Raw genomic sequence first — 144,179 nt, forward strand, 5'->3', positions numbered from 1 at the left:
TTAATATTGTTTGAGGCTTGTATGGATGCTGCGGGGGATGGTGGTCACGGAGACGGGGCAGTGACAAGGACTGTGATCGCGGGGACGGGGTGGTGACAGGTTTGAATTTTTTCCCTGTGTCATTGTCTAGTTTGTGAAGGAAGGAATAAAACAGGGGAAACAAAACCACAAACTCAAATATATAAAATATAGAGTGGAATTGTATTAATCAGAATGATGTCCACACAGAAAAATATCCTCTGTCTCATCTGATGATCCAAATAACTTTATTCATCCAGTACATTTTTCTGTGTGGACACCATTCTGATTAATATAATTCCACTCTATATTCTATATTCTGTAGTTTGTGCTCATCATATCTTAGTAAAGGGACCCCTAAGTCCGCCTGAGACACTTTCTAAAAACCTAAAGTTTATTCCTGCAGAACAGTCCTCATGATTATAAACCAATTTTTAGTAGTTTCTTTTCTCTCAATTACCAATGTGAAAATATTTTATGACACAAAAACTTCATAGTAAAGAGATTCCTTGGCATAGAAAGACATAAGTAGGGCACCTTGATGACAGTGCTGATGCATCAATGCTGAGACCTCAACTCTTATATGATCAGTGAAAGATAGATCTCCAGTCAGCCTCCCGAGTTGCTGCGTTCATGAGCAAAAAAAGATTCCTGCCACACAGGACCTCTAATTCCTATAGGCGTTTTAGTGCATAGAAAACAGAAACAAGATGTTTTTGAGAAACCTGTAATACAGCGTATCTCAAACTGTGTGCCTGTTGAGATTTCAGGTGTGCCGTGGCACACTGGGGAAGAAGAGAGGCATTGATGCCGGCTGACTGCCTACAGAATGTGCCTCTTGCAGCGAGAGGCATGTCCTGTAGGCAATCAGCTGGTGCCAGCGCCTCTCCTTTTTTCCAGCCCTCTTCCCTGCTGGCACTCCCACTGGCATCTCAGGGCACATCTGAAGGCCTATCACACATGCACAGACATTGATGTGATGATGTCACACATACACATGACATCTTCATGGCGACGTCCAAGCACTTCCGGATGGCCTCGAGCCGCGGCCAGTACGTTTAGTGCCGCAGCTCAATAAAGTTTGCAGGACACTGCTGTAATACTTCCCATCTTCCAAAGAGAATCACACCAGTGTATTCATAGGCATTCATCAAGACTCCTCTAGAGTCCACCAGATCACTCAAACCTCACAAACATTTCAGTGCATTCAGTAACGAGTGTAAATGCTGATATTTTAACCCTATTCTGTAAAATATTTTTTAAAAATATTTAAAACCCAGCCGGCACACTGAATGCTCTGCGCTGCTCCGACGCTCATAGGAACTCTATGAGCGTCGGAACAGCACAGAGCATTTGGTGTGCTGGCTGGTGCTAAAACCCTCTTGTGCGGTTTTGTTAAAGGGGGGGGGAGGGTAAATGTCCTTCAAATTTAGAGCCCCTTTTACAATGCCACAGTAGCGATTCTGCCATGGCGAATACTCGAAAGCCCATTCAATTTCTTTGGGCTTTGGAGCTTTTGCTGTGGAAGAATCGCTACCATGGCTTTGTAAAAGAGGCCTTTAGATTTCTTCTAAGCAGTGAATACCAGTTATTTTCTAGGGAATGAGCTTTGCATCACTGATATACATCCCTTTAGCTCATCAGCTGTGCTTTATAAATATTCCAAATGTGTTTTTTTTCTGAAGCCCAGAGCTCCCCATTAAAACTAGTGTCAATTTACACAGGCAGAAAAATTCACCTACTGTGTAAAGTGAGTACATTCCATTCAACCAGGTGAGGCAGAAACCACTAGATAGAATCATACATTTAACAGCTTGAAAATTTTAGCATGTGTTATCATGGTAGCTCAGAGAAGTAGTTATATTAGAAATAAAGATGAGGTGGCTGGCCAAATTAGCTCTGGTACATAAAGCCATTCACCTCGAGGCTGGGGGTATAATCAATAAATTATAAGCTGTATAGATTTATTCTCCTCCACATAACTCAGAATGACTCACAAGCCCAGTTCTTGGAGCAAGGTTTCCAGCCATTTCACACTTTTGACTGTATACTTCAGTATATGGTGGGATCTGCAGCTCCATTTATACCCATATACAATCAGAAAGCACCAGTGTGAGGGGATATCAAAAAGCTAGGGCCAGCCTAATGCTACCTTCCAGAAACCAAGCTCCGTAACAGCTCAGAAAAATAGTCTAGAGCAATGGTAACTTTCTCCTTTTCATTGTCTCACTGTCTACTTTCAAGAACAGTGTTCAAAATTAAAACATGTCAATTAGTTCAGCAACCTTCAAAAAATATTTTTTGATCACTGAGATGTACTGAATTCCCAGGTCTATCTATCTGTTTATTCTTTTTTATGCCTTGTATCCACCAATCCAAGCAGACTCAAGACAGCTTGCAAAGGGGCCCTTTTTACTAAGCTGCATTAAGAGCAAAAAACACATGTAACACAGGAAAAGAGGCCACACATAAGACAGGCTAAAGTGTTCTGCCTTAGCGTTGCCATTTGTGTGTGCTATGCATGCAGTGTTTTCTAAAAATATTTTGAAAGGGGCAGGTCAGGAGCGAATAATGGGCATGGAAGTGTTATTCAGCTAGTATGCTGACATTACCAGTGCACTAACCGGTTTGCATGTCCTTAACACAGGAGCCCCTAGCACCTCCTAAATAGGGTTACCAGATTTTCCAGAATGAAAATCTGGATCGGTGGCTCCGCCCCCAGACCCACCCAGTTCTACCTAGCCGTGCCCTGTTATACCCAATTCTGCCCCCAGCCCCGCCCCCATCCACACTCCCCTCAACCTGTTCGCTTGTCGGGAGGGCATCAGTGCATGTGCTGTTGTGACATGATGATGTCACACAAATGCGCACATGCGTGTGACATCACCGCGTTGCATCCACGCATGTGCAGATGCCGTCCCGACGTCGCTGCTAGCAGGAAGCTTTTCAAAACCCAGACAAAGTGCCTGGTTTTGAAAAGCTGTCCAGACCCACGGACATGTCCTCGAAAAGGACATATCCGTGGGGAAATCCAGACGTCTGTTAATCCTACTCCTAAATAAACAGCCAGATGCTAATACTAAACAGCACACAGTCAAAAATTCTACAGATAGAAAAAAATGCCTATTTTTATGGCCACACTAGAAATGGGTTTAGCATGCGGAAAAGGTCATGTTAGGGCGCTAAGCCTAAATACGAGCACAACTTAGTAAAATTATTATACGGTAGAAAGATCAAAATAAAACTGAAAATAAATGTAATATACGGTCAAACATTTAGCTCATACAATGAATATAATCCTTAAATAAAAAGTTAAATAATATACCACATTTTATAGTCCTATCCTTTTTGCTTCACACATCATGCAAGTAATCCCAAATCACTAGAGGCTCCTTTTACGAAGGTGCGCTAGCGTTTTTAGCGCACGCACAAGATTAGCGTGTGCTATAGCGCGCGCTAGCCAAAAAATTACTGCCTGCTTAAAAGGTGGCGGTAGTGGCTAGCGAGCGCGGCATTTTAGCACACGCTATTCCGCGCGTTAAGGCCCTAACGCACCTTTGTAAAAGGAGCCCTAGATGTCCAAATATTTGTTGTTGTTTTTTTTGAAAATGACCTATTTGGACGTTTTGGTTCTTAGGACATCCATGTACAAAAGGTCAAAATCAAGCCCATTTGGATGTGGGAGGGACCAGACTTTTAATGGACTAGCCACACAGACATTCCAACTGGGCAATGAGGCACCTTAGAGGGCACGGCTGTGAACTTCACATAAAGGGTGCCAGGTACATATTTCACGAGAACCCCTTTTTAATTAAAGTGAGCTCTCCAAAATTTCCCCCAAACCTATAATAACCACCTGTCTACCACCCCAATAGTCCTTATGGCTGCAGGTCTATATGGCAGTACAGTAGGTTTTGGGTGTGTTTTGGTGGTCTCACACTTTCCACCATAAATATAGTGGTTAGCGTGGCTTATGGAATTTGCTACTCCTCTCTGTGATTCACTATCCCACCCACCAGGCTACTTAAATCATCTATGTGTAGGTCTACTAGGCTTTCCTATACTAGGGGCTCCTTTAACAAAGCTGCACTAGGGCCTTAACGCGCAGAATAGCGCACGCTAGCCGCTACCACCTCCTTTTGAGCAGGCGGTAGATTTGTAGCTAGCGCGCGCTAATCCGGTGCGTGCATTAAAAACGCTAGCGCACCTTTGTAAAAGGAGCCCTAGGTGCTGCTGTTCTGGAGACAGGTATTTAGTTTTGCATTCTTATCTTTGTGGGGTGTGAGGGGGTCAGTGAACTCTGGAGAAGTATGTGTGGGTTAAGTGGTCACTTTGGGTACCTTTTTACCACATATCCTCTTAAAACAGGTCTGCCAAAACATTTGATTATCCCTGCAGGATGTCTAAGTCTAAGCCTGCCTAGAGTCCTCCCAAACACAATCCATAACACTCCTCCCAACACGCCCCTTTGAGCTCTGGATGTACAGCGGCTTAGAAGTCCTACCAGATATCCAGAATGTTGGTTTTGAAACTTGGCACTTGTTCATTTTGTCGATTAGAACGTCCAAGTGCTGCCTTAGGTGGGTTTTTGGACATCTGGAAGTTTTGATTATGAGCCCTACTGTATCTTTTTACTGTAAGATAACCTTACAATAGATATCTACCTAGCCTCCTAACCTAAGTGTTCTTCATAAAATTACCCTCTATGAAGGTTATTCTATAAACAGCGTGCCATGGGAAAGCACCTCCCAGATACTATTTTATAAAGACAAATAGCTGCTTATGGGTCTTTATAAAATACTAGCACATTTTGAAAGATCTCACTATCAATGTAGATGCCACCACTTATACTTGCTCAAGAGCAGCCATTAATGAAGATTTGTACATTACACACATATGCATATAAATTAGAGTATTTAATAATCTACATACATAGATGCAACCTCTGTCCATGCTCTACTCAAACTCCATCTCTGTGCGTGCCCTTCCCCCTCAGGAAATTATGAATCATCATGGATTAGTAGTGCATACATTTAGGCCCTTCACTATTTTATAAAATGCCATTCACATGCAGATGGCCACATACATCTGAAAACGACCTTTCAAAATTGTCTCTGGTATATACATGTTTAGGCATTTTTGTATGTGCATGTTCCTAAAAATCATGTGTTTGTTGTCTTAGTGTACCACATTTTCAGTGGCGAGGCATAAGGATTCTGTCAGAGTTTTTTTTTAAACTACATCCAGGAATATTCCTGAACTGTTGAATTATACGGCCCAGAAAGTGTCCTCCTTGGGATTTGAGTGATCCTCCTTGTATCTTAATTGATTTACAGTCAGCATAAGAGAGTGTAAACACTATGAAGCATATTGTATATCCTATTTTGAGCTGAGAAATTCTATTTTTGAGATCAATGTGGTATTGATTTGCAGAGGAGGAAGAAGCAGATTTGATAAACTCTTTCAGATAATTCAGTGGCTTCCATCCTAAACATTTGGCCCCTAGGCATGTGTCTAGTTTGCCTATTCCTTACTCCTGCCCTGTAACAGTTGGTGGAAGCATATTGCATAAGTGGTCCTATGTAGAGATGTGCAAAACTGGCTTAAATGTAGTAGATAGTCCTCTTACCCTTCAGCCCCACGGACACATAAAATAGCCTACATCAGGGTTGTCAATGCAAATTTGTAATGATGAGCAGATTTACAAGTGGTCTTTGATTCTATAACCGGTGCCTACCAGTAGGTGCCTAATTTATCCCCTCTTTTTTCAAGTTGTACTGTGCAATAGCGTGAGCTAAATGCCAAGCTACACAGCTTGATAAAAGGGGGGGAGGTAACTTTTTTAAAATTGGCACTAATAATTGAGTCATTAAAAATGGATGAAAAAATCATTAAAAATTCATGTCAGTAGGCGCCTACAACGTTGATGTAGACGTCTACACCAAGGTACCTACCTGGAAAGTAGGTGTGGTTAGGGGCGGCTTTTGGACATGGATTAAGTTAAGCACCAGTATTTTAAGTCAAGAAAATCTTAGCTTAATATACCAGCACCTAAGTTGTAGATGCCTACCAGGGCCTAACTCAAATTAGGCACCATTAGGTGTGATTCCACAAATGGTGCTTAACTTTGAATGGCATGTGGTAAGTGCCATTTTCCTGGGCCCATGGTACCCAAAGTTAGACACTGTTAAGATCTGCACTAAGGGGCTCATTTTCAAAATAGAAAGACATCCAAAAAATGACATAAAGTGGCACTTGGACATTTTTCTCACCAAAACGTCCATGTCACCATTTTCAAAACCATTTTGCTGGGGGGGGGGGGGGGGGGTTGTCTGCAGTGCATCTAAATCTCAAGGGGATGTGTTGGAGGCATGTTATGGATGGGATTTGGGTGAACTTAGCACTTAGACATTTTGCAGCAATAATCAAACTTTTTTACAAAATGTCCAGCTCACAATCTAGATGTTTGGGACTAGACCTGGTTTAAAAAGAATATGGGTCAAAAAGGAGTCCAAACTGGCCAGATTACCATTGGAGGGATGAAAGCATGGCCCCCTCCACATTCCCCCAAAGATCTGAATGAAACAATATATGGCCAGTCCTAGAACAACAGTAAGCAGGTGTCTGGAGTAGTCTGGTGGGCAGTACAATGAACTCCAGAGAAAGGAACCCAGGCCCATATCCCACCTTAACTAGTACATTGTGGGAGAAAGTATGAGCCCACCAAAACTTGCCAAAAACACACTCACCTACATATAGGTGACACCTGCAGCCTTCTCTCATGTATTCTTCCCCCATGCTTCTCCAATTCATGATGTAACTTCATTCTTCTTGCATTTTGTAATTCGCTGATTGTCCAGCCTTCTTTCTATGTGAACCGCCTAGAAGTCAGTTTGATTATGGCGGTATAGAAAAATAAAGTTATTATTATTATTATTATTAAGGGCTATTGGGGTGGTAAGCAGGTGGGTCCAGTAGGTTATGGGGGTATTTTGGAACGGGACGGCGAAATTGAGTTCCTGTGGGGATGGGGGAAAATTTGTCCCCAGTGGCATAACAAGCCCATGTACCATGACTGGAGATGTTATAGAACAGTAACTTCAAACTGATGTTAATTAACTCCAATTATTAGTTGTTGACACCTTGTTAACATTAATTTGTGCGTACAAAGTTGGGTGACCTATATAGAGTCTGCAGATGTATATACAGTATTTTGTTCTCATGTATATTCATTTTGAATATGCTGAAAACTCAACTGGCTGTAAAGTCTCCAGAGCAAATTTGGCCTACCCCTTTCCAACTCATCTTCCCACTACTACTACTGGATCTAGTCCTGTGACTATGATGGGAAAAATCTCCAGATATATGCCCTGGAAGGTTACTATGTCTGAATTCTGCATTCTGCAATGTCTTAAAAGAAGTCTCATCACACAGAGAATTTGCTTCTTTCCTGACCTTTCCTGACCTTCATAGCCACCTATTCCCCCTCATTACTGCACAAACTAGACTTGATAAGGCCAGAGGTTGGGAGATGAAATAAATATAGGTTTGCAAACCCTCTAAACCAAAGCTAATGAAAAATAGCTGTTCAGTCTGATTTCATGGCTTGCAAATTATAGCTGTTAATGAGAGCTTCTCTGCTGCTCACTGACTCCACAGTCTGAACTTTCTTGTCTTTGTCACTTAAGCAGCAGCGTCTAATTCTGGGCAGGCGCCTGGCATTTCCAGGGGAAAGAAATAAATTGTTTAAAATTCAGCAGGCATGTTCTGCTCTCAGCATTTAAAGGTCGAGAAATCTTGAGAACTATCAACTGTAAAATAATTCAACATTTACAAGAAGAAGGGAAAAAAAGGAAAGAAACTTTCTAATGTTTTTACCGCCCGCATTTTACCGTTGGAAATATAATTATGGTAAATTTAATTACTGTGTTACAGAAAGGACATCAATCTTCCAAGCACTACAATTTCTGCATTACAATAGTTCACTTTCCCTCAGCCTCTTGAGTCCTGAGCTACAGTATAGTACATAGAACAGCGCATAGCACCTGATCGGGATCTTAGGTGATGCTTTGCATGCAGAAAAGCCTGGTGTAACACAGCACAAACAACATGGCATCAGTGACATTCCCTTAGAAAAACTGGAAACATTTCTAGTGAATAAGACTTTGCCTTTCTTTGGAGGGATCTCCAATTCACAAGCACATATCCTCTCTCTCTCTCTCTCTCTTTCTTACTATCTCCAAGTGTGATAACCCATGGTAGATTTGGTTTTTCTGTTCTTTCTCCATACTCCTTTTTTTCTAGAAAGACCCCACATTTCCTTTCCTTCGCTAAAAAACTGTAAACTTTCTCTTGTCCTTATGTAGTTCATACAGGAACCACAAGTATCACCATGGAAAGTACTAAATATGTAGATAAAAATTCTGTATTAAAATACCCAATATGGCTATGTTTTGCCCTTAGGCTCATCAAGGGCAATACATCATACTTTAAAACAGAGGAAAAAAATCCAACATAGTAACATAGTAGATGACGGCAGATAAAGACCCGAATGGTCCATCCAGTCTGCCCAACCTGATTCAATTTAATTTTTTTTTTTTTTTTTAAATTTTTCTTCTTAGCTATTTCTGGGCAAGAATCCAAAGCTTTACCCGGTACTGTGCTTGGATTCCAATTGCTGAAATCTCTGTTAAGACTTACTCCAGCCCATCTACACCCTCCCAGCCATTGAAGCCCTCCCCTGCCCATCCTCTACCAAACGGCCATACACAGACACAGACCGTGCAAGTCTGCCCAGTAATTGGCCTAGTTCAATATTTAATATTATTTTCTGATTCTAAATCTTCTGTGTTCATCCCACGCTTCATTGAACTCAGTCACTGTTTTACTCTCCACCACCTCTCTCGGGAGCGCATTCCAGGCATCCACTACCCTCTCCGTAAAGTAGAATTTCCTAACATTGCCCTGAATCTACCACCCCTCAACCTCAAATTATGTCCTCTGGTTTTACCATTTTCCTTTCTCTGGAAAAGATTTTGTTCCAAGTTAATACCCTTCAAGTATTTGAACGTCTGAATCATATCTCACCTGTCTCTCCTTTCCTCTAGGGTATACATATTCAGGGCATTAATAAGTTTTCTTTTCCTTGATCAAAAGATTGAGAATTCTCTTATGCTCTTTTATTATTCTTTTTTTTTTTTGTAAATCTTTATTCATTTTCAGAATTTATACAAAGCGCCAACAAAATATACAGTCAAATAAAACAAATAACAGCACTTATTATTGAACAAATAAGAAATAAAGTATTTTACTCCCTCCCACCCGCCCTGGATGTGTGTAGAAATCATCAAGGTTAATCAATCAATTAGTCTTTTATTTGACAAATGCCTCTAATGGACTCCATATTTTTAAAAAATTTATTATTACCCATTTGTTCTGCATTCATTCTTTCATATCTGTAATACAAACAGAGTGATTCCCACTAAAAAGAAAAATTTAATCTGTCCCAGTTCTTCCAATTTCTGGTTATCAATTGCATAGCCACCCCTGTCATCATCAGAAGTCTGCTTTTATAAATGTCTATTGGATTCTTAGCTTTCAACAATGTCCCAAATAGGACCACATCATAAGACAATGGTATCGAGACCTCGAGTACCATATAGCACAGTTACTTACCGTAACAGGTGTTATCCAGGGACAGCAGGCAGATATTCTTAACACATGGGTGACGTCACCGACGGAGCCCTCGGTACGGACCTTTTTAACTAGAAGTTTCTAGTTGGCCGCACCGCGCGTGCGCGAGTGCCTTCCCGCCCGACGGAGGAGTGCGTGGTCCCCAGTTAGGATAAGCCAGCTAAGAAGCCAACCCGGGGAGGTGGGTGGGACGTAAGAATATCTGCCTGCTGTCCCTGGATAACACCTGTTACGGTAAGTAACTGTGCTTTATCCCAGGACAAGCAGGCAGCATATTCTTAACACATGGGTGACCTCCAAGCTAACAAAGAGGGAGGGGGGATGGTTGGCCATCATGAAAATAAATTCTGTAACACCGATTGGCCGAAGTGACCATCCCGTCTGGAAAAGGCATCCAGACAGTAGTGAGTAGTGAACGTGTGAACTGAGGACCAAGTGGCAGCCTTGCAGATTTCCTCGATGGGCGTGGAACGGAGGAAAGCTACAGAAGCAGCCATAGCTCGGACTCTGTGGGCCGTGACAGCACCTTCCAGTGAGAGACCGGCCCGAGCATAGCAGAATGCAATACAGGCAGCAAGCCAATTTGAAAGTGTCCGTTTGGAGACAGGACGACCCAAACGGTTGGGATCGAAAGACAAAAATAGCTGAGGGGATGTACGGTGAGCTCTGGTACGATCAAGGTAGTAAGCAAGGGCACGCTTACAGTCCAGCGTGTGCAACGCCTGTTCCCCAGGGTGCGAGTGAGGCTTAGGGAAGAAGACGGGCAGCACAATGGACTGGTTGAGGTGAAAAGCCGAGACCACCTTGGGAAGGAATTTAGGGTGGGTACGCAGAACAACCTTGTCATGGTGAAAAACAGTGAACGGTGGGTCGGCAACCAGTGCATGCAGTTCGCTAACCCTCCTGGCAGAGGTGATGGCAATTAGGAAAAGCACCTTCCAGGTAAGGAGCCTGAGCGAAGTTGTGGCAAGAGGCTCAAATGGCGGTTTCATGAGTGCTGAGAGAACCACATTCAGGTCCCAGACGACAGGAGGAGGCTTGAGAGGCGGTTTGATATTGAAGAGCCCTCTCATAAATCTGGAAACCAGAGGATGAGCCGTGAGGGGTTTTCCGAGAATAGGCTCATGAAACGCAGTGATGGCACTGAGGTGGACTCTGATGGAGGTAGTTTTGAGGCCAGCATTGGACAGCGAGAGCAAATATTCCAATACAGTTTCCACCGCTAAGGAGGTGGGTTCCTGATGATGCCGGAGACACCACGAGGAGAATCTTGTCCATTTCTGATGGTAACATTGGAGGGTGGCCGGTTTCCTGGAGGCGTCCAAGATGAGGCGGACCGGCTGAGATAGATTCTCTGGAGAGGTCAGCCCGAGAGAAACCAAGCTGTCAGGTGAAGCGAAGACAGATTGGGATGCAGTAGAGACTGATGCCGCTGCGTAAGTAGAGTAGGAAACACAGGAAGAGGAATGGGCTCCCTGGAGCTGAGTTGGAGCAGGAGGGAGAACCAGTGTTGGCGAGGCCACCGAGGGGCGATGAGAATCATGGTGGCGTTGTCCTTGCGGAGTTTGGACAAGGTCCGCAACATCAGAGGAAGTGGAGGGAAGGCATACAGGAACCGATCCCTCCAATCGAGCAGGAATGCATCCGGGGCCAGACGGTGAGGAGAGAAGAGTCTGGAACAGAAGAGGGGCAGTTGATGATTGTGAGGTGCTGCAAAGAGGTCCACCTGCGGAGTGCCCCATCGAGCAAAGATGGAGAGCAGAGTCGGAGGGTCCAACGTCCACTCGTGAGGTTGAAGGATGCGGCTGAGATTGTCGGCCAGGGAGTTCTGTTCGCCCTGGATATAGACCGCCCTGAGAAAGAGATTGCGGTCCGTGGCCCAGGTCCAGATGCGCAGAGCCTCCAAACAAAGGGGGCGAGATCCGGTGCCGCCTTGCTTGTTTATGTAGTACATGGCGACTTGATTGTCTGTGCACAGGAGGAGGACTTGAGGACAGAGGAGATGTTGGAAAGCCTTGAGGGCGTAGAACATGGCTCTGAGTTCCAGGAAATTGATGTGATGACGACGCTCCTGTGGGATCCAAAGTCCCTGGGTGCGTAGATCTCCTAGGTGAGCTCCCCACGCATAGGGGGACGCATCCGTGATGATGATCATAGAGTGAGGGGGTAGATGAAAAAGTAGACCCCTGGAAAGATTTGAGGAGTTCAACCACCATTGGAGAGATTGCTGAAGAGATGATGTCACAGAGATGGGATGAGAAAGAAGATCCGTAGTCTGTGACCATTGGTTGGCGAGAGTCCACTGAGGCGTGCGAAGGTGGAGACGTGCCAGAGGAAGGACATGCACCGTCGAGGCCATGTGACCCAGGAGGACCATCATCTGTCGGGCAGGAATGGAGGGATGCATGAGCACCTGACGACAGAGGTGGAGCAGGGTCTGCTGACGATCGGAGGGGAGAAAAGCCCTCATTAGTGTGGTGTCCAGAACTGCTCCAATGAATTGAAGTCGCTGGGTGGGAAGCAGATGCGACTTGGGGTAGTTGATCTCGAACCCCAGGAGGTGGAGGAGAGAAATGGTGTGATGAGTAGCCTGTAGCACAAGTTGAGATGAAGGTGCTTTCACCAACCAATCGTCCAAGTAGGGGAACACCTGGAGGTTGTGAGACCTGAGGAAGGCCGCTACCACTATAAGGCACTTGGTGAAGACCCTGGGTGAGGAAGCGAGGCCGAACGGTAGCACCTTGTACTGATAGTGGTGGTGCAGCACCTGGAACCGCAGGTAGCGGCGAGAATTCTGATTGATGGAGATGTGAGTGTAGGCCTCTTTGAGGTCCAGGGAACATAGCCAGTCGTGTTGAGAAAGAAGAGGGTAGAGCGTGGCAAGGGAGAGCATTCTGAACTTCTCCTTGACCAGACACTTGTTGAGGTCCCTGAGATCGAGAATGGGACGGAGGTCTCCCGTCTTTTTGGGTACCAGGAAGTAGCGGGAGTAGAATCCCTGACCCCTTTGATCTGGAGGTACTTCTTCGATGGCATTGAGAAGGAGGAGGGATTGAACCTCCCTCAGGAGGAGGGGGGTTTGAGATGAGTGTGAAGCAGACTCTACGGGAGGGTTGTCCGATGGAAGAGTCTGGAAGTTGAGAGAGTAGCCGTGGCGGATGATGTTGAGGACCCACTGGTCCGATGTGATGACCTCCCAACGGCTGGAGAATATGGTGAGACGACCTCCGATTGGTTGTGGAAGAGGTAGCGAGGGTGGATGACTGGCTATGCCCTGGAGAGAAGAGTCAAAAGGGCTGGGATTGCTTAGCAGGCTGAAGAGGCTTGGAGGGTTGAGTGGCCTGAGAACGAGCCTGGGCATGGTGCTGCTGTTGACGGGGCCGCCGAGGTTGTTGAGGAGGCGGATTGAGTGGCCTGGCTGAGAACCTGCGCTGATAAGATGATTGAGGTCGATAAGGTCGGGCAGGCGGAGCCTTCTTTTTTGGTTTGATCAGGGTGTCCCACCTTGTTTCATGGGCGGAGAGTTTCTGGGTGGTGGAATCCAGTGACTCTCCAAAAAGTTCATCCCCGAGACAGGGGGCATTGGCTAGACGATCCTGGTGGTTGATGTCCAGGTCGGAGACTCTCAGCCAGGCCAAGCGGCGCATGGCTACGGCCATGGCAGAGGCACGGGAGGTGAGCTCGAATGAGTCGTATATCGAGCGGACCATAAACTTGCGCTACTGAAGAAGGCCAGAGATGTGCTGCTGGAACAGTGGGACCTTGCGCTCCGGCAGGTACTTTTGGAGGGCAGACAGCTGTTGGACCAAATGTTTCATATAGAAAGAAAAATGGAAGGAATAGTTGTTCGCCCTGTTGGCCAGCATGGCATTCTGGTAGAGCCTCTTGCCAAACTTGTCCATGGTCTTACCCTCTCTGCCAGGAGGGGTAGAGGCATAGACACTGGAGCCCTGAGTCTTTTTCAAGGTGGATTCAACAAGAAGGGACTCATGGGGCAATTGAGACTTGTCGAACCCTGGGATAGGGATGACTCGATAGAGGTTGTCCAGTTTACGGGGTGCCCCCGGTACCGTAAGGGGATTCTCCCAGTTTTTGTAAAAAGTCTCCCGTAGGATGTCATGCACGGGAAGCTTGAGGAACTCTTTAGGAGGTTGTTCGAAATCTAAAGCCTCCAGGAAGGCTTGAGACTTCTTTGAGTCAGATTCTAAAGGAAGGGACAGGGCTGCAGACATCTCCCTCAGAAATTTAGAAAATGAGGACTGCTCCGGTTTGGAGGTGGCATCGGGTGCCGACGGGTCCTCATCAGATGAGGAGGGGTCCTCCTCGGTACCGAGAGGGGATTCCTCCCATAAGTCAGGGTCCCGGACCTCTGGTGCATGTCGAGACACCGGGGTGGAAGGTGCGGTATGGCGGGTCTTGGATAAAGATTTCCCAGAACGCACCAAAACGGTACCAGGAGAGGAAGACCGGCGTCGATCCCGGCCCCGGGAAGAATGACGCACTGCTTGGTGCCGAGGAGGATCCGATGTGGTATGGGAGTGAACCACTGGATGGGTATGAAGCTGCTCAGCCGAAAGAATCGGCATGGAGGTGTTGATAGGTACCGAAGGGGTGGATACCGGGGGTTCGGTACGGGGCTCGGGCCGGTCTGGTACCGGAAGGAGCGGTGCCAGGATAGTGGGCAACAGGTGCTCGAGTTGTTGCTGTAACTGTTCCTGGAGTTGAACTTTTAAGATGGCCGAGATACGGTCATCTAGGGGTGGCATCGGAACCGCTTTCTTTTTCTTCGGTTCCTTAGATGCCGCTCCACGCCCCGGCGATGAGGAGGCCGATGACGAGGCACTCACCGAGATTGGGGCGGAGCGCTTGCGGGACCGGTGCGATGCCGGCAAGGTCGGCGTCGCCACCGTAGTTGGAGGGCGCTCGAGGGAAGAGGAAGGCTTCTTAGCCGGCTTACCTGGCGCCAGAGACGCCGATGTGGGGTTGGGCGGTGTCGAAGTAGACGGTGCCGATTTCTGTGGTACCGCTGTTGATGTCGAGGAGTCCATCGCCGACCCGGTGCCGAAGAGAAGAGTTTGTTGAATTCTTCGGTTTTTAAGGGTTCTCTTTTGAAGAGTGGCACAGCGGGTGCAGGAGTCCGCCCGATGCTCCGGACCCAAACACTGCAAACACCAATTGTGTGGGTCAGTGAGGGAGATCGGGCGTGCACACCGCTGGCACTTTTTAAAACCGACCTGCGGGGGCATGAAGGGGAAAACAGCCTCCGCAAAATCGAACCCCGAGGCCTGTATAATGGCAACAGGCCCCGCCGGGGCAAAATCGAAAAAAGGGGAAAAAAAGCAAAGTTTTTTTTTGTTTTTTTTTTACAAAGCAAAGGAAAAAGAAACCCGAAGGCAAAAGAAGAAAAAATAGGGAAAAAAGCGCGAGCGGGAAGGCAAAAAAGTGGTTTCAACGGCCGTTGAAAAAACACACGTGTCTTCTTCGCTCCGCGGAAACGAAGAAACTGGGGACCACGCACTCCTCCGTCGGGCGGGAAGGCACTCGCGCACGCGCGGTGCAGCCAACTAGAAACTTCTAGTTAAAAAGGTCCGTACCGAGGGCTCCGTCGGTGACGTCACCCATGTGTTAAGAATATGCTGCCTGCTTGTCCTGGGATAATAATTTTTCCCCATATTGATTTCTAAAACTTGAGTATCAAGGGACAATAAAACAACAAGTGATCTAGTGTCCCTATTTCAAGATGTAAACAAACTGGGGTCGAAAAATCCTATATAACTAAAAGAACCAAGTTTGTCTTATAGATGCTGACTCTGTACATCTCATTCTCCTAGTCCAAATCTGTGGACATTATGTAGCAGAAATATGCTGTTTTATTTCTATACTCCATACTCTCTAAAATTGAAAAGGGATAGATTCCGTACGAACATAAGGAAGTTCTTCTTCACCCAGAGAGTGGTAGAAAACTGGAACGCTCTTCCGGAGTCTGTCATAGAGGAAAACACCCTCCAGGGATTCAAGACAAAGTTAGACAAGTTCCTGCTGAATCAGAACGTATGCAGGTAGGGCTAGTCTCAGTTAGGGCTCTGGTCTTTGACCTGGGGGCCCCCGCGTGAGCAGACTGCTGTGTACGATGGACCACTGGTCTGACCCAGCAGCGGCAATTCTTATGTTCTTATGTCTTTTAAGCTTGTTTTAGGTTTTTTTGCCAAATATTCAGATATTAATTTGTACCACTTAGCGGCCTGATGCCCTTGAAAATCTGTCTGGAAACATAGGCCCGGCAAGCTATACTGATTTTTTAAAGTTGCGCCAATCAGGGAACCCTTTCTGAATAGCCTGTTTCAACTGCAACCATTTATAACCTTGAGATTTTGAAATGCCAAATGATTGTTCCAATTGTAATAAATTTACCATATTCCTTTTTGGAGTGTGAATTTGACCTCTTATGCTGTCAAATTAGTTGAATTGTGCTGATGAGGGAGGAGCAGTAAAATCACCCAGCCATCTTGTATTGCAGTCAAGTTCCGGAATCATTCCTGTATTATTCTTAACATGAAATAATCTAATCATGGCTTGGAATATCCAAACAGAAATTATCTCCTTTTTCTCCTCTTCCTTCCATTTTGAAGTTAGAGTTGATATTTTGGCCCTTATTTTAGATCTCTTTAGGGGAAATTCTAAAACCAGCACTGGTAGTTGCTCTCCCATCAACTAAATTAATTGAAGAACGCTGTTAGAAATGGCAAGGATGAGTTGTCTACTGGTGTCTATATAAAAAAACATCAAAATTGTACCTACATAGGCACTTTAGGCCGCTGAACACCAAAGTAGGCATGACTAATGCCTGGAGAGGTATAAGGTGGCCTAAAGCGACTACAGAAGTGCGATTCACATTAAAAAAGGCACCAGAAATGTAGGCACATGGGACCCAGGTTCAAATCCTACTTTTCTTCTTTGTCATTTTTTTTTTTTATAATGCGTGCCCTCCAGGGACAGAAAAATACCTATCTGTGCAGCATTTGATACAGTAGACCACTGTCTCTTACTCCTCAAATTAAACAAACAAGGAGCACAGGGCGTGGTGTTACAATGGTTTTCACAGTTCTTAAGAAATAGAACATATGAAATCTGGAAGGAAGACAAAAGATCCCAATCTTGGAAGACCAATTGTGGTGTCCCCCAAGGCTCACCAATATCACCTGCACTATTTAACATCTATTTAAGAGCACTGGGAAATAACCTACTCTTAACCTAGTCTACTACTACTACAATTTATTATTTCTATAGCTCTACCAGACATACGCAGCACTGAACAGTCACAAAGAAGACAGTTCCTGCTCAGAGAGCTTAATCTACTGGCAAGGTTGGTAGCCAGTGGGGAGTAGGGCTATGGATTGAACACTATATCAGAAAGGTGGGTTTTCAGTCCACTTCTAAACAAGGGAAGGGAAGGGGCTTGGCAGGGCCGCCATCAGAAATTTCTGGGCCCCTTACTGAGCAATCCTATTGGGCCCCCCCACGCACCCCTTCCCCCCTACTTTTGTCCGGGGGGGTGCTATCAGGAAATCGGCAGGGGACAAAAAAAAGTATGACAGCAGTGTTTATTGTTTATTGTTGTGCACAGCAGAAGCATAATACAGGAATTTGTGCTATGGTGGCCTAGGACCAATGTTTCCTCTAAGGATTGATGAGGTGTGTGCAAAAAAAAATGCATGAGTGACAAGTTACATACTCCACAAATTTATGAGCAGGCACGGAGGACGCATTTTTAAACAAATGTAGTTTATCCTTGTACTCCTTATGTATTTTTAATCATCTATGGATATGTTTGTATGTTTTATTGTTCAAATGGTTTTATTTATTTCCCCAAATTTATTTTTGTTATACGCATTGAAAATATTTGATATTGCGTTTAAATCAAAATCTCAATAAACTTGAAACGAGTGCCCGTGAGATTGTGGGAGGGTTAAATACTCAAAACTTAGAAGAATAACAATTTACTTAAAGTTTTTGCTACGCCAGCTTTCTGGTATCTTTACATACAGTGGCGTACCTAGCATATGTAACACCCGGGGCCCATCATTTTTTGGCACCCCTCCCCCCCATCTGTAAGAAAAACATGATTTTTAGTAACAAACCACACGTCACATATGAGTACCTAGGAAAAGGCAGCATCTTATATATTGCAGTGAGCAGTACATCAATACACCCATTGTAAAACTAAACAAGCCAGACCAGCACAGATCAATCCTACATCGTCAATCCTAACAGAAAACCATGTCTTTCAAACACACAGAACACAGAAAACACCTTCGCCTAGTATGGAATATGTCATCACAAACGAACCCCTCCCCCTTTTGCAAAACTGTAGTGTGGATTTTAGCCACGATGGTAACAGCCCTGACGCTCATAGAATTCTGAGCATCAGAGCTGCTAAAAAAATGCTCCACAGTTTTGTAAAAGGGGGGATAAAATAGAAATACACAGTTTCAACGCTCTAGCTCAGAGATGCCCAAACTTTTTGGGCTTGCGAGCTACTTTAAATTGACCAAGTCAAAATGATCTACCAAAAATAAAATTAAAAAACACAAAGCACACTATATGCTGAGAAAATGTTAATTATCATTCCTATTCTGGGTTTTTTTTCAAAGAGGTTAAGGCAGATGACTCTATGCATTGTCACCTCAGTAACAACCATACAAAAATAGACAAATATACCCCCCATCCTTTTTATTAAACCACAATAGCAGTTTTTAGCGCAGGGAACTGCGCTAAATGCCCAGCGCTGCTCTCGACGCTCATAGGCTCCCTGCACTAAAAAACACTATTGCGATTTAGTAAAAGGGGGCCATAGTGCAAAATATAGACAGCATATATAAATTCAGACACATTTTGATCACTAAATTGAAAATAAAATCATTTTCCTACCTTTGTTTGTAATTTCATCAGTCTCTGGTTGCACTTTATTCTTCTGACTGTGCATCCAATACTTCTTCCCTTCTTCCAGCCTCCTGTATGCTTCCTCTCCTCCAGACCTCATTCCCTTCCCCAACTTTTTCTTTCTTTTTCTATGTCTGTCTTTCTCTGATTCTGTGCCCCGTTTTTTTGCTTTGTTTCTGGTTCCCTGTCCCCCCCCTTCTTTCTTTCTTCCTTCCTGCCTCCCCATGCCACCACCGCTGTGGAATAGGCTGCTGCTGCTGCCGCTATCGGGAACAAGCCATCTCCCTGCTTCTCTTCTGCACGGGGCCAATCAACTCTCACCGCCCAACGTCAATTCTAATGTTGGAAAGGACGTTCCGGGCAGCCAGGCAGTGATTGGCTAGCCAGAACGTCCTCTCGACGTCAGAATTAACGTCCTCCCAACAAATTACTGAGACATTAATTAAAGACAATACTAACCTAAGAAGGAAGATGGAGGCAATGGAAAATTTTTCTCGTAATAATAATCTCAGACTGATAAATTTCCCTAGGGTTTCTATGATAGCCCCAAGGGAAATGCTGAAACGTTATATGATGGAAGTATTGGAACTTCCTGAAGAGTCGTTACCACCATTTACGCAGGTCTATTACCTTCCAAATAAGACTCAAGACCAACAACAACAACAACAGAAAATGGGACCTGATTTAATGAACATATCTAATATTTTGGAAATGTCTGATAGAGAATTAGTGACCCCAGCCACTTTACTTTTGACAGTAGCTCTCGCACCAGATAAAAACTGGTTGCTGAGACTTTTCTTTAAAAATAAACAAAAAGAATTTTTAGGTTGTAAAATTCAGATGTTCCCAGATTTGGCTAGGGACACACAGAGAAGGAGACGAGAATTCTTGTTAAGGAAACCTGGTGTTATATCTCTGGGGGCGACTTTTTACTTGCGACATCCATGCAAATGTGTTATTAATTATCATTCTCATAAATATGTTTTCTTTGAGCCATCTCAACTGACAACCTTTCTTTCAATTGCATCTCTGGAGAAAGAAAGTGCTTAGTTTAAGAAAGGGTGCTTTAATCTCATTCAACTAGTTATTACTTGGTTTATATATAATTACTTTGATTCGCCTATTTCCCCTCTTGGATCTTATTGAGGACTTGAGTAGAAATTTATGCTTATATTTGATATTTCTTTATATATGTTTTCAATTGTATTAATTTCATGCTGAATTTCCTTTCTGTATAAGTTTTATGCTTGATTATATTGAAAAATTCAATAAATATTAAATAATAAAAAAAAATAATTTCATTTTCCTCCATATAATAATTTCATAATATATCCTAATATATAATACAAATGAAGAATAAAGATACCCAAATATCACTATCAATATTTATTCCCCTCCCTCCAACCCCCCACCCCCCTGGATATGTAAAGATAAATAAACCAAAGAAGAGATATGAAAATACATTATTATGTTTTTACAAATTTTGTCAATGGGCTCCAAATTTTATTAAATACCTCACTAAAACCCCTGCATTCTGCGTTAATTTGTTCGTATCTGTATGTAGTACACACATTCACCCACCAAAATGTATAATTAATTCTATCATGGTTTTTCCAATTACTTGTAATCAATTGAATGGCTATACCTGTTAGGATCATAAATAGATGACTCTTATATTTGTCTAGAGTTGGTTTCACATGTAAAATTGTTCCACAAATTATAGCCTCATATGACATTGGAACATTTAAATCTAGAATTAAATTTATTTGTCCCCAAATTGACTTCCAATATATTAATATAAACGGACAAAAATACAACAGATGATCTAAAGTCCCTATACCAATATGACAATGCCAGCATCTATTAGACTTAGAACTATCCATTTTATTTAATCGAACTGGGGTCCAGAAAATCCTATGTAACAAAAATAACCACGTTTGTCTCATAGATGCTGACACTGTACATTTCAATCTCCAAGTCCAAATTCGTGGCCAACGAGACACAGAAATATACTGTTTTATCTCGAAGCTCCAGATGTCTCTAAGACTATTTTTTGGCTTTTTATTCAAAAATCCAGAAATCAATTTGTACCACTGAGCAGCCTGATGTCCTACTAAATCGGTTTGGTAGCAAAGGATTTTCAGGCTAAAATATGTTTTAAAATTTTTCCATTCAGGGAACCCACTCTGAATAGACTGCTTCAACTGCAACCACCTATATTGTTGAGATTTTAAAATTCCAAATGACTGTTGCAAATGTGAAAAATCAAGCAGATTTCCATTAGACATAACGTCATCTAATGTCCGAATACCTGCCTGCATCCAATTCTTCCAAGCGATCCCAGCACCGCCTATTTGAATCTTGGAGTTTAACCATAAGGACTGCAAAGTAGACTTCATTATGGGAACATCTGTTAATTTATCAATAAATTGAATTGTTTTCCATGTGTCCAATAAAATCACATTATCCTTAGCGTACCTAGATATTTTAATACTTAATATATAAGACAGTCTCATCGGGGACATGATTTTCCACTCAAGAAATAACCAGTCTGGATAAGGTTCTAAGAGCTCAGGGAGGATCCAATACATACCTTGACGCATTATATAAGCTTGATGATACCTATAAAAATTGGAAAAATTTACCCCACCCTCCGCAATTGGTTTTTGTAGAGATACTTAAGCAATTATTGCTTTCTTCCCTAGCCAAATAAATTTTGTCAATATAATATTTAACTTTTTGTAAAAGGATACTTGAAAATAAATTGGTAACATACCCAGTTGGTAGCAAATTACCGGCAAGATCATCATTTTGACTGTTTGAACTCTCCCCCACCAAGACAAGTGTAAAGGGTTCCATTGCGTTTTAAGCAAACATTGGAAATTCTGAGACTTGCCAAGGCTAACAGGCAGCTAAAGTGCCAAGGGAGCTGAAATATTTTGAAAAACTTGTTGCCAAAAAGATTGTATCTTTGGATACTGTTAAAACATATGGGACGTATGGAACAATTAGCACTACGGTTCACTGTCCTAAAAGCATAAGGGACATATGCTTTTAGGACAGTGAACCGTAGTGCTAATTGTAGACTTGTGTGCTTGATCCTAAGAATCAAATAAGTGCAAAATAAATTTATATTGCAGCTCCCACAAAAGTGCTGAACCAGATAAGTTTTTCATGTTCTGAAAGCACTCCTCCAGGTGAGATGCTGTGAGATCAAGAGACAAGTCTCTATTCCAAGCAGCGGCTAATCATGCATAATCTAGTTCAGTTATCATTTCTTGCAAGAACCTGTGATGATATGCCAATGAGACTCACTGCTGAGACCCTAATTTATATACAGTACTAAGTATGTCCTGGACATCCTCATCCAAATGTGTCCACTCAAAACTGTTAACATAGTGACAAAGTTCAAGATAAGCATAATAATCAGATGCAAGCAGGGAGTAAGTGTTCTGAAACTCCTGAAAAGGTTTTAATTTACCATCATCAGTTAATACTTGATAGAAGTAACAAAGTCCTTGGACTCCCTAGTAACGAAACACTGACGACTCTGTACCCAGCGTAAAATCAAGTTTGTACTGTATAGAAAGAAAGAATGTAGCCTCCACCAAGAAGAAGTACCTTCAACATAACCAGATCCACACCACTCTTGTTGCTCGCAGGAGAATGTAATCTCATAAGAAAGTGGAATCCTTCTTTTTACAGTATGCAGTAGAGAATGACAAGGGGCCAAATTTTTCCCCCTCCTCGCGGGAACTCATTTTCCCATCCCATCCTGGCAAGTTATTTTCCTGTCCATGTCCCATTCCTGCAAGCTCTGTCCTCATCTGCACAAGCCTCAAACACGTTAAAATCATAAGTGTTCGAGGCTTGTGCAATTAAGGCAGAGCTTACAGGAATGGGACAGAGACAACGACAAAACTCACAGGGACGGGATGTGGAAATTGAGTTCCTGTGGAGATGGGGAAAAATTTGTCTCCGTGTCATTGTCTAGTATGTAGTACCCAGCTATAATGTTCCTTGAGAGGGAAGACAATTTCCAGAAGAGTACCAGAAAAACTGGTGGTTCCTCTGTACCAGTCATTAATATATCATGTGGTGCAGGCAATTCCAAACCTCCCTGCAGCTTAGGAGTCTGAATGATAGTAATTGGTAGTCTTGTGCACTTGGCCTGCCACAAGTAAACTTGTAATGCCCTGTTGATGCATTGTTCACCTTGAGAAACAATGGCAGCATCTGAAATACATAAAGCCTGTGAGGAACAAGAATCAGATTAAAAAGGACAGAGGGAACACCTACCAAACTCATAGTTTCTGCTCCATGCCAACAAGTAAAGGTCGCACATTGCCATCATATAAAAGTGACAGATCCTATGGAATAAAAACTCCTAGATACTTTAATTTGTCCTTTGGCAAGGCTTTAGATTTAATTAAATTTAGCTTAAAACCTGCTAAATTGTCATAAGCTTGTATCACCTGTAGCATAGCAAAAAAGTGACCGAGAGAGGTCCATTAAAACAAGCATTAAATCTGCAAAAGACACCTTGATTTGGGAGTCTCTCACCTGCACCCCCGAGATCTCATCCGAGGTGAATAATTTATGAATTAAAGGTTCCAAAGATAACACAAAGAGCAAAGTTGGATTACCATATAGCTCCAGAAAAAGAAGGATGGATTAAGACATCTGGGTTTTACTTCCATTGTTTTCAATGGAAGTAAAGCCCAGATGCCTCTATGTGGCCTTCTGCTTTCAGCAGAAGTAAAGCCCGGATGTCTCAATCCGTCCTCCTTTTTCTGGAGTCATATGGTAACCCTAAGCAAAGGGAATAGAGGACAGACCTGCCTGGTGCTGCAGGAGACAGAAAAAGCTACTGTGTGCATCTCATTCACCAGCACAGAGGCCTGCAGTTCCACATAGAGAGCAAAGATAGCTGCCAAAAGCTACCCCCCAATGTATATAAAAGGAGGACAGATTGAGACATCTGAGTTTTACTTACATTGAATGCAATTGAAGTAAGGAGGACAGACTAAGACATCTGGGTTTTACTTCCATTACTTCCGTCCTCCTTTTTCTGGAGCCATGTGGTAACCCTACACATATGTCAGAATTTATAAAAGAAAAGGCCACAGGATTCTATCAAAGACCTTCTCTGTATCCAAATTAGCCAGTAGAGAGGGTTCTTCGAACCTCTAACATTGAATCATGGCCAAAAGCAATTTTCAAACATTAACTACCCACTGCCTGCCTCATACAAAACCTACATCATCCCCTACAAACCAAGCAAAAATCCCGCAAGCTGCTCAGCTAGGATTCTAGACAGGTTCTTAATATCCACATTTATAAGAGAATTTGGTGAAAAGACTTCTGGGAGATCTGCAGGCCTACCTGGAAGCAAACTAATCAGAGCTGATTCTCATGGGGGGGGGGGGGGGGGTAGATGGCCCACAGAATCCACCAGAGGGCCCACCAATTGTATTTAAAGCAACACATAAAATTCCCCTGAAAAACCATCAGGCCCAAGAGATGAGTATAATTTAAGAGTCCTTATAACTAGGGTTGCCATATGGCTCCAGAAAAAGGAGGATAGTTTGAGACATATGAGGCAGCTGCTTCTCAGAAATCATCTCAGGAGCCCACAAAATGCACATTATTGCACTGTGAGCGGTTTTTAAGTTAGTACATATTGAACTGGAAATTACACTGAAGCTAATAACTTAAACCATCATTTATAACCATAATATATGATATGTAAAAATTTTCTCCATCTGAATAAAACAATTAGTTACCTTTCACGTTTTCCTTAAAGAAGAACCTTGAACTATGAAGAAACACCATGTTTGTTTGTCAGCAGATTCTTCATTTATAACTTTACTATTCTTTACTTGTGAAATTATAAATAACTTGTTAACCTTAAAAAATGTATTCATTATTTCTTTTACAGAAGAATGTAAGACACTATTTCCCATGAACCCAAGGTAAGAATGAATGTTTTTGCCCCTTAAGCTCAGTTCTTTTCTTCTTTTCTATTACATTGGTATGTCTTTGGTGTCTTCTTTTGTAACGTTACACCTTCCTCATTCTTGCGTAGGAGCTCTGTTCTTTCTTTTCAGTTCTTTGTCTCTGAGGCTTGTTTCTACTGGCCTGTCTGCTATTGAGCCACACTTAAGGAAAGTCATTGCTTGTCCTGGGGTTAGTAGCGAGGAATGTTGCTGCTATTTGGATTTTTGCCAGGTACTTGTGACCTGGATTGGCCACTGTGGAAACAGGATACTGAGCTAGATGGACCATTGGTCTGACCCAGTATGGCTATTCTAATGGTTTTTTTTAAATTTACGGTTTTATAGCCTGTCCTCCCAGAAGAGCTCAGAATGGGTTACAGAATTACATGCATAATATTGGATGGGTTACAAACCTATATACATATTAGTTCTTATCTTAAAAACTCAAAGGAAATCTAACTTCCTAACTTGTACTCAATTTACCCTTTTCTAAATGTCTTTAGCAGCCATTTATGAGAGCACCTTTGTAATAGAAATTTAAACACATTTCTCTAGCTATATAACCCTAACTTAACACTTCAGTTCCCATATTACAGATGATCATTCTTCAGGTTCTCTTCTTCAGGATGTTTCCACAGGCACCCTTAATCAACCAGTGCTCAGTCTTTCACTTTTCCACCAGAAACTCACTTCTCAGCAATACCCATGCCAGTTTGCTTTCAAATTCAAACTCAAACTTGGGCCTCACCCACTTCAGACTGTTAGTCTTGCCTGGCTTGCACTAATCCGTACAGACCAGCTCCATAAAATCAGCAGATTGGCAAATTCTCCACACTCAAACAGGCAAATATAGCACTGAAATATACTTGTAAAACTATTTTCCAGTAGCCTTATGCAAAAATGTCAAAGACCACTTTCAGGCCACGTTAATAGCCAGAATTTAGATTTCCCTTTGAAATTTCCTTTTTTAAGAACGAAACCCTCAAAAATTCACTTTTACATCCAGGTCACTGTCAGTGTACTCAGTTTCAATACTGAAACCCTCCTCCACTCACTTTTCACCACACACTCAGGGGAACCACATAGCAGCATGTCCTCTCTCTCTCAAATTTTCAGCCTTTCTGAGAAACTGAAACTGAAACTCCATTTATTTATTTATTTGGACTTATAGCCCATCCTCCCAGAAGAGCTCAGAACAGGTTGCAAGTTTGTATAACATGATATTTCATGGGCAATCAACACAACTAGCATCACGGATGATGTCATTGTTCCCATCACTCAGTCCATCAACCAATCAGCTATATGAACTTGGAACCCTGAATTATTTTTGCATGCATGCTGATTTTGAAAACTGACAGAATTCCTATGAGCGTCAGAGCATTTACCTCGTTGGCCTGTGCTAAAAACCTTTAGCGCAGCTTGATAAAAGGAGGGGGGGGGTTGTATTCCCAATTTTCTTCCCATAGATTTACTCCCCCTGTTACATAATTGTAGCGCAGTTTTTAGTGCCAGCTACGGCGATAACAGTTCAGACGCTCATAGAATTCCTATCAGTGTCAGAGCTGTTACCGCCATGGCTGGCATTAAAAACCACACTATGGTTTGGTTAAAAAAGGGGGGGGGGGGGGTAAATAGGAATAATAAACATTTTCCAACTTTACCACAGAAATTACTGAAATATTCCCAAAAACCACACACAAACCCATGTCAGATGTAGATTACATTCATAGTGATTTTCCACATGTTTTTAACATTAATATATATATTTTCCCAAAATTTAATATAAAACCTCTTGAGGTCCATCACAAAAATTAAATTGAATCTCCTTCTTAGATCTCTGACCTTCAGATATTCGCAACATGAATTTTAAAACATGTATTCCCAGCTGAACATAAAAATATAATTTTCACCAATAAAGCCAACCCAAAACCATCTCAGTCCACCTGTTCTGGACATTACTCCCCCTTCCCCCCAAATCACCCAAAAGAATCTTTTTAATATAACTTCTGGAGTCAAATCTCCACACATCCTAAAAGCAGCCCGTAAAATAAATTACGAAGCCAAGAGGACTCTTTACCTTACTCCCCATATGCTTCTCAGGCTGTCTGCACCTCCAGATTTAGTCTGCATAGAACCGTCACACTGCCTACAACAGTCTGTAACCTCTCACAGTAGCCCACTGGATGCATCAAAATATTGAGGCCCCAGATTCAATTGACCCTACCAGAACTCTGGATGCATTATTGCGCATACAGGAATGGCTATGCATGTACCAGAGCTCCAATAGTCCAAACCGAAAGTCAGCAATTTTCCTGCCTGCTCTCATGTCTGTCTCTCCACATTCAGCTGCAGCACAGCAACACAGTCAGTTGCACTAGTCACCATTCCTGGCCTAGCCACACCAGATCTTCTCTGGACCAGGTACATGTCCCAACAAAGGTCCAGCATTTCCAGACTAGCTCAAACTGACTGAGGAACATCCCAAACTGACCCAGGACCAGCTCAGCGTCATCCTGTGGCCCAACCTCTCTGAACTCTGCCCAGTCAGTTTTGTGTTTTTTTTTTAAGCAAACAATTACCAGTTACAATAGTTTTTGTCTTATTTTATTTTACTTCTGTTTTGCTAACTGATTATGAGGCCTTGACTTTTACAAAGTTGCAATAAGAACTAACACATGCTGTCTTCAGAAAAAAATAGCATATCATGGGGCACTCTCGTGAGGAACTCTATGAGGAATTTTATCAAAAGCTATGGGGCTCATAATCAAAAGAAAAAACATCTAAAAAGTGGCCTAAATGGCTACTTGGATGATCATAAAACCTGATTGTCCAAGTACCCATAATCAAAGCTGGTTTTAGACATATCTAAAACCAGCTTAGACCTTTCCCCTGCCTCTAAACACACAGAGAGAAAAGAGGCGATTTTAGAGGAGGGGAAAGGGCGGGTGGTTGGCTGACCTAGACCTAGGTGTGCAGCAGGTATAACCAAAACTTTAGGCAGGTTGCCTAGTCGGCACTTATACGTTTTGACTTAGACCAAGTCAAAACAGGTATAAGTGCCGAAAAGGGGCCGCTGAGCTGATCGTGGCTGGCGCGATCAGTTCAGCGGCCCGGCAACATACCCCACCCCCCCTCACTGCAACCATCGCAGCAGGAGAGATGCCTTATCTCCCATACCGCAATGCGATCACCCCTCTACCCGAACTACCACGACCCGTTGTAGGAGAGATGCCCAATCTCTCCTGCCGCGGGTTGTGGCAGTTTGGGTAGAGGAGTGATCGCATCCCAGCAGGGGAGATGGCCAATCTCTCCTGCAGCAATACATCACCCCCCCCCCCACACACACACACACTATCGGGGCAGGAGGGAGCCCAACCCCTCCTGCCCAGGTGGACCTCCTACCCCCCACCCCCACTAAAATACGGGCAGGAGGGATCCCAGGCTCTCCTGCCCTCGAATCTCCTGCCCCCTACGACCTCACCCCCCACGAACCCCCGATCGGCCCCCCAGTCGACCCGTACCTCCCCACTGACCCTATGACTCCCCTACCCCCAATCCCACTCTCCATACCTTGTCAACGTTGGCCAGATGGACGGGTGCCAAGCCCACCCATCTGGCAGGCCAGCCGGCTCCAGAATGGGGCCGGATTGGCCCAGGTGGCTTAAACCCTGCCCACAGGTGGGGCCTGAGGCGCCTGGGCCAACCATAATAGGCCCGGGAGCCTTAGGCTCCTCCTGCTGACTCCGTCTCATTAAATCATGTTTGTCTACGTTTTTCACAATTTTATTTTTTATTTAAAGTTTAAAGTTTTAAAGTTTAAAGTTTTTTTTTTTTTTAAAGTTTTTTTAAAGTTTATTAGGATTTTATATACCGCCTATCAAAGCTTTCTAAGCGGTTTTACAATCAGGTACTCAAGCATTTTTCCCTATCTGTCCCGGTGGGCTCACAACCTATCTAACATACCTGGGGCTATGGAGGATTAAGTGACTTGCCCAGGATCACAAGGAGCAGCGTGGGGTTTGAACCCACAACCCCAGGGTGCTGAGGCTGTAGCTTCAACCATTTTGCCCAGCACTGAAGTAAGGCTTACCAGTCTGTAATTTCCCATATCTTCCCTGGAGCCTTTTTTAAAAATTGGTGTAACATTTGCCACCCTTCAATCTTCAGGTTCTACAGACGATTTTAGCAACAGGTTACAGATCACTAACAGGAGGTCAGCAATTTCATATTTGAGCTCTTTTAGTACCCTAGGATGTATACCATCCAGTCCAGGTGATTTACCACTTTTTAACTTGTTGATTTGGCTTAGTACATCTTCCAGATTCACTGAGATTTCTTTTAGTTCCTCCACATCATCACTCTTGAAAACCATTTCCAGTTCAGGTAGATCTCTCTTACATCTTCTTCCATAAAGACTGAAGCAAAGAATTCATTCAGTCTTTCTGCTATGACCTTATCCTCCCTGAGCGATCTTTTTGCTCCTTGATCATCCAACGGTCCCACAGATTCCCAGGTTTTCTGCTTGATATATCCAAAAAAATTGTTATGAATTTTTGCCTCTTTTGGAAGTTTCTCTTCATATTCTTTCTTGGCTATCTTTATCAATGCTTTATAGTTTCATAGTTAATTTGAATTCTGATTAAACGCTTCTCCGGGGGTCAGTGGCGTACCAAAGGGGGAGGCGGGGGGTGAGGTCCGCCCCGTGTGCCAGCCCTAAGGGGGTGCTCCTGGCCTTGCCGTTCAGTTCCCCCCCCCCGAAGGACCGCTCGCCCCACTGACCTTCCTGCACCACCTTTGAAGCAGCCCGCAGCAGGATCGCGACATCAGCGATCCCTGCGCTGCTTCTTGCGCCGCGGTCCCGCCCCTCCTCTGACGTCAGAGGAGGGGCGGGACCACGGCGCAGGAAGCAGCGCCTAAGCAGCGCAGGGATCGCTGACGTCGCGATCCTGCTGCGGCTGCTTCATAGGTGGTGCGGGGAGGCCAGGGGGCGAGCAGTCATTCGGGGTGGGTCGGGGCATCAGGCCTTCAGGGTGGGGCGGGCGGGCAGGCAGGCAGGCTTTCAAGGGGGAGGGGGGGTGATAGGCAGGCCTTCAAGGGGGGGGACAGGCAGGCCTTCAAGGGGGGAGGAAGGCCTTCAAGGGGGGGGGACAGGCCTTTGGGGGGGGGTGCAGACCTTCAAGGGGTGTGCAGGCCTTCAAGGGGGGGCAGGCAGGCCTTCAAGGGGGGGACAGGCCTACAAGGAGGGGACAGGCCTTCGGGGGGGTGTAGGCCTTCGGGGGGTGCAGGCCTTCGGGGAGGTGCAGACCTTCAAGGGGGTGCAGGCCTTCAAGGGGGGGACAGGCCTTCAAGGGGGGGACAGAACTACAAGGGGGTGGGACAGGCCTACAAGGGGGAGGGACAGGCCTTCAAGGGGGGACAGGCCTTCGGGGGGGGGTGTAGGCCTTCGGGGGGGTGCAGGCCTTCGGGGAGGTGCAGACCTTCAAGGGGGTGCAGGCCTTCAAGGGGGGGACAGGCCTTCAAGGGGGGACAGGCCTACAAGGGGGGGGACAGGCCTACAAGGGGGGGACAGGCCTTCGGGAGGGTGCAGGCCTTTGGGGGGGTGCAGACCTTCAAGGGGGTGCAGGCCTTCAAGGGGGGGACAGGCCTTCAAGGGGGGACAGGCAGGCAGGCCTTCAAGGGGGGACAGGCCTACAAGGGGGGGGACAGGCCTTCAAGGGGGGTGCAGGCATTCAAGGGGGGACAGGCAGACCTTTAAGGGGGGACAGGACTTGGGGGGACCCTGGTTTAGAAGTACACGGAGGGAAGGGGGTGTTCAAAGAGACGTGCATATGCCAAACTTTGGGGGGGGGGAAGAAATAATGGGTCTGAAAATAGAAGAGAGGGAGAGAGATGATGGACCATGGGATTTAGGGAGGGAGGGAAGGAACAGAAAGGGAGAGAAATTGGACACAAGGGATGGTGTGGAGGAGGGATAGAGATACTGGATAGGAGGGTAATTGGGAAAAGAAAGGGAGAGATGGTGGACTCTGGGGTGGTGGGGAAGGAGGGAGAGATGCCGGATGAAAGGGTAGTTAAGAAAAGGTGGATCTGTGGAGGGAGATGAAAAAAAGGAAAGATACCAGACTTCCTGGGGAGGGAAGGGAAATGGAAAGGGAGGACAGAGTTGGCAGATGGATGGTTAGCATGCAGAAAGAAGAAAGAAGGAGACCCTGGCAAGAAAGTTATCAGAAGAAAACCAGAGCCTTGGACCAACAAGATTTGAAAGATAACCAGACAACAAAAGGTAGAAAAATTAATTTTATTTTCTGTTTTGTGATTACAATATGTCAGATTTGAAATGTGTATCCTGCCAGAGCTGGTGTTGGACTGCAAACGTGAGCTAGGATTTAACAGAGAGAGGAAAAGTCCTTTTTGTTTCTTTATTTTATTTACACCACAGCGCCAATGTGGTTAGGAGAAGCCAAATGGGGTCAAAAAGCTATAAAACCCACCAGGAGTTTTGAAAAAAATCACCCAACTGGGCTTGAAAATCGAATTGAAAAACCAATTCAATAGGCTGAATCGAATCAAAATTTTTTTTCCTGAATCTGGCAGCATTAGTTTGCGCTACTGTCTTAGACTTTAGGACCTGGGATTGGGGTGAGATGGCATCCTCAGTACTTTATAATGAAAGTTAAACGAGGATTTGGTCAGACTTTTGAAGGGTCTGCAGAAAAAAATATTGTATAGGCCGGGGACATGAGACAGCAGGAAATGGGAACTTTTCTTCCTTCTATTTTTGTGAATGGAAAGGCTGAGGATGTCAGAGAGTTCAGTTAAAATATGTGCTTTATAAGAAAATATAATAATGTGTTTTATAAAGTTTATAGCATAGCTGGCCTACCCAGTGAGGTGTTCCTAGTGGTGGTGGTGGCAGCGTGTCAATGTGTTGAGAGGAAGAGGTAGTCTGGGAAATTCTGCTGAGCAAACTCCGGGCCCATATCCACCCCCCCCAGTTAGTCCACTCCACTCAACTGGTTCACACACTGAGTGGGTCTTTGGGTGTTGTTTTGGGATCTCTTCCAGTGGTTTATCAGTATCTCCTTCTGGTTCAAGGAAGGAAACTTTGTTATCCTTAGCATTGACCTACAGAATATGTTTGTAACAGTGCTGCTTGTGTGGCATTAGGCTATGTAGTGATCGAAAGAAAAAAACAGACTTTGCACATTTTTGCACTATATGGTGGGTGTATGAGGAGATTCACATTTCCTGCACAACTTAGTCCATGTGAAGTTACCTTGTGCTGCATTTGACATCTAGCAAGGTCTCTGTTTGAAAGTTATGGTAAAAGCAGATAGTGTATCTGGTTTTAAGAAAGATTTGGACAAATTCCTGGAGGAAAAGTCCATAATCTGTTATTAAGACATGGGGGAAGTGTCTGCTTGCCCTGGATCGGTAGCATGGAATGTTGCTACTCTTTGGGTTTTGACCAGATATTAGGATCCTGGATTGGCTACCATGAGAATAGGCTGCTGGGCATGATGGACCATTGGTATGACCCAGTTAGGCTATTCTTATGTTATGTTCTCATCTGTAGGGGCCTTTGTTTTCACTTCTTATTTTAATGTATTTTTTTTCTGAGAACTTATCAGTGTTTTTTATAATGGGAACAAAAATGGAAGAGAATTAATGTGTGTGGGATGAGGGGGTAACTAATTTCTTCAGCTAAATAATTCAATCCACCTCAACCAGACATAGGAGAACTCACACACCATTCACACACCCTCACAAAAACGTCAAAAGAAAAAAACAGTTCGACAACCTCCTAGCCATTCGAGCTGCAACACTCGACCCCCAACTCTACAACCTATTGACCTAGACCACAAACTACAAAACCTTCAAAAAAGAAATAAAAACCCTTCTATTCAAAAAACACATAAAACCGAACTAATACAATCAGAACTGTCCCAAGCATCACCTGCAACTACTCCATATGTACTTCTGATGTCATGACAATTCAGACATAATTTATGTTATGTTATGTTTGGAATATAAGAAAATTTTCACTGCCTGTTTCTATTCTGACCATTTATTCCGTTTCATGGTCATTACAAAAAATATTTTTTTACATGGGGGGGGGGTGTCAAAAAATGATGGGCCCCGGGTGCCACATACCCTAGGTACGCCACTGCCGGGGGTACAAAGCATTGTACATTGTAATTTAAAATAGATAGACAAACAATAAATATTAAACATAGGCCAACAAAACAAACTTACTTATGACATGAGAACATTGGCAGAAAAGGAAAGAACTACAATTTATTATGAAAGAGCACATAAAAGTGCTTGTGCTTCTTCTTATTTTCTTCATTTGGATCCTTTTTCCATTCTTTAAAGGATGTTTTTATTGGCTCTAACAGCCTCTTTCACTTCACCTTTTAACCATGCTGGAAAAGGTAGGCACTAATAATAAAGGAAATAAATGCATAATTTATTAAACACAGGTCATTATAATTTAAGGTTGCTTAGCTTGTATTTTTTTCTAAATAACACCAGTGTAACTTAGTTTACTGTAGAAGCTAATCTGGGCAACTGACAAATGCTAATTGTATTCATTTGAAATACTTCTTGACAGCTTTACAAATGTCACCCTCATAATATAAAAACTATTAAATTAGAACAAAGAAATTTCATGTTTTGTTTTCCAAAAAAAGCCCTACCTAAAATTATCATTTCAATGTGGAAATTATTAAGTTGGAAGTGCAATCAACTCTGCTCAATACAGTATATTACAACCATTTTTATCTGTATTATTATCAATTATTTGATAATTCAGAGCATGGTTGAATATGTAACATATTTAAACAATGACTGGCATATAAATTAACTACTGGAATGAACCAGCTTGCAAAGAAAACATGGCTATGCTCAGAATGTTCAATTTTATATTATTTTGTTTTGACTTGTAATAGTCCCTCTCCTTTACAACGCTGGGCTAGCATTTTTAGTGCCGGCTGCCGCGGTTAATAGCTCCGATGCTCAGAGAATTGCTATGAGCGACCGAGCTGTTACCGATGCGGCCAACGCTGAAAACACTAGCGCGGCTTTGTAAAGAAGGGGGAGTGTGCACTATTTTGTTTAGGCCTCCTTTTACCAAGCCGCATTAGGGGGGGGGGGGGCTGCCAGCCGCTGGAGTAAAAGCTTTGATGCCATAGGCATTCTATGAACGTTGGAGTTTCAAGTTTCAAGTTTATTGAGATTTTGATTTAAATGCAGTATCAAGTATTTTCAATGCGTATAACAATAATAATTTGGGGGGGGGGACAAATAAAACAGTTTAAAACCATATACATACAATTTTATCCATAATTACAGCAGCTGGCAATAAAAAAAAACCTAGCGCGGCTTGATAAAAGGGGGCATTAAATATTGTACATTATAAAAATAATTTTTATTCTTGTATACCACCCAACCATAAGTTCCAGGGGGTTCACAACAAAGCAGAACTGTACAATCAGTGAAACATATAAACAGAGATACAACAATAATCAAGTTACAAACTTATCAAACAAATAATTTTTTAATAACTTTCTAAAAGCATAATATGATTGTGCTTGTGGAACCAGAATTCTTAACCAGAAATTCATTTTTTCCTAACTGAAATTCAAAAGTCTTATCTAAAAATCTCTTATAACGACAAGCTTTTAAAAATGGATACATGGGGTATTTTTATTTGACTTATATAGCTTAAATTGGGAGGATAGGTATCCTGGAGCCTGACAGAGGGTGATTAGCATATGAGCCTTTATCACCTACAAAATAGATAGCAGTAGGGGCTCACATGATAATAACACATCTATTCCTGAAATACTTAGGAAATCAGCCTATACAATCTTAGTCCTCAAAAAATGATCTCTAGAACTATCAATCACCAAGTCTATACTTTGTTGATTCCACGCAATCTGTAACATCTTTAATCACTGTAAACAGCATAGAACTTCACGCTCCTGCGGTATATAACAAAATTGTTATTATTATAATGGCCACACAGTAATGGGAAAATAAGCACGTAGCCATTAATTAAATAAAATAGAAAAGCAGCCATTTTACTCATGCGAGAAAATGGTTTTAGCATGTAGAAATGATCCATGTAAGGATGCGCTAAGGTCACTTTTTACCCCAGTTTTGTAAAAGGGCCTCTTATTGTAGATATCCGATATGTCTCGAGGACTGGGCTGTGAACCCCTGCATTACCGTATTTTCACGCATATAACGCGCGCGTTATACACAGTTTTTACAAACCGTGCATAACCTTGCACGTTATACGCGTGAGCGCGTTGTACAAAATTTTTTTACATAGTTCACCCCCCTGATGTCCGATTCACCCCCCCCCCCCCGCAGGACTGCTCGCACCCCCACCCGGTCTATGTCTTTGTGTTTATCACTGATTGTGTGGTGATATTCAGTGGCGTTTAACCTGACAGTGTCATTAAATATCACCACAGAACACCAAACAAAAAAGTAGGCAGGTCAAGTTAGAAGCAATGCTGCCCCCCCGACTGGAGGGGGGGCAGCATTGCGGAGGAGCTGGGGATTAGATGGGTGCGAGCCAGGGGCAACCCTATAATGAGGCCAACTGAGGCGGTGGCCTCAGGCGGCAAGTTTCAGAGACTGGCATGACAGCAGCCATTCCAATATTCTGCCTCCCTGGCTGATGGCTCCGGCGTCTTCTCTGTACAGCGTCCCACTATCTCTGATTTCCTGTTTCCTTGGGGTGGAACGCCGTTCAGAGAAGACACCGGAGCCATCAGCCAGGCAGGCAGAATATTGTCGGGTGGGGCCCATGTGCCTCAGGCCCCGCCCCCAGGAGGGACCTAAGGCTCCCGGGCCTATTCTGATTGGCCCAGGCGCCTTAGGCCCCACCAGTAGGCGGAGCTTTGGGACGGATGGGCCAATCCGGCCTTATTCCGTCGTTGGCTGCCTGCCGGATAGGCGGGTTTGGCTCCCGTCTGTCCGGCCAACTACACAAAGGTACGGGGAAGGGGGGTGGGGGGTGTCGTGGGGGTCGGCCAGGAGGGTCGCAGGTCGGCTGGGGGGCAGTCGGAGGTTCTTGGGGGAGGCGGTCGTTCGGGGGAGGGGGGTTTGCGTCGAGGGCAGGAGGGCCTGGGATCCCTCCTGCCCGTAATGTAGTGCGGGGTGGGGGTAGGGGGTCGCCATGGCCAGGAGGGTTTGGGCTCCCTCCTGGCCTGATATTGTCGGGGAGTTGGGGAGTCGGCGGGGCAAGAGGGCTTGGGCTCCCTTTTGCCCCAATCGTGTCGGGGAGTCGGGGGGGCAAGAGGGCTTGAGCTCCCTCTTGCCCCGATCATGTCGGGGGTGCCGCGGTTGACTGGGGCAAGAGGGCTTGTGCTCCCTCTTGCCCCGATCGTGTCAGGGAGTCGGCGGGGCAAGAGGGCTTGACGTCAGAGAAAGGGCGGGACCGCCGGAAGAAGCAGCGCAGGCGCAGGGCTCACAGAAGGGCTGGGACCGCCAAGAGGAAGCAGCAGGACTCCGGTAGGAGCTTCTACATGATGGGGGGGTTGGGAGGCTGTGGGGTATGAGCGGTCCTTCAGGGTGGGGGTGCAGGTGTGGGTGGGAGTGCGTGCGAGCGGTCCTTCGGGGTGGGGGTGCGAGCGGTCCTGCGGGGGGGGGGGGGATATCAGGCTTTCAGGGTGGGGACAGGACTTCAAGGGGGAGAGGAGAGTCGGGGCGGGCGAAAGGAGAGTTGGGGTCTCCAGAGGAGAGTCGGGGCGGGCGAAAGGAGAGTCGGGCGGCGACGGGAGAGTCGGGCAGCATGCGCGGTATACGGGTGTGTGCGGTATACAAAAATTTTTGTACATATATTTCGGTTTCCCGTATGCTATACCCATGTGCATGTTTTACACGGGTGCGCGTTATCTACGTGAAAATACGGTAGTCCAATTAAACAAAAAAAAAAACAACAGAAAATAACCCTTGAGCCTTCAGAACGCCTTGCTACCTCAATGAAACTATATATACTGGCATCCATGTGACCTTGGACTATGAGTTACCTCCTTCTTCTACCTCACAGCACCACTCTTACAACAATAACTGTTTATATCTTCATGTCTTGTACCTTCTCTCAATTTATATTGTAATGTAACTTCTGTAGTACCTTTATACTGTACTAAATTATATCTCCTCAAACTGTACTGTAAATTGCCTCAAATCTGTTTAGACCCATAAATTCCAGATTAGATTAGAATACACCTGAATTGGATGTATATGTCATAATCTGATTCTTGTTTTATCACATGGACTGCAGCAGACAAATCCTGGTTTACCACCTGAGGTAGCCAAACTTATTGACACTTCGGAAGAACTAGTGACATTGGCAAAATGAACAAAAATCAACAATAAGCTGATAATACCAACTCAGATTTTCTTTAGTTAGTTCAATATTTTATCTTTAATTATAATGACAATATTACTTGCTAAATACAACTTTACATTCTAAACAATACAATCTGTTTTTTCTCAGGTAAATGCATGCATAACTTGTCTTTCTGGAAGTCAAAAGCTTCAAAGTAGAAAAACCTTTCTGAAATTGCCAGGCAAGTTCTTGGAGTGCCTGCTGCTGCCAACTGTCTTTTTCATTAGCTAGGCATGTTCTTGAGGATAGACGATCACAGCTAGGACCATATACTGTTGATGGACTTCTGTTCCTGCATGGATTTAAGAAATATCTACCTTGATTCAGTCTCTTTGTTTGAGGTTGGAGGATAGGACAGGTAGTGGTATTGGTTTTGGGCCTGTTCTGATAGATGTTTGACTTTGTGTATTTTCAGTTAAATCCAATAAAAACTAAATCAAAACTTTAAGAAGTAGTTAGTTCTTCTTCTGGGGATGGGCAGAGACAGAGGAGATTCTGACAGGAAAAAGCAGGGATGGAGAATATTCTGATGGGGACAGGAAGGAAAGAGTTTGATTTCTGTCCCTGCGCAACTATCTAGCTTGCAGCTCAGACCCTGCACTTGAATATGAACGTAAAGGATGAGAACAGAACAAAAAACAAAAAGGAAATCCAACACAATCTGCAGTGGGGTAGAAAAAGCACAAAGGAAAACAAAGAAAAACTGCAGACAAGCATACAAGATACAGGCTATGTTTATTATATCAATTATTGAATGCGGTCCATGTTACCACCTTTGACAAACCAAGGGACCCAACACGGTCGGTGTTTCGGTTAACACGCCTTCATCAGGGGTCCCAGGTTGGCAAGGTATCAAATTAAACCGCAAACAAAAATAAACATAAGCCTGTGTAATTCGGAGGTAATCGCTGACCAAGGGTTTCTGTATAATCTTGGTTTTTCAAAAGGTGGTAACATGGACCGCATTCAATAATTGATATAATAAACATAGCCTGCATCTTGTACGCTTGTCTACAGTTTTTCTTTTTGTTTTCCTTAAAGGATGAGACACAGAAAATCCAGACCTTAACTAATTTCCCATTTTAAAGTTCATCTATAAAGTTTGCTATATATGATGTACCATTAATCTCTTGGAATCTGATAGACTCTTTGACTCTGAAAAAGCTGTTCTGTATTGTGAAATTATTCAAGCTGTGCCCAGTGTAATAAAATGCTATGTCTTCTGCCCTCTCTCACAGATATCTGAAAAATAAAAGGGAAATAAACTTATCCAAATAAGAACTGAAGAGGGAAGGGACAAGACTGTAAATGACTAGATTTTGTACAAAGAAAGAGCAAGAGAACAAAAGAGGAAAGAGATGCAACGATCATACAGAACAAGAAAGAGAACAATAGAGAATAGAGGTAGGGATATATTTAGACAAAAAAAAAGAGTTGTGAAGATGGAGGAAGAAAGAGAAAATAAGATGAGAAGAGCTCGTAAAGGAGGAGAGTTTATAGGAGCATGAACAGAGAACACAGCAGAAACAAAGAAGGAGAGAAAGACACAAAGCATGAGAGGGCTGTCTGACTGCTAATCACATAGACTGTGCTTCTTTTTGGCCTCAGATGGTCTATGAGTCATTATTTCATGTAATCTGAAAATCACCAGCTTGTATTAAACAAGTCTCTAATGCAAGGAAAACGAAAAGAGGGAAGTGGTTTGGTGATGAGAAGTGATGGAATGCCTATTAACGAGGCCAGTGCTTTCATGCAAGCCAGTTAAAGTACTGCTCATTTAGTCTGATATCCACAGCATAATGGCCATTTCCATATTAAAAAGAGACTAATGGGAAGGGAAAATGGTTGCAACCACTATAGTGAACCCTTGCTAGTCAGAGTGGCACCAAAAGCTAGCCTTTAAAGCAGGGCTACTCTATTCTAGTCCTTGAGGTCCATAGGTAGGCCAGGTTTTCAGGATACCACAATGAATATGCATGAAAGAGATGTGCCTCCTTGGCATGCAAATCTCTTTCATGTGTATTATTCTGAAAACCTGATCTGCCTGTAGACTTCAAGAACCGGAACGGGGTAGCCCTGCTTTAAGGAAACTTCCTTCCACCTCTCAAGGCTGGTGATGTGTTTAATGTTATCTGGGTCTATGATCCATGGCAGAGGGAATTGATGGAAGGAGCAGTGGAAGAAGATTGAAGGACCGGAATGGGGTAGCCCTGCTTTAAGGAAACTTCCATCCACCTCTCAAGGCTGGTGATGTGTTTAATGTTATCTGGGCCTATGATCCATGGCAGAGGGAATTGATGGAAGGAGCAGTGGAAGAAGATTGAAGGACAAGACTAAACAGAGAAAAACATGATCATGGCCAGTGGTTCTTGGGAATGAACCATAACAAGAAAATGTATATTTTTACCAAGTTATGACTTGTAAACTCTTATTTTCAGAGAACACATGTAATAGGTAAGGATTGTTGTTTTAACACAGACACTAGGATTAGTTATTTTAAGTAGATCAGTATTATACTAAACATGACCTTTTTTGTTACCTAATTCTCCTACATGGACATTGCTAGGGTTACCAGATGTTCTGGTTTCCCCAGACATTTCCTCTTCTGGGGGACTCTCTAGGAAGTCTGGACAGTTTTTCTATTTTGCAATATTTGTCTGGGGAAACTGGACATCTGGAAACCCTACAACAGTCATTGCAAGGCCCGTACACCTATTCGGATTCCCCTGCCCCCCACCCTTTTTACTGCAAGGCACACACACCTATCCAGGGTTCCCTTCCATCCCCCCATCTTCACTGGAAGGCCCGCGTACCTATCTGGAGACCCCTGCCATCCCTACCCCCATTAACCATACCTAGAGTTGCATTAGGCATTGTAAAGCGCCTCCATAGGCGTGATGCAGGTGCTGTTTTTTAGGAGCTAGTAAGCATCTTGAATTTTTTTAAACCTCTTTTAAATGGTGTAGGGCACCTTTTAAATGGTGTAGGGCACCATTTATAGATTATGGACCTACATTGGATGAAAATTTTTTTTTCTGAGGCTGCACAAACACTAACACTAGCTGATGAGCAGAAAAAAAGGTTGAGCAGGTCCCAAATTTGCAATCACTAATATGTAAGATGTACGTATCGAATAATAACGGGTGGCGCGATAGGACAGGGTACGGTATTGGAGTTCAAGAAGGGATTGGACAATTTTCTGAAAGAAAAGGGGATAGAAGGGTATAGATAGAGGGTTACTATACAAGTCCTGGACCTGATGGGCCGCTGCATGAGCGGACTGCTGGGCATGATGGACCTCTGGTCTGACCCAGCAGAGGCACTGCTTATGTTCTTATGTTCTTCATTAAAGGGACACTGTGGAGAGGAACCCAAAAAAGTAGTTATACTTACCCTGACTGAGTGATCCTCCACGTACATTGCTGACAGTGGGAGCAGCCACAGGCTTCCACATCCCCACTCTGATGAGCAGGGATGCGCACTCCTTGTTTTCCTATTCACTTCTATTACAGCTATGGCGAGCCTCTTCAGAGGTGAGGCTCATCAGAGCGGGGATGCTAAATCAGCCTATCAGCGGTGCAAGTGGAGGATCATTCAGTCAGGGTAAATAATATTGCTTTTTTGGGCCTCCCACTATGAGTTTAGGCTCCCTCAAAATGAACATATCCCCTGCTGTAGCTCGTAAGGATCCCCAAACCTTACCAACTGATGGTCACCTCCAACCCCTCCAACTTCTCAAGTTCTGCAGCTGGCAGCAATATTGCACTGCTGCTGCCTTCCCTCCTCCTTGCCCCCTCTCCCCCCCTTGGCTTTCATGCATGCATGAAAGCAGTGGCAGCTTGAGGATATTGCCATTGGCTGCAAAGCTTGGAGATTTTGAGTTGACAGACTGGAGGAAGATATATTCAGTTGGCAGGGCTTGGGAATCCCCACTAGCTCAAGTATTTATAAATTGCACTCAGGCAGGGAGAAACTTTGGTGCCCATCCACTAATTTTGGGCTCCAGTCCCTCCCCCAAATCAGCTGTATATGACTACGCCACTGAATACAAAAATAATTGTGATGCACATATCCCAAAGCTAACATATTCCAGTTAATAAATTCAGAATAAAAGAATTTTTTCTACCTTGTTGTCTGGATGTTTTGTTTTTCCATCGACTTGGTCCCAGTTTCTCTTTCTGCTTTTTGTTTTTCTTCAACTAATTCAGTTTCCAGTGTCTGCTGTCCATTTTTTTCTCCTCTTGTTCCATTTCTTCTTTATGCCTGTCTCCAATGTATTGTTTTTTCCCTTTCAGCTTTCTTAGCTTTTTCTTTTCTTTTTTGCCTCTGTCCACTCAAATCTTGCCTTCTTTCACACCTTTCTTCTTTTTATTCAGCTACCTCTCAATTCTCCATCTTCTCTCAGTCCCTAGCTCTCCCATTTCCCATCTCACTCTTTCCCCAGCTTCCTATTTCCTGCTATCTTCTCCCCATTATCACATTTCTACCACTGTACTCACTGCTCTCTCACTCATCTTGTCATCTCCCTTTTGACCTCATCCACATGTCTCACCACTTTCAGAATCCCTCTCCCTCTCTCCTCTGGTCAGGCTATAACTCTCTTTCCCTTTTTTTTTTCCATCTCCTAGCATCTTTTTATCCCAGCTCTCTTCCCTCCTGCCCTCCTATGGGTCCATCTCTGCTCCTCTTTCCCCATGGTCCAACATTTTGCTCCCTCTCTTTCCTGTTTTTGTTCTTCCCTCCCCCCTTGATGCTGAACAATGAAATGGAGGAAAAAAGAGAGTTACTGCATTTCTCTGCCTTCCATCCAGAGGCCTAACATTTCTCCCTCCCTTCCATCCCCAGATCCAACTTCTCTCCCTTTCTCTTCCCAACTGACCCCATCTCTCCCCCCTGCCTGCCTCCCTTCCCCAGGTCCACCATTTCTCCCTTTCTCTTCTCAACAGTTCTCCCTTCAAGTATCTCTTTCCCTCTTCTTCCACACCACCCCAGGTCCAACTTCTCTCCCTTCAGACCATTGCCCACCATCTCTCTCTCTCTGTCCTCTGTTTCTCACTCTATAAGCTCTCCCCCCATGCCCAATCTGGCATTTCTTTTAATACCATCCCCCTCTGTACTTTTTAACAAACCAGTCCAGGATGCTTCCTCAGCCCAGCAAGTTCTCCCCCTTCTCTCCACGCCCATGCATCTCTACCTCACTCCTCTTCCACCACTATGTCCAATAATTCTCTCTCTCTCCCTCCCTCCTCTCTCTACCCAACAGTTCTCCTCTTTCTTCATCTCTCCATGTGCACCATCTCTTTCCTTCTCTCAGACACCTAATTCTCCCTTACTATTCCCTCACACACTCCCTCCATTCTTCAATCCTATGGATCATGTGCCCTCCCTCCTTCCTTCATCTTTTCAAGTTTATGCTACCTCCCTCTCGAGTCCCAACACAACCTTCTCCCTCTCTCCCTTCTGTGCCTCCCTCTGGCGGGTATACACCTTCGGGCCGGCTCTCTTGCTGCAATCATTTTTCTGGTGAAAGCTGTGGGCGGTGGTGGCTGGCTCCTCATGCAATCCTCGGCTGTGCTGAAAGTGTTTATTTTATGACCGTCGGCGATCCACACCTGTACTGGAAGCGTTCCCTCCCTTCTGTGCCTCCAGGCGAGTGTTTAGTTCATGGCCTGCTGCCTTGCTGCAGTCGTCCACGGGCGGCTTCCACTCATCGTGTGCGATTCATGGCTGCTTCGGAACGCTTCTGAAACAACCACAGATTGCGTACGAGGAGCCGACGCTGACCGCAGATGACTGCAGCAAGGGAGCCGACAAGAACACTACCAGCCGGAGGGAGGCACAGAAGGGACGAAGGGAGAAGCTGTTCTGCCCAAAACTCCTTATTGGGCTGCATAAGGCCCATGGGCCATGGGTTGGACACCCCTGATCTAGACAGTGTTGAACTAAAGGCTCTTTAATGATTGCTCTTTTTATGTTAGATTTATGTTCTGCTAGATGGGTTTTAAATAGTCTCATTGTCATGCCAACATAAACTTTGTGGCATGGGCAAATAATTGCATATTACATGATCTGTCTTACAAGTACTAAAGTTATTTAACTTGTAAGTCTTTTTTATTATAGGATTAATAAATTATTTGATCTGCATGGAAAAATCACAAAAAGAGCAAGAACCACATTTAAAGTGGCCAGATGGAAGTTGCCTGTTGGCTTAAAAAATATGTACTCAAGTACGGTTACTAGATGTCTGGATTGCCCCAGACATGTCTTCCCTTTGTGAACATGTTCGAGTACTTTGTCCAGGTTTTGAAAAGCCTCCTCTAAACCACGTTGGGCAGGAGGAAATCTGCGCATGTCTGAATTCCTCCTGCCTGAAGTGAGCAGGAAGCAGGGGTGGGGCTAGGATGGGATTGGGGTATAATAGGGTAGGGATAGGTAGAACTGGGAGGGCCTGGGGGAGGGTCTAGGGGGCCTGTACTCAAGAAATGGAAGGTAAAGAGACTTGCCCAGTGTAAGAAGTGGATTTGACTGGTTGCCCTGCTAATCTAGCTACTCAGCTTTGACTGAATAAAAAATAAATACTGTATGTGCTAGGTCTCTAGCAAAATAACATTTCTACTGCCACATCAGAGCCTTCAAGAGCTGTTTCTTGAAAGGAAGGAAGGATTATGTGTGCCAAAACAAAAAGCTATTCTCTAGATGTTTTCCAACATTCTGTGCCAGAGTTTCCTAATCATTTCAAGTCCAAAGTGTATCCATCCTCCACAGAGTAGGCATGTCCAGTCAGAATTCAGCAAAGTTCTAGAGACTTCTAGAATTTACTAACATACCTGCATATAGACAGAGCTAGAGGTATGTTAAAGGATAGGAATCTATGCATGGTAATGAACAGATGGTAGGGAAAAAACAGAAATCCATAGTGAGAAATGAAGGCAGCAGTGGCATCTGCAGAATAAGGAGCTGGGGCATGTGGATGATATACCCATGTTAGATATCAGCTGAGAGCTGTACATAGTAATATAGAGCAGCAGATGAAAATAGAGGGGGACCCCTTTATGAAGAATGAAACTGAACAGTGGCTAAAACCCAAATAAATGTTACTGAAAAAATAACTGCTGAAGATGTAGATAACCCAGAAATGCATCTTGGAGATGGTAGGGAAATTTATGGGTAACAAGTGGACAGTTGGCAGGATAACACCAGCAGCTGCCCACTTTATATATACAGTACATTTCTGCTTCCCTCTTTCTTCTCTTAACTCACTCACATAAGAACATAAGAATTGCCGCTGCTGGGTCAGACCAGTGGTCCATCGTGCCCAGCAGTCCACTCATGCGGCAGCCCCCAGTCAAAGACCAGTGTTCTAAATGAGTCCAGCCTCACCTGCATACGTTCCAGTTTAGCAGGAACTTGTCCAGCTTTGTCTTGAATCCCTGGAGGGTGTTTTCTCCTATAACAGACTCCGGAAGAGCGTTCCAGTTTTCTACCACTCTCTGGGTTAAGAAGAACTTCCTTACGTTTGTACGGAATCTATCCCCTTTCAACTTTAGAGAGTGCCCTCTCGTTCTCCCTACCTTGGAGAGGGTGAACAATCTGTCTTTATCTGCTAAGTCCATTCCCTTCAGTATTTTGAATGTTTCGATCATGTCCCCTCTCAGTCTCCTCTTTTCAAGGGACAAGAGGCCCAGTTTCTCCTATCTCTCACTGTATGACAACTCCTCCAGCCCCTTAACCATTTTAGTCGCTCTTCTCTGGACCCTATCGAGTAGTACCGTGTCCTTCTTCATGTATGGCGACCAGTGCTGGATGCAGTACTCCAGGTGAGGGCCCCCACGGCCTGGTACAGCACCATGATAACCTTCTCCGATCTGTTCGTGATTCCCTTCTTATCATTCATAGCATTATGTTCACCCTTTTTGCCGCTGCGGCATTGCGCGGATGGCTTCATCAACTTGTCAATCAGAACTCACAAGTCTTTTTCCTGGGTGGTCTCTCCAAGTACTCCCCTGGACATCCTGTATTCATGCATGAGATTTTTGTTACCGACATGCATCACTTTACACTTATCCACATTGAACCTCATTTGCCATGTCGATGCCTATTTCTCGAGCTTGATTATGTCACATTTCAGTTCTTCGCAATCCCCCTGTGTCTTCACTACTTTGAATAACTTCATATCATCTGCAAATTTAATCACCTCACTCGTCGTACCAATGTCCAGATCATTTATAAAGATGTTGAAGAGCACGGGTCCAAGCACCGAGCCCTATGGCACCCCACTGGTGATGCTCTTCTAGTCCGAGTATTGTCCATTAACTCCCACTCTCTGTTTCCTATCCTCCAGCCAGTTTTTAATCCATGTGAGTATTTCACCCTCGATTCCATGGCTTGCAATTTTCTGAAGTAGTCGTTCATGTGGAACCTTGTCGAATGCCTTCTGAAAATCCAGATATACAATGTCGACCGGGTCACCCTTGTCTAACTGCCTGTTTACTCCCTCGAAGAAGTGCAGCAAGTTCGTCAAACAAGATCTGCCTTTGCTGAAACCGTGCTGGCTGATCCTCATCAGACCGTGTCTTTCAAGCAGCACCTATGTCAACCACACCTATTCTCCTCCCCTAAACATGCCTACTTATCAGGTAGGTGACATTAGGCATCGGTAGTTTTTGCATGACATGGGGGCAGCTACTAGACCCTCTTGTAGTGACACAGGTACATTTGTTTATTTCAAAAGTCACTGAAACATTGCTCTTTTGATGCATCTGTGTCTCTGTTCCACTTACTTTGTTTTAAAATTTCAGACAGACTGGTGGACAGTTCATTGATTCTCTAGCTTTTCGGCTATATGATTCTTCTCCATGTCTGCACTCTCTACTGGACAGAGACTGGTATGTTAGACAATGAAAAGTTGGAAAGCACTGGAATAGACCAGGTTTCTATATTATTTCCAGAAGTATCTGGAGCAGGCCTGGAGGTTGGGAGATCTGTCTCCTTTGTGACTCTGTACAGCATTGGGTATGTCTGGTAGTGCTCTAGAAAAAAATAATAGTACTAGTAGTTATGGAAAGATTAGGTTGTAACAGGGTTGTATGAGCTCTAAATTTCAATCTGGTGAAAAGTCTGGAATGATCTTCCTTCAGAAATCAGACTTCTTTCCTCTTTGACATGTGTTAGAAAAACCATGAAAACATATCTGTTCAATAATTTTTTAGATGACAAATAAGAGATGGTAATAGATGAACTGTCCTGTCCAACTATTGTTTCCTAATATTACTTTAAGTAAACTTTTGTTAACCGGTTCGAGTCCCTCTGGGGAATGACTCAGTATATAAGACTAAGGATTGGATTGGATTGGATCCCTTAAATGTAAACACCAGCAACTCAATCCATTTGGCAGTCAATCAATATTGTGCCAGCTCTGATGTTACAGGAAAACTGAAGTCAGATTACATTCCTTCTTTCATTTCATACCAAAAATTTGTAAGTGGTAATAAAATCCTGAGCTTCTCATTCATGTGCTCTACTAATGATATTATGGTAAATTCCCACAAAAGATAGAAAATAATTTTTAATTCAATCACTTTCTGAAGTTATTTTTATTCTTTAGTAAAATGAATACTATGGGACCTACCCACAAAAACTTGGCTAATCACATAGTACAAAGAATTGCAGAAAAAAATTATAAGGTAAAGCTGAGAGACAAAGAGAAATCAGGAAGGCAAAAGCATGGGTGGAAGAAAAGATGGCTACAGATGTAAAGTGAGGTGATAAGACTTTCTTTTAGGTATGTTGGGGAAAGTAGGAAGACCAGTAGTGGAATTGTAAGAGTGAAAAGTACTTGAGGACATATAAGTGGAGCTAACCAGATACAGTGTTTATGGAAGAACTCCTGGAGAAGGACCACAGAGAACTAATAAAAGTACAGTGTTGTTCAAAGCACTTGGTCAAAATAAATAAGTAAAAATAAAAATAAATGTATTTTAATACTTAAATAGAAGTGCAAGATAGTACAGTGAAGAACACGTTCAAAAATTTATTTAAGTGAAAGTAAAAAGTTATTGCTTAATATAATACTTTTTGAGTAAAAAGTAAGAACATAAGAATAGTCTTACTTGGTCAGACCAATGGCCCATCAAGCCCAGTAGCCCGTTCTCACATTGTCCAATCCAGGCCCCCTAGTACCTGGCCAAAACCCAACGAGTAGCAACATTCCATGCTACTGATCCAGGGCAAGCAGTGGCTTCCCCCATGTCTATCTCAATAGCAGAGTATGGACTTTTCCTCTAGGAAATTGTCCAAACCTTTCTTAAAATCAGCTAGGTTATCCGCTGTTACCACAACCTCTGGCAAAGCGTTCCAGAGCTTAACTATTCTCTGAATAAAAAAAAATTTTCCTCCTATATGTTTTAAAAGTATTTCCCTCTAACTTCATCAAGTGTCCCCTAGTCTTTGTAATTTTTGACGGTGAAAAATCGATCCACTTCTACACATTCTACTCCAATCAGAATTTTGTAGACTTCAATCATATTTTCCCTCAGCCATCTCTTTTCGAAGCTGAAGAGCCCTAACCTTTTTAGTCTTTCCTCATATGAGAGGAATTCTATCCTCTTTATCATCTTGGTCACTCTTATTTGAACCTTTTCTAGCGCCACTATATCTTTCTTGGGATAAGGAGACCAGAACTGAACGCAATACTCCAGATGAGGGTGCACCATGGAGCGATACAGGGGCCTTATAGCATTCCTAGTCTTGTTAATCATCCCTTTTTTAATAATTCCTAGTATCCTGTTTGCTTTTTTGGCAGCCACCACAGATTAGATGGAAGGTTTCATTTTATTGTCTACGATTACAACCGGACCCTTTTCTTGGGCGCTAACACCCAAGGTGGACCCTAGCATTCAGTAACTGTGATTTGGGTTATTCTTCCCAAATTGCATCACTTGTCCACATTAAATTTCATCTGCCTTCCAATTTCTTAAGGTCTGCCTGCAATTTTTCACAATCCACATGTGTTTTAACAACTTTGAACAGTTTAGTGTCATCTAAAAATTTAATCACCTCACTCATCATTCCAATTTCCAAATCATTTATAAATAAGTAAAAGTATCTTAACTACATTGAATGCAACTATTGTTAACATTTTTATCCCAACTTTATTGCTCTACCATTCAATCCACTTTGCTTTTAGTGATGCTTTTTTTCACTGAGAGAATAGTTAAGCTCTGGAACGCATTGCCAAAGATTGTGGTAAGAGCGGATAGCTTAGCTGGTTTTAAGAAAGGTTTGGACAATTTCTGAAGGAAAAGTCCATACTCTGCTATTGAGACAGACATGGGGGAAGCCACTGCTTGCCCTGGATCGGTAGCATGAAATGTTGCTACTCCTTGGGTTTTGGCCAGTTACTAGGGACCTGGATTGGCCACCTTGAGAACAGGCTACTGGGCTTGATGGACCATTGGTCTGACCCAGTGAGGCTATTCTTATGTTCTTATGAAAATAATTATCTCTCAATAATCTCGTATGGCTAAAAACGTGTTCAACAAATGCACTAGCAGGAAATAAATTGATCAGTCTGATATAAAGTTCCTTCAGATCAGGCTAGGCTGCAATATTACCGATGTCTTTTGACTGGTTCTGCAACTATTGATCAAGGGAATCTCTGACTGAAAATCTGACTTTCATATGGCATAGAATATCATTGTCATTATCATCCATATTAAAAGCAGTGCTGTCTAATTAATCCCTTGCATCTTAATCTTCATCTTCATTATCATCATCATGCTGGTCAATTACAAGGAAGACGTTCACAAAGTTGGAATCATTGTCTTTAGTTGTTCTAACAGTTTTTCATCTGATGACAAATTCTAAAAATCTTCAAGAACTGATGCAAAAACTTCAAATGTATGGGGACCCTTCAGTCTTGAGGCCAGACAAGCAGACTTCCTAGTGGATAGTCACCCCAATGTAAAATTTTCCATCGGATCGCCATCAGTCTGTTGTGGTAGAGGCCTATGTGTTCGCCATGAATTGCAACTAGCTTCAACTTTAGCGTCAATTCAAATTTATTGATTTAATTCATTTTCTATCCCGTTATCCCCAAAGAACTCAGATCAGGTTACAGGTTAAACATACTTATTATATAGTTAGGTTACAGTTTGACACAATTACAGTACATGTTTACAATACAAGGCTGTATCCTAACTTGACACAAACTAGGGGTCTAGTACCAACAAATATAGTTTCCAGTAAAAAATTAAAGGATGGCGTCTGGAGCAGGACGCTGAGAGAAGCACTCCCGTTCTGAAGGGAAAATTTCTTCATTTTCACGTCTTAATAAAATTTCTATGCCTAAAAGAAGAGGGAAACCGAGGGGTATCCCTCCACCTACCCCGGGCTTCTCGACGCCGAGGCAGACTGTGATGACAGCTTACACAGTCCCTATTTCCACATCGGGTGTCTCCGCTGCTGTGGAACGGGAAATCCACAGCTTGGACGGAGAGATGTCGCTCTCTCTGAGCCCGCGAGGACCGCACACCCCTCCCATTCCCGGAGAATCTGCGTTGCAGCGGAGCTGGCGGGAGGGCTCCCCCGGAGTATGGGGTGAGGCTTGCTCTCTCTCCGTAGTTGACCCGGAAGTCGAACACGCAGCAGATACGCTGATCCCGACGTTGGAAAGGCAGCGTTCTGGGGGAGAGGAGCCGTCGGTGACCAGCGGTGGGGAGGTTGCAGGAGCCCAGATTTCCAACGCTGGAGCAGGAGCCGTGCTTGGGTCGGCTGATGTCCCCCTCCTTGGACCGTTGGTGAAACCACAGGCTGTTACCCTGGACTCCATCTGGTCTGCAATTGAGAATCTTCACCTGGTATGTTCTAACTTTGTTACTATGACTCAGAATTCTACCTCCAGGATAAGCTCCTTAGAGACTATTACCCAGCAACACCAAGTTGAATTAAAAAATTTGGATAAAGTAACAATAGAGACTAAGAATTTGATTACCAAACAAACAACAGAAAAGATAATGATTTTGAGGAAGATTGAAAACCTGGAAAATCAGCAGAAAAATTTAAATTTGAGGATTCTTAATTTTCCGGTTGCCAAGTTTATGTCTCCTCAAGAACTCTTTAAGAACTTTATGTTGAATGTTTTAAAGGTACCTGAAGTAAGTCTTCCCCCGATACAAAGAATTTACTATATAAAACAAATGCAGAAAGAAAAAGCTACAGCGGATGAAAATGTTCAACTAGATGTTTCTGCTATCCTGCAGTCCTCTGATATTGAAATTCAGGGAAGAGCAACTTTATTGGTCTCATTGGTATTTCTTCAGGATAAAGAGATGTTGCTGAAATTATATTTCAATTTAAAGCAGATTTCCTATTTGGGGGAAAGGATATATATATTTCCTGATGTTTCGAGGTGGACGCAGTCCAGAAGGAAAGAATTTCTGTTATATAGATCAAAGGTGATTGCTTTGGGGGCAAGTTTTCAGTTGCGATTTCCTTGTAAATGTTTTATTTCTTATCAGGGAAGTAAATATATTTTCTTTGAACCTGCCCAATTAGGTTTTTTCCTTGAAGGTAAAGGTATCTCTACACAGACCGGATGATACAGGTTAATAATATTGCGGTTAATTTTATTTTGGATAGGTAAGATCTGACTGCTCCATTTCTTAAAGTTTTTTGTTTCCTTTGTATATTCCCCTTTCCCGAGGGGTGTTACTTTCATCTTGTCTCTTCTCCTCAAGTTGTGGACTGTATTATATGATTTATATGGATGTTTAAATTTCAATTCTTGGTATGTAAAATGACTAAGAGAATTATATATTTCTGTATTTCTTAAACATCTTGTATAGGATGCATTAAAATGATAAATAAATAAATAAACAAAAAATTAAAAAATTTAAGTTGAATCAGGTTGGGCAGACTGGATGGACCATTTGGGTCTTTATCTGCTGTCATCTACTATGTTACTATGTTACTATGTTTTATCCTTAATAGTGTATATTTTTTTAACAAGTTTTTATCTTAACTAAGGATATAATATCAATATACATAATGTACAGTTTACAGGTTAAATTTTTCATAGTTACAGTGCTAGATTTTTCAATACATTTATCCTAATGTGCCACATATTGGGATCTAATACCAAAATACATTTGTCTATAATGCATTGGTCATGGGCAGGTAATTGCTGTTACTCCTCTTCCTTTTTTGTCTGTATGGGAGCCTGCTAAAGTTTGATAGCCTAAGGGACATATACCTTGTGTAACTTCATCATTGGCTTTAAGCCAGGTTTTAGTAATCAGGAATATGCCCCAGTTTTTATCTGTGAGGTCATTTCATATAATGCCTTTGTTATTTATTGATCCAAATCATCATTGTTTTGTTTGGCTGGGGATCAACAAACCCAGACAACTCCACTGTTCTCATAGGCTATATTCACCGAACAACAAAATTTAAGATGAGATCATCCACTGTTTGCATGATAAAGTTTGCAATAGCAAAATCCTGTCCCCAGTTTTGGTGTTTCATTTGGTTTACTGAGGAATCGTCATTTACATCTCACTTCTACTTTTACTTTATACTTTTAACTGCAAGCATCAGATAGGTAAAAGAAGTAAAAATTGGTGAAATTATTACTTCAGTAAAAGTAGCAAATGTTATTCTGTACTTCTTTACAAGTAAAAGTAAAAAACGTACTTAAGTAGAATAAGTAGTTATATTTACTTAGGCCTACTTTTATCAAGCTTCATTAGGGCTTTTTAACGCAGGCTGCTGTGGTAAAAGCTTTGATGCTCATAGAATTCCCACCAGTGAGGAAACAGGAAGTAACGTCAGCAAGGGCAGGATGCAGCAGCCTGTAGGGGCTGGCGCAAGCAGGGAAGATGTTGCTGCATCCATTGGGATGCCTCTGAGGTGCACTATGGAGGGATTGGATTGGATTTGGGGAGGGCACAGATGCTGGTCTTTGGGAGCATGGTGGGATGTGGAAGAACAGAAGAAATAATGGGAGCATGGTGGTGTGTGGAAGAACAGAAGAAATGCTGAGCTACGTGTGTGTGTGTGTGGGGGAAGGTTGTTAGAAGGGCCCACCTAAAATAGTGGGTCTGGCTATGCCACTGACTGCAGCCTGATTTCACAGGTTTGTATGTTACTGAAAAAAAGGGAAATTTACCACATTGGCTTACATGTGAGACATGGGGAGAAGATCTAGGGGAAAACTTTTGAAATAAAGGAATGGGAGATAATTATAGCAGGAGCTCATATATTTTCAATTGCAGCAGGTGTGAAAGAATCTACTTTAAAAATATTAATGCAATGGTACATAACTCTGGAGCATCTTCACAAGGTTCAGCCAGCCTGCCTAGTGGACTCCTAAGAGAGGGAGAATGTGGAATACCAGGCACGTTATATTTTAGGAGTATGCCATAGTAGGTTTCTTCTGGAATAAAATCATAGGAGAGGATCAGAAAGTATTGGGGTGTGGCAGATTAAGGAATTATAGTACAACTACTATGTATGATAAACAAGAGTTACTCTGTTACTTGGCTGTGAGGGGGGAAGATTTCTAGCCAATGGAAATCTGTGATTCCTCTATTGCTGGAGGGTTGGTAAGAGGCTTTGGAAGTTATTCCTTCTAGGACCGTTGATAGCAATATGGTGCCATCAGAAAGACAAAGTTTTACAGTCATGAACTCAACTCCATCACTATTTAAACCATGGAGAATAGGAAGGGGTGGAGAAGAGGTTACTTCTTACTGTTAATATGTGGTTTTTTATGGTTATGCTAGGTTGTTAAAATAGATATGTAATTTGAATGCATCTGAACATTAGTGGTTTGGTTTCTAACAGTGGAAATAAAAAAAAAATTAAAATTGCCCAAAAAATTGTTTACAGTTCTGATCTATTTTTGGGTAGTTTAAGGGGGAATTCATCAATGAGTGCTAACCAATTTTGTACAGTAACCGCATTACCACATGCTAATGATTAGCATGTGCTAAATGCTAAGATGCCCATTATATTCCTATGAGCAACAATACAAATTTTAGGGGTCCAATTAGTTTGGAATTTATCAATAAAATCACAAGTAGACTTTTTAGTTCAAAAAGGATTTGTAATGCTATGGAAGTTAATAATAATAATAATTTATTTTTATATACTGCCAAACCATCAGTTCATGGTGGTTTACACAATGCTATTACACTCGGGAATAGAAATACAAAGTCATAAAACAATTATTAAAATAGAAGAAAACACGATTCAGAATAAATGCACTAGGCAAAAGATACAACCTTGTAAAACTTTTAGACGATAGTGATTACACAGTACTATTAATTACAATATAGTAAATAGAAATTACACAATACAGTTGATTGTACGAATAATCATAAATTGATTGGAAGCTTAATACCTTAATAAATTTAAAAAATAAAATCAGTTTTGTATGTCATATTTTTTGAATAGATAAGTCTTAAGATCTTTCCAGAATTGATAATAGGTGAGGGATGGAGAGATAAGAGTGTTCAAACATGAATTCATTACTCCTGCCTGGAATGCCAAGGTCCTATCCAATAATTTTATATACTTATTTTGCACTTTATCCTTTTCAACTGTTGGTGCAATCTCTTTTATTAAGTATCCTACATTATTGCAATATAATATACTTAGCGGGGTCATATATAAATTTCCAAAAGTTACAAATAATCCATAATTCTTCAGTGCATCTGAAATTTAATCTGAAGAAATATGATCATCTTTCCATTTTTCTTTTACCAGAAATTACATTGGCATCCAATATAAAACAGGGTATTATTCAAATTGGGATGTGTTTGTTATAAGAACATGTTTGATTTATGGTTTATTTATTTATTTAATATACCGTCCTACATATTGAGATCTTTAAGTCTGTCCCAGTGATGAAATGTCCCCGGTGATGAAATGTCCCAGGTGATAGAATGTCCCATGTGATGAAGTGACCCAGTGATAGAATGTCCCAATGATAGAACGTCCCAGTGATGAAGTGTCCCAGTGATAGAATATCCCGGTGATGGAATGTCCCAGTGATGAAGTGTCTCAATGATAAAATGTCCAGGTGATGAAATGGCCCTGTGATGAGCTGTTCCTGAGATTACATGTCCAGGTGATTAAGTGTCTCCGTGAAGAAATGTACAGGTGATTAGGGGCTCCAACATTTCATCATGCGCTATCCCCCGCGCTGGCTGAAAAACTACCGCCTGCTCAAGAGGAGGCAGTAGCGGCTAGTGCAGCCGGTGGTTTAGCGCAGCTTTGTAAAAGGAGGCCTAAGTATCTGATTGATGAAGTGTCCAGGAGAATAAATATCACTTTTCTATATGCTAAACATTTTGAAAATTAATCTCTTTTCAAATTTTTGTTTTTAATTTCTTCAGATTTTACTTAATTCTTGTAAACTATGTCGAGCTTCCTTTGGCTGAAGACCAGGTATATAAAGTTAAGCTTTAGTTTAGTTTAGTTTAAAATGTTGCTACTCTTTGGGTTTTGGCCATTGTGAGAATGGGCTACAGGGCTTGATGGACCACTGCAATAGAGCAGTTCTCAAAATTTTTTAAAAAACATACAGTAAAAATAACTATGTTCCTAAAAGGAAAATAAAATTTTTTAAAAAATAAAATTTAAAACTATTAAAAATTAAAAACAAAAAAATAAAATAAAATTGTAGGCTACAGTGTTAGTAAATCCTAACCATTAGTTCCTTATTACTTATATTTTTTATTTATCTTTGTTCATCTTTTATTTTCTTTACTAAAACAATCTGCAAAATATTTGGCTTTTGCATCAGTAATGGAATGCAAGTATAAAAGATATGTAACCAATCTGCATTCCTACCAAGTCGCCAAATGGGAATCTATAATCCGACCGTTAATTTCATGATTATTCTCTTACATGCATTTTAGAAGATTAATGAAAACTTGTTTATTTAGTAAATTCAGAAAATGATTATTGTAAGGTTTTAATTGATTGTAAATTCAACAGTTAATGTGCTGATTTTATCTTTTGTAAATCGCATAGGACCCCAAGGTTTTTGTGATTCATAAATAAAGTTTTATGTTATGTTATGTGCTAATGTGGTTAGCATGCGATAAATCACTTAGCACCCATTGATGAATTCCCCCCTTAATATTAGAGAGATGCAGTTTTTTTCTGAGTCTGGTCTGAGACCTTCTGATGAGTGATGAATGACTGAAGTACTTCACTAGTCCTTAATGTGCAATTCTCGTATCAGCAACCATTTCTATGGATAAGTCATCTGATTCCTCTTTTGAATCCATATTAATGTCCTGTACTTCCTTTGTTCTACACATCTTAGCAAAGTGAGTGTTCCTTTCTCATTTATGAAGTAATTGCAGGGCAGTTTTACTGGGAATACTTGTTTCCACACCAATTGCATGGCATTTGTGATCTTTCTGTTTTTTCTGTATCTTTGTGATGCTGGAGTTTAGGCTGTGTGTGCATACTTATTCCATGTGCATTATCTGTTACAGTCCTTAACTTTAACTGGGCTTGTTCTACTTTCAGTTCTTGCAATGTCAAGCGCTTGGTTTAGATCAGGGGTGTCCAACTTTTTGGCTTCCCTGGGCTGCATTGGACGCAAAAAAAAATTTCTGGGACCGAACAAACACTAACACTAGCTGATGAGCAAAAAAAAGGTTGAGCAGGACCCAAATTTGCAATCACTAATACAGAAAATGTACATTTCTAATAATAAACCTTCATTAAAGGGACACTGTGGAGAGAAACCCCAGAAAATCAGTAATACTTAACCTGATCTTCCACGTGCACCGCTGAAAGTGTGAGCAGCCACAGGCTTCCACTCTGATGAGCAGGGATGCGCGCTCCTGGTTCTCTCATTCACTTCTATTACAGCTACAGTGAGCCTCTTCGGAGGTGAGCCTCATCAGAGCGGGGACGCTGAATCAGCTGTCAGCAGCGCACGTAGAGGATCATTCAGTCAGGGTAAATATTACTGCTTTTTTGGGCCTCCCACTTTGAGCTTAGGCTCCCTCAAAATGAACTTCTCCCTGCTGTAGCTAGTAGGGATCCCCAAGCTACACCAACTGATAGCCACCCCCTCCCCCTCCCCCCTTCCAACTTCCCAAGTTCTGCAGCTGGCAGCAATATTGCCTTCCCTCCTCCCTGCCCCCCTCGGCATGCATGAAAGCAGTGGCAGCTTGAGGATATTGCCAGTGGCCACGAAGCATGGAGATTTTGAGTTGCCAGACTGGAGGAAGTTGGCAGGGCTTGGAAATCCCCACTAGCTCAAGTATTTATAAATTGCACTCAGGCAGAGAGAAACTTTGGTGCCCATCTACTAATTTTGGGCTCCAGTCCCTCCCCCAAATCAGCTGTATATGACTATGCCACTGAATACAAAAATAATTATGATGCACATATCCCAAAGCTAACATATTCCAGGAGGCACGTAGGAGCCGCTGCCCGCGGCTTTGAGCTAATGCTGCAGCAAGACGGAGGAGGGAGCCGACAAGAAGGTAAACACCCAGAGATGGCAGAGGAAAACGCCGCATCACAACGCAGGGCTGCACGAAATATGTGGTTTCAAAGCACACTCCTGAAAGGAATTCCTCTCCCCCACCCCATGCTTTTTTTTAAAAAATTACAGTTAAACTCATACGTATTGCCATACAGCTGAAAATCCAATTCCAGAACTCCTTGTAGCACACTCATAAATCCCAATTAGCCTATGGAAAATTTACTCTTTGATACAAATGCTAATTTTGATTTCTTGCATTTGGTATAAATGTAGAGCAACAGACAGTTGAATATACAACTTGTCTTTGTGTATATCTAAAAGTGCACATTTCCGGAATGGTTCTATTTTCTCTCCACAAGAGTCTTTGAAGAAACTTCTTTTCCCCTGCCTGCTTCAGTCTGTCACTTCTCTTCTTTCCTTTGTCTCTTAATCATTACCAGTACCCAACTGCAGATCATTCTGCTGATTATTTAAGAGTAGATTCTTAACAACTTTAATCAGTTGATAATCCAATAATACACTGGACAGCAATGTTCTTGGCTCCCTGGGTACCTCCTTTCTCTTTTCCTTGGAAAGCCAAATGCTTATAAACAGAGAAATGTGTCAGAGGAAGGGAATAGTATTGCCCTGAGATTCAAACACCTCTTCTTGTATTTATTTTTGGCAGGGCTGCATTTTGATTATTAATCACAATTAATCACATTATTAAAATGACTGATCAGAAACAAACAGAGATATATATTGCAAAATCTGACATTCCAATACAAAATTGAGAATAATGTTCTTTTTTTCTTCCTTTGTTTGGTCATTTTTTTAAATTATGTTGGTCACATGCTCTGCTTTCTACATCTTTTCTAAACTCTGTTTCCATGGTCTCCCATAATTTCATTTATCATTTATTAAAATTTGCTAAATATACCTTTATCACAAAAGCAAATCAAGGCAAGGTACAATAAAAAAATAAATGTTAGGAAAAGATGCCATTATTATATAGGGCAGTTAACATAACGCAAAGATAATAGGCATTAATAGGGGGGAGGGGGAGGGGGGTATATCTTTTGTTTGTTATTATACCTGATGGTAATGATGGATGGGGGAGGGAATTTTTATCTTTTGTATAGATACTGATTGATTATAAGTGCTTGGTTGATTATCATTATTTGTATATAAATTGTATTGCACGTTTTGTTGGCATTAAAACAAAATAAAGTTAAAAAAAACAAAAAAAACCCAAATGCATTCAGCAACCACCAGGTGCAGGCACATCTCCAACACTGGAAGCCCAGTGAGGCAGACAAGAAAAAAGAAGTGGTCAAGCTTTATTGGGTAGGAGACCTTTAAATGCCAGATTGAAAAAATAGCTTTTAAGTCCTATCTTGAATTGATGAAAGGAGGTCTCTAATCTAAGATAGCAAGGCAAGGAATTCTACAAAAAATGGGACAGTAAAGTAGAATAACTACAATACTGCAAAGGTGAAGTGGGGAAATATAAATAAAGTAGTACAAAAAAACTCCACAGTGGTTTCAGTTGCAAAAAATCACAGACCTTAATTTTTTAAACCTCAATAGCGAATTGTCACTCTAAAGAAGTTTTTTTTGCCAATGATGTGGTGGTAGTGGTTTGAGCTTGAGCTCGGACGATAAAACCTGAGGCTTTTCATCCATTTGCGTAGAGTCTCAGCTTTATTTAAGTGGAGTTTTTTGTACTACAGTAAAGTAGAAAACACTCTTACAGGTGGGATTCGCAATAGGCTTTTGATGGATTTGGTAAAACCAGTTTATGGTCATTAAGAGAGTGATGAGTAAATGAGGGAGTATATGGGATAGTCAAAGTAGCCAGATAATCAGAGTTGCCGGATACAATATGCTTTAAAAGCTAAAGAGAGGATTTTAAATTTCATACAATATAGATAGCCAGTGAAGTTTAATAAGTAGTGGAGAATCATGATCTCATCTAAGGGCAAGGCAAACAATCTTAACCACAGTGTTCCCCTAATGTTTGCAATCACTTTCATTCAGCTCTCATAATTCCAATGTACTGTAGACCACTGGTTCCCAACCTTGTCCTGGAGGACCACCAGGCCAATTGGGTTTTCAGGCTAGTCCTAATGAATATGCATGAGAGAGATTTGCATGTAATGAAAGTGAGAGGCATGCAAATCTGCTCCATGCATATTCATTAGGGCTATCCTGAAAACCTGATTGGCCTGGTGGTCCTCCAGGACAGGGTTGGGAACCACTGCTGTAGACTACATTAGAGTAGTCAATAGATGAGCCACCAAATGCATGGAATAGTGTATGGAGAGAATGAAAGCTAAGATTGTTACAGACTGATCTTAGTTTGCGAAGTGCCAAAAAGAAACTTAATGAGAAAAAGTCAGTTTGGAGTCTATCCAAACTCCTAGATACTTAAATTTATCAACAGAAGAAACAGGGGCATCAAAAAGTAGGAGGGGTATGGTTGGAAGGGCGCTATGACCTTTAACCAACATGCTGTGATTTTCTCTAGGTTAAGAACCAGCCGATGTTCCTTCAGCCAGCTAGGAACTATCTTTAGGTAATTTTATAGGGAACCTATATCAAGGTTATTAGAAGTAGTGTCGTGAATGAAAAAATAATCATTGGTGTAGTAATAACTGAGTATTCCAGATGCCCATATCAGTGAAAAAAAAAATTGAATAAAATAGAGGACAAGATGGAAACTTGTGGAATGCCACAGGAAAGTGAGTATGAATCCAAAAAGACTTCCAGAGAGACTATCATAAATGATCTGCCTTGAAGGTAGAAGGAAAACCATTTGAAGACCATGTCTGTAATGTCTATGGCTGAGAGATGGGATAGCAAAAAAAGAATTTTACATCAAAAGTTGCTGAAAGGTCCATGGAAATCAGTGGCTTAGAGACATTGTAACTGCCTGCAGAGTTTAATAAAAGGGACTTCTGGTCACCTTCAGAGAAAGTCTTCAGTTGATAGAGCTTGGGGATCCTCATTAGCTAAAGTATTTATATTTTGAGGTGGGGGTAGGAAGGCTAAAAGAAAATGTAATCACCCACTTTGGACTCAGGCCCATTCAAAATTGGCTGGCTGGCTGGCTACGCCACTGGTATGGCATGATGTGCATTGGCTCTAGGTTTCAGTGTATAAAGTTCAGCTTGTTCTTTGATTTTCAGGGTGCTGTGAGACAGGAAAATTGTTATTTGTGGGCGTGGCATCAGTGCTATATTCCTTGTCGGTCATTGTGATCAATTTGAACTGATTTGTTGGTGTTTCCTGAGTTACAGGTAGCTATATTTATGACTGCTAAGATCTAAATATGGTTCATTGTTGGATCTACACTGCAGAAATCCTTGTCTGTCTTCTTGTACATATGTAAGGGGACTATTTGAAATTTAGGAAGGGTTTGAAAGTCATCCTTATTTTGATGGTTGAATGGGAGGCACTAAAACTGATGTTAGGTTTAGGAGGAGGTTTTGGTTTTAATTCAGAATTGGGAAGTTGTACTTATATGGAATAACGAGAGTGCTAAAGGAGGACAAAGCAATCGCCGACAAACTGAACACATTTTTTGCATCTGTACTTACCAAAGAGGATATACACAGCATATCGGAATCCATCAGGCTATATGCTCGAAATGAAGACGGGAAATTGACAGGGTTGACGGTCAGTCTAGAAGAGGTATGCAGTCAGATCGATAGGCTTAAGAGCGATAAATCCCCGGGACCGGATAGCATCCATCTGAGGGTCATCAAGGAACTGAAAGGGACTATACTTGAACTGCTTCAACTAATAGCCAATCTGTCGATCAAATCAGGAAAAATTCCGGAAGACTGGAAGGTAGAGAATGTTACGCTGATTTTCAAAAAAGGTTCGAGGGGAGATCCGGAAAACTACAGACCGATACGTATGACCTTGGTACCGGGAAAGATGGTAGAGGCGCTGATAAAGGACCGCATCATTGATCACCTTGACAGAAACAGTCTAATGAGGACCAGCCAGCACGGTTTCAGCAAAGGCAGATCTTGTTTGATGAACTTGCTGCACTTCTTCGAGGGAGTAAACAGGCAGATAGACAAGGGCAACCCAGTCGACATTGTATATCTGGATTTTCAGAAGGCATTCGACAAGGTTCCACATGAATGACTATTTTGAAAAATTGTGAGCCATGGAATTGAGAGTGAAATACTCACGTAGATTAAAAACTGGCTGGAGCATAGGAAACAGAGAGTGGGGGTAAATGGATAATACTCGGACTGGAAGAGCGTCACCAGTGGGGTGCCGCAGGGCTCGGTGCTTGGACTCGTGCTCTTTAACATCTTTATAAATGATCTGGCCATTGGTATGACGAGTGAGGTGATTAAATTTGAGGACAATATCAAGTTATTCAGAATAGTGAAGACACAGGGGGATTGCAAAGATCTGCAAAGTGACATAATCAAGCTCGAGAAATGGGCATCGACATGGCAAATGAGGTTCAACGTGGATAAGTGTAAAGTGATGCATGTCGGTAACAAAAATCTCATTCATGAATACAGGATGTCCGGGGTGGTACTTGGAGAGACCTCCCAGGAAAGAGACTTGGGAGTTCTGATCGACAAGTCGATGAAACCGTCCGCACAATGTGCGGCGGCGGCGAAAAGGGCAAACAGATTGGAAAAGGTTATCTTGCCGCTGTACCAGGCCATGGTGCGTCCTCACCTGGAGTATTACGTCCAGCACTGGTCACCATACATGAAGGACACAGTACTACTCGAAAGGGTCCAGAGAAGAGCGACTAAAACGGTTAAGGGGCTGGAGGAGTTGCCGTACAGTGAGAGATTGGAGAAACTGGGCCTCTTCTCCTTTGAAAAGAGGAGACTTAAAGGGGACATGATCGAAACATTCAAAATACTGAAGGGAATAGACTTAGCAGATAAAGACAGATTGTTCACCCTCTCCAAGGTAGGGAGAACAAGAGGGCACTCTCTAAAGTTGAAAGGGGATAGATTCCATACAAACGTAAGGAAGTTCTTCTTCACCCAGAGAGTGGTAGAAAACTGGAACGCTCTTCCGGAGTCTGTTATAGGGGAAAACACCCTCCAGGGATTCAAGATAAAGTTGGACAAGTTCTTGCTAAACTGAAATGTATGCAGGTGAGGCTGGACTCATTTAGAGCACTGGTCTTTGACCTGGGGGCTGCCGCGTGAGTGGACTGCTGGGCACGATGGACCACTGGTCTGACCTGACAGTGGCAATTCTTATGTTCTTATGTACTGTTTTTGTAAGAATATGTGTGTTCTTTTTTTATTATGAATGTTGTATTGTTTGGCACCATTTTCCCTCTTAGCCCTCTAAAGACACAGCCTTCATTTCTTCCACTTCCTATCCCCACATGCCCTTACCACCATGCTCTGTGTCTGTTCCAAGCAAATTTAGGACACTGTCAAAAACACAGTTAAATTCATAGTGTAAACTGCAGTATGATGTGCAGAGAACATGATCAAATCTATCAGCATAAATTCAGGGTAGAGTGATTTAATGCTACTGAAAAACATATTTATGACACAATGAACTGGCAATATATTATTATCACACTGACACTGCTAGCAAATGAATTTCTAAAGACATATGCCCTGCACTGATAACACAGTGTTATAATCCATCCACTTGCTCCCCATTCATTTACAGATGCTACCATACACCAGTATTCACATCTAAATTTCCACCAACATTTAGGGGCTTACGCAATAAAAGTTAACGTGATGAGGATTTTTTTTTTTTTTTTTTGTGCATGCTATAAATAACATAAATGTCTTGTGCCCGCTAAAATCACCACTTGGTAAATAAATACAGTAACAAAAGACAAAGACTAGCATGGTCCAACTAATCTGCCCCACAAAATGGCCTAGAGTTCCATCTGTTACTCTGTGTACAACATGCAGGTTACCTCCTCTGTGATATGCAAATAAAACTGTACTACGCTCATGGTGAATAATGTGGTATATTTTCCATAATTTTTATTTACTGGGGCTAGGTAAAGTAAAAAAAAAAAAAAAAGATTAACACCTACCTTGGACCATATGTTAACTTTATAGCACACTCCAGAAGTCTGCTATGCTAACTATCCTCAAATGAAAAAGCCCATCTCCCCCATATCCTTATAGGAGAGCAACTACCCACTAACTATGAATAAAACAACCTGTCTGCTAGATCCAGTTCCATCTCCATGGATTCTTGAAAGTAAACTTGGTCTTTCACCTCTGCTCTTGAATATGATCATCAAGAGTTTATCGGAAGGAGTTGTTCCTACTGATTCGAAAATGGTCATAGTTCACCCTATAGCTAAAAATCATTCTCTTGACTTGTCACAGGTTACTAACGTTCATCCTATTTCTAATCTTCCATTTATTTCTAAGGTTTTGGAATGTCTTGTTTTCTCTCAACTCTCTCAACCTTTGGAGAATTCAAATATCCTTTTCAATCTGGTTTTAGGAAATTTCTCTCTACAGAGACAATATTAGCATCTTTAATGAATTATTGTTACACTTCTCTAGATAAGGGTAAAGCAATGCTGTTAATATCCTTTGATTTTACTGCAGCCTTTGATTTAGTAAGCCATTTTCTGTTATTATCTCGACTAGAATCTTTAGGTCTATCAGGGACTGTTTTGAAATATTTTGAAATCCTTCTTAACTGATAGAATGTTTAGAGTATCATTCTCATTTTCTATTTCTCATTCTAGCAAACTTACTTGCGGTATACCATAGGGTTTGATATTTTCTCTGTTATTATTTAATATCCTCTTGAGTCCTTTGGCATCAAGGATCCAAGAATTTAAAATTAAGAGCTATTTCTATACAGATGACTTCTTAGTAGTTCTACAAAGATTGAACAATCTTTATTTAGCACCTTTACAATCATGTTTAGACATGATTGACGAATGGATTATAGTTAATAAACTTGTTCTGAACCCTCAAAAAACCACTGGGATTTGGATCTCTGATACAGCTAGTTCTCCGACCATTGCTCCCTTTTTGTGTGATCACCCAATCGCATTACTGAATAATATGAGATATTTGGGAATCTAATTTGATGTTTCTTTGTCATTTAACTTGCAATTAACTTCTGTCGTTAGATCTTGTTTTGCATCATTACATCTAATTCAATTGATATGTCCTTATATAGATAAAACTTGTTGTGAATTATTGATTTACGCTTTGGTTATCTCAAAGCTAGATTACTACAATATCATTTATAAGGATCTTCCAAAAATAGCTCTCAAAAAATTACAGACTGTACAGAATATTGTCATTAGGATGTTAACCAATGCTCATAGATATGATCACATCACTCTGCTTTTGAAAGAATTTCATTGACTCCCAATAGTTTTGATTAATGCATAAAGCTTTGACCTTCAACACAAATCTTGAGGAATATACGCTGAAATAAGCACTCTTAAAAATCTCAAGAGAAAATAGTGCCTCAAAATAAAAAAATACAATAATACAAGGGACAAAAGTTCCCTAAAATTACCAATACAGAATCCTAAACAGAAAACAAATTATTAAATATAATAATAATGGATGTGCTCAGTGCCACCATCTATACTCAGATTCACTAAGCAAACTGACCCCTTTGCGACCCGATTTTACTCTGGTCCGATTCACTTACCTCTCTGCCAATCCGATTCCGATCCATGCATGCAAATGAGGGGAACGGCATGCAAAGTAAGCAGAGATACGATTCACAAAACAAATTTTGTGATCCGACTGGGCTGGCCAATCAACCCAAGAAGCGACTGCTGGGGTCCAGTCGCAAGCGTCCTTTCCGACTCTCCAGCTTCATTGCCGCCCTGCTCTCTTCCCTGCTCTCTGCACGCCTTGCTCTCTGCTTCCCCGAATCTCTCCTGCCTGCTGCCCCAATGCTCTGCCCTGAATTTGTCCTGCCTGCTCTGCCCCGAATCTCTCCTGCCTGCTGCCCCAAATTTCTCCTGCCCATCCCTGCACTGCGAGCCCGTGGTTTTAACCCGCGGGTTTAAAGTGGGTTAAAACCACGCGCTCGCTGGGCTACTAAAAGTAAAGTAAAAGTTGTTTTTTTGTTGTTGTTTTTTTAAAGCATCTACAGATGGTCTACGCAGGCATCGGGATCGCACACTAGCGATCCATGTCAGTGGATGGGGGCATTCCTCCAATCGCCTCCCATTAGATAATTGCCAGTTTGTGAATCCATCAGACCTGCCGAGATCGGACATGGATCGGTCACAATCAGGCAGCTTAGTGAATCTGGCCCATAGGAAATAGAGACCAATGAGGCAGAGAACCATCATTGCACATTCCGTTCTCTATCATACCTACCAAACATACGTTGCAACAGGTAGAGTGTTATAGATCTATCTCTTAAGTAACAGCTCAGGTATTACCAAAAGAACCAATTTTCAAAAAATAATAATAAAAAATCCAGAAGTTTCTTATCTGAGCATAATGTGAGCTTTGTATGATGAAAGAATGGAGGTAGACATTGTGTGATAAGAGAAACAGCAATCAGGAATGCTATCTTCCATAAACTTGAAATCCAGTCTGGTATATAGTCCACCACGTGAAAAATTAAAACGTGAAAAATAAGTGAAGAACAACGAAAAAACAAAGCACAAGGAACAAAAGTTATCCAAAATCCATCAGGACCACTTGTACAATCCCTTTAACATTTAAAGCGCTACAAAGAGGACAACCTGAATATTTAGCTAAGCTTTTGATTTCGTATAAGCCTGTTAGAAGCTTGTACCCTTCTAACAGTCATCAACTGTCCTTGCCTTCAGTCCACCTAGTGAGATTAACCTCTACATGTAATTCTGCTTTTTTTTGTGTGTGTGTGCTTCTGTACCCTGTTTATGGAATTCTTTGCTAATAGATCTACCTAGTGAACTTTTTTATTTTAAATTTAGAAGTTTGTTAAAAACTTATTTTTTTTTTGTTTAGCTGAGCATTTTCTTAAGTTTTATCTTTTTTTCTCAAAGGAGAATTACTGCCTCTTTTACAAAGCCACGCTAGCGGCTGCTGCGCAGCAACAGCCCCAAAGCCTTTTAAATCTCTATTGGCTTCAGGGCCGTTAGTGCAGGGCAGCCGCTAGCACGGCTTTGTAAAAGGAGCCCTTAGTATTATGTTGGTATGAATATTGAGCGAGAGATTTGCAATTGCAGCCTTTATATTTTATATCTTTATATTTTCAAATTTTATGTTATTTATTTTAGCTTATATTTTACTTTTTTTTGCTTACTACTTACTACTTAATTTTAATTTTTACTGTTATACTTTTCTTTTGATGGTAGAGTTCCTTTCCTTTTGTTTTATATTATGTAAACCGCTATGATGCTGTACCAAAGAGCGGTTTATAAATACAAATAAACATAGACATAACTTCTCCTCCTTTCACTCCCTTACAGATATTATATACTTTTTCCAAGCTTTCTTGCATTCGGACACAGTTTTTGTCTCTACCACCTTCACTAGGAGACCATTCCATTAACTTACCACTCTTTCCATGAAGAAGTATGTATTTCCTCAGGTTACTTCTGTGTCTATCCCTTTTCACCGTCATCCTGTGTCCCCTCAATCCAGAGCTTCCTTTCAATTGAAAGGAACGTGCCTCATGTACATTTATCCCACATATTTATTTATTATTTATTTAAAAAATTTCTATACCATTTACAACTAAACGGGTAACAGAATATACATACATAATTTTAAGAACGTGGAGGAACATAATAAAAAAAAACCATCTAAGTCCCCTTTTGGCCTAAGGCCTTAAACGTTGAAAGTAGAAGCAGGGAAAATGTCCATAATAAAAAAAAAAGTCCAAATGGAGGTTTTTTTTGCTAATGGCCTGCCTCTACATTCAGCTGTTTAAATGCTAAGACCACCACTACTTCTACACTTATACCCCATAATGAACCAAAAAAACGCCTAAGCCCCAAATGTCCAACACAAGGGCTTTTAGACGAAGGAGGAGCCAGTCCTTCGCCTAAAAGCTGGATTCTGTAACCGGTGTCTGTCAAAAACAACACCGGTTACAGAATCCACACCAACCCCCCCCCCCCCCCATGACATCGGGGCAGGAGGGAATCCAAGCCCTCCTGCCCCGCAGCCCTCCCCCCCACCCCCCCCGATTATGTTCGGGGCAAGAGGGAGCCCAAGCCCTCTTGCCCCGGGCACCAGCGGCACCCCCCGATTACGATCAGGCCAGGAGGGAGCCCAAGCTCTCCTGGCCTCTCGCCCCCCCCACCCCCCTACACGATCGGGCAGGAGGGAGCCACTCTCTCCTGCCACGGGTCGCAGCAATTCGGGTAGAAGAGTGATGGCATCACGGTAGGGGAGATGAGGCATCGCTCCTGCCGTGATCATTGCTGTAGGGGGTAGGCAGGTTGCTGGGGCCGCTGAGCTAATCGCAGCAGCCATGATCAGCTCAGCAGCCCCTTTTTTGGCACTTAGACCTGTTTTGACTTCGTCTAAGTCAAAACGTATAAGTGTCGACTAGGCAACCTGCCTAAGGTTTTGGTTATACCTGCTGCACGCCTAGGTGTAGGTCGGCCATCCTCCCGCCCACCGCCCGCCCTTTCCCCTCCTCTAAACACGCCTCTTTTCTCTCTGTGCATTTAGTGACAGGGGAAAGGCCTAAGCTGGTTTTAGATACGTCTAAAACCAGCTTTTATTATGGGTACTTGGACGATCAGGCTTTTTGATCATCCAAGTAGCCATTTAGGACACTTTTTAGAAGTTTTTTTTTATTATTATGAACCAAATAGTAAAATAGACATACAAGCAAATCTCAAAAATTCATAGCTAAAAAATAATAACATAACTTTGCATAAAAATAAAACTTAGAAATCACGGCTAAAAATTGATAGTATATCATAGTTAGAATTAATAGCGTAGAGTCAAAGGTATATCTAAAAAAAAGCATCAACAAATAACTGCGTTTTGAGTAATTTTCTAAATACAGTATACCCTTCTCACAACAATTCCGTATCTCCCCTCTCCTGCTTTTCTTCCAAAGTATACATATTGATATCTGTAAGTCTGCCTCCATCATTTACATATTCATGGTCAATGTATGGAAAGCACAATAAATAGCAGTCATGCATTTGATATGTACAACTTACCCACCAGGGGATGTCAGAATGAAATGCTGGGATTTTTAAACCTGCTAATGGTTGTTTGTTTTTTTCTTTTCTGTCTTTTTCTAGTCTAATAAAATACATATGATGCTCCACATAAAAGCCCTGAATCAACCAGCAGCACGAAAATGCTGAATCAGAAATAGATTCTGAAAGGCCAATTTCAATTGCTAAAAGATTGTATCCTGAGTAATGGAAATGCTTGTTCAACCATGCTTGGCAACTTTGTCAAAATCTCTGATCCCTAGAATAACTCCTTCCCCTACCAAGACTGGCTTCCTCTCCTCTTCTTCACAAAGCATCGTCAACACCAATAGCAAGAAACTGTACATTGGGGGGTTTTCTATGTTAATGTCAGTGGGTGCCATTTCATAAGGAGCAGAGGCCTTAAGCAAATAACACCACAATGAATGACAGCATTTAAGTGTCAAATGCACCCATTGGCCAGTCTATAATTGATTGCAAAATCTGGAGGCACTCATCCCTAAAATATTAACCCCTTATTTCTGAGAATGTAACAAAATTAACTTTTAGCAAAAGACTTTCCAGATTCCACTGAGATTTCATCTACTTGAATTGCAAGGGGTGAGTATTCAAAAGGGTGCTCAGTGCCCAACTTAGCCAACCAGAATTTGACATTCATTAGTGTGCCTTTACACCCCCCCCCCCATTTTACAAAAAGTAGTGTGATTTTTAGTGCCAGCGGCGGCGGTAACAGCTCTGATGCTCATTGAATTCCTTTGTTAACACCACACCCGGCGCTAAAAACCTTGATACTGTTTTGCAAAAAAAAAAAAAAAAGGGGGGTAGTTTATTAAAGTCATTTAAGGGCAATTCTATAACTGGGCAACTAATGTTAGGCACCAAGAACCAGATTTAGTAAATGGTGCCCATATAGGAGTGCTAGAAAAAATTAACACTCAGTGCTATTTTATAAAAGGTGCTGTGGGTTGAGCGCCCTCTATAGAATAGCTCATAGCGCCAATTCCCACATCCAAATTTGGGTACCAGGGTTTATGCCTGATGAAAACCATGTATAATGTCTGGTAAAAAATTTGGGCACATATCCATGGTACTGTATTCTATAACACTGTGTGAACAATTCTGAAATGCCCTTCACCTGCCCATGCCCCCTCCCCAGCCACATCTCCTATTGGGTTCTGTGCTGTGGGATTTGGGTGCACATTTTTATAGAATAACACATAACAAGATGTGTGTGCAAATCCATTGTTAGTGCTCAATGATTGACGTTAATTGACTCATTGCCCAATTTAGCTGTGCATGCTTCCCAGAATCATGTCCAAATATGGGCATGCAAATTTAAGTGCCCTTTATAGTAGTGATTACCAACTCTGTCCTGGAGGACCACAAGTCAGTCAGGTTCTGGAACGCATTACCAGAGGTTGTGGTAAGAGTGGATAGCATAGCTGCTTTTAAGAAAGGTTTGGACAATTTCCTGGAGGAAAAGTTCATAGTCTATTACTGAGAAAGACATAGAGGAAGCCACTGCTTGCCCTGGATCAGTAGCATGAAATGCTGCCACTCCTTGAGTTTTGGCCAGGTACTAGGGACCTGGATTGGCCACTGTGATGTCGATTAACACTAATTAAAACAATTAACTTAGGCAGTGGTAGGGCTACCTAACTTTCAGTGTCATTACTAGACTTTGACCCTTTCTATTTATACAACATGAAGAATCTATGGTCACTGGGTATCAGAATTGATACGGTTCTTGTTGTCTTGTCCTTTCACACTCAGGGTGAAATTCACTAGTCTTCTGGGAAAAGGCATAAAGTATTCAGTAATCATTAACATACTCTTGGATAGTAGTTGTTCTAGAAATTATTTAGGTAATTATATCTATATTTCATTCACACCAAGAAGTTGGCTTATTTTCCCAGCAGTCTACGAATATGCAAATGAATATTTTCCATTGGCCATAGATAAATTATGCACAAATCAATTCCAGTTCTTGTACCTTTTAAATAGCAGTTACATCTCATTGATCCTTTGATCTACTGGGGTCAATAGTAAAATAAGAGGGAGAAGGTCCCACCCAATCCTTTTCTTTTTAAATCATCCTTCTATTTTGGCTTTCCCTAAAAATGACAAACACTTTCAACAACTCCTTATTCTCAAAATAGAGACAGCAATAGATCAATTCCACTGTTCTTTCATTCTAGCCAGCAATACAGACTCCACTTTAGCAAATGGCAGTGATAACTACCCTAGTGCAAAGAACCAAAAAGGTCCCTCTTTTGGAGATCCTTCACATTCAGGATAAAGTTTTTTTCATCACATCAAGAAGGTTTCTTGTAAGGACTTTGCTTTCATTAAAACAGTCTAGTTCCCTTCTTCCTTTAAATTATGTTCAGCATATCCTTATTGCTCCTAATAGCAATCAAAATCAGATTAGTTCTTTCCAAAGGTAAGTGTTCAAATTAACTCCATTTTCCCTCAGGCTAAAATACTCAAAGCTTTTGTCTTTCTGGGTTCCAGCAAACACATACCAAACTCCCATTTATTTATCAGAGCAGTTTCTCTACTAAATTCCTTTTACAAAAAAAGCAGTTTCATAACCAACCCCCCTTTTGCATTTTAAAGGACTTTTACTTAATTTCTTTTCCGTTCCATTTTTCTGGTTCTTTCTCTCAGAAGGCTTTTATATTCAGGATCCCTTCCCCTTGGTTTCTCATCCTATTTTTTTTTTTTTTCACTCTTCTGGGGTTCTCTTAGAGTCCACAATCCTGGGATATCTTGCCCCCATATCAGCTTCTTCCTTAAAGCTTTTCCTGTTCTCCCTCTGGCAACCAGCTACTGGGTTTTAATCTTTTCCCTAGCAGCTTGCATTAAGGCTAATCACAACCAACTGGGAATATTACTGACTACTCCCTCCCCCTAGACCCTCCCCCTAGATTTCTCCAGCTCCACTCTTCCCTGAGCTGATGAGCTCAGTGCCTTTTGGGACACATAATTAACCCAGAAAAAAAAAATCTCTATTCCTTCTTACAAAAGATTCAATGAAAGTAGCATTCCACTGCCCTTACGCGTTCCTTGGAGGAGAGAAATAACCTAATGGTTAATGCAGTAGGGTAGGGTCCTGGGGAACTGGGTTCATTTTCACTATAGCAACTTATGATCCTGTAGGCACCCGTCCTCCTCTCCACCGCCTCTGCTCCTCCCCCCCCCACACTGCTGTGCGTGTACACCACTTCACTTCCCCCTTAACTCTGTAACATTCCTGGTGCGAGCATCAACCCCCAAGCTGTTGTCGCGCCAGCGTCGGCTCTTCCTCTGATGTCACTTCCTGGGTCCGCACCTAGGAAGTGGCATCAGATGAAGAGCCCACACTGGTGTGACAGCAGGTTGGAGGTTGCTGCTCGTACCAGGAATGTTACAGGGGTACGGGGGAAAGGATGTGGCACACGTGTGGCATGAGGGGATGGGGAAGGAGTGTGAGGAAATGGAGGGGTGGAGAAGAGGGCAGGAGAGGGGCGCCACCGCCCCAGGTGCCCCTGCCCCAGGTGCCACTGCCCTGGGCAACTCACTTAACTCTCCATTGCCCAAGGTACAAAACACCTAAGACTAGGGACAAAGTACTTGCATATACTCGTAATGTGTACAACACTGCATATACATCTAGTAGCACTCTAGAATGATAAATAGTTATAGTAGCATCTACAGTGATAAGCAGCAGCTACTTGTCACAATGTTCACTGATACAATGGGTAAATCCAGGATCATTTAAACTGTCTATAAAGGCACTGAACCGTTTGATAAGATTAAAATCACAATTAAGATGAAGCACATTTCTTTGGTTTTGTTTTACCTTTTTATGGGGCAATTTTCAAGCTGTCGGCTTTTTGTAAAGTATCAGGTACTGTACTTTTCACTGAGTATTTTGTACAACATTTTAAAAAGAACAAGCATAGGGGTCCACTAAATTGGTTAGTGTGCCTTAGTAAAAGGATCCCATAGTTACATACAAGTATCATGCATTTTCACTTTAAAAAGGAATTTTGGCACCCACTTTTTGCAAGTAGATTTTGCAAGGAAAGCAAAGCACAGCATGCGTATAGTCTTGAAAATACTCGTAACTAGGGATGGGCAGTCATTAATAACATAGAAAATACTAACATTTCATTTGTCATTTGGCAAGCAAAAAGATTTAGGGTTTTTGGCAGGTTTGGCAACAGCTCTTCTGCAATTTCAAGCCCCCCTCCCCACCTCCACCCCCACGATCCAAGGTCAATCCCCTTCTGGCTCCCATTTTTTTGTCAAGATGGCGTCCGATTAGGACATCATCTACATTATCTCCATTATTTATTTTCCTAATTTTAACTTTGTTGTGATTTTTTACTTAAATTTTTATCTACTTTTTGCTGATTTGTTTTATTTTAGTCTTTTTAGTTTTACTGATTTAATTTTTCATTTCTGTAATGGTCTGAGAAAATACTATTATCATTTTGAGAATTCAAACTTTGCCTGTGGGTAACCGTTGCCATTTTCTCAGTTGGCCCTTCTGTCTGTGAAGGTGAGACATAGAGGGAGTCACAGCTGATTTTCTCCTCTGGTGGCCATGTTGTAGAGTCTGATGTTTTCGATCTCCTGACTGGGTCACTCCAGACCCTCTTGTTTCTGGTGCTGTTTTGCAGGAGGATGGAGGTTCGCTGCTGTCTTTTCTGGTGCTGTGGTTGAGGATTTCAGGATTTTGTTGGTGGGTGATCCCGACTCTGCTTTTTGTTGTTGATCCTTGCCTCTCTGCAATGTTGTTGCGGCTGCCTGCTCTGGTAGAGAGTCCATGGGGAAGCCTGGAAGAGGAGATGGATGCTCTGGTTATACTGTCTCGATCTGGCAAGGAAAATTACTTCTGCCGATAAACTGCTTTCAGCCATTGAAAAGACGATCAGGGCTTCTTTAGAGTTTTAGAGCTGATCGATTCGAAATGTGGTAGCTTTATCTAACAGGGCCTTAATTGTTTCATTTTAATTAGTTTTAATTGTTTTTGTTTGTTTTGGTCTAATTTTGCTATTTTGTTTTATCTTACTGGGGTTTTGATTTGAATGTATTGGTCTCTTTTTTTCACTTTTGTTATCATTAGTATTGAAAGTATTGTTTTTTACAGGTGTTTTAACCTGATGGACAGATAAGGATGTTTCCAAGCACCTAAATTGTTTGTCCACCGCTGTGAACTTCGAAAAGGTATTGGTGGTATACAAATAAAAATTGTATTGTATTGCACTATATTATATTGTATCTCCATAGTGGCCCTTCGCTACCCCCCCCCCCATACACACACACACACACACACAACACCCTCTCTACTCCTTGTAGGCCCCCTGGGCCTACCTCAATTCCTGATAGTCCAACAGGGGTTCACTGGGGCAGAATAAATGCCTATTTGCTCCTGCCCATGGCTGCAGCTGCAACTAACATTTTGGCACATTTTTTGTGTGGCTAATTGCTTGTGACCTGTCTTAAACTGAGTGGTGTTCCTTTCTTGCAATTTTGCATTTTGTAAACCACCTTGACCTTCCTGCCAGATAAGGCAGTATATCAAGCTCTCATAATAAACATAAACAAAGACATGGAAATACTCTACACATGTGCCCCCTTATAAAATTATCTTCACTGATATGCAATTCACAGTACCCACACAGAGCTGGTATTAATTGTTCAGACCTAAATCACTGGAACACAGGCAAAAATGATTCCACAATTTATACATGTAATTGTGCTTTACTCAAACACTATCCATAAGTGCAACCATCTTCCAACATGCACTACAGCATTTAGGTGTTCTTTTTTAGAATAGCAGATTACTGGAATTTTACACATACAAGCACATATGCCTGTAGTATAATAATCTGCACATGTATTCAGTGTGTACATATCTTATTTATAGAATTATTATAGCCTAGGCTCCAAATATGAGATTGGCTTAGTCTTGTGACTAGTCTCAATTCCACATATAAAGTTAACTAGATATGGCCGTGTTTCAGCAGAAAAGCCTGGGCTCCAATTTGTTTCCAATGTACCCTATTTACATTTTTAAGAGCTGCGTTGTCTCATTCAGAAGGCCACTGTAACTCCTCACGCAGGCTGTTCTGCTGAAAAACGGCCATGTTGATTCACTGAGACTATTCACAAAACTGAACCTCTCTCATATTTGGAATTGAGACTATAATAAATCTAGTTATTGACTGGAGCCTTCCTGTTTGGTGCCTCACTTTCCTTTCTTTCTTGTGACTATGTACTCGTGGGACCAGCATTTCCTTTTGGCTGCCATCCGTTATTTATAGAATTGCTGCCTCAGATGAGCAATTATGTAAAAGCCCATTTTCACAGGCAAACAAAACACTTTTATCTAGGGGTATACAGGTGAAAAATGTTTACTTTGATTAGTTTTCTGTATAGTTTGCAGGGTTTTTCTTTTTCATTTTCTTTCACATTGGTTTTATAAATTTTCATTGTGTTTCCTTTTAATTTAATTCTTGTTTCAAACAAATTGTTTTAGTGAAGAGATGGATAAAGCTGTTGCCTCAAACAAAAACGGTTTTGGGGAATCACATAGCCCACTAAGAGTATCATTCAACCCACACCTGACCCCCATCAGTCTCAGCATTGGGCAATGAATCACCCCACCCCCATCCACCACTGAAGAAGCAACCTATCTCTTCTAACACTTACTGGAAAATTGGCAGTTATAGCATCAGGACAGGAACATTCCTCCTTTACTCCTAGCCTTATTGCACCAAAGCAAAAATAGCTGTAGCCCTGGACAGTAGACATGCCAGAAGCTGGAAACAATAAAGCAAACGTAGGTATAACTAACGTGACCATTTATTTTTTTCTTCAAAAGGGGACATCTATTAATTGTCAGTCCCACCCCCAATCCTGCCCCCAATTTCCTCCATTCATTTTTCATGTACACATAATATCTTATTAATTCATAATAGTAACCATAAAATTAAAAAAAAACTACAAAGCTCACAATATGCAGAGAAAATGTTAATTGTCATTTATATTTGGGGGGTTTCAAAGATGTCAAGGCAGATGATTTTAAAATATGCAATGTCACCTCAGTAACTATAGAAAAATGGACAAATATAGTGCAACATATAGACAGCAGATATAAATTCTCAAAACTGACACATTTTGATCACTAAATTGAAAATAAAATCATTTTTCTCACCTTTGCTGTCTGGTGATTTCATGAGTCTCTGATTGTGTTTCCTTCTGACTGTGCATCCTTTTTTTCATTTCTTTCTGCACTCAGGCCCATGAATTGTCCCTTTCTATTCCCTCTCTCTTTCCTTCCCATGTCCTTAGTACCCCTAGTGCCTCCTTCCCATGTTCTTAGTGCCCCATTCCTATGTCTTTAGTGCCCCCAGTGCCTCCTTTCCATGTCTTTAGTGCCCCTGGTGCCTCCTTCCCATGTCTTTAGTGCCCCCAGTGCCTCCTTCCTGTGTCCTTAGTGCCCCCGTGCCTCCTTCCCAAGTGTTTAGTGCCCTCAGTGCCTCCTTCCCATGTCTTTAGTGCCCCTTCCTATGTCTTTAGTGCCCCCAGTGCCTCCTTCCTATGTCCCTCTCACTGCCTTCCAGACTTTGTCCCACCCCCTACCCCCAAAGCCAGCCTGCCTGCCTGTCTACCTCTCTCCCTTCCTCCCTGGCCAAAGTAAGCCTGCTTGCCTGCCTACCTCCTTCCTTCCCTGTCGCGCAAAAAAAGAAAAAGAAAAAAAGCCTCCTTCCTTCCTTCCTTTCCTCCGGTCCACTGCTATCTTACCACCCTGCTGCTGCTGCTGCTGCTAAAGCTGACAGGAAGTCTTCTTTCCGACGTCAATTCTGACATCGGAGAGGACGTTCTGGGCCAGCCAAGCAGTGATTGGCTGGCCCAGAACATTCTCTCCGACATCAGAATTGACATCGGAAAGAAGATTTCCTGTCAGCTTTAGCAGCAGCAGCAGAGCGGTAAGATAACAGCGGACTGGGGGAAAGGAAGGAGGGAGGCTTTTTTTTTTTTTGCACGGCAGGTAGGGACAGGAAGTGATCGCCTGTCCCGTTGTCCCCGAGCACAGCTTCGGGACGCTGTCCCTGAAATTGGGACATTTCGGCATCCCGAAGCTGTGTGTGGGGACAATGGGACAGGGGGTCTGAAAACGGGATGGTCCCATTCAAAACAGGACGTATGGTCACCTTAGATATAACCTAGACTGAAAAAACAGTTTTGAAAGTTGGTGGCTTTCTGATTATGCAGAATTAGAGTGTTCTCATCAAGCAGGGAAGTAATCAGACATGTTTTTCCTTTGAAGAGTAGCAAAATTAAGCCCATTTAGGCCTCTGCTATAAGAACTTCCTGGGTGTGTGGCAGGAACCACTGGAAACACTTCATATGGGAACTCTCTAACGCAGAGCTGCCAAGTTACTCAATTCTAGCAAGAGAGGCATTTTGGCCAATCCTGGCTCTGAACTTTTATCCCCAAACAGTGCAGGATTTTGTGTCTAAGTCATATTGAGGGGGCATTGAGGACCAGCCACCGCCCCCTTGAGCAGTTGGTGAATCCAATGGCCACTGATGGCAGCACTGTCTTTGTTTTGATTGTTTAACTTTTGATGCTTCAACTATTTGCCACCAAGTCACGTGCGACTGCCCCAAAGCTTCTCCTTTGACGCATGTCGGCCAGGCAGAAACAGGAAGTGCATCAGAAGAGAATCTTTAGGGCAGTTGCGCGGGACTTGGTGAGAACATTGCCGTGTCCGGACACCTCAGAAAGAGAAAACTATGAAGAGCGCCCGCAAAGGTGAAGGGAAGGGAGGAAGGTGGTCCAATGAGGGAAAGAGGTTGAGTGGCACTGAAGGGACGTGGAGGGAGAGGGGGAAGGGTAACAGACGCTGAAGGGAAGTGGTGAGAGAGGAAGGAGCAGATGTTGGATGGAAGTTTCATCACATCAAGCTCAGCTCTCTTACTAATATTATATTCATTTTTTTAATAACATATATTTTTTAAATCATAATGTGATCAATGCATTAATATTGTTATTATCTTCTTTTTTTTTAAATCTTTATTCATTTTTAAACTTATAATAAGTGTGATAACATATCCATACAAATATTATCTTCTAATAAAATAATTTAAAAATTGTGTCTTTTTTTTTCAATATATAGTTATGTACAATACACTTTACTCAAGAGGGGCACTATCAAATCATTCACTGAAAAAGTGGGTTCTGATTCAAAAAAGGTTGGGAACCTATGGGTTAGACCTTTTTAACAATGAATAAGTGCCAAAAAGGTACCCAAACTGACCATATGACCACTAGAGGGATGGAGGCATGACCACACACACACACACACTCTCTCCAGTGGTCACTGACCCACTCCCTCTTCCAAAAGATGTAAAAGAAACATACCTGCCTATATGACAGCTGCAGATGTTATGCCCAGACCTAGTAGAGCAGCAAGCAGGTGTCTGGAGTAGCCTGGTAGTCAGTGCAGTAGATTGCAGAGAAGGGAACCTGGCCCATATCCTGCTCTAACTACTATGCTCGTAGTGTAAGATGGGAGCACTCAAACAATATTCCAAAAAGCAAAAATGTAAGCCGGTAGAAAAACCAATAGTTACCACAAAAAATACTCACCTTGATGAAAAATGCATAGTATTATAATCACAATGCAATTTTTTTTTTTAAAGGAAAGAAAAGGATCTTAGACATCCATACCAATAAAAGCTTAGTTGGCAATCCTTGGATGATGGTATCTTTCATCGACCTTAAATTTTTTTTTGTAATTTTTAACAATTTTTGTAAAGTTTTTTCATAAAAGTGATAAATTGTTTTAATCTTAAATGCAACAAATAATTTCTTGTTGAAATCAATATTATAAAACAGCAGCAGCAGTTGATTTTTTGGCCAACTGACCTTTGAATGGTCTGTGGTATGGATGTCTGAGATCCTTTTTTCCTTTTTTTAAAAAAACTGCATTGTGATTATAATGCTATGCATTTTTAATCAAGCTATGCAAAATGGGAGTCCACCAAAACCCAACAAAAACCTACTGTACCATCATATAGGTGACACTTGCAGGTATAAGGGCTATTGGTGTGGTGTATAGTTGGGTCTTCTAGGTATTTGGTGGGTTTTGGAGGGTTCACAGTACAATATAAGGGGGTTATGGTGATGTGTGTACCTTGTGCCTTTTATGTGAAGTTCATTGCAATGCCCCCTAAGTTGCCTCATTGCTATGCTGGGATGTCTTTGTGGCCAGTATACTATAAATGTTTTTATTTATTTTAAAATTTTCTATACTGTTTAAAACTAAATGGTTTACATAATTTATATACATAATTTTAAAACAAAAACATAATAAAATAGACATACAAACAATCCTCAGAAATCATATCTACAAACTAATACCATGCCTGGCCTCTCCTAAATTTCAGTGTCTTGTTTTGCATGTTTTTCTTTTGGAAGTGTTTGGGTTTTTTTTTTTTTTTGGGGGGGGGGTTAAATTGTTCAAAAAAATAGATGCACATCTGAAAAATGGTCATTTAAAAAGAAAAGGATAAACATTTTGCATTTTTATTACTGGATATTTTTTCTTCTGCAAAATGATCGAACTCAGATTTAGACATCATATTGAAAATGGCCCTCTGAGTCTATCAGTATCTTTACTTGGGCTGTTTTTTTCTGCCACAGAAGGCCTGTTTTACAAAGCCACGCTAGATTTTAAGGGCTTCGGGGCTGTTGCCGCACAGCTTTGTAAAACAGACTGAGAGTCTCTAGCCAGGGTGTAGGCAGCTACTAGACAGGGACTCCTAAAATTTGTATACTAGAAGAGAGCTAAGATTGTCCAAGGTACATTTTAATGTCACTAAGGGGCTCATTTTCAAAAGACAAAAACATCCAAAAAGTGGCATAAAAGAGCAGATGGACATTTTTCCTACCAAACTCTTCAAATTCACTATTTTTAAAAATCTATTTTATAGTTGGATATCTATTCTGTTGATCAGTAGTTCATCAAAATCTCAAGGGGGCATGTTAGAGGCTTTGTATGGGTGGGATTAGGGAAGGTTTATGATTTGGATGTTTTTCTGCCGTAATCAAACATTTAAGAATACATCCAGTGTACAATTTGGTCGTCTGGGGCTTGACCTATTTTAATAATGAATAAGTATATAGCAGAAAGAACTTGGATATGTGAAAAATCAATAATATTACAAAAACACACTTTCACAAGAAAGAAAGACACAAAAATGTCATATATGAATGTAGACAGTACTGCTTTAGTTCAAAGGGGTGTGTTTCAAAAAATGGAGGAAAAGCCTCAGATAGAAGCCCTCCCACCACCACAATGGTGGATAAAGGTGGTTGGGTGATAACCTCACTGGCAAAAAACCTCCATTTCACTCCCAAGTGTAAAAAACTTTAAGCAGGGCTGTCTATGCGAATTTGATAGAAGAAAAACTTTTAACTTATCTTCAGTTGATCGGTACACCGACGGTGGCCAGCGTTTCACAAATCTGCTGGCACAATCCGATCAAACTAGGGCCAGAATAGAAAATTACATCAATAAACTGGACTTATGCATAACTTCAAAAGAGTCTTCAGAAGCCACTATGACATACCTCTTAAACGGGACGCCGAAACGTCTCTCCTGATCAAAAGATGGCTGCACCGTGACTGTACTGGGTAAAGAACTCCCGGGAGGTGACGTCAAACCCGGAAGTAATTGTGCAGTGAAAATGCTGACATGTAACTAAAGCTACTGGTTAACAAAAGATCAGCGCTATGATTGAAAAATTTAACGTAGTAATTAAAATAAACTGAAAAACGACTGTGTGGGATCGAATGCACACAGTGATAGGAACACGGGACAATGATTGCTAATGTAAAATTACTAACACTACTATCGTGTGCAGTGTTCTCCCCAGAAATATTTTCCAGCCGGGTGGCATGAAAAAGTAGCCGGGTGGGGCGGGACGGGGAAATTTGGTGGTGGGGAAAATTAAGGGCTCCTTTTACTAAGCTGCGATAGCGTTTTTAGCGCGTGCAGAATTGCCGTGCTACACGGCTAGAACTAATGCCAGCTCAATGCTGGCATTAGTGTCTAGCACGTGAGGCGATTCTGCGTGAGATAAGCGCATGGTAAAACCGCTAGCGCAGCTTAGTAAAAGGAGCCCTAAATGTGTACTATTTGTATTAGTTAATTATTATTAGTTATTTTCCAATGCTCAATATGGCAGCCTTTCTTAAGGTTTGACACTTCTTAAGGTTTGACACTCCATAATTTTTTATTAAATTTAAAAAGTATCCAATTTAATTAGATATTTGCCCTCTTTCAAATGGTATAGAGCAGCGTCTCTCAAACTTTTTTAACTCCGGCACACTAAATGGAGCAAATGTTTTTTGTGGCACACTAAATGCAGCAAATAGTTTTCATGGCTGGAAAAAATTTCTGGGGAGAACACTGTTGCCGTTAGTTTTCAAGGTCCAATCACATCAAAGACTGATGCTTATCTGGGTAGTTGTATAATAAAAAGAATGGATAATATAACATGAGAAGTGAAATTGTCATGAATCAGAGGGATACTTACCCTGTAGGTCCTAAAAACAGGCTTGTGGATTAGATATAAACTATGAAGGCAGTGGTGTACCTAGCATTTGTGACACCTGAGGCCCATCATTTTTTTACACCCCCCAATCTGTATGAAAAAACATGATTTTTAGTAATAATCCACACATCACACAAGAGTGTACCTAGGAAAAGGCAGCATCTTACATATTGCAGTGAGCAGTACATCAATACACCCATTGTAAAACTAAACAAGCCAGACTAGTACAGATCAATCCTACACAGTCAATCCTAACTGAAAACCATGTCTTTCGAACACACAGAACACAGAAAACACCTTCGCCTAGTATGGAATATGTAATCACAAACTAACCCCTCCCTTTTATAAAACTATAATGTGGTTTTTAGCCTTGGGGGTAACAGCTCAGACTCTCATAGAATTCTGAGCAATTACCATCATGGCCGGTGCTAAAAAAAAACCCTCTACAGTTTTGTAAAAGGGGGGATAAAATAGAAAAACGTAGACAAAGGTTAAATTGAACCACCAAGAAGCTGGACTCTGTATACAATGCAACACCACAGAAACAGCGATGCATCTCCTCTAAAGCAAAAAAATAAATATAATTTTTTTCTACATTGTCTTCTCTGGTTTCTGCTTTCCTCATCGTCTTGTCACTTTCTTCCTTTCATCCACTGTCTACCCTCTCTCTGCCCCTTCTATATGGCATCTTCTCTCCTTGTATTCCCCTTCCATCTTCCCTTCCCTCCTCCAATGGTCTGGCATCTCTCTCCTGTTCTTCCCTTCCCTCTCCCACACGCCCATAGGCTGGCATTTCACTCTCTCCTCTCCCTTCCCCCCACTTCCATCAGCATCTACCCCCTTTCCCTCCAACCCAATTCCATCCAGTATCCTTCCCCCTTATGTCTCTCTCTCTTTTCCCTGCACACCAATTCCATCAGCATCTGCCCCCTTTCTCTCCCTCCACCACCATTCCATACCACCCTGATCCCCTTTTATCTCCCTCTACCACCCTTCTATGCTCCTCTCTCCCTCCAAACCAGCAAGGTGCCATGATGACTGCTTCTGTTGCCTCTGCCTCTGGAAGATGTAAGTGATGTTGGAGGGGGTGGGCCGGCAGACGCAGGGAGTTGTGGCAAGGTTCCGCAATGACTGCAGCTGCCAGTCCACCCCTTCCGATGCCACTTACGTCTTCCGGAGGCAGAGGCGGCAAATGCAGTCATCGCAGAACCTTCCTGCACTTCAGTGTGGCTGCCGACTCTGCATCGGAATAAGTACGGCAGCCGCACTGCTTCGGAATAAGTACGGTAGCCGCGCTGAGGTGTAGATGCCATTTAGAACAGCTCGGAAGGTTCTGGATCCAGCCGGCTGTATACCCCCCTAAGGCTGGCACCCAGGGCGGTCTGCCACTGTATGAGGGGACAAAGAATGGATAACTTGACCGATTTAGACATGTCATACAATTATAACCACAAAAATATGTCATAGAATGTAATTCTAAACTCAAAAGACTCCAGACGAAAAGCAGACTATAGAAAGGAAACCAGAAAAGACCGGGTAGATGAAAAGTGAAACCTGGGAAAGATCTAAATTATTGTTCAAATGAGCTTCTATTAAAGCCAAAGAATAAAACCACAGCACTCAGGAAAGTAAAAAAGGGAGAGTAAAATGGACTTAACGAAAAAGTCTCTGCACTGATGAGATAAACTCGTACGCAGAATAAATGTGAACACGCGACAGTGGGTCTATGATATTTGATCTGTTGAAAGAGGCGCCACTGATAGGGGAGGGGCATCGGGCTGTTAAAAAAGGCTGCTTTAATAAATAAATGAAAATACTGGTGAAAAACTAAATAAAAAACCAAAACCATGATAAAATGCCAAACCTGACTGCAAGTGATAGTGAAAGTAGCATAAGGCACCCGTAGTACTGTTAGTGCCAGAACTGCTTAGAATAAAGAACCGTGATGTACATGAGGAGAAAAAAGAAAGAATGAGGTGATAAGATGTAAGGTGCTGGCCCCTCACTGCACCACTTGATAAAACTAAGGAGTGATGTTCTAGAGCAGGGGTGCCCACACTTTTTGGGCTTGCGAGCTACTTTTAAAATGACCAAATCAAAATGATCTACCAACAATAAAATTAAAAAAAAACACAAAGCACACTGTACGCATAGAAAATGTTAATTATCATTTATATTCCATGGTTTTTTCAAATAGGTCAAAGCAGATGACTCTATGCACTGTCACCTCAGTAACAACCATACAAAAATAGACAAATATACCCTCCCTTTTTACTAAACCACGACAACAGTTTTTAGCACAGGAAGCTGCGCTGAATGCCCATAGGCTCATAGGCTCATAGGCTCCCTGCGCTAAAAATCTCTATTGCGGTTTAGTAAAAGGGGACTTTAGTGTAAAATATAGACAGCAGATATAAATTCAGACACATTTTGATCACTAAATTTAAAATAAAATCATTTTTCCTACCTTGTCTAGTGATTTCATGAGTCTCTGGTTGCACTTTCTTCTTCTGACTGTGCATCCAATCTTTCTTCCCTTCTTTCAGCCTATATGCTTCCTCTCCTCCAGACCTCATTTCCTCCCCCAACTTTTCCTTCCTCTCTCCCTGCCCTTTCTTTCTCTCTGCCTCCCTTTCTTTGTTTTCTGTTTCTCTTCTTTCCTTCTGTCTCCCTGCCTGCCCTTTTTCTTTCTTTCTCCCTGCCCTCCCCCAAGCCACTGCCACTGCCTTCAGGGACCAGGACCCAAACCACCACCAATAATAGGCCCCAAATAATAGGCACCAATAACAGGCCCGAAAGCCGACACCGCCCCAAGCTCTTCCTGCTTCAGCCGACCAGCATTCCTCTCCCCGACGTCATTCTGCTGTCGGGGAGAGGAAGGCTGATCAGCCAAAGATCGCGATCGACCTATTGGGGGAAATGCTGCCAGGTCCTGCCTTCGCGGAAACAGAAAGTAGGCAGGACCCGGCAGCAAGAAGAGCAAATACTTTACTAACCTGTCTCCCTCCTTAGCCCGTAGCGAACGCTTGCTTCAGGTCTCTCAACATGTGCGTGCCGGCCTCCCTCCCCCCCCCCCGGACATAACTTCCGGTTTCGGAGGGAAGAGAAGGGAAGCCGTCACGCACATGTTGAGAGCCCTGAAGCAAGCGTTCGCTACGAGCTAAGGCGGGAGACAGGTTAGTGAAGCATTTGCTCTTCTTGCTGCCGGGTCCTGCCTACTTTCTGTTTCCGCGAAGGCAGGACCCGGCAGCATTTCCCCCAATAGAGCCCCGGAGCATAAGTTCGCTACGGGCTGAAATCTCCATGTCGGGTTTTTGTTTTTTTTTTATGTTCAGCAGCGGCGGCAGCAGCAGATGATAGCCGGGCGCTCATCTAAATTAGCTGGGCGGACCGCCCAGCTAAAAGGCCCTAGGGAGCACACTGGTGTGTTTTTTATATTTTTATTTTTGTTTTTGGGGTTTTCTCTTAACTTTTGTATTTTTATTTGTTATTTTTCATATATATATATATATATATATATATATATATAAAAATATGATTTTCATAATTTAGTAGACTTACTTAGATTACCTACTCTTCCTATTGCTACATGTGCTCTAGCACTACGTGGGAGATCCTATCAGCCTAAAAAAGTTCAATCCTGAAATAGGGGTGTGCAAAAAATCAAAAGAATACATTCCACTCCAATCTTGAGTTCAGCCCATTCGGTTCCTCACTGTTCAATTTATAAATCCATGCTTGTTCTGCCCGCAGGCATCCGATGAGCACCCACCAACAGCAGGGGAGAAGTGGCAGAAACCAGAAGAAACTCCTAACACACTGTACCATATGCCGAATATTGAACGACGCTCATCCGTACCACTAGACAGGGATGGATAACCCTACAGCAGGTGAGTAAGGTGGAATAACTTGGCCGTTAACGGCCAGGCAAGGGTGGCCCAGCCAGAAAGGAAAAAAAATGATCGATCAAGGATCACTCAATTGGACCAAGTCAAAGAGAAAACAAAACCACCAACCCAGGGTAGCAAAAATAGATCAAAAGGATGCAAAAACAACAGAAAGCAAAACAAAAAAGGGTAGGAGGCACCATAGTTAAATATGATGTAGTCTTGGAACAATGTTTCGTAACCAAAAGTATTGATAACAGTAATTAACTTGTTAATCTCAACATTAAAACATTTTTGGCAAACTTCAATAAAAATCTATTGAACTTAAAAAAAAAAGTTTTCCCCTCCCTCTTGAGATGTACAGCACCCTTACTCATAGCATAGTGATATACAATACTTGATCTTCATCTGTCTTTTGCCATTTGTAGGATACAAAATGTAGAACTTTGTCCGGCATTGGCTTTAGTTCCCTAATCCACACCTGTCTTTTGGACAAAAGGAAGGTGTGTATCTTTCCTCCCTTTCTACCCATGCTGTATTTTCCTACACAGACATAGACCATTCTCCCAGTTTCTCATCTTTAAAAGGTTTCTTTAATTATTATTTTTTTTAATTCTTTATTAATTTTCCAAACTTACCAAAAAGTGCAAACAATTAGGCATACAAATATAAATAAATAACAGCACTTATACTTGCACAAATATTAAAAAACAAAATATCTTATACCCTCCTCCTCTCTCCCTATCTGGATGCATGTGGAAAATCAAGAAATTCCGAGAACTAAGGATTTTACCAATTAATCAATCTTCAAAATTAACAAATGTTTCCAACAGAACCAATATTTCTTTAAACTTTTTTGTTTCCCACCTGTTCCGCATTCATTCTCTCATACCTGTAATATAAACACAATGTTTCCCACCAAAAGGAAAGGTTTAATCTGTCATAATTTTTCCAGTTTCTTGTTATCATTTGCATAGCAACCCCCTTCATAATCAAAAGAAATCTGCTTTTATGTGTGTCAATTAGATTTTTAGGTCTCAGTAATGTCCCAAATAAAACCACATCTTATGTCAATGGCATAGAGACACCGAGTATCATATTAATTTTTCCCCATATGGATTTCCAGAAATTGAGTATCAAGGGACAATAGAACAACAAATGATCCAGTGTCCCTACATCAAGATGACAATGTCAGCATCTATTAGACTTTTAACTATCCAACTTTTGTAAACATACTGGGGTCTTTAAATTAAAAAAAAAAAAAAAAAAGTTATGCCCCCTTACCTGTTTTTCCTTGCCCCTTGCAGCTGGCAGATATTAAATGACATGATGAAGTGAAAACCCGTTTCTGCCCAATTTTCCTGCTCGGCAGAGATAGATGCCTCATTATAGTAGGTTTACGCTGAAACCAGCAAACAGTCCGCACCAGGAATGAGATGTCTCAGTGCTGGATGCTAGGAAGCAAGGCTTATGCAGCATTGCAGAGCAAGCTTCTCTTAAAATAATAGACTGTCATACACTATGATACTTTCAAATCAATAGCTTACATTAAAAATAATGAAAAGGCGTTATTAATTCCATCTGGTGTTTTGGTTACACGATGGAACAGTAATGTTTGCTACAAAGTGCAAAATAATTACTCTCTTTCAATCAATATAGAGATTTTAAAATGCTTCCTTGTGCAGCTTGGTTATTGCATGCCTCTAATTTAATAATAACTGAAGTTAAAGGAGCAATTGTGGCTTGGAGTGAAACTTGGGAAGGTCACATGACTGAAGGACCCATTTGCAGACAGAGTTGGCCCAACCATTATGCAAGACTAGAATGGCAGCTTCTTAGGTCACATGATTGAAGGACCCATTTGCAGACAGAGTTGGCCCAACCATTATGTAAGACTAGAGTGGCAGCTTCTTAGGAGTAGCAAAGAACAGCTGTAGTCAAAGCAATACAATAGTTCCTGACAGTCAAATAAATTCTTTCCCTGTGGGATATACAGCCTTGTTTGTTTTGCATCCCTCAAAGCAGTGTGAGGGTTTAGCAGTTATTATGTCTTATCTACTTCCTGCTTCTATAGTACTCAATCATGCATTTCTTTATCCCAAAGGCTCATAGTTCTTCATTTGGCTTTTGCATGCTCCATTCACATCCTACTTCTTCATTGCCCCCCCTCACCCTTCCCCATTATTGGCAACTGCCTAGGATGTTTTGCTTCAATCTATTGCTGATGTTTTTGTTCGATATTTGCAGGTTCTAATTTTGGAGAAATTTAATATCCACATGCATAGGCATCAGAATAGTGGAGCCAGTGGAGCCTCCCCAAAAATTGGCAGGCAATGGCTTTACACCCCCATCCACCTCCTCCCAGCCACTGTAATTTTAAATCTTCGGACAGTTGCCACACAGACTTCCAGGGCAGATCTGCTCATTGATGCTGTGTGGCAGCTGCCAGAAGATTTAAAATTACAACGACTGGGGAAAGTAGGTGGAAGAATCGGGAGCTGGAAAAGGAGGTTGTGCCGCAGGATCCTGCTAGGCCCCTCTAAACAAAAAAGCATTCCGCCCCCTATATCCACATGGACAACAGTTCCCACACTGAAACTTCTGCTTTTCTAACTTTCCTCAGGGACTTATACCTGCAACAATTTATTGACTCACCTATGTATGTGTCAGACCATACATTAGCTATTGTTACTATATCTTCAGTTTCTGCTTCTTTTTCTCTATCCAATCTTTAGTTGTACCAGTTTCCTGGTCAGATCATTCTTTCTTTCTCTTTTAATTTGTCTGTTCTACCCCCGGCCATTAGATCTAGGCAGCCACTTTATTCTCTCCTTGAAATATTACAGTTCTCCCTTTGGAGAAACAAGCAACAGGTTGGGATATTGCTGTACAAAAAAGATTTTGGAAAGAGTAAACAAGCAATTCATATCTACCCATTCCACTCCACTCAGTAGTTTAAGACCTCTATCATATCTCCCCTGAGCTGTCTCTTCTCCAGGATGAAGAGCCCTAGCCGCTTGAGCTTTCCTCATAGGATGTGATGCATGTGGGAAAGAGGAACCCAAATTATATCTATGTGATACAAGGTTCTATATTAGGAGTCACTGCCCAGGAAAAGAATCTAGCTGTCATTGTTAAGGATGCGTTATAACCCTCAGCTCAAGGTGTGATGGCTTTTAAGAAAGCAAAAAGGATGTTAGGAATGAGGAAAGGAATGGAAAACAATGATGAAAATGTTATAATGCCCTTGTATGGTACAGCCGCACCTCAAATACTGTGCAATTCTGGTTGTCGTATCTCAAAAAAGATGTAGCAGAATTAGAAAAAGTACAGAGAAAGGCGATGAAAATAATAAAAGGGATGGAATGACTTCACTATAAGGAAAAGCTAAAGCAGCTAGGACTCTTCAGCTTGGAGAAGAGACAGCTCAGGGGTGATATGACAGAGGTCTCTAAAATACTGAGTGGAAAGGAAAGGGTAGATGTGAATCGCTTGTTTACTTTTTCCAAAAATACTATGACTAGGGGGCATACAATGAAGATACAAAGTAGTAGATTTAAAACAAACTGGAGAAAATAGTTCTTCACACAACGTGTAATTATACTCTGGAATTTGTTGCTGGAGAATGTGGTGAAATCATTTAGCTTGTTGTTAGGTGCCATTGGCTCATGCTCAAGTCCTAGTGACTTAGGGCTCCTTTTACAAAGGTGCATTAAGGCCTTATCGCGCGTGCTAAAATGCCGCACGCGCTAGCCACTACCGCCTCCTCTTGAGCAGGTGGTAGTTTTTTGGGTAGCGTGCGCTATAGCGCACACTAATCTGATGCGTGCGCTAAAAACTCTAGTGCACCTTTGTAAAAGGAGCCCTTAATGAATTGCGGATCTAAAAAGAAATAGTTTTTGTGCTAGCATCATCCCCATGGCTGTTTTCAACGTGTCTAGCCATCTGATTGCCCCTTCACCTGGTTCCTTTGATCTTCCCAAACATGGTGTCCTTCTCCAGTGATCTCTCTCTTCTGATGGTGTGACCAAAAATAAGACAGTCGTAACTTCATCATTTGGGTTTCAAGTAACATAGCCGATTTTATCTCTTCCAGAATCAATTTGTTAGTTCTTCTGGCAGTCCAAGGCATGCCTAAAATCCTTCTCCAGCACCAAAACTCAAATGAGTCAATCTTATTTTTGTCGTGTTTCCGTAGTATCCTTTCTCATCCATAACTTATCACTGAGAAAATGAGTGTGTGGACAAGTCTGATCTTCATTTGGATTGTTACCTCCTTGCCTTTGAATACTTTTTCGAGAGCTTTCATTGAAGAGCGATCAAGTGCTATTCTGCAGAGTATTTCCTCCCTGCTAGTTGCTTCTTTACTACTATTTATTATTTCTTTAGCGCTAAAAGGCGTACACAGCACTGTACATTTTAACATACAATAGACAGTACCTGTTCAGAAGAGCTTACAGTCTAAGAGTTTCTTTGTGTGCAGAAGAGCCCAGGAGATTGAAATCCTTTACAACTTCTATTCTATCACTTTCAAGCTCAAAATCTTCATCATTTTCTATGTTTAGGATCTTCATCTTGTTTATATTCATTTTTAATCCCATGCTATGACTTTCAGCTTTGACTTTTCTCAGTAGATACTGCATTTCTTCTTTCCTGCTGGTGATGAGCGTTGTATCATTTGCATAGAGCAGGTTGTTTATATTTTAGCAACCAACTTTGAAACCAACACTCTCTCCTTCCAAATTTGCTTTTTTGAAGATGGTTTCACTGTACAGGTTGAACAGGTAAGGTGACAAGATGCAGCCTTGCCTGATACCACGTTTTATTGGAAACCAATCAGTGTTGCCGTATTCAGTTCTCACTGTAGCTTCTTGATTTTCATATAGGCTATTTATCAGCTGAGTTATGTGTTTGGGTATTTCCATTTGCACTAGATTTCTCCATAGTTTATTGTGTTCCACATAGTCAAAAGCTTTGCTGGAGTCGATAAAGCAAAGGTATAGGGTTTTTGGGTATTCTTTGATATTTTCCAATATCTATCTACCATTGATAATAATGTCTCTTGTTTCTGTACTCGTGGTTTCGATTATTTGCGGTTTTTAGCATGCTGGCTCCTCCCCCCAAATTACATCATCCAAGCACCTTCTTCAGCATGCAGCATTGCCGAGCGGGCACTTTTCCCCATGAAGTTTCACTTACAGTATGTCTTTCTTTCTTAACTTGTTGCTAAGGACAACGAACCACAGTTTACCCTCCTCTCTCTCCTAGCTCCTGCACTCCTCAACAACCGGAAGGGAGAATATGGAACCACCCCTCACTATCGGTCTGACAGCTGCAGACATCTTTTGAAAAGGCACGGGGCGACAGAGGATCTTGCACTTTGAAGCAGACTGTAAGGGACAAAGCTTGGGGGACAAATTGTTGCTTTTAAGTTATTCATGGTTTTTCCGTATTCACGGGTCTTTTCCGCCTCTAATCCCCGCAAATATGGAGAGAGAAGTGTATATCGTTAGTCTGACATCTCCGCTGAAACCTGTCTGCCTTGGGAGGCCCTGCTAGTAGTGAAACTACCGATGGCATAGCTTTCAGCTTCTCTGATGTGCACAAGCCTCAGTGGCATGTCAAGTACATGTACTAAGACTGGAGTCAGTTAGCTTAGTGGGGTTTAAAAAAGGTTTGAATAAATTCCTAAAAAGGAAGTCCATAGCCCATTATTGAGATGGCTTGGGAAAATCCACTGCTTATTCTTAGGATAAGCAGCATAAAATCTGTTCTAGTACCTGTGTTTATAGCAGGGGTAGGCAATTCCGGTCCTCGAGAGCCGGAGCCAGGTTAGATTTTCAGGATATCCACAATAAATATGCATGAGATAGATTTGCATCTCAAGGAGGCAGTGCATGCAAATCCATCTCATACACATTCATTGTGGATATCCTGAAAACCTGACTTGGCTCTGGCTCTCGAGGACCGAAATTGCCTACTCCTGGTTTATAGGAATCTGCAAAGTGAAATATTTACAAGCCTAGTTTGAACTGATGATCTCATCTACATCTTTGCCTATTAGCATAGTCTAATTATAGGTGCCGGAATGGGGGAAGAACACAGGGGCCGTGGCCTCCCCCAAAATTTGATCCCTGGTGCGCGCTTTGGCACTGCCTGCTCGGCGCTCAGTGGCTTCTTTGACTGGCTTGTGAGAATTTGTGGGATCCAGTCAAAGAAGTCGCTGAGCACTGGGCAGGCAGTGTCAAAGCGGACTCCTGCTGGTTGCCACTCAGCAGCAGAAGAAATCAGATGCCACCTAATGGTAGGAGGTAGGAGGATGGGGCAGGGTGCACTGAAGAGCCTGGGAAGGAGGGGGCTGGGTGCAAAGTCTGACAGGGGTTAGGAGGGAAGGAATCTGGGTGCAGAGTCTGACAGGGGAGGGAGGGAAGGAAGGGGGCTGGGTGAAGAGCTGACAGGGGAGGGAGGGAAGGAAGGAAGGGGGTTGGGTGAAGAACCTGACAGGGGTTGGGAGGGAAGGGGACTGGGTGCAGAGTCTGACAGGGGAGGGAGTGAAGGAAGGAAAGAGGATGAGTGAAGAGCTTGACAGGGGAGGGAGGGAGGGGGCTGGGTGCAGAGCCTGGCAGGGAGAGGCTGGGTGCAAGGGATAAGGAGTTGGGAAGACAGTGAGAACAGATACTCAGGGGGTTGGGAATGACAGATACTGCACATACTAGGAGAGGGTTGGGAAGGACAAATGTACAGGCTGAGGGGGTTAGAAAAGGAGGAAAAGAGAGATGCTGCACAGGTAGAGTAGTGGGAAGGGAGATAAATAAATGCTGATGTTTGGGGTTGGAAAAGGAACAGAGAATTGTAAGACATAGGTGTGTGGCGTGAGAGGGAAAGAGAGATGAAGTACAGGAAAGGAAGAAAGAGGGAAAATTGTTGGACATGATAGTGGTGGAGAGGAGGGGGGGAGAAATGTTACACTAGGAGGGAGGAGGGGTGACCCAAAGAAGGGAGAGATGTCAGACCACTGTAATGGAAGGGAAGGAGGAGAAAGAGAGATGCCAGACCAAAGAAAGGAAAGGAGAGAGATGTTAGACCTCGGGAAGAGGGAGGGAAGGAGAGAGAGGTGGGAGACCATGGGAGAGGAGAGAGATTCTAGGCTATAGGAAGGAGAGGAGAAATATGCAACACCATATGAGGGAGGAAGGGGAAGACAGAGATGTCTGACCATGGGAGAGAGATGAGATGGTGCATAGGGATGGAGGCGAAGAGGAGACAGAGGGAGGAGGTGTGCACAGTGATCGGTGCGACAGGGAAGAGATAAGACAAAATGCTTCTTATGGATAGATGGGAATAGGGGAGAAGAAAAAGGGAGGAAATGGTAAACATGAATAGATGTGAAAGGAAGGCATGGAAAAGTAGATTTTGAGAAGAAAGTTGAATGTTAAAAGTTAATGATAAAGACAGATGGATCGATGGCAGAAAGTGAAGGAGAGAAAAACAGCAAATGGATAAGGTGGCCCTGGATACACAGTTAAGAGTAGAGACAGATGAAGTGCAGCCAGAGACTTGGAAAGATGGCTTGAAAACCAAAATCACCAGGCAACAAAGGTAGGGGAATTAATTTTATTTTTAATTTAGTGATTGAATTGCATCAGTTTTGAGAAATTACATCTGCTGTCTATATTTTGCACTGTTCAGAGAGAAATGCATTTGTTTCTATTTCTCTGAGGGTTCTACTGCATGCAGAGTCTTGCATCTTAGGGTTTTGTTTGTATATATTAGTACTTTTAGGGATTATCTGTGTTCTGCATTTGTGACCAAGGCCAGGTGTTCTGGTAGGAACGAATATTGAGAAACATTCAGTGTGCTTTGCGTAGTTTAATTTTGTGGTTAACCATTATGTATTGTTAATATGATTATATTGTGTGTATATATGAAAATGAATGGAAAAAATGGTATTACAATTAGTACTATTATGGGGGTGGGGTCTGGGGCGTAGATAGGGCAAGGTCTAGGGCGGAGCTTGTAGGCCCCCCAAACAAAAAAGTGTTCCGCTGCCTATGAGTCTAACTACTGCCTGCACATTTGACTTGACATTCTGTGGGACGCAATTTTTAAAACTGTCTGCATAAGGATAAAGACCACACTTAAGGGGCAAGTCTATAACTAGGCTCCTAAGTTAGGTGTCTAGTTGCAGTGCACTGAATGTGAATTCTATAATGGCATAAGGGCACCAAGATTCTATTATAGAATACTAGAGTACATGCAGTCCCCAGTTTAAGAATGCTCGACTTACATCAAACTCATACTTACAAACCAGGGTACTGCCTCTCCCATCCTGTGCCAACACGCCACTTCTTCCTCCCCTCCTGTCCAATTGGCCAGATCCCTTGGGCCTCTCCTATTGGGGGTGGCCTAAGGGATCTAGCCAGTTGGAATTTTAGGCCACTCCCATCACATATCAGAACAGGGAGATGGGCCTAAGATTTTGGTTGGCCCAAGTGCCTAAGGCCCTTCCTATGCCTAAAAGGTCTGGTTTTGGACATTTGGGATTTGGGCAAATTTTTGGTCGGGAATATGTTGTAGAGATAGATGCAGTGGCGATTAAATGCTTGAATGTACCGGTAGGCCATTCTTGGAAAAAAAACACGTTTTGGATGTTTTTTCGACAATGGACATTTCCCTGCTGCCGATTTTGGGTACCTAGCACCTTAGGCCAAAAAGTCACTTAGATGTTTCTTTTGATTATGCCCCTCCATGTTTATAAGTGGGATCCCTGCTTATGTTATGTTCAGGTTCCACCCACCTATATGCCCCTTGAATTTATGTACTAAGCAAGTTGCATGCATCATATACAGAACAGCAGATCCTATATGTCCAATCTTTATATGTCCTGCCTGTCTGTCCAAATTAGATTGTAAGTTCTTCTGAGTAGCGACTGTCTATTACATGTAGTAGTGGTAGTAGTTGATTATGTCTATATCAAATATTTGGCCCTCTAGTGTTCTAAATGCATTATTCTTTAGCTGAATACAGCCCCAGTCTCAATGTTGTTGCTCCACAGCAAATCTCAATCTGTTCTGTAGCTCATAAAGAGCCTTTGTATCATGGAGACTTTCTTCAGTTGAAAACAGTGAAGAAGAGTCGTACACTTGTGGAGGAAGCATAGAGAGGGTGGATCTTCTCCATAAGTGTAATAAACTCCAGTGGCTCTATAATTTTCACAATACAAAACCAAAAACAATCCATTTTGTACAGCAAATTTACCTGTTCAATAATTCAGCCGGAACAGTGGTGTACCAAGGGCGGGGCGTGAGGTACGGACCACCTCGGTTGCCAGCCCTAGGGGGTGCACAGCCAGCCGGCAGGGTCCGGAACCTCCCACGCTGCTCTAAACGGCACCTGCTCCTCAGTGTGGCTGCCGTTCTTATTCCAAAGCAGAGTCAGCAGCTGCGCTGAAGTACAGGAAGGTCCCGCGATGACTGCTGTCTGCCGCCTCTACTCCGGAAGAGGTAAGTGATGTTGGAAGGGGTGGACCGGCAGCCGCAGTCATTGTGGGACCTTGCCGCAACTCCCTAAGTCTGCCGGCCCACCACCTCCAACGTCATTTACCTCTTCCGGAGCAGAGGCAGCAAAAGCAGTATTCGTGGGACCTTGCTGGTTTGGAGGGAGAGGGGAGCATAGAAGGGTGGTGGAGGGAGAGAAAGGGGGCAAGGTGGCATGGCAGGGCGGTGGAAGGAGAGAAAGGGGGCAAATGCTGATGGAACTGGTGTGCAGGGAAAGGGGAGAGAGACATAAGGGGGAAGGATACTGGATGGAATTGGGTTGGAGGAAAAGAAAGGGGACAGATGCTGATGGAATTAGTGTGCAGGGAAAGGATACTGGATGGAATTGGGCTGGAGGGAAAGAAAGGGGGCAGATGCTGATGGAAGTGGGGGGGGGAAGGGAGAGGAGAGAGTGAAATGCTAGACCATGGGGGTGTGGGAGAAGGAAGGGAAGAAGTGGAGAGGAGAGAGATGCCAGACCATTGGAGGAGGGAAGGAAAGAAGATGGATGCCAGATCGATGGGGGTGAAGGGAGAGATGGAAGGGGGAGACATAAAGTTTCTGGAAGGGGAATAGAAAGAAAGAAGATGCCATATAGAAGGGGCAGAGAGAGGGTAGACAGTGGATAAAAGGAAGAGAGTAACAAGAAGATAAGGAAAGCAGAAACCAGAGGAGACAAGGTAGAAAAAAATTCTATTTATTTATTTTTTGCTTTAGGGGAGATGCATCACTGTTTCTGTGGTGTTGCATTGTATGCAGAGTCCAGCTTCTTGGTGGTTGAATTTAACCTATTTCTATTTTATCCACCCCCACCCCCACCCCACCCGTTTTACAAAACTGTAGAGCGTTTTTTAGCTCTGATGGTCAGAATTCTATGAGAGTCTGAGCTGTTACCACAATGGCTAAAAACCACATTACAGTTTTGTAAAAGGGGGAGGGGTTCATTTGTGATTACATATTCCATACTAGGCAAAGGTGTTTTCTGTGTTCTGTGTTTTCGAAAGACATGGTTTTCTGTTAGGACTGACTGTGGAGGATTGATCTGTACTAGTCTGGCTTGTTTAGTTTTACAATGGGTGTACTGATGCTGTACTGCTCACTGCAGTATGTAAGATGCAGCCTTTTCCTAGGTACACTCATGTGTGGTGTGAGGATTGTTACTAAAAATCATGTTTTTCATACAGATGGGGTGGGGTGTCAAAAAATGATGGGCCCCAGGTGTCACATAGGCTAGGTACGCCACTGAGCCAGAAAGCTATATTCTCTTGTTACTAGACTTATGAGTATGCCCTTCTGCCAATACATTTGCCCAGCATTTTGAGACAAATGTGGCCCAATTTTGCACATCTTTTCCAGCAGGATCTAGCATGGCAGGGTCCCAGACACTAATCTATATTAATTTGTGTGTGCTGATGATTGAAGATTCAGTTTTACTGTTATGGGAATTTTTTGCAATATTAACCCTCCTTTCTTTGTCCCAGATTCTGTTGTCACTGCAGCCTACTTATTGACATTTGGATGCTGTCCCACAATCTTGGTTGAAGATTGCCCATAATGACCATCTTCCCTGGTTTTAAGCATAATCTGTAATAGTCTCTCATAGTGGAATGTTCCATCTATGTGGAAGAAGGCAGTGCTTTGTCCTGCAATGAAGCAGCCTTCCTCTGATGTCTTGCTATCATCTACTGCCCAGTCTCCAATTAAAAATTTATTTCTAAATTGGTTGAAAATGTGGGGTTTCACCAGCTGTCAAAATATGTTCTTTCAGCTCACATTTTGCATCCATACCAGTGCAGTTTTAGGCAGAGTTACAGCCATAAACAGTTGATGCCACTTTGCTCAGTGAGCCTTCCTCCCAGGGCCGGCGTTAGGGGTTGCAGACAAGGCAGCTGCCCTGGGCCTCACAGCTCACTTAGCTGCCATCAGCCCTGCCTTCGGCTGCAGCCCTGCTAAACTGGATAGCAAAAACAAAGACAGAAGCCGCAGGACCTTTCCTCTTGCCTGCATTGATATAGGCTCTGCTGATCTTGATCTCGCCCCCCCCCCCCCCTGAAGTGACTTCCTGTTTTTGAGGGGCAGGATTGAGACCGGCAGAGTTTATATCAAATAGTAATGTAGGCAAGAGAGAAGCTGCGTCAGGTTTTGTCTTTGTTATTGCCACCCAGATTAACAGGACCAGGGTCAAAGGCAAGGTTGATAGCAACCGAATGCTGGAAGAGTGAATTGGACCCAGCAATCCAAGGGGATGTGGTCCAGGGTCAACCAGCCAAGGGAGGGAATAGAGTTGCTGGATTATGAGAGGGAAAAAATGTGATATGTGTGTTATGGGAAAGGGATGTTTGACCCAGGGAAATGCTGGATTGTAAGGAGAGGGAAAAATGTGATATGTGTGTTATGGGAAGGTGATGTTAGACCCAGGAGGGATTGGTGTGACAGAAGGGAGATAATGGATCCCCTTGGGGGAGGACAGTTATTGGAACTAGGTGGGAGTTGGAAGAATAGGGACACAAAGAGATGCTGGACCTTGTAGGGAGCAGAGAGACATGGAAAATGCTGGACACAATAGGGTAGAGTACGAAGACAGAAGGAAGATGTTGGACATGGGTAGAGGAAGTAGGGAGACAGAGGGGGTATACTGGGCATGGTGAAAGGGGAATAGGGAGACAAGGGGAAGATGCTGGATGGAGGGGGATATGAAATGCTGAATAAGGAATGGAAAGAAAGAGAATATGCCTGCTTGGGATTGGATGGAAGATAGTGATCATGGAGGGAGCAGGGTGATAGAAGGTATTTGCTGGATTAAAATGAGGAAAAAAGGGGAGGTACTGGAATGGGATGGGGGAAGATAGTGGGTTGGCTGGCTCAGGAAAGGGGAGAAAAGAGCTGCTAAATCAGATAAGGAAGAAAAAAGAAACACAGGAATATACTGGATGTACTGGATATGCAGGAATATGCTGAATATGCTGGGGGTTGTAGGGTGAAAGAAAAAACAGACATGAAATGAGTAGGAAGACAGATGTGAAATGCTGGACATGAGGTGGAGGCCTTAAGAAGACAAAAGTGGTTCTAGACATTGGAGTAATAGGCAGATTGGAGGCATGCTGACACAGAAGGAAGGAGAGAGGAACACAGAGAGATGTTGCATAGATGGGATGGGAAGAGATCTTGGATGGAGGTAGAGAGAAAGAAAGTTGAGATGCTGGAGGAAAGAGGGGAGAGGATATGCTGGTTGGAGGAGGTAATAGAGGAGACTAGTCAGAAGAGTGAAAAGAGGAGGGAAAGGGGAGAGTTAGCAAAAAAACTGGAGAATAATAGGATAAAAGAGATAGAAAGCTGTAAATAGAAGCAGATAGATTCAGAAAAATAAATGGAGGAAAACTGGAAGGAAAGGGCCAGACAATAATTGTCTTTTTAATTTCATAAACAGAAAATGCAGTTTTACAGTAAATTTGCACTTCTTTCTTTTTATTTTCCAAAGTGTAGAGTGCTGTTTCTCTTTCTCTAGTGTTGCACTTCATGCAGCGTATGGCTTCTTGAGGTTTAATTTTTTGTCTACATATTTTAAGTTTGTGGTTGCTTGTAGTTGTGTTTTTCTATGTAGGGACTTTGTTGCAAATATGTTAGCTTTTTATTGTTTATTTATTTGTGAGATAGCAGATGGGAAAGATGGGGAGCGGCATGGAGGCCAAAGTGGGTGGTTACCAAATTTTCTCCCCAACCTCTCCCTGCCTCCTGCTCAAATGCAAAATATAAATACCTAAGCTGGTATCCCAGGCCATACCAGCTGAAGACCTCTTCCTACAATCCAGTACAAAAATAAGTGCATGTCCAATGTTTTAGTGCTTGCTGAGTTTAATTTCTTGGGAAAACCAGTTCAATTTATATTTCTGCTGGTGATCCCTTATTCTGTATTTGGTAAAGGTCTGTCTGTGTTTTTCTGTGTGAAGAAGTCATTTAAAGTTGTTTTATGTGCAGTAGTAATGGCTGGTGAAGAGATCAAGGAGAAGGGATCAGGAGCCCCCTTCTTAATTTCTGCCCTGGGCCCCAGCATGTTTAAAACTGGCCCTGCTTCCTCCCGCTGAAGTTTGACATTTGAATAGTTAACTGACAGTGAATAAAGCTATAAAACAAGTGAGATTCAAAGCTAACCTTGTGTACCCTTCTATAGCCAGTCTGCTTTTCAGGATATGCCTAATGCATACTTATGAGATACATTTACAAACATCAATCTGGAGAAGCAGCCTAATGGTTAGAAGATTGGGCCGACAACCAGGGAAATCCTTCTCTGCTGTGTGATCTTGGACAAGTCATTTAACTCTTCATTGTCTCGGTCAAAAACTTAGATTGTAAACCTTCTGGGGATAGGGAGCATAAGAGTTGCCATAATGGGACAGACCAAAGGTCCATCAAGCCCAGTCTTCTGTTTCCAACAGCGGCCAACCCAGGTCACAAGTACCTGACAAGATCCCAAAGAGTAGAACAGATTTTATGCTGCTTATCCTAGGACTAAGCAGTGGATTTCCTCAAGTCCATTTTAATGATTTATGGACTTTTGTTTTAGGAAATTATCCAAACCCTTTTAATCCCTGCTAAACTAATTGCTTTTACCACATTCTCTGGCAACAAATTCCAGAGTTTAGTTTCACAATGAATAAAGAAATATTTTATCTGGCTTGTTTTAAATCTACTACTTAGTAGCTTCATCACATGCCCCATAGTCTACTACAGTGTTTTTCAACTTTTTTTGGGCAAAGGCACACTTGTTTCATGAAAAAAATCACGAGGCACACCACCATTAGAAAATGTTAAAAAATTTAACTCTGTGCCTATATTGACTATATATAAAGTAATTCTCTTGAATAGGAATCAAATAAACACAAAGAAAGTATTTTATAATTACTTTATTATGAAATATTAAGTAAACAGAATAGTGAAAAATTATAAAATACTTTATTCAGTGCGAAACCTGGGCCTGTTTGGCTGAACACAAAGCTGATATTCTGGCTGGAATCGAAGAAAGACACACACGTAGCTCTTCGTCAACAGCTCTCAGTCTCTCTCTGTATTTGGTTTTTATAGCATACAAAAATAGACAAATATACCCTCCATCCTTTTTATTAAACCACAATAGCAGTTTTTAGCGCAGGGAGCTGCGCTGAATGCCCAGCGCTGCTCTTGACGCTCATAGGCTCCCTGCGCTAAAAACCACTATTGCGGTTTAGTAAAAGGTGACCATATAGTAAAATATAGACAGCAGATATAAATTCAGAACTGTGCATAGTAAGTGAAGGGAAGTTTTCATCTCTGGGAATTTACCCAGTTAACTATTAAGTTATTTGGGCAAATTCCTTTGAAAACTGTGGTAATACTGCCTCCACTTTGCTAAATTTAAAATAAAATCATTTTTCCTACCTTGTCTGGTGATTTCTGGTTGCACTTTCTTCTTCTGACTGTGCATCCAATCTTTCTTCCCTTCTATCAGCCTGTATGCTTTCTCTCCTCCACACCTCATTCCCTCCCCCAACTTTTTCTTCCTCTCTCCCTGACCTTTCTTTTTTTCTGTTTCTCTTCTTTCCTTCTGTTTCCCTGCCTGCCCCCTTTCTTTCTTTCTCCCTGCCGTTCCCCAAGCCACTGCCACTGCCGCTGCCATCGGGGAACAGGACCCACCAATGGATAACAGGCCCCAAAGCCAACGCCGACGCATGCTCTCCCTGACGTCAATTCTGCAATCGGAGAGGAAGTTCCGCCCAGCCAGGCAGCTATTGGCTGGCCCGAACTTCCTCTCCGACTGCAGAATTGACGTCGGGGAGAAGAAGACTTATCGGCTCGATAGATTAGATTGCCAAGACAAAGTGAGTCCTGGGTGATCGACTCACTTTGCCTTGGCGAGCTACTGGCGCCCCTGCCTCGGGCCCCCTGTCAGCTCCGGGCCCCTGAATGCAGGACTGGTAGTACTGCTCTGATGGCGGCCCTGCGGCACACCAGGCAACATCTCGCGGCACACTAGTGTGCCGCGGAACAGCGGTTGAAAAACACTGGTCTAGTATTTTTGGAAAGAGTAAATAAACGATTCATATCTACTCATTCCTCAGTACTTAGTATTTTATAGACTTCCATCATATCTCCCCTGAGAAGTCTCTTCTCCAGGCTGAAGAGCCCTAGTCGCTTTAGCCTTTCCTACTCCACCTGAATGAAACTCACCTTCAGCTACTACAGAAAATGATGTGAGCTAAATCCAAATAAATAAATTGTTCATGCAGTTGCAATGGAACTGGATGCCTTTAACAGCCTAGCAGTTTCTCTTTGCAAATTAATGCAAAGGCCATGCACTAAGAGTGGCTCACGCACTTTGTACCTATGACTTTTATTCAACAGTGGAAATGATATAAAGTAGTATGTGTGTTTTTACACATCAACAAACAGGAGACAAAAAAGGCAAGGGAGATGTCTTAAACAACCTGTATTTGACTTTTATTGTTAAAATGGCCCAACAAGGATCCAAGTTCAGCATCAGTAGATGTGTGTGCCAAATCACAAGTGCTTCTGCGATCCGACTTTCTTTTTTGACCAAATCAGTGTCCCCTGATGAAGGCATTTACTGATACCGAAACTTGGATCCTTGTTGGGCCATTTTAACAATAAAGGTCAAATACAGGTTGTTTAAGACATCTCCCTAGCTTTTTTTGTCTCCTGTTTGTTGCTTTCCTACGAGGCAAGTACTCTCCATTTGTTTTGCTTTTACACGTCATACATGTTCACAGTGGCGTACTAAGGGGGAGCGGGGGGGGGAGGTCCGCCCCGGGTGCACGCCCCAAGGGGGTGCACAGCTGGCCACCTTCCCTATTCTGCCGATGCTCCATCTCACCACCGCATCCCGGAACCGGCTCCCCCGCAGAGTCATTCCTTAACCCGGCTGGCCGGCAACTGGTAGATGGAGACAAAAGGTTAGGCGGGCTGGTGGGCGAGGAAAAAGCGTCGGGCCCACAAGGCTTCACCTCCGGCATCAATTCTAACATCGGAGGGTAAGTTCTGGGCCAGCCAATCGCTGGCTGGCTGGCTGGCAACTTCCTCCCCGTTAGAACTGACGCCGGAAGTGAAATCTTGTGGGCCCGATGCTTGTACGTGTCGGGCCTGGCTCGGGGAAGGAGCAGGGAGAAATCGGCTGCTGGCTTGGGGGTGGGGGTAAGGAAATAATTGTGGAAGTGGAGAAATCGGCCCGATGGCTTTGTGGGACTAGGGGGAGAGAGAAAGAAAGGCAGAAATAAAGAGGGGGCCGGCGGAGAGAGAAAGAAAGGCAAAAATAAAGAGGAGGGCCAGGGGGAGAGAGAAAGAAAGGTGGAAATAAAGAGGGGACCACGGGGAGAGAGAAAGAAAGAGGGGGGGCCAGGAGGAGAAAGAAGAAGGACCAGAAGAAGGACTAAGACTTATGAAATCACCAGCCAAAAAGGTAGGAAAAATTATTTTATTATCAATTTAATGATCAAAATGTGTCCGTTTTGAGAATTTATATCTGCTGTCTATATTTTCCACTATGGCTCCCTTTTACTAAACCGCAATAGCGTTTTTTAGCGCAGGGAGCCTATGAGCGTCGAGAGCAGCACGGGGCATTCAGCACAGCTCCCTGCACTAAAAACCACTATCACGGTTTAGTAAAAAGGGTGGGGGGTATTTGTCTATTTTTGTATAGTTGTTACTGAAGTGACATTGCATAGAGTAATCTGCCTTGACCTCTTTAAAAAAAACCCCGAACATAAATGATAATTAACATTTTCTCTGCGTACAGTGTGCTTTGTGTTTTTTTAAAATTTTATTATTGGTAGATCATTTTGACTTGGTCATTTTAAAAGTAACTCGCAAGCCCAAAAAGTTTGGGCATCCCTTCTGTAAACAGTGGTGTCCGTCCCAGCTTGTGCTCCCTCCGGTGGGTTGTTTCACTTTTGGCCAGCTCCCCTGCTCAAAGCTGCGGGCATCGACTCCTCATGCAATCCGCGGTTGCATCAGAAGTGTTCCCTCTGACGTCACGATGTCAGAGAGAAGGCTTCCAATGCAGCCGCGGATCGTGTGAGGTGTAGACGCCTGCTGCTTTGAGCAGGGGAACTGGCCAGACATGCTGGACAGGGAAGAGATGTTCCTGCTGTACAGGGAAGGGGGGAAAAGAAATGTTGCATAGGGAAGGGGGGGAGAAATGTTGCTGCTGCTGCTGTACAGGGAAGGGAGGAGAAATGCTACTGATGCACAGGGAAGGGGGTGAGAAAAATGCTGCTGCTGCTGCTGCTGCACCCAATTAGGGAGAGAGAGGGAAGAATGGAGAAGGAAGACAAGGGAGAGGAACCAGAGATGCCAAGTCCATGGGAAGGATGGAAAGGAAAGGAGATACCAGACCATGGAGGGGGAGGGAAGGGAAGAAGATAGAGATACCACACCATGGTGTGGAGTGGGAAGGAAGGAAGGAAGGAAAGGAGAAGAGAAAGAGAGAGATGCAAAAGCATAGGGGAGGGGGTGGAGACAGAAAAATGGAGAGGGGGTGAAGCTGAAATGAATCATGTGCAAAGGAGAGAAGGGACCCGGATATACAGTTTATTGAAGGGACATAGAAAGAGAGAAGATGCCATATGGAAGAGAGAGAGGGTGGACGGTAGATGGAAGGGGCAGAGGGAGTGTGGGCAGTAGATGGAAGGGGTAGAGAGAGAGGGCAGAAGCTGGGTGGAAGGGGCAAAGAGAGGGCAGATGTTGCATGGAAGGGAGAGAGAGGACAAGCGCTGTATAGAAAGAAGAGAGAGAAGATGATTAAAGCAGAAACGACAAAAGGTAGAAAGATTTTTTTTGTTGCTTTACTTAGAATCAAGTAGTATTGTAACTGTATTGATAAAAGTTTATAAATAGGAAATGGAAATAAGGCAATTTATTGGACTATACCCCTTTCCTCAGGACAGAATAGCATAACAGCAGTATACTGTACTGTTCTGAAGAAAGATTTGGCCTCTGAAAGCTAATTGAAAAATGGATTAGTCCAATAAAATGGTATTTTCTTATTTTTCATTATTTGTTTTATTTTTATTTGTTAATTTGTAAAGTGGTGATTGTTATGTATCAGTTTTTTCAAATTTATATCTACTGTCTTTATATTTTGCACAGTATTAGGGGACATTTGTCACTGTTTTCATGGTGTTGTGGTGTTGCAGAGTCTGGTTTCTTGGCGGTTCAGTTTAACTTTTGTCTACATATTTCTATTTTTAGTTTGTGATTATTCCATATTGGGCGAGGGTGTATCTCTGTTCTGTGTGTATGAAAAGGACATAGTTTTCAGTTGGCATTGACTGCAGGATCAATTGACTGTGCGGGATCTGGCTTGTTTAGTTTTATAATGTATGTGTTGGTGTTCTAGTGCTCACTACAGTGTTTAAGATGCTGCCTTTTTCTAGGTACTCTCTTGTTGTGCGATATGTGGATTGTTACTAAAAAATATATTTTTCATAAAGATGGGGGGGGGTCAAAAAATGATGGGCCCCGGGTGTCACATATGCTACGTACACCACTGCATGTGCATTGCTTTTCTTCACTGTCCTCAACAAGTTTCCAGCAGCTCCTCGCAAACCAGCTAAACACGTCTGATAAGAATCATGTCTATGTTTAGCTGACCAGAGGAGGAAAGTTTTCAGACAGGGCAATCTGGGCACCTAACTTTTTGTTTTTAATACAATCAGTTTATTTTGAATATTATAAGCAGCAAAATGGCGGGGAGGATGGGGGATCATGGTCTGACCAACATCTTTATCTCATTTGAGGTGAAGTTTGATTAGTTATGCTTCTCCTTCCCCCTCCCCCCAAAAAAAGTTCTCATTCATGCAAATGCATGATATGAATATTCATTAGGGATATCCTGAAAACCAGATTGTTTTACTGACCTCCCCCACCCCAACAAATTTCAGCACTACTGGTCCTGCAGGGAAAGGTGAAAGATAATGTGAGATAGGAACACAGCTTCTTACTTCACATTTTAAGCTGCCAATTTCTACAAAGAAAAAATAAATTCTGTGTTTGGTAACTCCAGTGGCATGGGTCGATACATTCTTAGAATAGTGACAGAAAGACACCGTTATGAAGGACCCGTCTCATTAAGTCTGCAACAGATAGAATCGGGCCTATTCCTCACTCCAGTGAAACAGAGATGAAAATGGGCTGGTACTTGTGCTTTATTTTCAGTGCCAAAATAGCAAAAGGAAACTTCAGAAGGTTATATTAATAAAATAAACTAAGTGAGAGATTAAAACAGGGGAAATGTGATGAAAGAAAACAGAGCTTAAAATAATATAGCATGCTTTCTTGTTGCAATGTGAGGTTCAACCTTTCCAGAGCCTCATTCATTTCTTTCTTGATTGCTTCCCAGTATCACATTTCTCTAGTAGGGATACACTTTTTTATGGAAATGGAAATGGAAATGGAAATGGAAAAGGGATCCAACGGAGGAAAATCACCAGGAGCACAGGAAATGCCAAAAGGAATGCCACCGAGAGATTAGAAAAGCAAAAGGGAAATACGAGGAGGGGCTGGCCAGGGAGGCGAAAAACTTCAAGGCATTCTTCAGTTACATAAAGGGGAAGCAACCAGTGAGAGAGGAGGTGGGGCCATTGGACGATGGGGATAGGAAGGGAGTGATTAAGGAGAATAAAGAGGTAGCTGAGAGGTTGAACACGTTCTTCTCGTCGGTCTTCACGAGCGAGGACACGTCCAATATACCGGACTCAGAGGAGCTCATGAGTGGGGAGCAGGCCAAAAGATTGGGGCATATAGAGGTAAGTCGGGAGGATGTCCTCAAGCAGATTGGCAGACTGAAAAGCGGCAAATCACCGGGACCGGACGGGATCCACCCAAGGGTTCTAAAGGAACTAAGTCAGGAAATAGCGGGCGCAATCCAGCATGTTTGCAACCTATCCTTGAAAACTGGAGAGGTACCAGAGGACTGGAAACTGGCGAATGTCACACCTATCTTTAAGAAGGGATCGAGAGGTGACCCCGGGAACTACAGGCCGGTGAGCCTGACTTCAGTTATAGGGAAGATGGTGGAAGCAATGATCAAGGACAGCATTTGCGAGCACATCGAGAAAAATGGCCTACTGCGGACAAGCCAGCACGGATTCTGTAAGGGAAGGTCGTGCCTGACAAACCTTTTGTACTTCTTTGAGGGAATAAGCAGTCAGGTGGACAAAGGGGAACCCATAGACATCATTTACCTCGATTTTCAAAAGGCCTTTGACAAGGTGCCACATGAAAGGCTGCTTAGGAAGCTGTGGAACCACGGGGTGGGCGGGGATCAAGCACTGGCTGTCAGGTAGACTACAGAGGGTCGGAGTAAAGGGCCAATATTCTGACTGGCGGGGAGTCACGAGCGGTGTGCCGCAGGGATCGGTGCTGGGGCCGCTACTCTTCAACATATTTATCAATGACCTGGAAACGGAGGCAAAGTGTGAGGTTATAAAATTTGCAGACGATACCAAGCTCTGCGCCAGAGTTAGGACCAGGGAGGAGTGTGAGGAACTCCAAAGGGACCTCGATAAGCTGGAGGACTGGGCAAACAAATGGCAAATGCGCTTTAACGTAGATAAATGCAAGGTCATGCACATAGGGAAAAAGAACCCGTTGTTCGAGTATAAAATGGGGGGGAGATTGCTGGAAGACACCGGACTTGAGAGAGACTTGGGTGTGCTAGTGGATCCATCCATGAAACCATCCGCACAGTGTGCAGCAGCCTCGAAGAAAGCCAACAGGATGCTGGGCATCATCAAGAGGGGCATATCAACCAGGACGCGGGAAGTCATCATGCCGCTGTATCGAGCGATGGTGCGCCCACATCTGGAATACTGCGTTCAATATTGGTCGCCGCACCTCAAGAAGGACATGGCAGTTCTTGAGAGAGTCCAAAGGAGGGCAACGAAACTGGTAAGAGGGCTGGAAAACTTCCCATATGCTGAGAGGCTGGATAAACTGGGGCTCTTCTCTCTGGAAAAGAGGAGGCTCAGGGGGGATATGATAGAGACCTTCAAAATACTTAGGGGCATAGAGAGGGTGGACAGGGACAGGTTCTTCAGACTAAAAGGGACGACAGGTACGAGGGGGCACTCAGAGAAACTGAAGGGAGATAGGTTCAAATCAAATGCAAGGAAGTTTTTCTTCACCCAAAGGGTCGTGGACAAATGGAATGCGCTCCCGGAGGAAGTGATCCGGCAGAGTACAGTGCAGGGATTCAAACAGGGATTGGACAGATTCCTGAGGGAAAAGGGGATCGTGGGGTACTGAGGGAGGTGCTGGGGTGTTGCATAAGTATAGACAGCTCACCAGGTCGTGCAGGTGCAAGGCCGGAGGGTTAGGACATTGATGGGAAGATAGGACTTCGATGAGAAACCTAGGGGGCAAGGGGGCCCCTTCTGGTGATTAAGGCAGGTCATGACCTGTTGGGCCGCCGCGGGGGCGGACTGCTGGGCGGGATGGACCTCTGGTCTGACCCGGCAGAGGCACTGCTTATGTTCTTATGTTATGTTCTTACATGTATATAGTTTGTTAAAGCTCCTTAAAAATTTTAATCCTTTGAAAATCACTAAGATCCCCTTTCACAAAGCTACGGTAGCAATTCCTTCACAACAAATGCACCAAAACACATTCAATTCCTGTGTGCTTTAGTGCATTTGCCACAGGTAAAATCTTGTAAAAGGGGCCCTAAATCACTCCCCCTCCACCCCTTTATTAAGCTGCGCTAGAGGTTTTTAGCATGGACCGGTAAGTGCTCCAATGCTCATAGGAATACTGTGAGCACTGGAGCATTTACTGCACCAGCTCACACTAAAAATTTCTAGTGCAGTTTGATAAAAGGGGCCCTAAATTAACATATACACAATCTTTTAGATTAATTTACCAAGGGCTATAGGAACTGAATTTGCTTCAGTGCATTTGCTATGGGAGAAGCTTTACCAAGGCTTTGTAAAGGGGGGTCCCAAGTTACATATGAACAATATGTTTGCACACATTCAAAATATAAATGCCCAAAACTTGGCAAAAAAGAAGTCCAGAGGTAAACTGAAAATGAAATGAATATTTTTCTCCATGCATATCCCTATTTTCTAGTTGCCTTCTTTGTTCATCTCTCTCCTTTCCTCCATCTTTATTCCTTTGACATATGCTCCATCCCTGCACTTTTTCCCTTTCAGCTTCATTCTTCAGTCTTAATTCTTTTCAACTTTTTCTTTGACTACACTGTCTTCTTTCTTATTCCAGACTTTCTCTCTCATTCTATGTTTCACTGTAAGAGAACTTGCCTTTGTATTCTTATATAGTAACATAGATGGTTACATTAGAAGCTCTATTTTTGTTTTGGGAGTCTGGAAAGCAACATTTAGATATCTATATTGCATGGGCATCCAAATCCTGATTTTATAAATCCAGGATTGTTTTAGGGACAGAATATCAAATTCACTCTTTATTGGAAAAGATTAAAAATGGTACACCCTTTTTAGATAACTATCCTTTGTCTGGGATTAGAGAATTTAATGGATCTAGGTTAACTTTTTTGACTACCTTGGTTAACTCCTCTCTGAATATAGAAGAAATCTATTTTCAAACCTACTAGAATAGATGATATGTATCTTGCGTATGCAAGAGTCTTTCAATGTTATGAGCATCTGTGTGCGTAAAGATATAACTGCCCAGACAAGCATCATTCTTTGACATGATTGGACCTTGAAAACTAATGGCAAGTAATTTTATTTTTATTTTTTTTATGCATTAGTTATCCTAACTTGAGCAATAAAACAATCAAGGCTTTGTTACCATTTGAATCATCTTATCTTTGTGAACTTGAATTTTCAGCTCTAATGGAAATTAAATTCAGCCATTATGCAAAAGGATATTTTGGACACCATTTCTGAAATGGCCAAGAACAAATCACCTGGTCCAGATGAATTTACGGTTGAGTTTTATTTGTCTTTTCAAAATATCTTAGCCCCTTATATGCAACAGTTTTTTGATCAATTGATAGTGCAAGGATCTGCCTCTGGTTCCTTTACAGAAGCAACTATTATAGTCATCCCTAAACTTGGGAAAGATCCACAGTGCGTCACGAGTTATAGACTCCTTTCAATGATCAATGTGGATGCCAAAATTTATGCCAAGATACTCACGACAAGACTACAACAAGTCATCCCACAGTTGATATCAATGGATCAAACGGGTTTTATTAACAAGAGGCATTCATTTAACAACTCCCGTACTTTACTGAATATAATCGCCAATTGTCAGTCTGTTTCTAACAAACTTGCCCTTATAAGTCTGGATGCTGAAAAAGTGTTTGACAAGGTACAATGGCCTTTCATTTTTTCCACCTTACACAAATTCAATATACCAGGTCAGTTCATAAACATGTCAACAGTATTATATTCCAATCCAAATACAAGAATATCCATTAATGGCCACCTCTCAGAAAGATTTAAACCATCTAGAGCAGGGGTGGGCAACTCTAGTCCTTGAGGGCCGGAATCCAGTTGGATTCTCAGGATTTCCACAATGAATATACATGAGATCTATTTCCATGCACTGCTTTCAATGCATATTCTTTGGGGAAATCCTGAAAACCCGACTGGATTCTGACCCTTGAGGACCAGAGTTGTCCACCCCTGATCTAGAGGTACTTGACAAGGATGTCCTCTGTCTCCGCTGCTTTTTAATTTAGCATTAGAACCATTACTGGTAACCATTAGGTCTGAACCGGACATTCATGGTTTTACATACAGAGATGTTGAAATCAAACTTTCTGCCTACGCTGATGATGTCATGCTCTACATAACTCCAGATTCCATTCCACAAGTCATCCAAGTTATTAAGCAGTATGTACGCGTATCAGGATATAAATTGAATACTACTAAGTCTGAACTAAAGCCGCTTAACTGCTTAGAAGACAAACAAATCATTGAATCCCTCAGATTTGCCTGGAATGAAAGTAAATTGAAATATTTAGGAATTTTCATAGGCCCATGCTGAGAGATACCGAAAGATTACATTCTGAATACCTATTAGATATGTAAAAGACTTAACACATAGATGGTCACCACTCAGAATCACCTGGTGGGGCTGTCTTGCTACAATAAAAATGATGATCTAGCCTAAAATTTGCTACATGTTAAGCATGCTGCCTTACCTGGTACAACAGAATAGAACAACTCCTGAGCAAATTTTTATGGAATAACAAGAAACCATAAATTGCAATACACAAGCTTAAAACCGGAAAGTCAAATGGAGGCATCAATTTTTCTGATTTCTTTAGATACCATCAAGCATTTATAATGCAGCAGGGCTCCATATGGATTCAAAGTAAAACCTTAATTAATCTTCCGTCATGGCTAACGCTGGATAAAAGTTTATTTGGTGCCAATACGCTTGCACTTTCTCTGTCAATCTCTCCTTCTCCAAAAATGCAAAAGCGAATGAATAGCATTCATCGCTCAACTATGTCGGTATTGCAATAATTCGACAGTGCTATGCAAATCAAATGGAATGACACCTCAATGATCTCCTTGTGGAATAATGATACCTTTAAAATCCAAGGCTCTACTTTGAATTGGCAGATATGGCAAAATTGTGAGATCCATACCTTACAAGATCTTCTTGAGCATAATTGCTGGAAGACTTTCGAAGAAATATATAATAAATTTAGCTTACCAATTAATCAACTTGACAGATGGCTCAAGTTAAAGCAATGTGTTAATACAGCGCTTCCAGACATGGAAAAATTAAAACCCATACCTGATCTACTTCATCAATGTATTATCACTGCTCCTCTCAAAGAAGTAGCTTCCAAATGGTATGATTTGTTGAGTCAAGGGCAGCCTGTGTCTGTGCCACAGTTGATGAGTGCTTGGAATACTGACTTAGATATTACTGCAGGTGATGAGCTATGGCAAGATGTGTGGTCCAGAGCCTTTAAGTCAATTAGATCAGCTTCAGTTCTTCAGTCAGTATACTTCTTCCTACATCGAGCTTATTGGACCCCATATAAGCTTAGCAAATTCTCACACAAAGTTTCTAATTTATGTTGATCATGTGGGGTATCAGTGGGAATGCTACCCCACATGATATTTCAATACACTCATCTTACAGTTTACTGTGATAAGGTTTGGTATACCATCACACCCATATTGAAGATCATCAGCTGATGAGAGTGAGAAAGCAAGCAACACAACGAGTGTGGGAAAGTGAAAATTGATAAAGCCCTGAAGAAACATGAAACGTTGGCTAAAACATTGTATCACTTATACCTTCACAGTATAAAAAGACAGCTAGCTATCTCAGTCCTGCATTAAAGAGTAGAGGTAAGAGCACATTCTCTTCGGAAGTTTTTTGCCAATGATGTGGGTAGAGCATTCATGCTCTACCAAGATAATACCTGAGGCATTTTCTTCCGTTGAGATAGTGCTCTTAAAGTAATCAGTGTTACATTTATGCTAATGATGTGCAGTCGATCTTTCCTTTAAAGGATCTGTCCCAAATTAGTCAGGAAAAGGAGGACCAGATAAATGATCTTCCATAGAAAGGGGAAGAGGCCTGAAGAGGTCCAAACAACAATTTTAATGAATAATAGGTTAGAAGAGCTCTCAATGTCCACCAGACGGGACCATGTTTCTGTACTTAGAAGCCTGCATCAGTAGTCATAATCTTATGGTAAATGCACAGTCATCTAAATATTGAGTGAGAGCACACAAACAGGCACAAACTTTTCTGGTTGTAATAACAACCCAACTACATTCTGTTCTAACAACAGTGTTTGATATTACAGCCAGAAAAGTTTGTGCCTGTTTGTGTACTCTCACTCAATATTTTTTGGATGATTGTTTATATGGCCCTACTTTTCCTGACTGGTTTACCATTGTGGGGTCTTGCTTTCTTCTTTTGATCCAGCATAAATTATAACAGATCAGTAAGGGAATAGAATGTATTATGTATTCGTTTATATGTAAAGAGTTGGTTGTAAACACTGACAAGACTGAAATGCTGAAAATAAATAGGGATGGAGAATCATTGTCATCAGTGGAGTTGTATATTGAATGAGTTAAGATCTCATCTCATAGAGATGATAAAGTGAGGAACCTAAGGGTTTGGGTCTCACACAGGATTGATTTCTAAACACATATCCTTAAAAAGACCACAACTCATGCAATCCACAGTTGTTAAATTGATTCCTTCCACTCACTACTTTGATCATGTCACTCTTCCCCACCCCTCCCTGAAAGAAGAACATTGGATCCCTGTTTCAGCATGGATTTCCTTTAAAATTCTAACACTGGTTTTTCTTTCTCAATCCCAGTCGACTCCATTTTTTATATGCCCTCCCGATCTTTTTGGTCTGCAGATGAAAAGCTATTATCAATTCCACCACAATCATAAAATAGACTCACACTTTCGCGTCATACTGCCTTCTGCTATATAGGCCCCAAGCTCTGGAACAACCTACCTCTCTATATCAAAAATAGTTCAACTTTATCAGTTTTTAAGAAATCCCTAAAACACATCTGTTTAAACAAACTTTTGGCACATAATCAGAAAAAGGTTTCCTTCTTCAGATATATATATATATATATATATATATATATATATATATGAAAACAATGTTGGTTTATTAATTTTTAATGATGATCTTTAAAATCTCTTCTTTTTTTTCTTCCTTTTATTGTTATTTTAGAATTGTTTGTAAACCACTGAGATGCCTTTTTAGGGCTTTTTTAGTGGTATATCAAATGTTAATAAAGAAAAGATAAATTATGCTGGATTGGGAGTTTAAAACCATATTTGACATTCTGAGCAATGACCTTCATTATGGTGTCCATTGTGCTATTCTTGCTTAATTATTGTAATGCAGTATTTTTGGGCCTGACAAAGTTGTGGATTCATCAGCTGCAGTTGGTCCGAAATACTACTGCTAGGGTATTGTTAGGTGAACCATGTCATAAGAGAATTTCCTCTATGTTAGCAGAACTTCATTAGCTGTCAATTTTGTTAGGAATGACATTTAAAATTGTGTTGTTGGCTTTTAATGCAGTGAAAAATGACTGTCCTAAATATGAGGCTAAAAAAACATGTTCGCAGACAAACAATGAGATCTGGTCAAGATCTGTTGCTGGAGATTCCAACAGTTAAGGAGGTAAAAGGAAAAAGGATGAGATCAAATTTATTCTCTGTTATGACACCTGATTGCTAGAACAGTCTACCAAGGGAACTTCATTTGGAGAATGATGTGGCAAAATTTAAGAGCTCATTAAAAACCTGGCTCTTCACTCTTGATTTAAAAAAGATAAAGAAATCTAATTGACTATGGTTCAGCTGTGGGGAGGCCTTTAATTTTTAATTTATGTTTTCTGATTATAATTAGAAACTGAGAAAAATTAAAGTAGATAAACACCATATGGCCTATCCAGTCTGTCTTTCCATGTCTTCTACTCTCCCTTTCATGTCCTTAGAAATTCTATACAGTATACTTGTCTCAAGCTTTCTTGATTTCAGATACAGTTTTTGTCTACACTGGGAGGCCATTTAATAAATTCACCACCCTTACCATAAAGAAGTATTAAAAATTGAACTAAGGCCAGTACTGGGCAGACTTGCACTGTCTGTGTCTGTATATGGCTGTTTGGTGGAGGATGGTCTGGGAGGGCTTCAATGGCTGGGAGGGTTTAGATGAACTGGAGTAGGTTTTGACAGAAATTTCGGCAGTTGGAACCCAAGCACAGTACCGGGTAGAGCTTTGGATTCTTGCCCAGAAATAGCTGAGAAAAAATTTAAATTGAATCAGGAAGGGCAGACTGGATGGACCATGCAGGTTTTTATATGCCGTCATCTACTATGTTACTATGTATGTTACTATGTTTTCTAAGAAGTGTACAACATAAATATTACATAAAAACAAATTTAAAAGTTAGGGATACTAAACAATACCAAAAGACTCATAATAAGACATGTGGACTAACTTCAAACAGTAGGGAAGAGAAGAGAGAACTACAATCGTGAGAGAAAAAGCACAATGAAAGGGAAAAAGACAGTAGGTTAGGGTAAAAAGCGATTATTTCTGAGTCTGAATTCTGTCAACTTCATCCTATGCCCTCTTATTCCAGAGCTTCCTTTCAATTGGTGTTTCTAATTAATGCTTCTAGATCAGATGATAATGAGTTTTTTGGAATCCAAAAGTCTGAGGATCTGAGGCAGCATGGTTACTTGAGAAATAAATCTTGTCAGGCAAACATGATTAATTTATTTGGCTTGGTGACCAGATAGATTAAAGGATAGCGCTGGATGTGGTATACGTTATATTTTAGCAGAATCTGTAGCGTGGTTCTGCATAGGTAACATAAATAAACTGAGTGCCCTTGGTATGAACCCTAAAATAACTGACTGAATTAGAAACTTGTTGAATGAAAAATGACATAGTGGTAAATGGAAAAGAATATGGTATGCTGCAATGATCAGTCCTTGGTTTGGCTCTTTTTAACATTTTTGTGGGCAATATTGTAGAAGGGCTGTCTGAAAAAGTTTGCCTTTTTGCGGATGAAGAGGGGAGAGGCCTTAAACAACCTGGGCCAATCAGAGCCTGATGCACCAGTGAGGTGAAGGCCCATTTTGAAGAAGCTGGCCAGATGGCCACAAGGAGTAGGCATCCCTCTGGTCAGCCAACTAATACTCTCCCGCTTTTGGGAGGGAGTCACCTGGCGGCAGGAGAAAGTGGGCATCTTTCCCACTGCAGGAGGGGGGGGTCGCCCCTGTAGAGGGGGGTGTTGTTTTTGGCTGGAGAGAGTGGACATCTCTTCCACTGCTGGGGGATGTCACCGCTGCAGGGAGGTGTTGTTTTTGGTGGGAGAGCAAATTTAGTGAGTCTTCGCTACTCTTCACCAACCTCATTTGAGAATGACTCGCTTTTTTAAAATTCGCTACCAGAACAGCTGTGATAGTTTTTTGATGCGTTTTTTTAAAGAATCTAGGCCTAAGTCACTATTCTATAAGTTGCATGCTCAAATTCCAGACTATGTAACTTCAATGGGGGTATGGTTCTGGGAAGACAATATAGTGAACATCGGGAAAGATATTTGTTCCAGCACTGGTGTTTACAGAGACAAGATAAGTGTTTGCCTAAGGTTTTAAAAACATGATGACAGATGGCCAAATGGCCCATCCAGTCTGCCCATCTGCAGCATCCACTATCTCCTCCTCTCTCTGAGATCCCACATGCCTGTTCCAAGCTTTCATGAATTCAGACACACGTTTGTCTTCACCACCTCCACTGGAAGACTATTCCACGCATCTACCACATCTTTCTGTAAAAAAGAGTTTCCTTCGATTACTCTTGAGTCTATTACCTCTTAACTTCATCCTATGCCCTCTCATTCCATCATTCCTATGCCAGACATGTCACACTCTAGCCCGTGGGCCAGAAATGGTGTAATAAAATTTGGCCCGCCAGACAATTACCAATTTGCATTTAAACTGGCCCGCCCTTGTGACAGAAGGTCATGGTTTTTAGATGAGAGGATGTGGTGCCTGATGTCTGACATCATTGTCTCTTTAAGAGGCAAGTCCGAGCGAGAGGGTGGTTGTATGTTGGGGGGGAGGCAGGGAAGTATTACTGGTTGAGCCGAAAGGGGAAGGAGTGAGAAGACAATGGGGGTCACTGCTGGGAGTTGCGGTTGCACACTACTGGGTGTGAGTCGACACTGGAGTGAGTACGGGCCTGTACCCTGCGGTGAACGCTGGGTAGATTAGCAGCTAGCTTTCAATCCTTGCGCAATCCTTGCTGAAGGAAACAGTTCTGGCCTGCCCAGGGAAACTTTCCAGAGCAGAGTTAGGAAGGGGAAGTGTGGAAATAGGCAAGAAAATTCTGTGGGCAGAAAACAGAGACAAGGAAAAAGGGAGATGCCAGACCTCCGGGGGAGGAAAGGGAAACAGAAGGGAAGAAGAAAGAAGGAGACCCTGGCAAGCGAATTATCAGAAAACAACCAGAGCCTGGGATTACAACATGATTTGAATAAATGACCAGACAACAAAGGGTAGAAAAAGTAATTTTATTTTCTGTTTTGTGATTACAATATGTCTGATTTGAAATGTGTATCCTGCCAGAGCTGGTGTTAGACAGCAAGCATGAACTAGGACCTAAAAGAGAAAGGAAAAGTCTTTTTTTTTTAATTTTGTTTACATCACAGAGCCAGCATGGGGTTGGAGAGGTTGTAACTCTTCACTTCTACTAAGACTAAGGGGTCCTTTTATTAAGGTGCACATTTTGCGCGCGCTAAATTGGTTAGCATACTTTAATAAAAAGGTATATGATTGAAATACTGGGTATATCAGAAGATTTGCTCCCACCATTTACTCAGGTCTATTATTTGCCCATGCGAAGGGACAAAGGACAACATCAAAAACCAGACATCACAAGAGGTTCAACAGAACTTAAATGCTTCGTTGATGTTGGAACAGTCGGATAAGGAAATAGCGACACCTGCAACTTTACTTCTTTACTTCTTCTTGCCTTGGCACCAGATAAAAACTGGTTGCTGAGACTTTACTTCAAAAATAAGTTAAACGAATTCTTGGGATTTAGAATACAAATGTTCCCAGATCTGGCTCGGGATACCCAGAAACGTCGACGTGAATTTTTGATTTTGAAGCCGGGAGTTATTGCCCTTGGAGCTTCCTTCTTTTTACAACACATAAGTACATAAGTACATAAGTAGTCGCCTCCGCCGGGGCAGACCAGAGGTCCATCCAGCCCAGCGGTCCGCTCACGCGGCGGCCCACCAGGCATATTGCCTGGTCAGCGGTCCCTGACTAATTTTATTGCCTTCCTCTACAGTTATCTCTAAACCTTCCACTGCTCTTATCTGTACCCCTCAATCCCTTTGTCTTCCAGGAACCTATCCAGGTCATCCTTGAAACCCTGTACTGTGCTATTTCTTATCACGGCCTCCGGAAGGGTGTTCCATGTGTCCACCACCCTCTGTGTGAAAAAGTACTTCCTTGCGTTTGTTTTAAACCTGTCCCCCTTCAATTTCATCGAGTGACCCCTTGTTCTTGTGGTTTCTTTCAAATTGAAAAATCTGTCTTTGTCAACCTTTTCGATGCCCCTCAGGATCTTGAAGGTCTCTATCATATCTCCTCTGAGTCTCCGCTTTTCCAGGGAGAACAGCCCCAGCTTCTTCAGTCTGTCAGTGTATGTAAGGTTTTCCATACCCTTAATCAGTTTAGTTGCTCTTCTCTGGACTCCCTCAAGCATTGCCATGTCCTTTTTGAGGTACGGTGACCAGTACTGTACACAGTATTCCAGATGCGGGCGCACCATAGCCCGGTACAGTGGCAGGATGACTTCCTTCGTTCTGGTCGAGATACCCTTCTTAATGATACCTAACATTTGGTTTGCTTTCCTCGAGGCTGTGGCGCATTGTGCCGACGCCTTCAATGTCGTGTCTACCATCACTCCCAAGTCTCTTTCCAGATTACTGACCCCTAGCATTGATCCCCCCATTTTGTAAGTGAACATCGGGTTCCTTCTCCCTATATGCATGACCTTGCATTTCCCTACATTGAAGCTCATTTGCCACTTTTTCGCCCATTCTTCCAATGTCGTAAGATCCCTTTGGAGATTCTCGCAGTCAACCGTGGTTTCAACCTTGCTGAATAGTTTGGTGTCATCTGCAAATTTGATGACCTCGCATTTTGTTCCCGCCTCCAGGTCGTCAATGAATATGTTAAACAGGAGCGGTCCCAGCACCGATCCTTGAGGAACCCCGCTCGTGACCCCTTGCCAGTCCGAGTAATGGCCCTTTACACCAACCCTCTGCTTCCTGTCTGCCAGCCAGTTTTTGATCCATCGGTGGACCTCCCCGTGCACCCCATGGTTCCATAGCTTCCTGAGCAACCGCTCATGTGGTACCTTATCGAAGGCTTTCTGGAAGTCTAGGTAAATTATGTCTATGGGTTCTCCTTTGTCCACCTGGTTGTTTACCCCCTCAAAGAAGTACAACAAGTTTGTGAGGCACGACCTACCCTTGCAGAACCCAAGCTGGCTCGACCTTAGCTGTCCATTTTTTTCGATATGGTCACAGATGCTGTCCTTAATCAGTGCCTCCATCATCTTTCCCGGGACCGATGTGAGGCTTACCGGCCTATAGTTTCCCGGGTCGCCCCTCGAACCCTTCTTGAAGATGGGCATGACATTAGCTATTTTCCAGTCCTCCGGGATCTCTCCAGTTTTTAGGGATAGGTTGCATATTTGCTGAAGTGTCTCTGCTATTTCATTCCTTAATTCCTTGAGCACCCTTGGGTGAATGCTATCCGGACCTGGCGACTTGTCGCTCTTTAGCTTGTCTATCTGCCTGAGGACATCCTCCTGGCTCACCTCTAATTTGACCAGCTTGTTATCTTGATCTCCATTTTCTATTTCCTCTGGTTCCGGAATGTTGGATGTGTCCTCCCTCGTGAAGACCGACGTAAAGAAGTCATTTAACTTGTCAGCTATTTCTTTTTCCTCCCTCACTACTCCCTTTCTATCCCCATCATCCAAGGGCCCCACTTCCTCCCTCGCTGGTTGCTTCCCCTTTACGTACCTGAAGAATGATTTGAAATTTTTTGCCTCTCCCGCTAGTCTCTCTTCATATTCCCTCTTTGCTCTCCTAACCACTCGGTGGCACTCCTTCTGGCTTTCCTTGTGTTCCTTTTGGTTGGCCTGCGTTTGATCCTGTTTCCATTTTTTGAACGATGCTTTCTTGTTACTGATCGCCTTTTTTACAGCTGCCGTTATCCATGCTGGGTTCTTTATTCGATTTTTCTTGCACTCTTTTCTGAACCTGGGGACGTACAGGTTCTGTGCTTCGTGCACCGTACGTTTGAGCAGGGTCCATGTAAATGTGTGATATTGCATCAAATGTGTGATATTGCATCAAAAGCATCAAAAGCATCAAAAGCAAAAATATGTTTTCTTTGACCCTATACAACTGACATCCTTTTTGTCAGCTGCACACCTGAAAGCTGGGATAACAACATGAGTGCTCATTGTTTAATTTGGTCACTTCTTTCAGTTGATTGTATCCCAGTTTTCCTTTCTTTATATTTTTATGTTTCATTTCAGTAGGCTTGCTATTTTACTTCTTGGATCTATGATTGAGGACTTGAGGTGGAGTTTTAAGACTATTTTGTCTTGGTTGTGGTTAATGTTAATAGGGAAACTTTATTTTCTTTAATTAGCTCCGCCTTTCTGTACAAGTGTATACTTGATAAGTTCATGAAAAATGACTAATAAATAAATAAAAAAGATCTGGAAATTTGTTACCCATATTACAGGCATTAATATATAAAGCATTCCAACTATTACCCTTTTGTCTCATTTCAATAACGGTATTAAATATCTTGCATTCCTAATAGCTATTAATGACGTTAGGGCATTTTTTCACCCATCCCCAGCAAATTTTGTTTAAAGAACCTCTTCACTACATTAGCTAGTCTGTTACTAAAAACAATTTTTCCCTTTTTTGATAAATGGACACCATCTCTGCTCTGTAGCTCATGGAAAATCACCCCATGGTCTAGGACAGTGTTTTTCAACATTTTCAAGCCAAGTACCCCCTAAGCCAGTGGTCTCAAACTTGCGGCCCGGGGGCCTCATGCAGCCCACCAAGTACTATTCTGAGGCCCTTGGCATGTTTATCAAATTCACAAAAGTAAAATAAAACAGTTTCTTGATCAAATGTCTCTTTAGCTATAAATTACAATATTATTATTAAGACTTAGCCAAAAAGAAAGATTTATAAACTATAAAGAGTTTTACCTCATGCAAAATTGTCATTTCTTTAATAAGACATTTACTATTTTTTCTGAGGCCTTTCAAGTACCTACAAATCCAAAATGTGGCCCTGCAAAGGGTTTGAGTTTGAGACCACTGGCCTAAGCCTAACAAATACCAACTGAGTACCAACTCCGCCCTAAACCCACCCAAACTCCACCCCTGACTCCTTCCCCATAATAATAATACTAATTGTAGTGCAATTTCTTCTATCCATTTTTCATATATACACAATATAATCTTATTAATACATAATGGTAACCACAAAATTTTAAAAAAAATCACAAAGCACAGTGTACACAGAAAATGTTAATTATCATTTATATTCTGTCTTTTTTTTCAAAGATGTCAAGGCAGATGACTTTAAAATATGCAATGTCACCTCAGTAACAACTATAGAAAAATAAACAAATATAGTGCAAAATATAGATAGCAGATATAAATTCTCAAAACTAAACTAAACTAAGCCTTAAGTTTATATACCGCATCGTCTCCACGGAAGTGGAGCTCGACACGGTTTACAAAGCTTAAAAATACAAGAAGAGAGGGGAGAAAGAGTTTACAAGAGCATGTGAAAGAGGGGAAGTAAACAGGAGAAGAAATGTTATATATTAGAGAAAAGCCAGGTTTTCAGTTGTTTTCGGAACAGTTGGAGGGAGCCCAGGTTCCGCAGCGGGATAGTGAGATCGCTCCAAAGGCCCGTGATTTTGGAGAGGAGGGATCTTCCCAGTTTACCTGCGTGGAGGATGCCATGTAGAGAGGGGAAGGATAGTTTATGTCTGTGGGCTGATCTGGTGGTAGCAGGCGTTAGGGCAAGGAAGGATAGAGGGATTAGTGGCCGAAGGATGCCATGAATTATCTTGAAAGCCAGGCAGGAGCATTTGAAGTGAATTCTGGAAAGTACTGGGAGCCAGTGAAGATTGGTAAATAAAGGGGAGACGTGATCAAATTTGCGTTTAGCAAAAATCAGTTTGGCCGTATTCTGGATGAGCTGGAGTCTGCGAAGACTTTTTTTTTGTTAGGCATAGGTAAATGGCATTACAGTAATCGAGTTTGGATAAGATGATGGATTGTACCAGGACAGTAAAGTGTTTTTGGTGAAAATAGGATCTAACTTTCCTCAGCATGTGGAGGCTGAAAAAACATGATTTTGCCAAGGAATTCAGGTGATCGTTGAGGGAGAGGGAGGAATCGATAGTGATGCCGAGGACCTTGCTTGAGAACTCAAGGTGAAGAGCAGGATCTGTGGGTAGAGTGAAGAGGGTGGGCAGGTGTACTAACTTTGGGCCGAGCCAGAGTAATTTTGTTTTTGATTCATTTAATTTCATCTGAACAGAGAGGGACCAGGCGTGAAGTCTCATTATGCATGAGGTGATGTTCTCTTGGAGGTTTGTAAGGTTCTGATCTGTTTCGAGGAGGATAAGGATATCGTCTGCATATGTAATGTAATGTAATGTAATTTATTTCTTATATACCGCTATATATTGTGTATATTGTTTCAAGGGGGGATAGTTTGAGAAGCTTCAGGGAGGTCATATACATGTTGAAGAGAATAGGGGATAGGGGAGAACCCTGTGGGACCCCGCAGGATGGTGTCCACGAAGCGGATTTGGAGCCGTTTGCGTTGACAATGTAGGAACGTGCGCGAAGAAAGTTTGAGAACCACTTTAGGACAAAGGAGTCTATTCCTATCTCAGAGAGTTGGTAGATTAGTATGTCGTGGTGCACGACGTCGAAAGCTGCGGAGAGATCGAACTGTAGGATAACAGCAAATTTGTTTCGGGCGTGTAGTTGTTGCACCTTTGAAATTAAGGAAACTAGGAGGTGCTGAAATTGGGCCTAAATCCGAATTGGTAGTGTTGGAGGATGGAGAATCTCTCTAGGTAAGAGGAGAACTGGGTGGCGACTATGGTCTCTAGAAGTTTTGTTAAAAGAGGGATGTTAGCTATGGGGCGGTAGTTCGATGGTAAGGAAGGGTCAAGATCGGCTTTTTTCAGAAGAGGGGATAAGGCAATGTGACCCATTTCTGAGGAGAACAGGCCCGATAGTAAAGCTTTGTTTATAAGGTTTGTAAGGGAAGAGATGGCCTGCGCTGGGATGTTTTCGTAGAGGTAGTATGGGAAAAGATCTAGGATGCACTTGCAGGATTTAAGTTTGAGGCAAAGTTTAGAGATCTGGGGCTCGGATACAGGTTCGAAAGTAGTCCATGATCTGTCAGCAGGGATAGGGTCGGAGTCTTTCAGAGGAAGAGAGTTGTAAGAGATAGCTGGGGGGAACAAACTCTTTATGGTAGTGATCTTCTCGTTGAAAAAATTGGTTAAGTCATTTTGAGATGGGAGAGGGGAGGGGAAGGAGTCATTTTTAGAAGTTAGGTTTCGCCAGATGTGGAAGAGTGTACTGTTTTGGTTTTTTGATCTGGAGATTTTATCTCCATAGAAGTTCTTCCTAGCTTTTTTTAGTACGGAGTTGTAGAATTTGATGTTTTCTCTCCAGGATTGCCTATCTGAAGGGGATTTCGATTTTTTCCATCTTCGCTCTAGTGCTCGACATTTCTGTTTTAATTCCCTGTGGTATGGGAGATACCAGGGGGCCTTGTGAGAGTAGGAGATGGATTTAGTGGCTAGAGGGGCAAGAGCACAGTACGTGGTTTCGGAAAGAGTCACCCAGTTGTGCCAGATTGCGTCTGGGTCCGTGTGATTGAGAAGAGGAGGGAGTTTGTTGAGAAACTGGGACCAGAATAGTTCACTAGTGATTTTTTTGCGGTAGGTGATGGAGTTTGAGGCTCGGGTAGGGGTACCAAGGACTGACATGAAGACAGGGAGGCAAAAAGAGCCTAGGAGGTGATCAGACCAGGGGACAGGTTCACAACGGGTCTCGTCAGTGGAGGTATTGTGCTCAGTCAGGTCAAGAAAGCTGATGATGTCGATGGAGTGCCCCTTTTCGTGGGTAGGGTTGGGCGGTGGGGCGGTGAAGCCTAAAGAAATGAGGAAGTCTTTGAAATCAGTTGTGTCCTTGTTGGTGTTGTCCTCTAGGTGAAGGTTTATGTCGCCAATGATCAGTAGTCTTTGGAATTTTAGATAGGCCCTTGTTATGGTCTCAAGAACAATTTCAGAGGATTTATTCCAGGGGGTGGGTGGGCGGTAAAGTAACAGGATGCCTAATGGGTGGGGATGAAGTTCGTCATTTATTGAAGCTAAGATGAATTCTAAGGAAGGATGGCTGCCCTTTTCAAGAAGCTCAACATTAAAGAATGATTTGTAGAGAAGGGCAAGACCTCCTCCTTTCCGGTTTGTTCTAGGGGAGAAAAGACCATGGTAGCCTGGGGGACAGAGTTCATTTTGAGTGAGTAAGTCATCTTTTTCGATCCATGATTCAGAGATGCACAGAAAACCCGGATTATGATCCTCGAGTAAATCTCTTATTATTTGGGTCTTATTTCTGATGGATCTGGTGTTACATTTTGACAAACTGACACATTTTGATCACTAAATTGAAAATAAAATCATTTTTCCTACCTTTGTTGTCTGGTGATTTCATGATCTCTGGTTGCACTTCCTTCTGACTGTGCATCCAATATTTATTTATTTATTTCTCTTTCTTTCTTCACTGAGGCCCAACAATTGTCCCTTTCTAATCCCTCCCTGCCTCCTTCCTATGTCCCGAGTTCCTATGTTCCTCACAAGATCCTATGTTCCCCTCACTGCCTTCCAGTCTTTGTCCCACCCCCTTCCTCCCTCCCTCCCCCAAAGCTGCGCCAAAGCCTTCCTTCCCCTCAAGTCGACCCACCACCAATTTCTCCTCCCCCTGGTCCTCCCTCGCCCCCTGCCCTCGCCACCCACCCGCTCCATTTAATTACCTCCCACTACTACCGCAACTCTGGGAAAGGCCAGGCATGTGCAGGGATTGAATGCTGCCGGACCACAAGCCTTCCCCCATGATGTCAATTCTGATATCAGAGAGAAGGTCTGGGCTAGCCAAGTAGCGATTGGCTGGCCAAGACCTTCTCTCTGACATTGGAATTGACATCGGGGGGAATGATTGAGGGCCTGCGATGTCCTATCGCTGCATGTGCTTGGCCCTTCCCTTCCCGGAGTTGTGGCAGCAGCAGGGGGTAATTAAATGGAGCAGGCAGGTGGTGAGTGGCAGCGGCGAGCGGGTGGGCAGCAAGCAGCAGTGGCAGTGGGTGGGGGCAGGCGGCGGTCAGCCCGCATGCTTCCAAGAGGCAGTCCACGTACCCCCCTAGGGTACCCTAAAGAAACCCCCTAGGGTACCCCTAGAGAAACCCTGGTCTAGGAAACCGAAGTGTCACATTGATACCATCTATGAAGCAATGCATTCATCTCCAGAATGCGTTTCCCTCATTTGTCCTTTACCCAGGATCAATGAGAACACCATTTGTGCACCCAACTGCTCTGTCCCAGGGCCATGGACTTTTGATACATTCAATGGGATGCCTAGCAGTATCATTTGTGCCAACATAGATGAACAGCATAGGATAATGGTCCTTAGGCTTGATGAGTTTCAGCAAACATTATGCTACGTCTCAAATCTTTGCATGAGGCAGACAGTATATCTCCATTGACATCATGTCTGGTCAACAGATGGATGCCTCTGTACCTCATAGAAGAGAATTGCCAATCAGCACTATTTTTCACTTCTTATTGGCTACTGATCCAACAGCTTTGAGACTTTTGAGCTTTGTTTCCTCCTGTTCTTGAGATATTTTGGCATCTTCTACCCCCAGGACTTTAAACTGGTTCTTCAGTTGAACAGAAGATGGAGTAGTGAGGTTCGGTTCATAGACAACAACGCGGAAGACATAGGCGTGCGCCGACAACTGAGCGCAAGACGGAGGCGTGCGCCGAAGAAAATTACTGTTTTTAGGGGCTCCGAAGGGGGTTTTGTTGGGGAGCACCCCCAGTTTACTTAATACAAATCGCGCCGGCGTTGTGGGGGGTTTGGGGTTGTAACCCCCCACATTTTACTGTAAACTTAACTTTTTCCCTAAAAACAGGGAAAAAGTGAAGTTTTCAGTAAAATTTGGGGGGTTACAACCCCCCAAACCCCCCACAATGCCCCCACAACGCGGCGCGATCTGTATTAAGTAAAGTGGGGGGGGTTCCCCCCACGCCCCCCCATCAGAGCCCTAAAAACAGTAATTTTCTTTGGCACGCGCCTCTGCGCTGCGCTGAATTGTCTGCTCGCGCCTTTGTCCCGGCGCGCTTTTGACCTGACACCGTGAGGTTCATTTTGGAGGATGTAGAGATCTGCGTCCAGCTGTCTTCTTTAAGCACAATGCCTTCATCCCATTTGCTAGAGATTCCTAATACATCAATACATATATCTGGAATGGATTTCTGATTATCACAGATGTCTCGTAGTCTTGACATCTCATCTCTTAGTTCTTGTACTTTTTCATGAGGGATTAAAAATGCATACCCCTTCCATGAGTGGGGCCAATTTAAGAGTGTTTAATAGCACAAATGTTTGATCATTTGCAGTGTGAGATTTATCTGGGAAATTATTTCATATGACTGTTCATGTTATAAGCTGTTGACTTATGACATCCATCCGAGGGTAATTAAGGAACTGAAAGGGATTATAGTTGAACTGCTGCAACTAATAGGCAATCTGTTGATCAAATCAGGAAAGATTCCGGAAGACTGGAAAGTGGCAAATGTTATGCCTATCTTCAATAAAGGTTCAAGGGGAGATCCGGGAAACTACAGACCAGTGAGTCTGACCTTGGTACCGGAAAAGATGATAGAAGTGCTGATGAGGAAGATCTTGCTTGACAAACTTACTGCACTTCTTCGAGGGCATTAACAGGCAGATAGACAAGGGTGACTCAGTCAACATTGTATATCTGGATTTTCAGAAGGCATTCAACAAGGTTCCACATGAACAACTACCTCAAAAAATTGCAAGCCATGGAATAGAGGGTGAAATACTCACATGGATTAAAAACTGGTTGTCAGATAGGAAACAGAGAGTGGGGGTAAATGGACAATAATCGGACTGGAAAAGCATCATGAGTGGAGTGCCACAGGGTTCAGTGCTTGGGCCTGTACTCTTCAACAGAGTAGTAAAGACACAGAAGGATTGTGAAGACCTACAACGTGACATAAACATGCTCAAGAAATGGGCTGTGGCATGGCAAATGAGATTTAATGTGGGTAAGTATAAGGTGATGCATGTCGGTAACAAAAATCTTATACATGAATACAGGATGTCTGGTGCAGTATTGGAGAGACCCCCCAGGAAAAAAACTTGAGAGTACTGGTAGACAAGTCAATGAAGCCATCCGCGCAATGCGTAGTGATGGCAAAAAAGGGCAAACAGAATGCTAGGAATAATTAAGAAGGGGATCACAAACAGATCTGAAAAGGTTATCATGCCGTTATACCGGGCCATGGTATGCCTGCACCTGGAATTCTGCATCCAGCACTGGTCGCTGTACATGAAAAAGGACATAGTACTACTCGAAGGGGTACAGAGAAGAGTGACTAAAATGGTTAAGGAGCTGGAGGCGTTGCTGTACAGTCAGGCCCAGATTCTCTAAAAGTGCGTCCCGATTTTAGGCAGCTGTAGGCGTCCTACAGCTGTCTAATCAGCCAATCGGGATGCACGTTTTTTAAAAAAACAAAATGCTCCCCAGACAGGCCGCCTATATTGAAGGCGAGGCCCTGATTCTGTATAGGACGCCCGGGAGAGGCGTCCTATTCAGAATCGGCCTAAACTAAACCCCGATTCTGTAACCGGCGTCCATGTTACAGACGCGGGTTAGAGAATCGGGTTAGATTAGACACGGCCCGCTACACTTATCGCGGCAAGGAATCTCTCTGCCGCTATAAGTATAGCGGGCCGCGGCCTGTCCGATCGGATGCCCCCCCCCCGACACTACTGATGCTGGCAGGAGAGTGTCCAATCCCTCCTGCCCGAAGACTGAACACCACCCCCCGGCGCTACCGATGCTGGCAGGAGAGTGCCCAATCCCTCCTGCCCGAAGACGGCACATCCCCCCCTCCTGCCCGAAGACGGCACACCACCCCCCGGCGCTAACAACCCCCAAATTAACCTGTTCTTCGGGCCAGACGGTTCTTTCCCGTCTAACCGGTAAGCCCGCCTCGTCGAAATGAGGCGGGCTCGCCCCTTCCCGGCCCATCCCGCCGAAGCCTAAGGCCTGATTGGCCCAGGCTCTAGAAGCCTGGACCAATCAGGCCTTAGGCATAGCGGGTCCGCCCATCCCCACTTGGCCAATCAGACCTTAGATTTAGTGGGGATGGGCGGACCCGCTATGCCTAAGGCCTGATTGGTCCAGGCTTCTAGAGCCTGGGCCAATCAGGCCTTAGGCTTCGGCGGGATGGGCCGGGAAGGGGCGAGCCCGCCTCATTTCGACGAGGCGGGCTTACCGGCTAGACGGGAAAGAACCGTCTGGCCTGAAGAACAGGTTAGTTTGGGGGTTGTTAGCGCCGGGGGGTGGTGCGCCGTCTTCGGGCAGGAGGGGGGGGGTGCGCCGTCTTCGGGCAGGAGGGATTGGACACTCTCCTGCCAGCATCAGTAGTGTCGGGGGGCGGTCGGTAGTGTCGGGGGGGGCGGTCGGTCGGTAGTGTCGGGGTGGGAGGGAGATCGGTAATGTCGGGGGGGGGGGGGGCGGCGGCATCCAATCGGACAGGCCGCGGCCCGCTATACTTATAGCGGCAGAGAGATCCCTTGCCGCGATAAGTATAGCAGCTGCATCTACTTACAATGTAGACCAGCATTTTGCTGGCCTACATTTTTAAGGTTTATTCCTCTACTAGGGAGACGCGTAGGGCCACCTAGGTTCGCCTAAGGCCCTTAGGCGAGCTTAGGCGTCTTGCGGGTCTCCCTAGGCTCCCGGAGGTGCCTTCAGGCCTGCCTGGGGAGCATTTTTTTTTTTAAACGTGCATCCCGATTGGCTGATTAGACAGCTGTAAGACGCCTACAGCTGCCTAAAATCGGGACGCACTTTTTGAGAATCTGGGCCTGAGAGATTAGAGAAACTGTGCCTCTTCTCCCTTGAAAAGAGGAGACTGAGAGGGGACATGTTCAAAACATTCAAGATAATGAAGGGAATAGACTTAGTAAATAATGTGACACACTTATCCCTTGCTCTAACCAGCAGAGGGATTAGGTGTGTTGAGTTCTGGCCTGTTGGCGTGGCCTCCTCAGGTTGGAGGAAGGCTTTTCAGGTTATAACAGACCTAGGCGTCTGCCAGGCCACACTGAGAGTAGCTTGTAAAGAGAAGACCACACAGGTAAGTCTTTGTTACAAAAGAATGTTCTTGTACTTTATTGAACCCGGGGGTCTGAATACCATCAGCCACCTGCATGTCATGGCAAAATATAAAACACAAATAGCTTGCAGTTGTCAGAATGGCTTGCTACAAATGACACATACAGTTCAATACCCTGGACTTTTCAGTCTAAATACAGTCCTCTTCACCAGGGATAAAGGTAAATGAAAAATATCAGGAAAATAAACTTTCAAACTTTGCACACCTTGTGAACACAGCCAGAGTAATTACAGTTCCAAAACCTAGCAATGAATTTCTCAAACATTTCAGCTTACCTAGCTGAGACACGGATAGGTTTTGCAGAGCAGGCTTCACAGCTCGTTACTATCAGCTGGGCTTCCTGGCCGACGGAACACAGCATGACATTAGGTAAACTGTGAACTTTACTTAGGTTTTCACACGGAGCTTTCACACCCCTACAGATAAAGTTCCTTAAACAAACAATGCCCTCCGGGGCGTCACACAGTGTAACGGAGAGATTTTTCCTGCTCTCCCCCTAATCACTGTCAGCTGGGCTTGGGTTACAGGAGCCAGCACAAGCACAGCCTTGCTTCATTCCCTTTAGCAACTAACCTCCATGTCAGTGGGGAAATAGCCAGCTTCCAGCAGTGGTTCAGAGACATCCATAGCCTCTGCCTGCTCAGCAGCAGCTGGGGTTGAGCTGAGGTAGTCCTCGGCCATCTCTACGTCCTCACTGCTGTGGGTTGGAGGAGAGAGACTTCTCCCCTCATCTGCATCCAAGCACTGCTGCTTCTCCTGCCGCTGCCTGAGCTCGTTAGCCCCAGCTCCGTCCCTGCTCTTCCTGCTCTCCTCACTGTGATCCCAAGCTCTGTTCTTATGTGAGTGAAAGCCCCACCTCTCTCTCCCAGGAGCAGCTGTGTGAGGCAGGAAATCCCTAGGGAAATAATTCAGGTTTCTCCTAGGCTGGTAATGAGCATACCTTCCAGCACTGGGACTCCACTTCTCAATAAGAGTCCTATCAGGCTTTCTAGAGTACCTGTCCTGAGATGGCGCTCTCTGCTGGATGTACCTATGTTCCTGTCTCTCCTGCCCTACCTCACTGTCTGAGGGGTAGTCAGCCAAAACCAAACCTTTACTTTTAACCTGGTCAGCCCTTCTGACCAGGGACCATGTTTTGCTTTTATCCCTTACAGGGACAAAACTGGCCACAGGTTTGTCACAATAAAGACAGGTTGTTTACCCTCTCCAAGGTAGAGAGAACGAGAGGGCACTCTCTAAAGTTAAAAGGGGATAGATTCTGTACAAATGTAAGGAAGTTCTTCTTCACCCAGAGAGTGGTAGAAATATGGAACGCTCTTCCGGATGCTGTTATAGGGGAAAACATCCTCCAGGGATTCAAAATCAAGTTAGACAAGTTCCTGCTGAACCAGAACGTACACAGGTAAGGCTAGGCTCAATTAGGGCACTGGTCTTTGACCTCAGGGCCACCGCAGGAGCGGACTGCTGGGCACAATGGACCACTGGTCTAACCCAGCAGTGGCAATTCTTATGTTCTTATGAAATAGAGAACAAATGATTGAAATCTATAAGAAAGCTAATGACCCGCTTTCTAATAAGCTGTTCTGATGTCTTCTCTTCCAGACTTTATATAAATGGTCAGTATAGGAAGGTTGCATTGAGAATTAAGTAACCTTCATGTTGGTAATGAAAGTAGTTTAAATATATACTTTCACTCTTCCTTCTTTCTAATGTGTATGTAGTTACTGTTTTGGGAGAGTAATTTTAATATTTGAACTCTCTTTTTTCTCTCGTATAACAGCGTGCATCATCCCAGCACCTTTTGAGGATTGACTTTTATTTTGGTAATGCCAGGTGGCTTAGGAACAGAGCCAAGGTAGAGCTGGATCTTATCCAGGTACCACCAATGTTCAGATTGGAACCTGGCAAACTTTCTGAGTGAGTGAAGACAGCAAAATAACCCACATAGTTATCCAGGTATTGATTCTGAATATTAGTAGTACCCAGAAAACCTACAGTAGCTGTTCTATATATAGGTATTCAGCATCAATATCTGGATATAGAGTTCAATGTTGCAGTTGGTGTTTGATTTTAATACCGACTGTGATGTTAAATATTCAAGGAAAACAAGTGGACAAAGCCAGTTTTGTTGCTGTTGTTGCATTTGTTGATCATCTCAAAGCAAAGGAACAAGGAAGTCTTTCTTCAGAGAGATAGGTGCTAGCATCAAATACTGGAGGAGAAATGGCAATCCTAATCTTAAACTGTGCTGCGATAAAAGGGGTAACATTTCCTGAGTTGCAGGACTGCCTCATTCATTCACACCTTAAAAATACAGAGGCAGGCAGGTTGAGATTCTACTGTACGGGTCCAAGTTCTGATTGCCTGCCATTCTGTCTTTGAGGAAAGGATCCAAGTAGATAACCCTATGCAGAACCTGCCACCAGAATAGAGGAGGATATCTCTATTTCATGGCTGTCTACATGGTGGGAAATTTGAATCTGCAAGTGGGTGACTAACCCTTCAAAATCTCTGACCAAAGCTTTCTTCTACAAACTTTATTTCCCTTCTACTAATTAAATGAAAGTTGAGCCCCACACTGACATTTAGTAAATTGATCCCCTAAACCACTGAAAGCTAACAAAAAAAAGCCTGATTTTAAGTCTTTACACCTGTTCTAAAATGACACTATCAGCTCTCAAACCCCTTGTGCTTCTGATACACAGGGCCGGATTAATGAATAGGCCCAGTAGGCATGTGCCTAGGACCCAAAATAGTCAGAAGGACGACTTAACAATATGCCAATTTTTTTTTCAGACGGCAACGGGCCCCCCTCCATGGCAACGGTCCCCCACCCGACAACACCAACCGACCGACCAGGCCCTCACCCCCGGCATCGATGGAAGGCAACGCGGTCTTCTGTTGGAATCAAAGGCAACGCGGCCAGCGCAGCTCCAAAAAAGTCCCACGATGAATGCGTCTGCCGGTTCATCCCCCTCCTACGCCACTTACTTCTTCCGGCAGACACAGTCATCGCAGGATCTTCATGGAGCTGAGCCGGCTGCATTGCCATTGATGCCAGCAGAAGGCCGTGTTGCTGTCCGTCGATTCTGGGGAGGGGGGCCCGGCCGGTCGGTTGGTGTTGTCGTCATTGTTGAGTGGGGGGGGGCTGAATTTTTTTAAAAAAATAAATACAAGTGGAAATAAAGAAGTAAATAAGAAAACAGATAAATGGGGCATGGGCAGGGCGGGTCAGAGCCAGGGGGGCCCAGTATACTTTTGTGCCTAGGGGCCCTCGAAGAATTAATCCTGCCCTGCTGATACAATCCCTTACTGTGGTCTTATAAAAGACAGGTTAAAGGGGTTGGTGTCAAGATAAGATGAGGACAGTAGTTCCAGGATGAGCCCTGGCTCATGCATTCTTTCTCTCTCGCTCACTCATAAATATGTTTCTGTACATGTCAGGGTTCAAGACAAGCACTGTGCAAGTGTTAGAAAGAACTCTTTATTCTCACTCTCTTTTTCCTTTCTTTTTTCTCACCACCTTTCCTCTTCTCTTTCTCCCTTGTTTCACTCTTCTTCTTGGTCCTATATCCTCTTTTTATTCTTTATCTTTCTTTTATCAGTTCTGTCCATGCTCCCTTCTCTTCTTCACCTGTCAGCAACCTCTTCTCTTGCACTTCTTTTTACCAGGTCCCCTCTGCTTTTCCCTATCCTCTTTTCCTTTCCTGTTAAACTATCCATCATTCATCTCTGCAGCCTTACAGTTATAAAGTCGGTGGTATATGGCATTAATTTGGGAATCTTGCAGTAGTTAGGCTGCCTCTCTGTGTGCAACCAAACCTGACACATGGGCGAGGGACAGAGTAGGCCTTTGTTTCTTTTTCTTTTAGCACAAATGTAGACCATAATCTGGTTTAGACTTTATCTGAAATTAAAATCAAACTTTGACACTTTGAAGCAGTGACAGAAATGAATTAGGCTTCACTACACGTATCATTTTACAAATTTATTCTTTTTATTATAAGCTATTGCAAAAGAAAACATTCATTTCCCCCTTCTTTGAAGTATTATGCAATTTATATATAAATATACAGTACATAAAAAGAGTGTGTGTGTGAGAGAGAGAATGTGAAGTTTTTGGCACGATGAAAGGAATCCATTGGTCACTTGATTTCTTCAAGGTGAAGGTATGTTTTTAAAGTCTATAAGCACCATTGCCAGTACAAAAACACCAACAGACATAGCATCTTTGTGAGAAGCTTGATGTCTACTTAATGTTGATGTCATTGAACACAGGGCAGGATTAACCAATAGGCCAAGTAGGCACGTGCCTAGGGCCCGAAATGGTCAGGGGGGCCCGATGAAGGAGGGCATCAACATTGTTTTTTCCAAATGGCGATGGGCCCCTACAGCATCGATTGGCAACGCGGGCTCCCCCTGATCAGCAATGCGAGCCCCACCCCGATCGGTAACGCGCCCCTCCTCATCGACAGAAAGTAAGACAAGCAAGCAATGTGGGTAAGAAAGGCAACGGGATCTGTATTTGTGCAAGCGGTGCTGCTTGCCCAAAGCTTCCCTCTGACACAGCTTCCTGTTTCCGCCTGGGCGCATGGTGGGGTGAGGCAGGGCAGGGGGCCCAGTGTACTTGTGTGCCTAGGGACCCTCAACGAATTCATCCTGCCCTGATTGAACCTCACCCAGATGACTGTACTGTGGAAGCTACAATAAACATTTGTGTGTTAAAATGTTTGAAGACAGTATTTGATTGACTGGTACGTCTAAATAAATAAATAAATAAAACAAGTTGTATTGTTGGATGAACAAAGATAGCAGTCTACAGTGTAACAACCATGCTAGCATTGTGCAACTTTTATGATCCTCATAAGTACATTGTTCCTCTTTAAACATATGACCAAAGATTTCAGAGGATATAAGAATTGCCATATTGTGTCAGACCAAGTCCATGTAGCCCAGTATCCTGCTTCTAACAGTGGCTAGGCCAGGTCACAAGTATCTGACAGAATTCCGAAAAGTAGCTTTCCCCAAGTCTACTTTTATTACAATTTAGAGGTCACCTCCAGGAATTTGTCCAAATCTTTTTTAAACCCGGCTAACTGTAGCAATTTCTTCAACTTCAACTTCACACTTTTATCAGCATCCAAGACTGTTAAGATCAGCTTCAATGAACCTATTGGATGTTCCATTTTTTTGCTTTGTGAGTTGAAGGAATATCAAGCCTCTATTTTTTATATAGTAGGACCAAAGCTATGGAATATATTACCATTATCACTTAAACCAGAAAAGAATTAATTGCTATTTTAAAAGAAATTGAATACTTTCTTGTTCCAGCAAGCCTTTGGGGAAAAAATCATAGTCAGTTCTTAATTTTTAAGATGTCTTTGAGTTAGTAGTTGTACTTACATACTTGATTTTTATATTTTTTAGTACTTTGTTGATGTCACTTTTATGTTTTATGATATACTGTATTGTGTATGTTTTCTGTTGACCCACCAAAAATGGTAGATTAAATGGGCTTTAGAACATAAGAATTGCTGCTGCTGGGTCAGACCAGTGGTCCATCGTGCCCAGTCTGCTCACACGGTGGCCCCCAGGTCAAAGACCAGTGCTCTAAATGAGTCCAGCCTCACCTGTGTACTTTGTCTTGAATCCCTGGAGGGTATTTTCCCCTATAACAGACTCTAGAATAAAATCCTATATGGCATTGAGTGAAAAAAATATTTTCTATTTGAATAACTGCATAGCGTATCCCCTAGTATTTGTTCCACCCCACTCAGGGTTTTGTATACTTCTATCATAACTAAGGTGACCATACGTCCCGTTATGGGACCAACCATCCCATTGTCCCGACCCACCGCTTCGGGACGTCAAAATGTCCCGTTTTCAGGGACAGCGTCCCGAAGCTGTGCGTGGGGACAACGGACTTGCGATCACTTCCCCTCCTGCACTAAGGCCTGTCTCCCTCCTTCCCTCCCTACAGTGCTGAAATGGTCAAGGGGGGCCTGCTAGGTCCAAAATCACCCTCCCTTAGGCTGGCATTAGGAGATGGCAAGGGGGCCCTGCGATCCAGGCAGCTCACTTAGCTGCCATCAGCCCTGCCTTCGGCTGCTCCGGTAATGCTAAACTGGACGGTAAAAGCAAAGAGAGACGCCGCGGGACTTTTCCACTTGCCTGCATCGCTCTAAGTTCTGCCGCTCTCAATCCTGCCCCCCTCTGATGAGACTTCCTAAGTTAGAGGGGCGGGTTCGAGAGCAGCAGAACTTAGAGCGATGCAGGCAAGTGGGAAAGTCCCGCAGCTTTTCTCTTTGGTTTTACCGTCCAGTTTAGCATTACTGGCGCAGACGAAGGCAGGGCTGATGGCAGCTAAGAATCGCCTCCAGTCTCGCAGCAGCACTAGAACATTCGCCTCTAAATTAAGCTAAGGGCTGATTCCCTGAGGGAAAAGAGGGGAAATACTGGAATGGGATGTGGGAAGATGGTGGGTTGGCTCAGGAAAGGGGAGAAAGCTGCTAAATCAGATAAGGAAGAAAAAAAGGAACACAGGAAAATGCTGGACATGAAGGTTCTAGGGTGAAGGAAAAAAAACAGACATAACGAGTAGGAAGGCAGGTGGGAGATGCTGGACATGGGGCATGCTGACACAACAGGAGACAGAAGGAAAAGGAAGAGGACCAAGAGATGCCAAGTCCATGGGAGGGAGGGAAAGGAAAGGAGATACCAGACCATGGAGGGGGAGGGAGAGATGCCAGGGCATGGGGAAAGAGAGAGGAAACAAATGCCAGACCATAGGGAAAGAAGGGAGATAGATGCCAGGGCATGGAGGAGGGGAGGGAAGGTGATAGAGATGTCAGACCATGGGGTGGAGTGGGAAGGAAGGAAGGAAAAGAGAAGAGAGAGATTCCAGAGCATAGGGAGACAGTAAAATGGAGAGGGGGGAAGCTGAGATGAATCATGTACAAAGGAGACAGTTTATGGAAGGAGCATAGAAAGAGGGAAGATATCATATGGAAGAGAGAGAGGGCTGACACTGGATGGAAAGGACAGAGAGGGCAGAGAATGGAAGGGGCAAGACAGAGGGTGAACAGTAGATGGAAGGGGTAGAGAGAGGGGGGGACAGACACTGAGTGGAAGTATGGACGAGAGGAGGGACAGATGCTGAATGGAAGTGTGGGGGAGAGGAGGGACAGATGTTGAATGGAAGTGTGGGGAGAGGCGGGACAAACACTGAATGGAAGTGTGGGGAAGAGGAGGGATAGGTACTGAATGGAAGTATGCAGAGAGGGGGGCAGACTGAATGGAAGTGGAGGAGAGGGGTTGCAGACGCTGGAAGGAAGTGGGGAGGAGAAAGAAAAAAGGGCACATGCTGGATTGAGGGAAGAGGATAGAGTTAGAAGTAGGAAGGGGTGAGGGAAAGAGGTGGCAAGCTATAGGTAGACACAATGAAAGAGGGAAATTTAGGACTGGATAGTAAGAAAGAATTTAGACAGAAGCAGAAAATAAATTGAGAAGGAAGAACAGAAGGAATGGAATGTTGAGAGAGATGCCTGAGCAGGGGGGAAGGGGAGAAGACAGATACCAGACCTGGGAGGAGGAAAAGAGGAAGGAGACAGATACCAGATCTGAGAGGAGAAAAGGAAGAGAGAGATAAGCTAAAATCTGCTGGCAGGGAACGAGAGAGGAAGGAAGGTGAGAAAGAGGCAGAAAAAGGGGGGGGGGGGTTGTAAGCAGATTAGAAAGACTATAGAGAGAGGCCTGGACCACAGGGGAAAGACAGGAAGCAGATGTAAGACTATGGAAAGTTCAAACAGAGGGGGAGAGATCCTGGGGAAGAAAAGGGAGATTTAAGATCTTAACAGAGGAGGGAGAGAGAGGGAGACCTGGAACAAAGGTACAAATGAGAACTGACACTGGATCTAGGGAGGGTAAGAGGGAAAAGAGAGAGAGACCTGGGCCCAAAGGGGATAGGGCTGGATTGTGAAAGAAATGTTGGATGCGAAAGAAAGAAAGATTGGATGCACAGTCAGAAGGAAGTGCAACCAGAGACTCATGAATCACCAGACAACAAAGGTAGGAAAAATGATTTTATTTTAAATTTAGTGATCAAAATGTGTCCGTTTTGAAAATTTATATCTGCTGTCTATATTTTGCACTATATTTGTCTATTTTTCTATAGTTACTGAGGTGACATTGCATATTTTAGTCATCAGCCTCGACATCTTTGAAAAAAATCCAAAACTCGTAAATGATAAACATTTTCTCTGAGTACAGTGTGCGTTGTGTTTTTTTAAATTTTATGTTTACCATTATGAATTAATAAGATATTGTGTGTACATGAAAAATGAATGGAAGAAATTGGGGGTGGGGCTAGGGTGGGATTGGGAGCGGGTCTGAATATTAATAGATGTCCTGTTTAGTTGAAAAAAATAAATGGTCACGTTAATCATAACCCTCCTCAACCATTTCTTCTCCAAACTGAGTCTTTCCCCATTTGAAAGTGTTCAAGCCAGGCTGGGAGACTTGAACAACAGGGCCAAAAGAATTGCCAGAATGGATTCTCTCTCCCACATGACTGGGCTAGACACTCCATTCTGTGAATTCAAATAACAGACATGAGAAAAAGTCATGTAATAATCAAGTATGTTTATTAATGCTTTCCATGTCTGGGGAGAGCCAATACATACAATCAAAATTTCTATGCTCTCCAAAGGGAGAAATCAAAGTCAAACAGATTTATACCATATGTGACATCATTTGTAATAATTATCATACTTTAGAATACAATGGCAAAGTTGATCACATGGCTTCCTTTCTAGGAATACCTTATGTTAAATCCTAAATTTGCCAATGCTAAGCCCAATTTTTAAACTCAGCTGGTGGCAGTGTTTCACTTTTTCTCCATATGACTTCTAAATAACTTTCAACTTATTTGACCTTTTCAGACACCAATCATGTCAGTAAAAGGCTTGCATCCTGATCTATAAAAGCAGACACATCCTAATATGAACTTTCAATTAGCTTTGTGTGTTGTAATCTATAAGGAACAGACTTCCTTTCTAAGGTCTCTGTATAGGCCACTCTTTCTGGGAAAACCTATACCCAGCCCTTCCATTTCCGTAAATCTGCCTACCTTACAATGGGATCTTATTAATCTCTGTCAGTTCTTGACATAAGCTTTTCCTTTGTCAGCATATCTTTTCTTCTTTCTAACTTCTGGATTATAAGAATTCCAGCTTAAACTTTAATATTTTCATTTAGTTTGATTCTATTATAGCCAATTCAAAATAACCTTTTACAAAGAGTTCCACATTTTACCTGTCTTATTTACACCAAATAATTTCAAAGTTAATCTCCTTGTCTCACCTTGCATGCTTTTCTTTTCCAGTTTTAATTATTAATAGTAGTTGGGCATACCCATGATATCAATATTCTTCAATAAAAGTCATTCCATAACCTTAATCATTTTGGTCATCCTTCTTTGTACTTTTTCTAATTCTGCCGAATCTTTTTTTGAGATGTGGAAATCAAAAATGCATACAGTGCTTAAAGTAAGATTGCACCATGGAACAATACTAAGGCATTACAATATTCTTTCTGTAAACAGAGGTTTAAAACATTTTAAAATTGTACCTGTGGAGCTCAGGAGTCACCTGGGAGGGGCCTAAGGCTCTGATTGGATACACTGGGAACGAGGTCTAAGACTCCGGTTGGCCATAGAGTGGTGAATAGCCTTGTCCCCACAGTAAAGGATCTGTCATGAGTTGCCTCCCTACCCACCCCTCCCAGTCAGCAGCCCCCTCATGATCATAGGTACACAGCAGCCCCCTTGCAAGTCCAACAGCCCCTCTTCCTGCCTCCCTCCCTATAGTGGGTCCAACAGCCTTCGCACCCTCCCTCCCTGACTCCCCAAAATCCAGCATCAAACAAAAAGAATAAAAACCACAACAAATCCATGACTCTCCTGGGTCAGCCCCTTCATGCCTCATGGAAGTGCATCGTAAGTTTAAGTTTAAGTTTATTAGGATTTTATATACCGCCTATCAAGGTTTTCTAAGCAGTTTTACAATCAGGTACTCAAGCATTTTCCCTATCTGTCCTGGTGAGCTCACAATCTATCTAACGTACCTGGGGCTATGGAGGATTAAGTGACTTGCCCAGGGTCACAAAGAGCAGCGCGGGATTTGAACCCACAACCCCAGAGTGCTGAGGCTTTAGCTTCAATCACCGCGCCACACACTCAGCGACAAGAAGGTTCCTGGAGCAACGCTGCATGCAGGATGCTTCCAACTGGCTGATAGGATAGAGCTGTTGATTCCATGGGAAGGGGGCTAGAGGGAAGGGAGAGAGGTGCAGGACTTGTAGAGAGGAAGAGAGAGAAGGAAAGGGAAAGAGAAAAGCTGACCCCTAACAATTGCACCCCCCCCCCAACAAACACAGTAACCCGAAAACAAATGGCAGGAGGGATGCTCATTCCCTCCTGCCACAAAGGCACCCACTCACTCTCCCCTCCCGGAAAAAATGGCAGGAGGGATGCCCACTCCCTCCTGCCACTGGAGAAACCCTTCCCCTCCCCCTCTAGGCCCCATGCCCGTAACTTAAATGAATGCAACCTTAAAGTTGGGAGTAGGAGGTACTGAAAACACCTCCTGCTCCTCCTTCTCTTCACGATGACACTGTGTTGTAGGCCCCTCCTCAGTGCATCATGTGATGTACGGGGAAAGGCCTAAGGCCCTGATTAGCTCAGATGCCTTGGGCTCCTCCCTTGGGTGGGGCATGAAGCATCTGAGCCAATCAGGGACTTCCTAAGGCTCCTTCCTAAGGAAGTCCCTGATTGGCTCAGATGCTTCAGGCCTCACCCAAAGGAGGGGCCTGAGGCATCTGAGAGAATCCGGACCTTAGGCCCCTCACTGTGCATCATATGATGCACTGGGGAGGGGCTTAAGGCCCAGTGTCATCGAACAAGGAGCCTAAGGAAGTCCCTGATTGGTCATTATTTATATTCTCAAGGGAGGAGCCTGAGGCATCTGAGCCAATCAGAGCCTTAGGCCCCTCCCTATGCATCAAATGATGCACCAGGGAGGGGCCTAAGGCCCAGTGGTTGTCGCAAAGAGGAGGAGGAGCAGAAGCAGGAGCAGTTTTCAGTACCTCCTGCTCCCAACTTTAAGGTACGGGGCACAGGACCTGGAGGGAGAGGGGGGCCTCCGGTGACAGGAGGGAGTGGGCATCCCTCCTGCCTTTTGTTCAGGGGGAGGTCTTTCCAGGAAGGAGGGAATGTACATTCCTCCTGCCATTTTTTGAGGGGAGGGTGGGAGCAGGCACCTTTGTAGCAGGAGGGAGTGAGCATCCCTCTTGCCATTTTCTTCAGAGGGGGAGGGTAGATGGGAGGTCTTTCCTGCAGGAGGGAGTGAGCATCTCTCCTGTCATCTTTTTGGGGTTTAGGAAGGTGGGACGATGGCTCAGGCGTGCTAGTGTGGGGGGGTTAATGGGACAGATGGTGCATGTTTAAGTTACAAAGAACATCTGTTCCATAAAAAAAAAGCAGAAGCCCTGACAGCAGTGACAGGAGGCTGCTTCCCCTGTCACTACTGTTAGAGCTCTGCCTTGTGTCAATCGCTCAGTGAGTGATTGAGTCAGTGGGTTTGCATGCAAATGATTTTCACCTCTGTGCAAATCATTTGCATTTGCATGCAAACTTGATAGTGAATCAATCGCTGTTGGAAAATCAGCCAACAACGATTGAGTCGCTATCTTTAGTGGTATCTAGCCCTAAAAGAACTCAAACTTGGAATTGCTGATCTGCTGTTAATGATCTGTAACCTATCACTAAAATCATCTGTAGTATCTGAAGATTGGAGGGTGGCTAATGTTACACCAATTTTTTAAAAGAGTTGCAGTGGTGATCTGGGAAATTACAGACCGGTGAACATGACTTCAGTGACAGGAAAAATAGTTGAAACCATTATAAAAAATAAAATTACGGAACACGTGTGCCAAAAGACTTATGAGAAGCGACTGGAAGCCTTGAATATGTATACCCTAGAGGAAAGGAGGGACAGGGGAGATATGATTCAGGCGTTTAAGTACTTGAAAGGTATTAACGTAGAACAAAATCTTTTCAAGAGAAAGGAAAATGGTAAAACCAGAGGGCATAATTTGAGGCTAAGGTGTGGGAGACTCAAGAGCAATGTAAGGAAATTCTTCTTTACGGAGAGGGTGGTGGATGCCTGGAATGCGCTCCCGAGAGAGGTGGTGGAGAGGAAAACCATGATGGAGTTCAAAAAAACATGGGATGAACACAGAGGATCTAGAATCACAAAATAATAGTAAATATTGAAGCACTAAGGCAAAGTTGCACGGTCTGTATCTGCATATGGCCATTTGGTTGAGGATGGGCTGGGGAAGGCTTCAATGGCTGGGAGGGTGTAGATGGGCTGGAGTGAGCTCTGACGGAGACTTCAGTAATTGGAACCTAGGCACAGTACCGGGCAGAGCTTTGGATTCTTGATCAGAAATAACTAAGAAGAAAAAAAAAATTTGAATTGAATTGAATCAGGTTGGGCAGACTGGATGGACCATTCAAGTCTTTATCTGCCATTATCTACTAATTTAGTGAGACAGTCAGCATGTGTTCAGCCAAGAGAGATCTTGCCTCATCAATTTGCTGCATTTCTTTGAAGGTGTGAATGGACATGTGGATAAAGGAGAGCTGGTTGATGTACTGTAGTGCATCTAGATTTTCAGAAAGCTTTTGATAAAGTTCCTCATGAAAGCCTCCTGAGAAAATTAGAGTCATGGGCTAGAAGCAGTGGCGTAGTAAGGAGGGTGCAGGGGAAGGTGGTCTTCCTTGGGGCACTGGTATCCCTCCTGCTCCTCTGCTCCTCCTTCCCACTCCTGCCCCTGCCATGTTCATGCCTCTTTCCTGTCCCCTGTACCTTTTAAACTTTGGTATAAGCAGCCACAAATTGGCTGCTCGCGTCGGTTTCAGCGCTTTCTCTGATGTCACTTCCAGGACCCACGCCTAGGACGTCATGTCAGAGAGAGCACCAAAGCCGACGCGATCAGCCAGTTCATGGCTGCTCGTGCCAAAGATAAAAAGGTACGGGGAAGGGGTGTGTGCATGGCAAGTAGGGTAGGGAAGAGGGCGGGAGATGGTGACACCACCCTAGACACCTCTCACTCCTGCTACGCCACTGGTTAGGAGGCAAAGTTTTGTTGTGGATTAGGAATCTATTGGACAGAAAACACGAAGGTAGGGTTGAATGGTTATTTTTCTCAATGGAAGAGGGTAAATAGTGGAGTGCTGCAGGGATTTGTACTGGGATCGATGTTATTTCACATATTTATAAATGCTGTGGAAATCAGAACAATGAGTGATGTGATTAAATTTGCAGATGCCACTTAATTGTTCAAAGTTGCTAAAATACATGCAGACTGTTAAAAATTGCAGGCAGACCTTAGAAAATTAGAATACATGGCACCCAAATGGCAGATGAAATTTAGTGTAGAAAAATGCAAAGTGATGCACATGGGGAAGAATAACCCAAATCATAGTTAGCAGATGCTATGGTCCACCTTAGGTTTCAGTGCCCAAGAAAAAGATTTAGGCCTTAAACCTTCCACGCTTAAACCTTCTACCCAATGTGAGGTGGTGACCAAAAAAGAAAACAAGATGCTAGGAATTATTTAAAAAACTAAGAATATTATAATGCCTCTGTATTGCTCCATGGTGTGACCTCATCTTGAATATTGCGTTCAATTCTGGTCGCTTTATCTCACAAAGATATAGTAGAACTAGAAAAGGTTCAAAGAAGAGCAACCATGATAATAAAGGGGATGGAACTCCTCTTGTATGAGGAAAGACTAAAGAGGTTAGGGCTCTTCAGCTTGGAAAAGAGACAGCTAAGGGGAGATTTGATTGAAGTCTACAAAATCCTGAGTGGTGTAAAATGGGAACAAGTGGATCAATTTTTGTACTCTATCATAAATTACAAAGACTAGTGGACACTTGTTTAAATTACAGAGAAATACTTTTAAAACCAATTGGAGAAAATATTCTGGAATGCGTTGCCAGAGATTGTGATAAGAGCGGTTAATGTAGCTGGTTTTAAGAAAGGTTTGGACAATTTACTGGAGGAAAAGTCCAAAGCCTGTCATTGAAACAGACATGGGGGAAGCTACTGCTTGCCCTGAATCAGTAGCATGGAATGTTGTACTATTTGGGTTTTTGCCAGGTATGAGTGACCTGGATTGGCCACCATGAAGACGGGCTTCTGTGCTAGATGGACCATTGGTCTGACACAGTAGGGCTATTCTTATTTAAGATGATGATTCATTTTTGCTTTATTTTATTTTTGCTTTGACACTTGAATTGTACTCAGCCTTGTACACTTTTTTGGAGTAAAAATGTAGATAAAATTTAAATTAAACTAAATTAACAGAAATGTTCAGTAACCCATCACCTCTATTCAAAATAAGTGCAATTCTGAGCAGACAGCTTACTTTTCTGAGATGGGATGTGCGAAACAACGAAAGCCCCCACAACAGAAAGTCCTTATATGAACTATTTCCTTTAGAACTTGCAGTATCTCCCCCAACCTCCCCGGCTTTGATAGCTTAAAAAGATTCCTTTCTCTTCCCAGCTCAATTTGGAGGCAATCTCTGGTCACAATTGACTGTGGTCAAAATAAAATGCAATGCAATAGCTGCAGCACAATCCAATCTCAAAGTCATTTGAACCAATAATAGCTCTAAACAAAATATAATGAGTTATTCACATTGTAATACATTCCTAATTACATTGCTGTGGTGGACTCCTTCTCTTCCCTAACATAGCAAAAAGACTGGAAGCTGCTAGATAGCTACAGATAATCATTTTTCTCTATTTATAAATAATGATATCACTAAGCATGCACCTCCTGAGAGGGCTAAGAATCAGAAACAAAGGTATATATGAAGCCAAAATTCTAAGGAGTGTATGTTTTAAAATGTGATATAGCTAATATATGTTTGTGATTGGATTGAGCGGTCACCTCCTGTCATTTAATCACTCCCAGGCTTTTCTGGTCTTCTTTACCACTCGTACACTTCTCCCACTGATCGCCACTGGGTCCTCTCTAGCCTTCATTGACCCTCCAGGTCTTGAGGCAGCTTCTAGTACCATTACTGGTTTCTCCACCGGTCACCACAGCCCCTCCAGTCCCTCCACCGAACACTCGCCAGTCACCTTTGACTAATGCTCTCTGGGTATGCAGGCTGCCTCCTGGGTCTTTTGACAGCAACTAATAACATTATCAATCTCTCTGCCGGTTGCCACTGGCTCATTCAGTTACTCGCCAGTCCTCAGACTAGGACCACAAACTCTTCTAATAGCTTTCTTCTGTCCATCCACCGAGTCACTCTGGGACCACTACCTGTCTCTCGAATTACCAGCCTTTTGGGTCCCCATGGGACCTAGACACTCTTCACTAGTCCCTCCACCAGCTATCAAGCTTGAGTACTCTCCTGTTACTCCAAGCTCTACTGGGCCCTCCGGCTACTCCACTGCTCCCTGAGGACTCTCCTAGTCGCTTAGTCTTCACTCCCTGAGGATTCTCCCAGTCACTCAGTCTCTCCCTGAGGACTCTTCTGGTCCCTCAGTTGCTCTCCATGAGGACTCTCCCTATCTTTCACTCTCCTTGAGGACCTCTTTGTCATTCAGACTCGCTCCACCAAGCCCTCTGATGGTTGTCAAGCTTGAGCCCTCTCTGGTCACTCCAAGCTCTACCGGACCAGCCGATCTAGGTCAGAATTAGGTCGAAGCCAGCATTCCTCCCCTCGAGGGTCACCCAAGCATCCTACTTCACTCAGAATGTATGGATAGCTCCCAGGAGCCTTTACAGGATCTTATGCAAATTAGCTCCTATCTGCTGCTAAGGCTTCCCCTGCTGGCCCTTAACAGGAACTTCAGTCTTTCACAATGTTATTAAGCATTAAAATGTCTGCAACATGTATGCTGTATAACATGCAAATACTAGCACTGCTAATATTGTGTTAGCAATCTCAAAAGCAGCCCTGTTAAAAATATCACAGTAACACTTAGTTGAATAGCTTGCCTGTTTAAAGTCACAAATACCTTGATTATAAGCTCATTAGTCATTGGTCCTCGCAGGCCATTTAGAATTAAGTACAGAATTGCATTTCCTCAAGGAAAATACTAGAGGAAATGCAATTCTGGACTTAATTCTAAATGGCATGCGAGAACCAGCACAAGATGTAGAAATAGAAGGGACGCTGGGAAGAAGCGACCACAATATGATCCGCTTTGATCTGGATGCAGGGGAGAAACATCGGTCCAAAATGACAGCCATGGCACTGAACTTCCGAAAAGGGAATTACGAAGGGATGAGACTCATGGTAGGGAAGAAGATTAAGAAGAAGATAAGCACTGTAAAAACGCTAGAGCAAGCTTGGTCCCTTTTTAAGGACACAGTCACCAAGGCGCAAAATCTATATATACCGCATATCAACAAGAGATCCAAGAGGAAAAAGAACAAATAACCAGCATGGCTCACTGTAGAGGTGAAGGAAGCGATCAGAGACAAGAAAACTTCATGTAAGGAATGGAAAAGGTCAAAAATGGATGAAAAGTGGAACAAGCACAAACAACATCAACGCAGGTGCCATAAGGCGGTAAAAGGGGCCAAAAGAGACTACGAGGAAAAAATATCCAAGGAGGCGAAGAACTTCAAGCCGTTCTTTCGATATATTAAGGGGAAACAACCCACAAAGGAAGTGGTGGGACCGTTGGATGACCATGGAATAAAGGGAGCACTAAAGGAGGACAAAGCAATCACTGACAAACTGAACACATTTTTTGCATCTGTATTTACCGAAGAAGATTTACACAGCATACCGGAACCCATCAGGCTATATGCTGGAAACGAAGAAGGAAAGCTGACAGGATTGACGGTCAGTCTAGAGGAGGTATGTAGGCAGATTGATAGGCTTAAGAGTGATAAATCCCCGGGACCAGATGGCATCCATCCGAGGGTCATCAAGGAACTGAAAGGGACCATAGCTGAACTGCTTCAACTAATAGCCAATCTGTCGATCAAATCGGGAAAGATTCCGGAAGACTGGAAGGTGGCGAATGTTATACCGATCTTCAAGAAAGGTACGAGGGGAGATCCGGGGAACTACAGACCGGTGAGTCTGACCTTGGTACCGGGAAAGATGGTAGAGTCACTGATAAAGGACAGCATCATTGATCACCTTGAGGG

Source organism: Geotrypetes seraphini, chromosome 10, assembly GCF_902459505.1.
Source record: "Geotrypetes seraphini chromosome 10, aGeoSer1.1, whole genome shotgun sequence".
NCBI lineage: Eukaryota > Metazoa > Chordata > Amphibia > Gymnophiona > Dermophiidae > Geotrypetes > Geotrypetes seraphini.